The 131,345-nt window shown below is 41.3% G+C and overlaps 10 protein-coding genes and 1 pseudogene across 11 annotated transcripts; 8 read left to right on the forward strand and 3 right to left on the reverse strand.

Moving 5' to 3' along the window:
* The first annotated feature begins 410 nt into the window (after positions 1 to 410).
* On the forward strand, positions 411 to 1,433 carry LOC128735292 (uncharacterized). Its single transcript, XM_053829784.1, has one exon. The coding sequence runs from the start codon at positions 411 to 413 to the stop codon at positions 1,431 to 1,433; it is 1,023 nt and encodes a 340-aa protein (XP_053685759.1).
* A 3,563-nt stretch (positions 1,434 to 4,996) lies between these two features.
* On the forward strand, positions 4,997 to 6,019 carry LOC128735293 (uncharacterized). Its single transcript, XM_053829785.1, has one exon. The coding sequence runs from the start codon at positions 4,997 to 4,999 to the stop codon at positions 6,017 to 6,019; it is 1,023 nt and encodes a 340-aa protein (XP_053685760.1).
* A 6,504-nt stretch (positions 6,020 to 12,523) lies between these two features.
* On the reverse strand, positions 12,524 to 19,962 carry LOC128735294 (uncharacterized; annotated as a pseudogene).
* A 99-nt stretch (positions 19,963 to 20,061) lies between these two features.
* LOC128737320 (charged multivesicular body protein 7) lies at positions 20,062 to 21,641 on the forward strand. Its single transcript, XM_053831937.1, has 3 exons — positions 20,062 to 20,576; positions 20,636 to 21,241; positions 21,302 to 21,641. Exons 1-3 carry the CDS (start codon positions 20,100 to 20,102, stop codon positions 21,596 to 21,598), a joined length of 1,380 nt encoding a protein of 459 aa, XP_053687912.1. The 5' UTR covers positions 20,062 to 20,099; the 3' UTR covers positions 21,599 to 21,641.
* An 8,774-nt stretch (positions 21,642 to 30,415) lies between these two features.
* LOC128735295 (uncharacterized) lies at positions 30,416 to 60,460 on the forward strand. The gene is made up of 6 exons (XM_053829786.1): positions 30,416 to 30,932; positions 38,728 to 38,822; positions 38,902 to 39,016; positions 39,077 to 40,917; positions 59,870 to 59,997; positions 60,067 to 60,460. Exons 1-6 carry the CDS (start codon positions 30,416 to 30,418, stop codon positions 60,458 to 60,460), a joined length of 3,090 nt encoding a protein of 1,029 aa, XP_053685761.1.
* Positions 60,461 to 61,514: 1,054 nt separating this feature from the next.
* On the reverse strand, positions 61,515 to 80,795 carry LOC128734592 (eukaryotic peptide chain release factor subunit 1). Of its 2 annotated transcripts, none has more exons than XM_053828864.1 (8): positions 80,639 to 80,795; positions 77,498 to 77,715; positions 76,131 to 76,530; positions 75,823 to 76,068; positions 75,588 to 75,743; positions 75,307 to 75,504; positions 70,491 to 70,638; positions 61,515 to 61,759 (listed from the first exon to the last, which is right to left on the reverse strand). In XM_053828864.1, the coding sequence occupies exons 2-8, from the start codon at positions 77,581 to 77,583 to the stop codon at positions 61,677 to 61,679; spliced, it is 1,317 nt and encodes a 438-aa protein (XP_053684839.1). In that variant the 5' UTR covers positions 77,584 to 77,715; positions 80,639 to 80,795; the 3' UTR covers positions 61,515 to 61,676. The 2 variants fall into 2 exon arrangements, with proteins under 2 accessions (XP_053684839.1, XP_053684840.1); XM_053828865.1 differs by having other exon boundaries at positions 77,498 to 77,797.
* Positions 80,796 to 86,574: 5,779 nt separating this feature from the next.
* Positions 86,575 to 89,259, forward strand: LOC128734844 (U4/U6 small nuclear ribonucleoprotein Prp3). Its single transcript, XM_053829219.1, has 2 exons — positions 86,575 to 88,042; positions 88,407 to 89,259. Exons 1-2 carry the CDS (start codon positions 86,809 to 86,811, stop codon positions 89,156 to 89,158), a joined length of 1,986 nt encoding a protein of 661 aa, XP_053685194.1. The 5' UTR covers positions 86,575 to 86,808; the 3' UTR covers positions 89,159 to 89,259.
* Positions 89,260 to 98,599: 9,340 nt separating this feature from the next.
* On the forward strand, positions 98,600 to 99,225 carry LOC128733580 (partner of xrn-2 protein 1-like). Its single transcript, XM_053827264.1, has one exon. It carries the CDS (start codon positions 98,724 to 98,726, stop codon positions 99,030 to 99,032), a length of 309 nt encoding a protein of 102 aa, XP_053683239.1. The 5' UTR covers positions 98,600 to 98,723; the 3' UTR covers positions 99,033 to 99,225.
* On the reverse strand, positions 99,082 to 111,107 carry LOC128733577 (uncharacterized). Its single transcript, XM_053827260.1, has 5 exons — positions 110,821 to 111,107; positions 102,415 to 103,135; positions 102,177 to 102,338; positions 101,094 to 102,108; positions 99,082 to 100,915 (listed from the first exon to the last, which is right to left on the reverse strand). The coding sequence occupies exons 2-5, from the start codon at positions 103,060 to 103,062 to the stop codon at positions 100,446 to 100,448; spliced, it is 2,295 nt and encodes a 764-aa protein (XP_053683235.1). The 5' UTR covers positions 103,063 to 103,135; positions 110,821 to 111,107; the 3' UTR covers positions 99,082 to 100,445.
* A 414-nt stretch (positions 111,108 to 111,521) lies between these two features.
* On the forward strand, positions 111,522 to 113,640 carry LOC128733578 (ATP-dependent RNA helicase abstrakt). Its single transcript, XM_053827262.1, has 2 exons — positions 111,522 to 111,932; positions 111,990 to 113,640. The coding sequence occupies exons 1-2, from the start codon at positions 111,603 to 111,605 to the stop codon at positions 113,514 to 113,516; spliced, it is 1,857 nt and encodes a 618-aa protein (XP_053683237.1). The 5' UTR covers positions 111,522 to 111,602; the 3' UTR covers positions 113,517 to 113,640.
* Positions 113,641 to 117,728: 4,088 nt separating this feature from the next.
* LOC128733579 (proteasome subunit beta type-7-like) lies at positions 117,729 to 118,791 on the forward strand. Its single transcript, XM_053827263.1, has 2 exons — positions 117,729 to 117,904; positions 117,972 to 118,791. Exons 1-2 carry the CDS (start codon positions 117,843 to 117,845, stop codon positions 118,750 to 118,752), a joined length of 843 nt encoding a protein of 280 aa, XP_053683238.1. The 5' UTR covers positions 117,729 to 117,842; the 3' UTR covers positions 118,753 to 118,791.
* Positions 118,792 to 131,345: the final 12,554 nt, after the last annotated feature.

A 131,345-nucleotide genomic window follows, 5' to 3' on the forward strand; every position in this document is an offset into this window, starting at 1 on the left:
TATACACTTGCGCTTTCTAAATAAATTTGCTCATCTGGCAGTCCTGCTTAAATTCAAACCGTTCAACTTCGAATTGAGCGGGATGTGAGCAGTGATGTTGTAAAATGTTAGGAGCCGCTTAAAAATTACGTAACCTCCGCTTGTAATGACTTATAGGCGTTTTTGACAAGCTATCCCGCATAGTCAAATATTGTGCGTGCATTCCCTTACTGGACACGACCGTTCGGAACAGTCCTGTTTTGAACCGTCGTGAGAATAGTCTTTTTTGCTTTTGACAGATACGAGTGTCAAAAATGACAGGTCGTGTCATCACCACTGTAGGGTTTTTTTGTATTATTTTCTAAACGTTAAATATCCATACATAAAATGTTTTGTCGCGAATTCTCATTAACTTTCATCTGGCAAAAAATATGGAAAATTTGATCCTTGAAAACGTTAGCCACCGTCGGGCTGCCATAAACACAAAATATCATTGTTTGTATGGCTACTACTTCCTCGGATTATCACGATCGCAGTTAGCTACAATCTATAAGAAGTCAAAATCCACAATTAGTTTTTGGATAACGGAATACGAACAAGAAGGAACTTTATGTCACAGGAAACGACAGAGCACCTTCAGGAAGTTTGATGCTGACAAACGTGCCTGGCTTATAAATCAGTACCGGAAAAATCCCATATTGTATCTCGATGAAGCTCGGCAAAGGTTTACCCTACACTTTGGAGTTTCAATTAGCGCATCGTCCATCTGTAATATATTGCGCTCATATGGAATGACTTGGAAAGTCCTGGAGAGGAGAGCTATGCAGATACGCCAAAAAGACATTGAAAGATATACTCAAGAATTAGACTGTTTCAAGTGGGACCTTCATCAACTATTATTTCTTGACGAAGTTTCTTTTGCAAACAGAGAGCTCGTACGCAACCGAGGATATGAAATGAAAGGACAAAAGTTAGTGTTTAGAGGGGAATTTTGTCGAAAGCCAAGAGTTTCTTGTCTTTGCTTTTTAGGACAATCTGGCATAGTCGAATGTTTTGAGACAGAGGGCACATTCACGCGTCAAAAATTTTTCGATTGTTGTAGGAAAATGGCTCTGTTCAACAATAATGTACGATCATATCCTGGTAAATTTTCTGTATGGGTGATGGACGGTGCATGCATTCACTGTGATGCAAATATCATACAGTATTTACGCTCCTTAGGAATAATTCCTCTTTTTTTGCCGGCCTACTGCCCATTTTATAACCCCATTGAAGTTATTTTCGGATTGGTAAAAAAGTATTTAAAGAGAAATCTTATAGAAGGAGATAAAACACCACTTTCAAATATCATTCAAGCGGCACTTACCAAATTTACTCTATATGACTGTACGAAACGGTTTGCTAAATGTGGTTACGTTGCAGGTGGTAAATTCAATTCGTTGGTTAGTCAATAAAATATGAAAACGATATTATATTTAATGTTTTTATTTAGTAACTCCGTATAAAATATCTGTATGTATATGCATATTATCACATTTGGTGATCAATATCAATGGCGTCAGTAACGTTAGAAGCTAGTCTTCTGCTAAACTCATTTTCTTCTGGCGGTAACGATGCTTTCATTGCATCCAATAATGAACGAGAGGTTCTTACTTGAGCCTTGAGTTCATGTATCTGTACTTGTATATCTGAAACACTAAGAACAAGAGAGTCAAATCGTTCACACACAATATCAATTGTTGACGAAAAGCTTTCGTTAATATTATATGCTACTTGAAGGCCAATGCGCGTTGATTGCAGTTGGCTTGCTTCCGAAAGGGGCGCTGCCCGAAATAGATGAAGGTAATCATCTGGTGGAGCTTCCTTCATCAACTTGGGACGAACATCTCCCGGCTGAGCAAGAATATAGTTCGCCCACTTCTCCCATGATGCGTAGAGCGCAGTGTAATGCGAGTGGCTCTCCTTTAACCCTTTAATGCAATGAAAAATTTCCTCGACAGCTGGAGCTCCTGCTTTATCCTTCGCTTCGGGGTGCAACAATTTTTTGCTCACCATCTCCCATAACGTGTGTGAAGTAATCGCTACAGAGTGCTTGAAAATGTGTACTTGTACTTCGCTCCCACGCCATTTGGATAGCAATTTGCTGTTCTCGCTCAAATCGTCCAGTGTATGAAGCTTCTTTGTTTTTCCATGTTTTAGCAAAATATACTTTCCAATATCGGTCACATCCGGAGTCTGTTTGGTGGCCCATCCTACATGTTTTTCAGCTTCAACGCTGCTAACCATAATTTCACGGGAAACAAATTTTTTGGAATTTTCCCAGATACACTGGTGTAATTCAGCTAATGTGCTTCCATATACATCGCGTTTGTATACGTAATCTTGCATATGTTGTGTCCGGAACAAACGAGCGTAAAAAACTCCTATGAAGTGAAACTGATATTTTTTGTAATCCGCCGCGGGAAGTTTGACGGTGATCGTCTTTTGCTGGAATTTATTTTCGGCTGGTTCTTCAGCTGAATCCACGGCTGAATCCGACAATGACAAATCAGGAAATACATTCATATCATCACTTTCTTTACCACATGGCAAATCCAGGTGCCCTGTTCCCGATAACGCATCGTTACTTTCATTATTTTTCTCGTCCGCGCTGTTTCCTTCGGACTCCAGAAATTCAACTTCGCGAAACTCGGCCTCCTGTTCAGGAACCTCGATTGAAACTACATCCATTCTGCAACAATTTTTGTCTTGATCACGACAAGTTTGCAAATGATTAATAAATAGTTTATTTACCTTAGATTTGAAGATTATTAGTTTAATTCGCTGCGATTTGTTGCCTCAACTGGTGACAAATTTTGTTTATATTCACGTGTTGACATTTGTGTTAATAGAGTCTTATTGTATAGAGTTACGCAACGTCGCGAATGCCGCTTGAACCAATTGAACCAAAGAAGTCCGTCACTATTTATTTACAACCAGCAAAACAAATGCTTGCGGTGATATGTTTCCGTTTTAAGGCTGCCGATTTTGACAACAGCACTATTACAAAAGTAATCTAGCACATCTGTATAGTAAAGCATCTAGGTCACAAGTAGGGTAACCTATATGTTTTTGCCAGAGCGTTAGCGGTATATATAACAAATCATTTACAGCACAATCAAAATGAAGTGGCCAATAATGTATACAACTAACGTACTAGCCTAAGCCTATGCATAACTCTATATAGTAAATTTAAACTGTTTTTGCTTTATAAAGCGTAGTATCTAGCTTAGTACGCAGCTGCAAATAAACGAGAAAAAATGATGCTATTTACCACAAAACATTGACAGCTGCGACAAACAATTATTTGTCATTTGTTCTCGTGGAAATATTATTTATTGAATCAGTTATTTAAATATTTACGCAAGTACGGAAAAGTGGCGTAGATTTCTTCTTGGGGACACTCTACACTCAAAATAATTTTCACGTCGAAATTACGTGAAAAGTTATGTGATTATTTTCCATCTAACTTTTCCTGTACTATTTACGTGAATTTAACGTAGTCTGCAATAGTATGCGTGCATTTACGTGAAAATCAGATAGATGTTATTGTATTTTCCAATAATGTTCAACTGAAAGTCACGTACCTCCCAGTAGAGAAATTTACGTGATTTTTCACGTGGAAAGAATGTGTGGATTATTTTGCGTGTAGTCTATATGATCTCTAAGTTTAAGGGGTATACCATAAAATTTTATAACGTATCTCAATTACCCCTCGCGTAAAGATACGATTTGAAAGGGAAGGTAAATAGACCTCGGAATCCAGTAATCAAGTAAAAGCACAATATCATACGCCAACGATTTTCCGTATAGTTTTCTAACCATTTGCTGTATAATCATATAACCATATGCAGACTGTAACCAGCAATGGTTTTGACTATGTGCCAAATGGTAAACTGAGAAATAACCATTGCATGAACTAGTCGTTAGGTTTGGTTACCATACAAAAATGCTGATTTTCGCGAACAATTTTTTGGCGATACCATACTTGGTATGGTGGACATATAGTCAGTGAAATTGTACTAAAACTGTTACATATATAGTATTATTATGGTTTTTCGGAAACAAACGATTCACATTGAATGATAGGGACAATGATAATTATATGGTCTCTAATGGTGTATGTAACATTGCACTAATGGTTCTAATATGGTTACTGGATTGTACCGGGAATCGTTGGTGTATTGTATTTAATGATCTAAATATTGTTTTGTAATTAAATGATTCATTTATTTTCTCATGAATAGTACCAACAAAAGTTTTATTTGTGTGGATGCCGGACAACATGCGGCAACCGGCAATATGCGCTTCACCAAATAAACTCACGAATAAAGTCCCAACGGGAGGTGGCTCGACAAGATTGAAGCAGTCCGCAGTAGGTGTCGAAACACCCAGGCGATTGGCGACGAGTAGCTCAGGACCGAGGTCAGGAAGTGGGGACGAGTTCCTGATACGGCATAAACCTGCACGGATCTAGGCCGTGAAGCAGAAAAAGTAGCCAAATTACGTCTTCGTGTATACACATTTTTTATTAAGCGATGTGTACTCTGGCCTAGACTCTGCGTTTTTTAGAAAATACCTGTAATAAAAAAAGAAAAACTACATATGATATGAATTTAAAATGAAAACATATTCATTATGTTTTACCTGCACTTTTTCATATAATTTATCGAGGAGTTGGGGACGCACAACATCTTGCTTCAAAATTGTATAACAAAATGGCTGTTTTGCATTTAATGCACTATACCACAAATAGTATTGTGCGTGCATTCCCTTACTGGACACGACCGTTCGGAACAGTCCTGTTTTGAACCGTCGTGAGAATAGTCTTTTTTGCTTTTGACAGATACGAGTGTCAAAAATGACAGGTCGTGTCATCACCACTGTAGGGTTTTTTTGTATTATTTTCTAAACGTTAAATATCCATACATAAAATGTTTTGTCGCGAATTCTCATTAACTTTCATCTGGCAAAAAATATGGAAAATTTGATCCTTGAAAACGTTAGCCACCGTCGGGCTGCCATAAACACAAAATATCATTGTTTGTATGGCTACTACTTCCTCGGATTATCACGATCGCAGTTAGCTACAATCTATAAGAAGTCAAAATCCACAATTAGTTTTTGGATAACGGAATACGAACAAGAAGGAACTTTATGTCACAGGAAACGACAGAGCACCTTCAGGAAGTTTGATGCTGACAAACGTGCCTGGCTTATAAATCAGTACCGGAAAAATCCCATATTGTATCTCGATGAAGCTCGGCAAAGGTTTACCCTACACTTTGGAGTTTCAATTAGCGCATCGTCCATCTGTAATATATTGCGCTCATATGGAATGACTTGGAAAGTCCTGGAGAGGAGAGCTATGCAGATACGCCAAAAAGACATTGAAAGATATACTCAAGAATTAGACTGTTTCAAGTGGGACCTTCATCAACTATTATTTCTTGACGAAGTTTCTTTTGCAAACAGAGAGCTCGTACGCAACCGAGGATATGAAATGAAAGGACAAAAGTTAGTGTTTAGAGGGGAATTTTGTCGAAAGCCAAGAGTTTCTTGTCTTTGCTTTTTAGGACAATCTGGCATAGTCGAATGTTTTGAGACAGAGGGCACATTCACGCGTCAAAAATTTTTCGATTGTTGTAGGAAAATGGCTCTGTTCAACAATAATGTACGATCATATCCTGGTAAATTTTCTGTATGGGTGATGGACGGTGCATGCATTCACTGTGATGCAAATATCATACAGTATTTACGCTCCTTAGGAATAATTCCTCTTTTTTTGCCGGCCTACTGCCCATTTTATAACCCCATTGAAGTTATTTTCGGATTGGTAAAAAAGTATTTAAAGAGAAATCTTATAGAAGGAGATAAAACACCACTTTCAAATATCATTCAAGCGGCACTTACCAAATTTACTCTATATGACTGTACGAAACGGTTTGCTAAATGTGGTTACGTTGCAGGTGGTAAATTCAATTCGTTGGTTAGTCAATAAAATATGAAAACGATATTATATTTAATGTTTTTATTTAGTAACTCCGTATAAAATATCTGTATGTATATGCATATTATCACATTTGGTGATCAATATCAATGGCGTCAGTAACGTTAGAAGCTAGTCTTCTGCTAAACTCATTTTCTTCTGGCGGTAACGATGCTTTCATTGCATCCAATAATGAACGAGAGGTTCTTACTTGAGCCTTGAGTTCATGTATCTGTACTTGTATATCTGAAACACTAAGAACAAGAGAGTCAAATCGTTCACACACAATATCAATTGTTGACGAAAAGCTTTCGTTAATATTATATGCTACTTGAAGGCCAATGCGCGTTGATTGCAGTTGGCTTGCTTCCGAAAGGGGCGCTGCCCGAAATAGATGAAGGTAATCATCTGGTGGAGCTTCCTTCATCAACTTGGGACGAACATCTCCCGGCTGAGCAAGAATATAGTTCGCCCACTTCTCCCATGATGCGTAGAGCGCAGTGTAATGCGAGTGGCTCTCCTTTAACCCTTTAATGCAATGAAAAATTTCCTCGACAGCTGGAGCTCCTGCTTTATCCTTCGCTTCGGGGTGCAACAATTTTTTGCTCACCATCTCCCATAACGTGTGTGAAGTAATCGCTACAGAGTGCTTGAAAATGTGTACTTGTACTTCGCTCCCACGCCATTTGGATAGCAATTTGCTGTTCTCGCTCAAATCGTCCAGTGTATGAAGCTTCTTTGTTTTTCCATGTTTTAGCAAAATATACTTTCCAATATCGGTCACATCCGGAGTCTGTTTGGTGGCCCATCCTACATGTTTTTCAGCTTCAACGCTGCTAACCATAATTTCACGGGAAACAAATTTTTTGGAATTTTCCCAGATACACTGGTGTAATTCAGCTAATGTGCTTCCATATACATCGCGTTTGTATACGTAATCTTGCATATGTTGTGTCCGGAACAAACGAGCGTAAAAAACTCCTATGAAGTGAAACTGATATTTTTTGTAATCCGCCGCGGGAAGTTTGACGGTGATCGTCTTTTGCTGGAATTTATTTTCGGCTGGTTCTTCAGCTGAATCCACGGCTGAATCCGACAATGACAAATCAGGAAATACATTCATATCATCACTTTCTTTACCACATGGCAAATCCAGGTGCCCTGTTCCCGATAACGCATCGTTACTTTCATTATTTTTCTCGTCCGCGCTGTTTCCTTCGGACTCCAGAAATTCAACTTCGCGAAACTCGGCCTCCTGTTCAGGAACCTCGATTGAAACTACATCCATTCTGCAACAATTTTTGTCTTGATCACGACAAGTTTGCAAATGATTAATAAATAGTTTATTTACCTTAGATTTGAAGATTATTAGTTTAATTCGCTGCGATTTGTTGCCTCAACTGGTGACAAATTTTGTTTATATTCACGTGTTGACATTTGTGTTAATAGAGTCTTATTGTATAGAGTTACGCAACGTCGCGAATGCCGCTTGAACCAATTGAACCAAAGAAGTCCGTCACTATTTATTTACAACCAGCAAAACAAATGCTTGCGGTGATATGTTTCCGTTTTAAGGCTGCCGATTTTGACAACAGCACTATTACAAAAGTAATCTAGCACATCTGTATAGTAAAGCATCTAGGTCACAAGTAGGGTAACCTATATGTTTTTGCCAGAGCGTTAGCGGTATATATAACAAATCATTTACAGCACAATCAAAATGAAGTGGCCAATAATGTATACAACTAACGTACTAGCCTAAGCCTATGCATAACTCTATATAGTAAATTTAAACTGTTTTTGCTTTATAAAGCGTAGTATCTAGCTTAGTACGCAGCTGCAAATAAACGAGAAAAAATGATGCTATTTACCACAAAACATTGACAGCTGCGACAAACAATTATTTGTCATTTGTTCTCGTGGAAATATTATTTATTGAATCAGTTATTTAAATATTTACGCAAGTACGGAAAAGTGGCGTAGATTTCTTCTTGGGGACACTCTACACTCAAAATAATTTTCACGTCGAAATTACGTGAAAAGTTATGTGATTATTTTCCATCTAACTTTTCCTGTACTATTTACGTGAATTTAACGTAGTCTGCAATAGTATGCGTGCATTTACGTGAAAATCAGATAGATGTTATTGTATTTTCCAATAATGTTCAACTGAAAGTCACGTACCTCCCAGTAGAGAAATTTACGTGATTTTTCACGTGGAAAGAATGTGTGGATTATTTTGCGTGTAGTCTATATGATCTCTAAGTTTAAGGGGTATACCATAAAATTTTATAACGTATCTCAATTACCCCTCGCGTAAAGATACGATTTGAAAGGGAAGGTAAATAGACCTCGGAATCCAGTAATCAAGTAAAAGCACAATAACTATAGAAAGCATAGTCAGCATTTCATTCTTACTATTTATTTAGTACTAACTATATACAATATCGTACCTGAATGGTTTAACATCCACGACTTCGAATAGTAGCAACTAATATGAAACTATATCACGAACAATCACTATTGGTCATATAGTACATTTATAATACTTACCGTTTTACCAATAGTTTTTGATTATGCGGGATTCGAATTAATTAACTTTATGGCAGAAAAATGTTAATGTTTGATTTTGTACCGCATGAAACAAAAGTACATCGAGTCAGCTGTAAAGTTTACATATCCGGGATAGAGAATCACCAATTATTTTCAGTCTGCACGGTTTTCCAATGTGTTTTCAAATGCTAACGGATTTGTTGTTGTGATTAGCATCATCTGCGCCAAGAACCAAACATAGGACGATGGTTTTTAAAGGATTTTCTTCTATGTGTCATGTCAGTTCGTCAGTGTCGCTACGTTTCACTCGACAGCCTCGACATTGTTTTGGGCCCGTTGGCCCGTTCTGCAGGCCCCCTCCAGAAATTGTTCTCATTGGAATTGGAAACCGGGAAAAAAACTCAGTGTATATGTTCCCGGTGTGTAGATATTTTCTTTTTCTCTAGGCATCGCAAAAGCGTAGTTGTCGTCAGCATCAGTAGCTTAGTAGCCATCCCGGCTTATGCTGTTTCAAGGGTTCGTCTCCATTCAACTACATCTTTTTTTTATTTTTTTTTATTAGGAGAAGGAAAACCCCTGGGAGTGAAGCTGCTTAGCCTCTTCTCCCATCTTGAACCACTCGTCGTAAATTTCCCAGTCATAGACGTCGCAAATCACTTTCGACCTGGTCGAGCCATTTTGCACGTTGAGCCTCCCTGTTCCTGATGCTGGTACAGTTGTTAAGGAGAACTGTTTTCGTCGCACTGTAGCCTACCGACTTTCGCCAGATGGCGATGGCAATCGCTCCAAACAGTGCTTGTATGTAGCTCATGATTCATACGTCTCCGTTACTCTCCGCTTTCAGTTTGTACTCCGCTAAGTATCGTCCGCAGTACCTTCCGCTCAAACATAGCGTATGCCTAGCGTTTTACGAAGGGCAAAGGAAGCCTAATTTCCCGCTTAAATGCGCAACTAGATCCCCTTACTAGTGTTGTTGTCCGTGTGCACCAGAAATCCCAAATACACGAACCCATCTGCCACTTCTAGTTAGACGCCATCAACAGTTACCGTCCGCGAGAGGCACGCGTTTGTTTCCTTTGAGTTTTTATTTGGTCTTGGTCGCATTTATGTTTAGAACACTCGTCCTAGATTCCGATTTCGCCGGATCACCCCTTCAAGTACGATGTTGAATAGCATGCAAAATAAGCCGTCACCTTGTCCCAACTTTCGCCGCGTCTCAAGTAATTCGAAAGTATCCCCGAGATGCACACGAAACACAACACTCTCTCCAGTGTAGCTCTGCTCACTTGCGTCAGTTTATTCAGAAAACCGTGTTCGTGCATTATCTGCCATAGCTAGTCTCGATCGACTGTATCGTATGTTGCATTGAAATCAATAAAGATGTGATGCGCGGACAGGTTTTACTCCCGATATTTCTGGTAATTGCGCGGACCCTCATCAAGCCCGCCTGATATTTCCCTACAAAATTTTGTGCTATCGGTAACAGCCAGAGTAACAAGATCATGATTAAAAAATGTTTGGAAGGCACCCACTGGGCCCTCTCCAGGGAAATTTCCTAGCTACGCCAATGCCAATAGGCTGCTGCCACCCATACCCGAACGCGTTCACTTTTAAACACTTAACAAAAAGCACCTAGTTCGGTATAATTCTACCGAAATCTAAGCAGCTGAACGTTCGGTAAAAATTTTTATGCTGCTACATTTTTAAATAAATCTGGCTTTAGTTTTCAAAAGGTCATGCATTATACGACCTTTTGAAAATTAAAGCCAGAAATACGCAATGGTACACGGAGAAAAATGTATGCTAAAAACAACCATATTTTAGGTTGTTACAACCAGATTTTCAAATTGAAATTTGCGTAAATATATATTTGGTTACTTTGACAAACCGCGATGTTTGAAATTAACTAAAATATTAGCACAGACAAACAGACATAACTCTTGGAAGAAAAATCAACAAAAATTATCGTAACTCGCATTTAGCCTGAACACTAGCGCCATCTATGATCGACATTCCCAAATATCAAATAGCAATATGGGTATCCCTCGAAGTAGCAAGTATTTTTTATGGGGAATTCCCCTTCTTTCGTCAAAAAGCGCCACTTTGACCAAAACGGAGACATTCCCAACTAAGCCCAAATTTGAAATGACGGTTTAATCGGTACGATGAATGGAAAACGAGTGTTATGTCTGTTTGTCTGTGATATTAGGTTGTTTTTGCTTTAGGAATTAACTTCAATTCAACAAATATTTGTTTGAAGTAACCAGAATCTTGGTTGTTTAATTTTGACAGCTGATATCTTTTAGGTAATATCAACCAAACTGTATAGTTTGATCTAAACAGATTTTAGTTTTAAACAAACTGATTCGTCTTTTAAGTTGAACATTGAAACGTTTGAAAGAAACTAATATTGGTTTTTGAAATAAACCAACAATTTTACTGAAACAAATTAATATTGTTTTTTGAATTGAACATTGAAACGTTGGATGTAACCCATGATGTTATTTGAAACAACCAATAAACTTATTGAACAAATAAAGGATTTTAGTAGATCGGCACTATTTTCTTTTTGACGACTAACATTTCAATAGGGTCCAAGTCTAACATGTAAACAAACCGAGTGCGGATTCGTTTTTGCTAGGTCAGTGGCCAGCATACAAAAAAGAACCATTACTTGGTTTGTTTACATGTTGGACTTAGACTCTATTGAAATGTTGGTCGTCTTTTCTTTTTTTCGTCCATGTAACGCAGATTCAAAAATTAATTTGATATTTTTAAGATGACACTGGTATATTATCTCTATCTGTGTATGAAATTATTGACATTACACTTGTAATAAAGTTTTTTGTTTTTTTTTCATATTTATATATATTTATATATATTTATATATTTATATTTATTCATACTATAACTACTATTATAGTAGTAGTAGTAGAATTCAATATTATTCACCAGCTCAGTTAAAGCACAGACAAACAGACATAACACTCGTTTTCCATTCATCGTACCGATAAAACCGTCATTTCAAATTTGGGCTTAGTTGGGAATGTCTCCGTTTTGGTCAAAGTGGCGCTTTTTGACGAAAGAAGGGGAATTCCCCATAAAAAATACTTGCTTCTTCGATGGACACCCATATTGCTATTTGATAATTGGGAATGTCGATCATAGATGGTGCTAGTGTTCAGGCTAAATGTGAGGTACGATAATTTTTGTTGATTTTTCTTCCAAGAGTTATGTCTGTTTGTCTGTGGTTAAAGTATGTGCACGTAATTCATATGACTGAAAATGCTCTTTGAAGCCGACAACTTGGAACTTTTCACATAGGATCAATAGTTTACTATCAATGTTCAAAAAGATTTCCAAAATTTTGGCTATCTCTTTCGAAATCAAAACAAACATTGAACCTCTTTTATATATTGCTTCACACTTGACAAAAGATTTTAGAAATACTATGGATTTTGTATCAATATTATGATAATTGAAATCAATGTACTGATTATATTGAGACTGGAATTGATTCAAATATGTTGCATTTTCGTCGTATGTAACTTTTGGGAAAATGAAGCTGTTAGTGATACAATCATGTGCAAATTTGAAGTTAGCTTTAACGGCTATAGAAAAGCACATAACTTTTTTCTATCTTCGCTTTTGACGAATCCTACGGTCAAAATGTTATGTAGGAAACAGGGTACATTCAGATAAATGGCGCAAATAGAGGTCGACTTGGAATGGCAAGAGGATGTATCGCTTGTTGTAAAATCGTCAAAATAGATGTTGATTGGAATAACGGTTCTGCAACACATTTCTGCAGTTCGCTCCTGCCAGATGGATCTATCAGTCAATGAGCGGATCACTCCGTCATTCGACAGCTTTAGGTTGATGATAATAGCATTGTATACTCCCTCACACTCTAAGTAAGCTTTCAGCATAAACTTCACTGGCATAAGTACTCCTTGTATTTTCTCATGAGCCTAAAATGATATAAAAAAACATTAGTTACTTTACAACCCTGATGCATACACAAAACATTACTGTTTCATTAGCCAGTTCAGCAGATAACAATGCCTTATTGAAACTAAAGAAAGTTGGGTCTTCATATAACTCATTTTTTTCAGTTGCTGAATAAATTTGTATTCTGATGTACAATCAAAATTTCCAAGCACCATATCGAGTACCTCTACCTCCCTACACTCACTAGCCATATTTTCAGTCATATGTAAATTATTAATTATTGAACTAAGTGGCTGAATAATATTCTGCTTGATATCTTTATTTATGTTAAATGCTACTTTTCTTGTCAACCCATTTTCGCTCAACCACTTTAATGTCATGCTCATGCTTAATCTGCTTGCATCAACAGTTGCTAACTATACAGTAGAACTAGAGGGCTGACTATCGAGGTTTATATCATTTGTATTATTTTCTCTGAAATGGTTATGATTCTCAACTTCGAATCCAATATGATCATTGTTTTTATATAGTGGTTTAAAATCATTGATTGTACACTCGGTGGCATGTTTTTGAGGTTGTTTTTTTCTCTGCAAAGCGATACGTGATTCCGTGGGCTAGTCAGCGACGTAAGTAAACGACCACAGTTTTGAATACACATGTATCCATGTAAAGGGTCGTGCATCCGTTTAACGTGTTGAAAATATTGATTAATGGAGCTACCCTCCCATTTGGCGTTAACTACGGCGTTGATCGAAAGTATTTTCGTTCGACAGGGGCTTTCAAGTTGAAACTCGTAGATAATATGATTTAACAGATTCCACGATCCTGCACACTCTACAGCAAACGGTAAGCTGTAAACTTTGTACAGCTTGAAACAGATGTCTAATGCTTTAAGAAAGGTAGGAAGCTTGAAAAAGGGTCTCCGAAGGATACGATAAACAAGTCCAGCTTTGATAGATTAGGTCCAACGATGATCACAAATGGACACGATGGCATTCCTCTATCCTTACATCGCGAGTTTTTGTGAGCTTCTACCTTCGACTGTAGGTCAGTTGTGTCCTGCACCCACAAAATGAAACTATTACGATTTTCGATCTAGCTGGGTTTCCACTTCGACTTATCGGAGAGCGTCCGAATCGAGCATGGTAGAATGTAAGGTAACAATAACGAAAACACAGCGTCCCGGCAATCTAGAAATAAACCAAAATAATCATACAGTACTGTCATGTGTGTAAAATGTAATATAATGTACAGTAAACTCCAATTTAGTCTGCCTCAGATTGTACATATACGACCAATTTAATCGACCCCCTAGTGCCTAGTTATAGGTCTCAGGACCAGAAAAGCTGATCATTTGTATGCACCGGCTAATTTTTAGAATTTGGAATACGAAATAGCTACCAGAGGAATGGAAAGATAGGGTTATCCATAAATACCACAAATCAACGTAGAATGAACCTATCTTATAGTTTCTCTACAAAGCTGGATTTAATCTGTGTATTTATGATTATCCGATTTAGTCATAGCTGCGTACTTTGTTACACCGAAACGTGAGTATGACAAAATCCGGAAATTTAAATGGTTTTGAATGAAATAAAAAATACTTCCCAGGTAACCAATAAGCATTTCCAATGCAATTAAAAAGCAAGCCAATAAGCATTTAAGTTGCCTTAAATGCTACTTAAATGCTATTTTGGCAAAATATGCGGCTACTTTACTGCTAGCCCTCTTATAGTGCTGACAATGCTTATTTCCAGCTAATTACCAACAAGAAGAATTTAAATAGAATTGTGGATGCCAATTTACAACAGTTATGCAGTCAAAAAGCTGATAAACAACAACCTGCAGTATAAAACGCCAGGGATGCTAATTAACGGCTGATTTACTGCTTATTTTAATGCTTATTGGTTACCTGGGTTTACCTTCACTCAGTTCACCTTCCAGTAAACTTAAGATAGCTTTCCCAGCTTTATCAGTCACATCTGCGACGAAAACAGGGTTCAATGTTTTGACGAGTACATCCCATTTATCGAACAGTGCAGAGTTTTTTGTCGGGAACTTTATATTGAAATCAATTCGTGCCAACTGATATCCGTCGGGTTTCCGAAGCGTCGGCACTAATTCCAAAATTATTTCACACGATCGTTGCTCCAGATTATTAACTTCGTACATTCGTAATGTACATGTTGATGCCCATTTTTGCATAACTGCTGGCCACTCATCTTCATGGTTTCGCCTGTTGATATTCAATCCCTAAAAGATATTACGTTGGTTAACTTGAGATATTTGACCTAAAAGCAAAGCAGAGCCTAAGTGCTAGAATCTTCGAAGGCAACTGTTGGCGTGCAGGACAATTACGGGACTAGCGCTATGGTCACCACCACCACCAATTATTTTTCTTTGCGTTGCGTGCGGATCAATCAATAGTAGGTATTCAATAATAGCAGTTATAAATATAGTATCAGCGTTTTCAACTCGTAATCATTGGGCTAATTGTGGATAGAACGAGAACTAATATAGATAGTTTTTAAACGGTTATAAAAAGAATGACTATTATAGTCAGATTATGATCACATTAAGCAGTCTAAACTGAGCTATTAATAATAACTTTTACTTTTATAACTTATTTTTTTCTTACTGTTATAAAATACCTAGCAGCAAAATAGTCCAGCAACAGAAGCAGCAGCAGGCAGCAAAGCCAGTGGCCCTTTCGAAGGGTAACAGCACTGCTCAGCAGGAGGCGGAACTACACCGGCGGTACGGTACTCTGCTTTTCACCTCGAACAGCAGCGAGGCCGCAAATCAGCATCGGACCACGACAGACACGAGGTCCTATGCGAGGGTACACACGGTATACAGCTCAGATGCTATTAAGCCAAAGAAAACAAGCTAAATTTTTCCGCACAATTCGCACACACGACGAACCAGATGAACAAAGAAGGTCTACCGAGGTTTTTATCGTTTTACACACCAAAGCTTATTTCGAAAAACACCAAAATGCTTATAATATTTATTTTCAACGAACTTTTCACATGCGACCGACGCGACGGCTCGGAAAACAATTAATTCGCGATGGCGGTACGGTGCTGCAATATGTTCAGGGTTTTGCGTGAGGAAAAACGAGAGAAAAGAATGAGATTTCCTGTATGTGCGAGCAGCCTGTGAAATCATTTTTACTGCCGTCAATTCGCGACTACGAAGTTGCTGATATTTGTTTGGTTTTTATGTGAGAAAAAAGAAGAGGGAAGTATTTTTGCTTTTTACCTTTGTTATACTATATAACAAAGGTTTAGGAATTGGTCGAAAAACACAAAGGTGATCTAAGGCCCGGAGGGCCGAGTCACATATACCAATCGATAGGGTTCGACGAATTGAGCAATGTCTGTGTGTGTGTGTATGTGTGTGAGCGCTGCTTATTTTCTATCGCCTATTTCTCGGAGATGGCTGAACCGATTTGTCTGCTATTACTTTTGTTTGAAAGGTATTATAGTGGAGAACATTGCTGTGCTATCTGTTTTGTGGTCCGACTTTTCGTTTAAAAGTTATAAGCAAGAATGTGAAAACTACGTGACACGATTTTCTCCGGAACCACACAATCAATTTCATCGATCTTAGTACCAAATGAAAGCTCTTACTATTGCTAAACATTGTGCCAAGTTTTATTGAAAACAAACAAGTGGTTTAAAAGTTAGCCTTAAAAAACCAGTTTTGACATGGTTCAAATGATCGCCTGTTTCTCAGAGATGGCCAAACCGATTTATGCGCTATTAGTTTCATTTGGCAGGTAATATAGCCGGATAGATCACTATTGAATGGTTTTTTGATTGGACGTTTAATTTGAAAGTTATGAGCAATCGTATACACCACACCAAAATTAACAATTATTTATAATGATTTTAACCAAGATAATTTATCTAATTTCAATTATTTTTATATCAAACGAGAGGTTTTGACACTACGAATATATATACAAAATTTCATAAGAATTGGTTTTACCGGTCAAAAGATATTAACACTCGTGCCAACTTTTGTAACACGGTTACTCGCGCGCACAATAGCCCAAACCAAAGAAAACGTGCGTATTAGACTTTTGACATTTGACATTTATCAAACCTTTGGGAGAGTTTCTTGAAATTGAATGCTCTATCGTCTGATAGAATTTAAATTTTGATTAATCCCCCTAAAAGTGAAATAAAAAAATTATTTTTCTTCAGTTTCAATATAACACATTGATATGCTCTGCAAAGTTTTAGAGCATATCATTACAAGAAATTTTGCTGAAGACAGAAATCTTCTATCTCTTCAGCGAAGTTAGAGAAATTTTATTTATGGTATATGCAATTGTAAAATCAGTTTATCTATTTTAGCTCTTTTTGTAATTGTTATATGACTTTTTTGTGTATTACAAAGCTGTGCAAACAGTAAAAATACACAACTTTGCTGAACATAATATCCCTCTACTTTGAACTTTGATCATAAAAGACTCTGATTTTGACCCCGAATTACTCGACTACCAACAGATGGATACATTTTATACATTTTACATTTGCTGATAGTTTTGCTGCATGCAGACACCATTTTTCCATATGAAGAAACGAGAGAAAATTTCAGTTGGGGCCAATTGCAGTACACCTTAATGCTGCTAGCTTCGTTTCTGTAATGTCGATTTATGCTGATCTATTTTCCCAACAATTTAACGTATTAATGCATTGAATAATTATGACATTTTTCTCATAACAAGTTTATTGAAAAATATACGTTAGATAAACAACGATTTGTAACTTTATAACACTATGGCGTTCAAAAACCTACACGTGTTGTATAAAATACAACAGCGTGAGTAACCGAAGGTTAATAAAAATTGATGAAATTTATTCAAGAAAACTTTATTATTGTGAATCAGATAGAATGGCATGACAGGAAATTATGCATAGTTCAAAAACTCATAAACTAGACCTTTACTACGCAATGTATATGTTAAAGAATATTATTTCTTCTTACAACTTACTTTTACTTGCATTTACCCACATTAGTAACAACTTACTCAGCAATTTCATAAGAAAAGGTACTATCAAAATCTATAAGTGCCGTAAAACGGGCTAACATTGATCACCGGGGTAACATTGATCAAATGGACCATTCGCATAAATAAGTGAAATAAACCACTACTGCCAACTTTCCTGAACTGATCAATGTTTCCCCGTTTTACAGTACTTCTATTTCGTTCAAAGTTTGTAAACTTATTCAGTTTCCAAAAATTTTATGTAAACAAACGCACCACGCAATCTTAACCAATAGATGATTTATTTTCCGAGGACTTGTCGATTTCTATCTAATAGCAAGTAAGACCGTATAACAAAGGTTCCTTTCACCACTAGGTGGATTAAATCAGGTTTTTCATCATTCATACAATGACAGTTCGGCATGGGATTTCGTATAAGTGCGAACAGGCTTAAAAATCTTTTTCAGCTTCGTAGTCGCGAATGACACGGTCAACAACAACTAGCGAAAGTGATGATGAGGTAAACTCAAACTAAAAACAAGTTTGTTTTGAGCTATTTTTAAGGTTGGTATTTGCGTAACCATAAATTTAGTTTATTTATACCAACAGTTTAGGTTGATTTAAACTAACACTTCAATTTGAATTCAGGTAAAATTGACTGCACTTTGCAATCTAAATTTTGGTTGAAATAAACAAGTTTATGGTTGAAAAAAAGCAAACTTTTAGTTTGGATCAACTGTCGACCAACATTTGAAAGGGGCGGATAAGCCAACTGTCAAGCAGAACGAGTGAGAGTTATTTCTTGCTGGAGCAGCATAGGAAAACGAACTCTCACTCGTTCTGTTTGACAGTTGGCTTATCCGCCCCTTTCAAATGTTGGTCGACAACTGATACTTAATTTGAAACAATGTGAGTTAATAAAGTTGAAATAATGTGGAAAAGTCGCTTCTTTCAACTAGATAGGCGAATTCGAGCAAAACTAAGAGCAACCGTTCGCTACCTGGTTGTGATTATTGGAACTACAAAAAAAGTGCAATTCCCAAAATGTTTGCTGGCACCTGTATGGAGCTCAACTTTAAAAGTAATATTTTACTGAATTAACAACAGTGGGAATGATAAAAATGGATAATAAAGGTAAGAAAATGCATTTCCTTTCATTTGATATATATTGTTTCTGATTCGGGAGATTATTAGAGCTTCGCAAGTGTATTTATGTTTACGAACTGATAGGTTATAATGGCGCAAGTGATGCTAATCACGAAAATAAATCCGTTAGCATTTGAAAACACATTGGAATGCACTGAAGACTGAAAATAATTGGTGATGCTCTATCCAGGATATGTAAACTTTACAGCTGACTCTATGTACTTTTGCTTCATGCGGTACAAAATCAAACATTAACATTTTTCTGCCATAAAGTTAATTAATTCGAATATTTTCACTTATTTTAACGTAGATAAACAAATTTCTTCCAATATTATTGCCCTTTGCATTGAAAGTTGGATTTTGAGCACACTTGTTCAGTCACACATTTTGTAGGTGAGAAAAGTTGCCAAAATTTCGTGGTAAAAACCCATGAATCTTGGTTGATTCCTATTTGAATTCTAATGCTTACGTAGAGTTGTTATCGACGCTACGAATAATATAAAAATAGTTTCTAAATACACAATTCCGTGCATAATTCATAATTTGAACAAATATGCAGCATATATGAAATAAATGAAAAATTAAATACTATTTGCTTTTCGTACAACTGGTACTGGCGCCACTGCTAAATCAAATGTCAGCTCAGATGGGAGAGTTGTAATGATGGGAAATGCCGATCAAAATCTATAACGATTATTGATAAAGTTTTCTTATCGTTAATAATTAATAACGATAATATGACAGTATAAGCGTAAATACGTAAGAAATAGAACAAAAATGTTAAAATAATAACAAGCCAAGAAGAAGATTTCATTTTAAACCCTCCAATTTTCGATACTGTTCCGTGACGATAAAGTTTGATGGTATTATCGATATAAGATTACTAGCGATATTATCAGTAGCACACTTTTCATCACAGTTTTGAACGTTGCACTTTATAACTGTGCAGTCCAATTGAGTGCGAAGAGCGCAATACGCTATCTAAAATCCTGACAATTGAAAAGGTTAATCAAAACCTGCATTTTATTTCAGCTTTTTTTTAAAAATGTATGGAGTTTGACAGCGATTTTACTTTTCATCACTTTTTTATGCAGCGCCTCCAAGCGGGTGATAGCTTGTCAAAAACGCCTATTAGTGAATTTAATTTAAACAAATTCCGATGTTAACGTATTCAAAAATTTAGTTTGGGCTTCAACCAAATTTATGGTTGTTTTAAACTAGCCACATTTTTCTCCGTGTAAATTTGACCTGTGGTAACCTTGGTGGTAACACTGCTGGCAACCTTGGCACAATCCCGCCACATTTATTTCGCATATCTCTAACAAATTGGTATCTACAAAAGTTGAAAACAAAAACAATTCATAAATGATTGATATTCATTAAAATTATTTTCAAATTTAGCGAAAATTTAGCAAAACTCTGATCCTATTATAATTTACAATGTCACGTAAATCTGTTGTACAATCCAGCCAATCGTTGTATGTGTTGGACGATGCATTCTACCCCGATGCATGGCGCGATGATCTACGGATGGGAGTCTACCTGGCCGAATTTCGCGTCCGTTCCGTCAACCCGGAGAACTATGATTCCAAAATGAAATTTTGGAAGGAAATGATTCACAACTATTGCTTGCACAAAGGTTCCGGTGCTGTTTCAATCGTTGAACTGAAGCGAGTGTTTAGGCGAAAGGGAACCAGTCCCTACTGTTTATCGACAGTTTTTGAGGATATGGTGAGGGAAGGGAAACTTGTCGCTGGCGACTGTTTTTGGAAAACCCCGAAGGAAAGCTGGAGCGGTTGGGCAGTCGATGTGCTGATGAAGCGGCCTCTACAATGGGGATTCAGTGCCATGAAAGAGAAGCTGGTTGGAAGTGCACAGGATGAGAGCTTGGAATTTATATGCACTGGAGTTGTTGAGGTATTAGTACTATGGGTATTAACTGAAGTATCAAAGCAGATAAACATATTTCCTTGTAGGAACAATGCAATTTGTTAGATAAGCTTTTAAAAGAACAACATAAACATAATGTATTGATTTCAAAAAATGATTTACACCAATCAATCAATAGTTCCGGTATAAGCTCGGAAGGTCTAGATCTTATTTTGCAACGCATGGTTTGTCAGCAACGAGTGTTTGTCGAGCAGCATCCAAATGGAGAGATTGATAAAAAGAAAGTTATTTTAAAATTTGCAGTACCAGGAACAAAAGCTTTGCCAATTACTGATATTGAGCGATCCATCTATAATTTGGAGCAAACTGAAAGAGATTTACTAAGGATGATTGATAAAATAGAGCAGGAAATTTCGGATGCTCTGTCAGTCGTAAAGGACAATATTCGCGAGGGTAAGAAACAGTTGGCGAAATCGAATCTGAAGAAGAAGCATTTGCTGGAAAAGAACATGGAGAAAAAACTTAATGTGTTGGAAAACGTTCAGACGATGCTCTCTAGGATTCACGATTCGCAAAGTGATCAAAACGTCATCGAAGCCTACAAGCTTGGCTCAAATGCTCTTAAGAATGCTTTCGCCAGTTCCGGCATTACTCTGGATAGTGTAGATGATACTCTCGCCGAAATGAAGGAGGTAATAGTCCGCTTAATTTGTAAAGACACGAAAGTGTTTAATTTTCTACAATTCTTACAGATTATGGATCAACAGGACGAGATGCAAGCCATGATTAGCACGGTTCCTAATTCCGATATTGACGAGCTTGAACTGGAAAAGGAGCTTTCGGACCTGATTGATTTGAAGCTAGCTGAGAGCAACATCATACCTCCGCATGGGCTTACCCAACCATCTACTGTTCCAGCAGCACAAGCAACTTTGGCTCAGTTGAACGATTTCGACAAAGAAATCGAAAAACGTTTGGCTGCGTTACGAACGGAGTCTACGCCACCCTCCTCGAACCTCTCTGTTGATGCCAACGTGTCGTCTATTTAGGTAAATACTTTATAACGGCTAGTGCCTTAGTATTCAGTTATACTGGCAGAATAAAGGATCTGTTCTTTTTACATCAATTTTTTTAATGAATCCGAAGTACCTTGTGATTAAATTTTTTTTGCAAGAATCAAAAGTATCTGCATTGGTTCGTATTAAAAATTTGTTTCTTCTATCTTCGCAAAATGCACAGAAGTAGGAACCCAACAAGCGTGCTACAAATGATGCTGCTATCATTTAATCTTCCACTTTTTTCCTCTTCTTGTTCTACCCTGAGGATACTATGATAGACAACTTTGTTTCATTACTTCTTATAGGTACCATTTCTTTCGACTATTATAAAGAGAGTTTCTACAGATAGCTGAACAGTGCGGCTGAGAAATTCCCAAAGGAAGACATTCAAATCTTTGGTGGCTTCAACGCGATGATTGACCCTAACAACGCGGGCCTTGAAGGGAAATGAGCAACATTAACTTTTCGTCGGAAAGCCAAATTTCGGGAGCAGTTTTTGGGCCCAAAACAGGGACTCTGTTTTTAAAAATCTATTCACTGCCTTCTTCTTGTCAATCTGACCACAGTGAATACATTTTTATTAACAGAATTTTGATTTCAAACAGCAAAACTGCTTTTGAACTTCACAAAATCAATGAGGACTCATTTCACCTTAAATAAATTTGCGAGCGGCACAAGAGAGCCTGGACTGACTCTCTAGTTGAAGAAAGAACCGCCTATGGTAATATCCGTTTCTTGTACGATATATCTTATCACCGTAGTGGTGCCAGCCTAAGCATGGCACTGGCGTGCCCCTCCTTCACTATAAAATTTAGGATAAAACAAAATAATTTCTGTGCCCAGAGATCCGCAATTTACAATTTAAGCAGCTATTATTTTTGCGGTAAGTAAATTAATTACGGTAAAATAGATCCAATTTGGAATCAAGTTTCGATTTCAAGCCTAATACAATAAGCTCAATTTTAATTCTAATTTAATGCACAACTTTAACACCGATTTCAAGTCCAATTTTAAGTCTTCTTTCATGTCCAATTCAAACAGAATTCCAGGTGCAATTTAAATCCAATTCAGATCCAATTTCAATTGCTACTTTAAGTTCCATTTCAAGTCCAATTTAAACTTTGATTTGAAGTTCAATGTCAAGTATAATTTTATAGTCCGATTTCAACTCCAAGTTTAGTCTAGTTTCAAGCCAAATTTAAAACCAATACAATCCCATTTTTAAGTTCAACTTTAAGTTAAGTAAAGTAAATTGATTTTAAAAATTTTGTTCTTTATTAATTTTTAATCCTTTACTGATCAAATTTGCATGATAATATTTTTTGTTGTTCCTGAGTTATGGCTAAAATGTTCATATCTCATGATTCGCACAACTTAGTGCAAACAGTTTACAATTGTTAGCATATTTACAGATAGTACTTACTTACTTACTTACTTACTTACTTGCTTCTGACAAGAATTCGTCGGCGTATTTCTCTGCTGCCGTTGTTATCCGAAGTCTTCAACGACCCGAGGTATACAAATTCGTCAACCACCTCAAATTCGTGCCCATCGACTACCACACTGGTGCATAGGCGTGCTCGATCGCGCTCGTTTCGCTCCTGCTAACGAGTATTTGGTTTTAGACGTATTAACCACTAATCCAACCCGACATCCTCATAGAGCACTGTACACCATCCGTGTTGGCTTAATCAGTCTTGTCAACTTCCTGGAAAAATTGTCTTCGTCCATAATTTTCCATAGCTTTTCACCTGAGGCTCTTCATGATGGATAGTATCGTAGGGGGCCATGAAATCTGTGAATAGGTAGTGCGAAAGGACTTGATATTCGCGTCACTTTTGGAGGGTCTATCACAACACAAAGATTTGGTCCGTTGTCAATCGCCCATCCACAGAACTAGCGTCGATAGACGGCGAAAGGTGATCTGAAAAAGCACCTCATACGCGTCGTTGAGTTTACAGATTGATTTAGATACAGGCAGATGACCGATGAATTTAGACGGACTTTCGTCTCCTGCTGCTCTTAACCCTCTAACGGGTAAGACCGTCTGTAGGCCGTCATCTTTCAAAAACAAGAATTCCGAAAAATCCCGAAAAAATTATGGTGCGAATATTCCCTTTTTTACGATTGAAGAAAAAGGACATCTAGAACAAAATGTTCGATCTCAAATTTTTCCTATGAGTAATTTACATGCTTTTTTTCAATTTGGTGATATATTTGAACTGAAAAAATATTTGGGTAGAGCGTTAGGCAAGGCATGAAAAACTAAAAAGAAAAATTGTACTACAGGCCGGACTCGATTATCCGGGGATTCGATTAACCGGGGATTCGATTATCCGGGGATTCGATTATCCGGGTTTTTAGACTCGATTATCCGGGTGAAAAAAAATTATTTTTTTTCGTCGATTTATTTTAAGTCGTAATGTTATAGTTTTCATGCTACATGATGATTCCAACTTAACAAGTATTGATACACCTCCCTAAAGCTATAAAATTCCTTTCTTATATTCCTTTTATCGGCGAACAAAACAAAAATAAATCCTTTGATGATGGAATCAATTCTTTTACTTAAAAATCATCATCATCATCATCACCATTACCATCATCATCATCATCGTAATAATCAATAAAAAAATTGCAAAAAAGGAATTTTATGACTCTAGGGGAGGTTGATCAATAATAAAAAAACGTTTATAATACTTAAAAAACATAACATACAAAAAATAATATTGTACCAAAAAAAATTATCAGTGGAAAAAATCGTAAGAAAGGAATTTTCTGATTTTTGGGAAGAGAGATCAATAATAAATAAAACATTTCTGATACCTAAAAGTCAAAAAACTTGACATGCCTAAAATTTTTTTGTACCAAAAATGATGATTCGATTATCCGGGTGATTCGATTATCCGGGCTGAAAATAAAAATTGTCACCCGGATAATCGAGTCCGGGCTGTATTTCAAACCTAGCGGTCCTCCAGATAAATATTTTCCCATGAAAATCAACACTCGAGCGTCTTTTGAGTGTACTTTCATGATAAAGTAATCATTTGCTCGATCGCATCGTTTTTACGATATTGCCCGTTAGAGGGTTAAAAGAAGCAAATAAAGGAAAAATGGGACAGAAGGGGGAAAAACGGAGAAATGCGCGATGCAGAACGTGATCAAAAATGAACAAACGGGATAGAAAAAATTAGAAAAATGCGAGAGAAAAAGAATAAAAATATGGCATGAAAAAAAAGCAAACCGAAAGAAAAAACGTGACAGAATGGAGGGAAAAACGGGTCTTAAATAAAGAAAAAAAGTGGAAATGAAGAAAACGGAACGGAAAATTAGGCAAAAAAGTGAACAAAAAATAAGGAAAACTATAAAGAAGAGGAAGGAAACCGGATAAACTGGACAGAAAAGGGATAAAACGGGGAAAATGAGAAAAGGTGGGATAGATAGGGAAGAAAGAAAAAGAGAAAATAAGGTAGCAATAAAATGAAGAAACAAGAACATAAAAAGGGGAAAAAACGGGATAAAAATGAAAACGGAAGGCAAAATAGATCGGAAAAAACAGAACGTAATAGAAAAGAAAGAAAAGCAGGGCATAATAAAAGGAAGAATGAAGCAGACAAAAAAGAAAACGGGATAGAAAAGCTAAAAAAGGGGAATCGGGACCGAAAAAAACCAAAAAAGTCGTGACGGGACAGAAAATGACAAAAAACTATAAGGTATACAGCCCTAAGGGTTGTACGAAAGGGCGACGTAAACCTATATCAGATCATTAGATCAAAGACTAATGTAAACTGCATTTCTGGCATAAGTATGTTTATAAGAATCTGTGAGTGCCATTGTTTAAGTGAATCTTTAAAAGAGAAGAGCGAAATATTCAGATTCAATTCTTCATTAAATGCAATGGTGGCTTTAAAAATACGAGGACGGTGGTTCATAGGTACAATGCCTGCAACCAACCATAGAGATTTTTTTTAAATCATTTGTGTGCATCATAAAGGTTGAAATAGTAATGAATGACCAGCCCACAGATTATTGTATTGAATATGATTATGCGTGGCTTGACTTATTTAAATAATCTTACTTACTCTCGCTTGTGGCCTTTAAAAGGGTCATTGGTTACAAATAACATTAAAGCCAAAGCACGTTCATCGCAAATATGACGTGCCATTCGAATATCCTTCTCTTTTGACATGAATGGCAACAGGCACATAAGTTAGCGGCGTCGATTCACTGTATTTTTCTCCGAGAGGGTTTTACTAGTTTACTTTCGCAGCTTACCAGAAAATATGCTTAGCAGAAAATATGGCACATACGCAAAAATTTATGTTTCATTTGTATGAGAGTCCTTATCCTCCTACCACCGAAGTGAGGGGTCTCAAATCATCATAAAATAAATTCATACAGGGATACCTCGATATAAGACAATTTATAATTTTAAAAAGTTGTCTTATATCGAAATTGTTTTATATCGAAACATGATTTTTTCCAGCATTTTTGCATTAGCACTCGCCAATTTTGCTCTGTGTTGTGTGTTTACGTTTTTCGAACTATTTATTATTGTTTGAGCTATTAGTTTTGTACAATTTTTAGCATTATTTAAAAATAATGAACATCTTTATGGAGCCATTTTTGGATTCAAAAATTGGCTCAGGTGTCGTTACCAACTATATCAAAGGGTCTTATATCGAGGTTGTTTTATAAAGAGGTTGTCTTATATCGAGGTATCCCTGTACCTCCAAAAAACCCCACATGCCAAATTTGGTTCCATTTGCTTGATTAGTTCTAGAGTTACGAGGAAATTTGTATTTCATTCGTATGGGAGCCCCCCTTCTTAAAAGAAGAAAAGGTCTCAGTACACCATAGAAAAACATCTTACCTCCAAAAACCCCCACAAGCCAATTTTGGTTCCGTTTGCTCGAATAGTTCTCGAGTTATGATGAAACTTGTATATTATTTGTATGCCCCCCCCCCAACGTCCTAAAGAGGGGAAAGAGGTGTTTCATTTGTATAGGAGCCCCCCCTCTAACACCCCTTAAAATTGCTCTCTTACCCCCCTAAAAAATTGCTGGTCATTTTATCTATCCAACGACATATAAATTGTTCAGTTTCGTTCAGTAGTTTAGTAGTTATTAGCATTTGAAATCTTTCATTCAAACGTTGCACTTCTATTTTCGTTTTCACAAAGTGCTACCCAGTCCCAGTATAGTAAACAAAGACGTAGTCCTACGTCAAAAAGAGACAGGAAAAGAGGAAAAACAGTAGAAAAAGACAAAAACGGACGAAACAGGACGGGTTGGGACAGGAAAATAAGAAAAAAAGGAACAGAGGAAAGGAAAACAACGGACAGAAAAATGGAAAAAATGGACGGACAGATATGAAATACGGAATAAAGATCAAGAGAAACCAGAGAAAGATGGATGAAAAACGGAAAATAGCACAAAAAAGAAAAATGGAAGAAAGGACTAAAGAGAAAAAGACGTAATACGGAAGTGAAAAAAATCAAAAACCGAAAAGAAAACAAAAAAGGGAGCGCTAAACAACGCAGACAGAAAAGATGAAAAAATGGACCACCAAAAAGAGGAAAACCGGAAAAGATGGAGACGAAAAGCAAGGAGGAAAAGAGATCAAATGAGTTGGAAAAGACGAAAATTGGAAGCGAAAAAAGGAAAAAGAGAAAAGACGGAAAAACTAACAAAAAATCAGTTTAAACCACACCCCTTGACAGACAACCATGCTTTTGTAGCCAACATCTCAACGTGAGCGAAAATGAAATAGCATTCCATCACTTCGTTTCACTCGACCGCCAGCAGTTTGATTTGGGCCCGCTGTCAAATTTTAAGCCCAGGACATGCTGTCGCTGACTTTCACTGCAGCTCAATATAGAGATGTCGATGGGGCGGTTTAAACCATGAGAAAAAAACAGAGGCAGAGAAAACAAAAAATAACGGAATTATGTAACAGGGAACACGGCACAAGAAAAAAAGAAATTGAGAGATAAAGGGGAAAAATGCAAGAAAAGTGAGAGCGTAAACCAAAAATACGGTACAGGAAATAAGCATAAACGTAACAAAAAGTGGAAACACAGAACTGGAAAAAAGAAAAACACGAAACAGAAAAGCAGTAAAATGAGAATAAAACAGCAAATGTTGATCTTAGTTTCAAGTAAAACTCCATAGCCTATTTCGTGTCTGTAGGGAATGAGAGCAGAGAGAATAACGACATAGAGAGAAAGAAAGTAAAATGAAGAGAGCAGTCGTATGATTAGCTTTTAGGAAGATGAGCGGTAATGGGTGCGAGTTAGATATTGTTTTAATAAAATTGATTGTCCTAGAGTCCTCTAACGATCGAATGGCTAACACAGCTTAATGATAAGTTTATGGTAGTGAGTGAACACTGGCAATCCCAATAATTTCACAACAGCGGGACAATAGAGCAGGCGAAAACCTTGCAATATCTTGTTATTCAAACAACGCACCATGCTGGTACCAAGCTTGATATGGCCACAGGGATCAGGAAGGCCGGGGGCCTTAGTAAGTCTACGAACTCAAACTCAAGCTCAAACCGAATCACTCTACACTCCAAAACGAAACGTGGTGCATCTGGTTGGGGAGAGGTATATAATAATCGCTGTCTGCGATATATCATTCGTGTCTAGTGGCCTGGATATCCAACGAGGAAATCCATCGTTGAACGTGTATCAGTGTATCGGTCAAAACTTGAGGAGAGGAACGAACGAACGAGATCTACACTCATTCACCTTGATTGGGATCCGCAACCAGAACGAAGAACACATATACCCAGTGAAACATGAAGACGCAGCTTTTACCCAACGATCCCCGCTGTTGCCGAGAAGCTATTCTAGCAACAGGTGAGCCTTGGAGGCGGAGGGAAACCGTCGCCAGTCGGCATGCTCTGATTTTATCCTTTTGTTCTGCTAGACCCGCGGGTATGGACCAATAAGTAAGTAAGCATATTTTTCATGGTACCTATTGAGTCCCTGACTAGCACCAATAAACGTGACTTGAGTGAAAATGACAGCTTATCCGACATGTCACTTTCAACAGCGCCATTGAAAGTGTGATTTCACGAGTTGGTGTCGAAACGAGAATTATTCTTAGCGAAAGCTTCGCATCACATATACGGGCCGGCCACGTTGCGAGGATGCCGGACGGTAATGCGACGAAATTTGTTCTCTTCAGGGACCCGACCGACACCAGGAATACAGAGGGGACTAATGTACTAGATGGTTCGGCCTGATCGATGTTGAGCGAAGACAAGTTCTTGATAGTTCTTTATAGACTTGAAACTGTACAGCGCTACTCAAGGATGACAGTACCATGCCGTATTTGAATGGAAGTTGTGAATGGACTCTGACTGGGCAGAGACTCTGACTAGGAGAGACTTCCGCTGTACAATTAGAGTGAAGATTGGAAGGTCACGGTGACCCGAACGACAGTACTAAAGAATCTGACTAAAGAAGTGACAGGTAACTCATTTTCGGTTCGTCGAAACCAAATGCGCATGAATCTCGATGAAACCATCTGAATCTTTTGCTCGAATACTTGCGGAGTATCAGTCGATCAACGCGGGAGAAAATATTGACTGCTAGCAAACGGCAACAAATATCATCGTATCATCATGAAATCGATCCGTGCTGCCTAACGAAAACACCAGGCAATCAAATTTGTATCGTACAGTTCATAAAATCGTCCAAACGTTGAACTCGAAAAAATATTGTTCGAACTTTTCCTAGCAACTTTGAACAGAGTCACGCACAACAATCATCGTTGAGCAAATCAGGTTTAATGATGACAGGAGGCCGCGAGTGACTGAGCTCCAATGTCTTTTCTTTAGTCAGATTCTTTAGACAGTACGGTGCAAACTGTACTCTTCAATGGCCGGACCGACCAGTTCCAGTGCTTTAAAGTTGAACAACCTTTAACTGTTTTCCAAATTTTCTCTCTTCTCTCAATAGAAATAGACGACCGCGTAACTCGAAAAGCGATTAGCTGCCGATCAGCGTTAATTCGGTCGTATTGCGACGAGATAAACCGACCACGCGCTGGCAGTCCGTGGTATCGTTTGTGTTTCGTTGTCAGTCGATAAGAAGGTGTCGATGGGAACTGCAGGTGTGGCTCAACTATTGCTTCATTGTTTTAAAATCTTTCTTGCGAGGCGAACAGGTTTATTTATCGCGCTCGAAAGGAAATTACTAAACCCTAATTAGCTACGAAATACAATTCAACTAATTCGCATTGATTTGGCATTGGGTACTTTTGAAGGGACTAATTTGATAAATGGTGAAACGTCACACGAATTAGGCAAGTTTGAGTAAGTGCGTCAGAGTTGGGCAATAAATGTATCAACGGGATAGCCATGCTTCTTCGTATTTCCGTGGATAAGTGATTAACTTTTGGGTATGAAACTGATGGAATAGCGTATAATAATAATCAAACACAAAAGGCAACGGTAGATACAGAAGCTCTGTGGCTCGGGACTTGGAGTGTGTTAAGATAAGCAGTTACAATTCGATAACGATTAATTGATAAGCGAAAAGTGAGCCTTGTTTCAGCTGCTAAGCCGCAGTGCAGAAATACGACCGCAGTGGTTCGTCAACGCGATGCGTCTATAAGTGGCCGATGATCAAATAATACGTGGCTCGAAGGAAAATGAGTGGAGCGCAAGAGTTTTCGTGGCTCGTAGCTACGAGAATCCGTGAGCAAATTTTTATGCAGAAGTGAATAAGGCACTATTGATGAAGAAAGTAAACAAATACGCACAATATAACTTCGCGGATCAACGAGACTAGCTATGGTCGGTGACGAGCGGAAAGCGTTTCGAAAATCATCCGTAATCAGTTCAGTACAGCTGGGTTTAGTGCTGTTCCTTTACTCGAGCTTCTTTTGGCACGGCCTGGTCGGCTGTCTGCCCAGATTGGCTGTGGCAGTCGAAGGTACTGCGGAAGCAGAGAGTTTGATCGCAAAACAAAAAATCGATTCAGTTATCAGTGCCCGCAATGACGATATTATTAAGACTAAGCGGATGTTGGCTGCATTTGTGGATATGCCGGCATCGTCGGCATCATCATCAGGTGGTGGCAGGAAACGCAAAAAATTTAAGCGGTATCGAGTAGGGGGCGCTTACCAACCGAGTGCAACGGGATCGGCAAGTGACAACGTTCTAGTTGAGGATGGGATAAATGAGGTGCACAGAATTAACATGGCAAATTCGGTTGAATCGGAGGAGCTTGATTGCATTTTAGGGAATGCAAATAATTATCTAGGACATTGGCTGAACAGCAATGGAACTATAAACACAGAAAGCAGCAGTAAGTAAACTATTGAAAATACTGAAATTACTTTTAATTGATCATGCTAAATGTTATGGTGGCGTTTACTGTAATAACATGTACTTCAAGAAAGTGTATGCAGAGAAAATAATCTGGGAGGAGTTCCGATTGATTGAAAACAATTGATCCATGTGCTCATGTGTTTTTTGTGATTTTTCTGTAAATAAACCTGTGTGATTTGTTGAGGAATTATATTTATGAAAACAAAAAATGAAATTCTGTTTGCTTATCTAATTTTATCAACGTTAACGGGAAGTGACAAAGGTGAGTAGAATTATGAGTTCACACGCAGAACATCCGGATCAACTTCCATATCCGTAATCACATCCGGAATGTGTGATGGTGGATGTTTACACTTTATCAATGACCAGTAGTAATCTGAGGTTTTGTCGATAGCTTTATTCAATTTGACTATTCGTATGCAGCCTATTCGCTACATTCAATTGAGTTGGTAATACCATTTTTACACTTGAATCACTAATTTGTGCTAACGTAAGAACTGGTACAAATTTTATTCAAATATGACACTTCACGTTTTTATTATAGATATATTACGGACAAGTTTTCACCCATCTTCCGAACACTGACTAGGAAATAGCCTTAATATGTCGGTAGAATGATAGCACTGGAGTTTGAAATAGTTCCTGAACTTTCCATTTCATTAATCATCGATTTTAAAATCTATGATCCTAACAGAAGGTTGAATAGAAAAAGACCTAACGTGCAAATACCTTTCGTGAAAATGCTTGCCGTCACAATAAATCAAAATTCCATCCCAGGATATTAGTAACACACATTTTTGCTTCCGTTTTAAAACTCTTTACTACGAAAATAGAAAAAAAGTCATCGTCCGCATTAACATTTGCAAATATTTCAAAGTCACAATCAAACTACTACTTGTACTTGAAACACTACAATTTCTACTTTGTGAATGTGGTCAGTAATTTCTTAGCTTCTCAAGTACGAACATCACAAAAATATGCAAGGGCGAGCGGATAGCCATTTCACTTTTGAAAAGAATTCGACAAATCCGAATAAAAACGATAGAGTAAAACTTAACAACTTAGACAATATAAACTGACTTATCGTGGAAGGCTTTTCCAATGAGACCCGTATAATTTTTAAAACAAGTTTTTCTGGCTAAACATTACTGGACGATTAGTTAAAATCGACTGTCGAGGTTCGTCGGCAGCGAGCGAAGAATCATTTCCCGAGAATCAGTAAAACAGTATCGCGGCTTTTAGTTCCGTTTTCCAGTACCTAAGCTAGTGTAAGCTTCATCCTTTAGGTGCAGCAAGCTTTATCCAGCGGTCGTCGTAAAGATTTTATTTATCACGGTTAGATAATGTTCGATACGCGTTCGAGCTGCCACATTAGCATAGACGCCGAAATGTAAAGACTCCTCTAGTATAAAGCACACCCATGCGTATATATTATCGGACTGTGGGATTTCTTTTGCCATCGTACGATTTTTTTTTCATTATCATACGAATTTTACCACTGAGATTCAGCTAACAGCTTTGTTATGGTAGCGGCCTGTTACTATGTTTTAATACAGTCCAAATCCCTTTTTTACGTTTACAAAAATTTAAAAATATGGAAGAGTACTTTCTGAAAATTTTTTGAAAGCCTTTGAAAATCAACGGACACATTCCAATCGTTCCTTCTTCACATATTCAGCAAGTACCCAACCTAACAGCCCCGCATATTGTAACAAGCATGGACTAGCTAAAATTGACCGTCGAAAATAAATAATTAACGATTCGATGATTGTTGTTTGTTGAGTGTTGCCTTATCCTGATGCGATTTCACCTGGGTCGCAATGTTACACCAACATGTTCGGCTCATGACTGTCTGACTTCAATTTCTTGAACTCTTCACGCTTCCTAGATGCTACTCCATACTTGCTTCCCTGCACTTGTTTTCCGACGTCCGTTAGGTATAACGCCACTGGCAATGCGAGCTCCATCTCGCCTGGTTCTCTTCTGCTAACAGATACACCACTAAACCAATTTTCTATGCTTCACATTTCAACTTGGAACGTCCTTCCGCAATATCATCGACAGCAGAGCAGATGAACTGGCTAGTTTTATTCAAAATCTAGCTTGCATGCTTCATAACACCTACTAGCATGATGTTAAACTGTAAACAGGAATATCACCGCCTTGTCGAAATCCCTTGCGTGTTACAATCGAGCTTAATAACGTGACCAATAACCGCAAACAGCACTGTACTATGGCCTTTGCATGGCTTGTCAACTTTTTAGCAAGGCTAGTCCATTATTTTCAATAGCGCTTCATGGTCGATAGTATTATAAGCTGCCTTGAAATCGATGAAGTTTATTGAGTTTTGCAGGATTTGCCGCAACACAAAGATTTGGTACGCTGTCGATCGCCTTTCCAAAAAACCGGTTTTAGAACTTCCAACAAACCTACTTGCTAGCGGCAGATGATCTGCCTATCGGTTGCGTTAAGAATAGTGATAGCTCAGTGGTAATCACATTCCAGCTTGTTCCATGAATATTGGCAATATTACTCTTTCCTTCTGCTACAGCCGGAATACGAGCAATCTTAGTGGAGATCGCCTTGTAGATTGCCAGCCTTGATTCCTGAAGATTCCCATGCCAGGGGCGGTCCTTCACGGCTTGAAGAATTCTCTACTAAGTGAGCGTTTGTACTTGGCTTATTTCGGTACTAAAGCTAAGATGGCAGCTCCATCACAAATCTTGGTAGCGTGGCCCTAGTAAGGCAACTTATCAAATCCTACCTTACTACAAACAATCAAGGAAATTCGACTTGGAACATTTAGCATGAACGAAGGCGACGAAATAAAGAAATGGAACGGATGCTTGGTACCTGGAACTGCTGATTGCTGAATTTCGTAAGTGGCGACTGGGTGCTGTTTGAACAGCTAGAACCCCGAACATTCGGCATAGAGGTGAACTGCCCCACCGGACAACCAGGATTATGGTAGGTCGTCACAAAAAAACAGCGAGAGATTTTTAAATTCTATAAGTAACTCATTTATCAACTTGGGCCCTCAGTTAATGATAAACTTATGTCATATAGCTTGAATACCTTGAGTTTTGTTTAGTTATCCTGAGTGTAACCCAAATGCAAAGAATTTAGCAGATAGAAAAAATAGTCTTCTAAACGTAAGTGTTTCTAAGATTTGATTCTAAAATTGCTTGAGCGCCACATTGAAGCAATTGAATTTATTTGATTTTACTTATAATATATAAATATAAATAATAATATTATATATAAATCATGAATATTATACAACGAACACGTGAAAATACATGTGAAAATTCAGATGTAATTAACTCTATAGTTTAAAATTTGTAGAAATGTAGCAGGGTGATAAATGAGGAAAACGCTGAGTTGGCGACAAAGTTGTGTAGTAGCACTCGTCACGTCAGAACGTGGAAAGACACATAGAGAAGAAGATGCAGGGACCCCAAACCTTCGGGAGGAAAAGAAGTGCCGAAGTATACGAAGGTAAGGTAACTGCATAGTCTTCACGAACCGCGAAAGTTAAAGAATCTGACTAAAGAAAAGACATTGGAGCTCAGTCACTCGCGGCCTCCTGTCATCATTAAACCTAATTTGCTCAACGATGATTGTTGTGCGTGACTCTGTTCAAAGTTGCTAGGAAAAGTTTGAACAATATTTTTTTGAGTTCAACGTTTGGGCGATTTTATAACTGTACGATACAAATTTGATTGCCTGGTGTTTTCGTTAGGCAGCACGGATCGATTTCATGATGATACGATGATATTTGTTGCCGTTTGCTAGCAGTCAATATTTTCTCCCGCGTTGATCGACTGATACTCCGCAAGTATTCGAGCAAAAGATTCAGATGGTTTCATCGAGATTCATGCGCACTTGGTTTCGACGAACCGAAAATGAGTTACCTGTCACTTCTTTAGTCTAAAGAATCTGACTAAAGAAAAGACATTGGAGCTCAGTCACTCGCGGCCTCCTGTCATCATTAAACCTGATTTGCTCAACGATGATTGTTGTGCGTGACTCTGTTCAAAGTTGCTAGGAAAAGTTCGAACAATATTTTTTCGAGTTCAACGTTTGGACGATTTTATGAACTGTACGATACAAATTTGATTGCCTGGTGTTTTCGTTAGGCAGCACGGATCGATTTCATGATGATACGATGATATTTGTTGCCGTTTGCTAGCAGTCAATATTTTCTCCCGCGTTGATCGACTGATACTCCGCAAGTATTCGAGCAAAAGATTCAGATGGTTTCATCGAGATTCATGCGCATTTGGTTTCGACGAACCGAAAATGAGTTACCTGTCACTTCTTTAGTCAGATTCTTTACTTTAGTCAGATTCTTTAGCGAAAGTACTACCAGAAACTCAATGAACCCCGCTAAGGATTTGTACTGCGAGCCGAAATGTAGGATGAGAGTCAGAATGGTGGTATCTTGACGAACAATTGTGAGATCACCGAAAGGAGCAAGAAGCCTTTCGATAAACACTTTACATGTACCCCGGCAAAGGCCCAGGGCGGCGTGGAAAGCAATTTCGACAGTACGACAAAACGCGTTATGGAGGCCTTCAGGCAGCAGACGAAAAATAAATCGGCTGCGAAAAATGACACCAGGCCGGGCTTATTAAGAGGACTCGGGAGAACTGACCACTTGTCTGCACCAACGAATTGTAAGAATTTTGGATACAGAACAGCTACCGGAAGAGTGGAGAAATGGAGTTATATGCCCAATCTACAAGAAAGGCAACTAACTGGACTGTGAAAACTGTCGTACAATCACCGTTCTCGCATGTCGCTTACAAAGTGCTCTCTCTGGTTCGTTGAAGGACGATCAGTGACAGATGAAATATTTCCGAAGCTTCAGATCTAAAAAATCCATGAATACAGAGTTTCCACGCACAATTATGTTTATTATTCATTGGTTTCAAAGCTGCGTATGATACCGTCGACGGTAAAGAGCTATGAAAAATCATGGAAGACAACGGCTTTTGCGGAAAGTCGATCTAACTAATTTAGGGTACGCTGAATGGTACGCATTGCGCACTGTGTGCGGATTTCGGGTGGATTATGGAGTACATTATGGCTACAGTGTACCATGAACCGAGGGGATAGCAATGCGCAGGTACAATCTTCAGCAAATCTAGTCAATTCACCTACCTTGCTAATTGCATAGATATAGTCGATACAACAAGCGGAGACGAATGAATCATACGATTTAAAGTCTTCGTCAACAAACAAAAATCGAACACGACCGATAGAACAATATCTATGGCGATGGCTAAACATATTAAAGCTCAAAGTAGAGAAGATTGTGAAAGAGAGATAGATTCTATAGGTCCGAGAGTATTTTCGAAGGCTTAGCTTGGAGAGTACTTTCTTATTTGCCCCTAATCGAGAGTATAATCCCACTTTGTATTGAGATTGACCAACCTCATGTTTTTAGTCTTTGACCTTGAAATGCGGTCAGGCATTAATATTAATATTTTTTTGAAACGATGGTTCTACAATTGATGGAGGGACGGTAGAGGAAAGCAATGAACATTTTTTGGGAATGGAAGGAAAAGAGTGGAAAGGAAGGGGGGGCGTAGCTACCTATTGCCTCCCTCCCCCCTTCCTTTCCACTCTTTCCCATCCACTCCCTAAAAAATTTCTTTACTTTCCCTTACCGTCCCTCCATCGATTGTAGAACCATCGTCCCACTTTGTATGTATATCGTTAACTCCAGTTGTGGACTGCGTCTCTTTAACAGCTTAGGTCATTCGTGACTTCTACGGGGTTGGGATTTGAACCCGGGTCCTCGGCGTGAGAGGCATAAATTCTAACCACTACGCCATGATTGACTCTGGCTGCGTAATTGTAGGCAACGCACTATGAGAAAATTTGTAGTATTTTGTCGGTGGAATTTCGATATGTAACAGTTTGTTTAAATGTTTATGAAGAACAACTGCGGTGCAGGTTTCGTCACAATATTCCATTCTGGAGCAGTACATAATGGAACTCGATCGACATAAAAAAAAATCTTGTATAAACACCTGGAAAATCAGGGGTGGTCTGGATCAAAGCTGGCTAAGTGCTAAAAATGCCAAAATCAACAGTGTGTAATGTTCTGAAGGGTTAATAAGGAGAACTTAGATGTGAAAAGCCAGCAAAAAACTTTCAACAAAACCGAAACTAGGGATCGAAAGCTATAAGGAGGATGGTTAAGCCTAAACCTGGCATCCATCCCTGGAGATGGATAGAAGGTACGATACCAACTATCAAACCACGCAGAATATCTTCGCTCGAGAAGGCTATCCAGCGGTTTATGAGCCATACACGTTCCTTTGAATTTGCCGTGAGAACGTACGGAAAGAAAATGTGCGATGTAAACAGATAATATGTGAAAAATGCTGTTCAAATATTATGAACATGGATTATGTCGTCCGTCATTATGACTCGCAGCCAAAAAGCGTGTTAGGCGTTTGTATAAACAAGATTTGACGAAATTTAACGGATGTATGGACAACGAAACCTACGTGAAAAAAGATATCAAGCAAATTCCCGGTCTTCAAATTCTACATTGCAACTGTGACGTGGCGATGTGCCAGGCAAGTATAAATTCGTTTTTGCTAATAAATTCGCAAAGATGGAGTGATATTAAGTGTATATGTACATGGAAGAATGCTTGAAGAAACCAATTTTGTCTTTCATTCGCAAACATAAAGGTAACGTTATATTCTGGTATAATTTAGCTAGCCGTCACTACACTAAAGTAATGCTAGAGTGGTAATGCAGCTAATAATGTCGAATTCGTACCAAAAGAGATGAACTCTCCAAATTATCCGGAGTCTCGACCGATTGAAAAATTCTGGTCAGTTGTCAAACAACGACTTCGAAAGAGCAGGGGAACAGTCAACAGTGCTAAAGAAATGCGTTCAAAGTAGAAGAAACAAGAAACATGCTGATTCAGTCACATTTGCAACTGTGCAGGGCATGATGAGTTCTATTAAGAAAAAATTTCGAGATTTTATCAGAACCAGAGAAATGCAATGATATAATACTGTGAAACTTAAATCAAGTCATTTATGGGTTTTTCGAATCTCGGCTAGACGGTGCTGCTAGAGAGCGTCAGTGGGATTTTTGCACTAGCCCCGTAACTGTCTCGTGAAGAACTCGAGCAACTGTTTCGAAGAAGAGAATTTTGCGTGTTCCTCGTAGGGACTTCCGGTAACTTAGGTCATTTCAAATGGTACCGCATGTGTGTTATCACTACGAAAACTACTAAATAGCTAATTTTAGGACAGGCCATTAGCATGTCATGGTTCGCAAACTAAATATTGTTGTAACACAGGAAATTGAAATCGAATTGGACTGTGTGATGGCATTTGTGAGCAATGAGCCGCATTCCCTCCCTGTCGGCAGTTACTTTTAGTAATTAATAAATTCAATTGTTTTCGAGAGCGAATTAAAATTCCCTTACACAAAAGTCTGATCGATAACGGTTGAAGGACTGGCTGGCGTTGAAGTGCTAGCTTATCTAGGATTGGTTGGATTTACGACATCAAGTAGCAAATTATTTCGCACAAAGCTGTTTTTCTTCTCAAGAATCGGTTTATCATTGAGCAGTTGTAAAAATACACCATTCATTATGTACCAGCAGCATTATCAACACATAACGCAATCAGCACACAGAATTGCCTAAATCCGACTGGAAATGTTATGTGAATTATACTGCTACAGTTCAAACTATGAGTAATTTATAATCTTTTTTCTTTCATTTGCAGGAGTTCGCGAAAATTCGTTGGACTTATCAAATAACGTAGACTTAGACCTAATTAGGGACCGATTTCGACCTTTCTTGAACGAAAATATCAGACAGGTGAGAATGCGTAGAAAAGAATCCAAATACCTATATATGCTTTCGGGTGCTTATACTGACTGTTCATTTATTAATACAGAAACTGATTTATTTATCCATGGCACGCAATGGACTCAGCCAACTGCCCGCCTCTGAGTTTTCGCTGATCAACAGCACGCTGACTCATTTCTCTGCCATGGGAAACGTTCTGAATCGTAAATAAGTTCGACTACTTTTCGAGAAACATTTTTTCAACGTTTATAAATTATTTTTAGCCTTTAGTCTTCCAAGGATGGAGAACCTACGCGTCTTGGATTTAAGATATTGTGGATTATCCTTTCTGCCTGCACAGGCTTTTGTCAATACTTCGAATCTTTGGCTACTATTTCTCTCACACAATAGTCTAACCGAACTAAACGCTAATCAACTAATCGGATTGTCAGGCCTCCGTCACCTGGATATTTCGTACAATGTGCAAGCAAAATATGCCGGATTCACAGACTATGGTACTCCTGATCCGTACAATTCACTCACCGAAGGACTAAACATGAGCGAAAACACGTTCACGTGGTTAACCAATCTATCGTTCTTAGATGTTTCACATACTAAACTGTTGTCGATAAGCTCGAAAGCATTCCGTCACGTGGCGGTTCAACAGCTCAGTTTGTGCTACACCGGCATCGCTATAATCGTTGGTTCAATGATGAATGGATCGCTCAAAGTGTTGGACATTTCGGGGAATCCAGGAATATCTACGGCTATTCATCACGAGCAAAGCGACTCGCGTGGTTTCAATGTCAATCTGGAGATTCTGGTTTGTCAGAATTCGACAGTGAAACATCTAGATTGGTTGAATGGAATGATTAGCCTCCGGGTTTTGCTTCTCGGTACGAACAACATAAATCAGTTAAAAAACGGTACATTTGCTAATCTGCCCGCACTAGAGATTCTGGATCTAAGCAACAATCATATCAGTAACTGGCATCAGCAGGTGTTTAAGTATAATCCTGAACTGTACATCTTAGACCTTTCCGAAAACAATATAAACGTACTGACAACAGAAATGCTGTACGATTTTGCCAGTGTTAATTTTCTTGCCGTTGGACAAAACAGTTTCGTATGTCATTGTTTGTTGCGGGAATTTGTTGAATTAGCGGCCAAAACTTCGCAAGCCATATCGTGTCTACTGCACAATTTATTAGGACATGCCCAGGATACGTCCGATAATTACGAAGAAATGGCAGAGTTTTTACAGGACTATGGATATTCGGGTTTTAGCAACTCGTTAATTGGCGGTGAAGGATCTGCTAGTAGTATTCATAAAAGTAGGAAAGTATTTGAACCTGATCCACATTCAATCACTAATTTTTCGGAGAATGGATCGGTCAGTTTATCACATGAAGAACTTATTCCGAGTGAGGATGACCTAGCACTTGAACAAGCAGCCAAAGCAACCGAAGAATATAATGTACTTTATCGTGTAGTTCAAAGCTATGTCTCAACAATCTACGATAGTAATACCAAGTTTTTGGAATCGCTTGCAAAGTATCGACCGGTATCATCAACGTCACGATTTATTGCTATTGACTGTAGCAACAGAACCGCAACAAATGGCGGCCAGCCGGAATATGCGAACTCGTCGGATCCTTTCAATGGAGCTCAATTCCAGATAATCGATTTCGATGAGGAACGATACAAGTGCATTGATCTTGACGATTCCGAGTTCTACCTGTTCGAACAGGAACGGTGCACCTTTGATCGATCCGCCTTGCTGCCTAATCTACCGTTGCAGAACAGTACAAGCGCAAACATTGTCAAATTTATTTTAATATTTTTCGGGTTTGCATTGGTTGCGTTCATCATTTACATTTCCAAGTGGGAACACATCAAATACTTCTGTATTATCGTGCGGAATGCCACAATATTAAGCATGATGGCTCACAAAGCTGAATCCAAACGAAGAAGAGAGAGTGAATCATCGCCGAACGGCTGCTTTGCGTACGATGTGTTTGTCAGCTATTCGGAACAAGATCGTCAGTGGGTCCTGGAGGAGCTGCTGCCTAATCTGGAGCAAACGGAAGATATCAATGTGTGCTTGCACGAGCGTGATTTCAAGGTGAGTAAAAGTTTGAACTTTCTTTAGTTCTTTAGCGTAAGGAAACGACAAATATTTTTTGAAGTTCATTTTTGCTTCTTCATTGATTTCAGAATGTTTACAGTTATTCCTTGTCAAGTTGGCAGCAAGCCAAGTCTATCTTGATTCTCCTCCGTAACATCCTTGCTTTTTCGGCGACAATCCGTTTATCAAATCCATGCCGAATTCAGGAGCCGTCTCCACAATACTCGGCCTTGGGCTAGCGCTCTCCAGTCGCCCCTAACACCCGCTGTTCTAGCATCCTCGTCAACAGCGCTCATCCAACGGGTACGGGGTCTGCCTCGAAGTCGTCGGCCTCTGTCGGGTCTCTGCTAAATATTGTTTTCGCTGGTCTCTCATCCGGCATCCTTGCTACTTGTCCAGCCCATTGTAGCCTGCAGTATTTTAATCGCTTCACAACATCCGCATCTTTGTATACTTGGTATACGAAGATGGTCCACGCTTTGTGGCTGTAAAGTACCACCGGGTGAATTAGCGTCTTATAGAGCTCGAATTTTGTACGGAGTTGTAGGCTACGGGACCTCAGCTGGCTACGTAATCCGTAGAAGGCCCTGTTATATACCAGCCACCATATACTTTGTTTTGGTAGAATTTAGGATAAGCCCCATCCTCGCAGCTTCCTGCTTAAGATGCGTGTACGCTTCTTCCACAGCTCTACGGTTAACACTGATGATATCGATGTCGTCCGCGAACCCTAGAAGCATATGAGATTTCGTGATGATGGTACCGCTTCTCTGCACGCCGGCCCTTCGAATAGCACCTTCCAATGCAATGGTGAACAATAGATTCGATAGTCCGTCACCTTGCTTTAAACCATCTAACGTCACAAACGAGTCCGATGTCTCACCCGCTATCCCTACGCTTGATTGTGAACCATAAAGGGTAGCACGTATCAGCCTAATCAGTTTTGTTGGCAAACCATGTTCAAGCATAGTCTGCCACAGCGCATTTCGTTTAACTGAATCGTACGCCGCTTTGAAGTCTATAAACAAATGGTGCGTCTGCAAGTTGAATTCCCGGAATTTATCGGGGGTTTGTCGCAAGGCGAACATTTGTTCCGTCGTGGAGCGTCCCTCTCGAAAACCGCACTGGTATTCGCCAACAAAGGTTTCCTGGGGTCAATCCCCATCGGTGTATTGGTTAGCATTCATGTCGAGGACCCGGGTGACCTAAAAGTGTTAAAGTGACCATAATCTAACAAAAATAAAATAAAAAGGTTTCCTGCAACGGCCTCAGTCTGAGAAACAGGATGCCGGAGAGAATTTTGTATGCAGAATAGAGAAGAGTAATGCCTCGAGTAATTGCTGCATTCGAGTCGATGGCCCTTTTTGTAAATAGGGCATATGAGACAAAATATGGGCAAATATGGGCATATGGGCAAAATCGACTGTAGGGCTGTCGGAAGAAGCAAACAAGACGACGGAATAAGGATTCCTGGTGGACACCTTGCTTTCACAGGATCACTATTTGCAGAGCACTAGGTTGCTTCTGTAGACTCACGGGGTGGAAACACTTGCACAGGACTATTACTGTTCTTCACTTTTGGACTACACTGCTAGTAAAGCACTGGTACTCGTTTTCGAATATAAACGCGGTATATTTCACTTCAAACTTAAACTCTAACGTACAAGGAGGGCTGTGTTAACCTAAAGTGTACAAGTCGCACAAGCGATTTATTAAAATACATAATTATGTACATAACTAAAAATACCCCCACCACTCGCGTTTGATGTTCCACGGGAGTTCCGAGAATTCATGTTGGAACGAAAACGGCTGCGCAGATAAAGTTCCAAAGTAGTTCGTTGTCGACTAACCGGGTGCAGTACAAATGTCGCATCGGTAAAGCAGAAGAAAGGCACGTTGATTAAACAGGACAAATGTCGCTCCGGTGGATGTAAACAAATGTTGATAATGCAGAAGTATGATTATCGATGTTGCAGAAGCAAGACGAATGTCGATAATATTGCGATGATAAAACAGTTCAACTTCCTACTGGAACACAGTCCGTAGGTAATTCCTCCTCAGTCCATACTATTAGTATAACCTGATGGATTGCACAATACAGCCGTTCGCTCCCGACTTTCAAAAGTGCGGCGGGGATGCCGTCCTATTTATTTATTTAATTGCTTAGTCAACAGGTAAAAAATCACCCCAATGACAGATTGTGCTATATAACTATAGATGCAGAAAGGTATACACGCATAAACAACATAAATTAACATAATACACGCTTAAAACTACACTTATTAGTTTGTCGAGATACATTAAAATTAAATACGTTATAACATGTGTTGAATACACGAGACATGCTACGCATTGGTTCGTTAAGTCCATAATTTGTTCTCGCAGGACCAATGCTGAGGAACGAATGGGACCGAAGATTGCGGCGACATATGCTGATATCCAAGGTACTGAGCAGCGCAGAACAATCGATGTGTCCTTGCAACAGATCACCAATAAAGGACGCTTTAGCTACATTTCGTCTCTCCTCTAGTAGTTCCAAATTAATAAGCATGCATCTGCTTTTATAGCTAGGCAGATTTAATGGAGCCGTCCACCTGAGATGACGTAGAGCGAAGCGGTTGAATTTTCGCTGAATAGCCTCAATGCGTTGAGTTTCGTTCTGGTAATAAGGAGACCAGACGATGGACGCATATTCTAGGACAGGTCGCACAATCGAGCAATATAGAGTTTTCAGACAGTAAACATCCTTAAACTTCTTCGCAAAGCGAAATAAAAAGCCCAGCTGCGAAGAGGCTTTTGACACGATGTAAGCGACGTGATCCTTAAAGGTTAGTTTAGTGTCGATTAGGATTCCCAAATCCTTGACTGTTGATTCGCGCTTTAACTGCACACCCTCTCAGGCATAGTTTAAGTGGAATAGTGATTGTCTTCGACCAAAAAAGATTATCGAGCAGTTGGATACATTAAGCGACATGCGGTTCATTTGGCACCATTCTGCGAAAACTTCCAGATGTTTTTGTAGGAAAAGTGCATCTTGTGGTTGTTTTATAGTGTAGTATAGCTTTAAATCGTCGGCATACGAGAGTTTCATGCAATTCAAAATGAAATTGACATCGTTCATATATAACAAGAATAAAAAAGGCTCAAGATGACTCCCTTGTGGAACGCCGGACCAAACTGAGAATGGAGATGAAATATGATCACCTATTTTAACAGACATACTCCGACCGCTTAGGTAAGATTGGAGCCAAAGAAGCAAATGTTCATTCATGCCCAGTTTATCAAATTTAGCTATCGCTATTTGACGATTCATAGTATCAAATGCTGCGGATAAGTCTGTGTATATTGCGTCCACTTGATTGCCAGTCTCTATTTGGCGTATTACAAACGACGTGAAGCAGGTTAAGTTGGTTGACGTAGATCGTTTTGGCATAAATCCGTGCTGATCAGGCGAAATGTAATGGTTGTATCTCTGGACTAGCTCTTGAAGAATAATTAACTCGAACAGTTTAGAAGTGGCACTTAACGCAGCAATGCCTCGATAATTCGATACGATTCGCTTGCAACCTTTCTTAAAAACAGGAAAAACATACGATTGTTTCCAGCAGTTTGGGAATACGCCTGTAGCTAAGGATAAGTTAAATACTGTTGCAAGAGGTGTCGCAAGTGTCTCCATGCAGCGTTTCAGAATGACTGACGGGATACCGTCAGGGCCGTGTCCCTTAGATGATTTTAAGGCTTTTCGAGCTGATATAAGCATGTCAACGGAGATAACAAACGGCAATGCGGGTGCAGAAAGTCGGGGAACGTTTCCGGTAGCGACAATTACATCCTGCGGTTCGAGACGTTCATTTGTGAACACGTTACTAAAATGAGAACGAAACAAGTCTGCGATGTCAGCAGTGGAGTCGGTTTCGAATAAACCATTGGACATCATAGAAGGCAACCCTGACTCTTTCCGTTGCTCATTCACGTGGCGCCAGAAGCTTCTGGGGTTTGCCTTGAGGCGGCGTTGCAGATTGTTCTGGTACGCGTTATACAGGCGTTATCCAGTTGCTTTGCCGTTTTTCAGCTCTCTCGCTGCTTTCCTAACCTCGTCCAAAGTTGGTGGATCCACAGCTTGTCCATCATCCTCGATCGTTATCCTGTTTCTGTTGACCGCTCCATCTTATTCACCATTCAACAATGCATCGAAATGTTGTTTCCAACGCCTAGCCACCTCCTTGTCGTTGCACATAACAGCAGTTGGCACGGTCCGGTTGCTGATTCCGATGATTGTATTAAAGAAGCTTCTCGTATCGTGCCTCTCGAAGCAATTCTCCGCCTTCGCAAGAATGCGATCCCAGTGCAGACGTTGCTTACGACGGTGAACTCTCTTTTCGGCAGCTCTAGCAGCTCGATACCTCTCTGCTCTGGCGTGTCACGGTTGCAGCCAATATGTGACTTCTGGCTCGATTCTTCTCATCAGTCACTCGCTGGCGCTCTGCGTCAAACCACTCACCGGAAGTAGTACTGATCGCATCGTGCATGTGTCTCCACTGTTCGTTCAGGTTCACCGATCCGCTCATCAGTTTTCTGAAAGTACTCTGCAGCAACTCCTTCCGCTGATAACCGCCGAATGTTCAGTCGTATCTTTCTCGTTGGTTTCGATGTGAATACGTTGGACAACCGGGCGCGGATCTTGCTTACTACGGGATAGTGGTTCGAGTCGACGTTTGGTCCCCGGAAGGATCGAACGTCTGCGACATCAGAAAAGTGCCGGCCACCAACTAGAACGTGGTCGATCTAAGAGCAGACCTCTCCATTAGGGTGTTTCCACGTGTGCTTCCGAATGTTCCATCGTGCAAAATGGGTACTACAGATAACCATTCCTCTGGCTGCAGCGAAGTTGATTAACCTCAGGTCATTGTCAATTGCGGTAGGATGGAGGCTTTCTCTACCAATAACGGGACGAAAGGACTCTTCACGTCCGACTTGTGCATTTGTATCCCCGATGACTACTTTTTTATGTCATGTCTTGGGCATTCTCCACATGCTCTGTCGAGAAGATCATAGAATACCTCTTTTACATCATCGGGTTTGTCGTTCGTCGGTGCGTACACATTTATAAGATTGTAGTTAAACAAAGAATTTGCCCTTAATTCTCAACACGCATAGACGGTCATTGATGGGCATCCACCTAATGAAATCGTTGTTTCAGTTCAACGGCATGGCTCCGGCATGTATGATAGGTATTATGCACATTAAACAGATTGTCATTACTGCGTAAAACCTCTTTGACAGACAAAAGTAATTAAATTGCATTTTTCTTCATTTCATATTCCTGGCATATTAGCCAATTCTTCATTTATAGGCAGATCATCATTCGTGTCCTTAACTGTCTCAGATGTGACTGGCAAAGCAAAGATGGATTACTTTTACATCCGATTCGATTTATACAGCAGCTATGATGTTATCTTCGCCCGATCTACTGTTGGAATTTATCAGGTGTGATAAAAGATCAACATTCATCAGGATCGTAACGTACTTACTTACTTCTTACTTCGAGCCGCGTATAGCTGGTGTGGCGCTTGCCTTATCAGCAATTTCTTTCTACACTCTTAAATGAGTCTACCTGTAAATTGGTCGGATTTAGTTAAAGTTAGGTTGAAACTACTCAAAATGCCCTTAAAGTGTACAAACTCAGATTTTGAGTAGTTTTTCAACCAAAAAATTGGTAGTAGGAACTTAAAATTGCGTTATTTGTCATAGAGAATAATTCAATTATCGGTAGCAAGTAGCCAAAATTGGTTGAAATTTTTACCCAAAGTTTGAGTTTGTACACTTTAAGGGCATTTTGAGTACTTTCAACCTAGCTTTAACTAAATCCGACCTATTTACAGGTGGAATCATTTAAGAGTGTACTTTGCTCGGTTCTTGGATATTCGTCGCCAAATCGTTGAGCGTCTCGAATCTCGACACACGCAAGTCGGCTTCAACCTGCTCGAGCCTTCTAGCACGTTGGGCCCCTCTATTTGTAGTGTCGTTGGGGTTCTTGAAGAAAACGGACTACATAGTCATCCGGCATCCTTACAACGGATCCAAAAAGTGTCTGCAGATCGTGGTTTATAACCTACGGCACTGTCCGCTTTCTGTTTGTACTCCGTCAAAAATAGTCTGCAACACCTTTTTAGTGTCAGGTTTGTGCACCAGCGTATGCTCTTTGGTCGGAGCGCCTTGCGGAGGAAAAAATCGGCTCGACATCCAGCTGAAACTCATTGCTCGTATTGCTGGGGGTTACTAGAGATCCTAAATATATGAACTCATTGACCACTTCCAGTTCATCGCCATCAATAGCCACTGTCCGTAAGAGGCGAACATTGTATTCTCTGGAGCCTCTTCCTACCATACATTTGGTTTTTGACGCATTTATTTGTAACCTATTCTTCCCAGATTCCGTTTTAGTCTGACGTAGATTGCCTTCTCCATTCCAAGGTTTGATTTCTAAGTCGTCTGTGAAGGCTAGGTGTTGGCTGCTTTTGCTGAAGATGGTTCTTCTCGTTTCGACTACCGCTCGGCGGTAGTCACACCTTCAATAGCGATGTTGAATAACATTCAAGACAGTCCATCCCCTTGCCGCAATGCTCTGCATCCATGATTCGAAAGGACTTGAGGGTACCCCCGAAACACGCACGTAGCACATCACTCGCCCCAGACTAGCTTTGATCAGCCGCGTCAGTTTTACGGAAAACCATTTTCGTGCATTATTTACCATAGCTGTTCGCGCTCGACTGTATCATATACTGCCTTGCATTCTACGAACGTATGATGCATGGAAACATACTCCTGACATTTCTGGAGCATTTTTCGGAGTGGAAATTTGATCCCAGTAGCACGGGCATCCGTAAAACCCGCTTTGTACTGCCTTTCGAATTATCTTGTTATTGGAGATACATGGAGTAACAAAATCTGGGAGAGCACCTAGTACGCGGCTCTGTTTAGCGTAATGCCGCGGTAATTACAGCAATCGAGCCGATTGCACTTTTTATAGATGGGACAAACCGCACCTTCCATCCATTCCTTCGGTAGCTGCTCCTCCTCCCAATTCTTGAAATTATCCAGTGAAGTGCCATTGTTAGTGGTTCTTTACAATTTTTGTAGAGTTCTGCCGGAGTCGGTCCTCTCCATTTTTTTTACTACGACCAGCATTTTGATCTATTGTGATCTTATCCAAGTGCTGATCCGCACTTCGTTGTTATTGCAGTATCGCTATAGAGTGAGTGAACTGCTTATTATTCGTGCTTAACGTGTCGGTGTGTTTTCACTCTGTTTTCCCTCTACGCTTCTTACTACTTTTCAACCAATCTAGCTCTAGAGCCAAGAGGTGCGGAGACTAGTTATAATTTGTCCTTGGACAAGAGGCTTCATTCGCACCTCGAGCAAGTATCATTCTTATAACCAGCCCCGGCTAAAGGCTTCATGGTCGGTAAAGCAGAGCTCAGCACAGAGTGAGGGTGTGTATGTGTGTATGTATGTGTTCCTTACTACTTATGCATTACCAATCTCGTTCCTAGAACCAGGAAGCGGAACAAGCTATAATTTGCCCTTGAACAAGAGGCTTCATTCGCACCTCAAGCAAGTACCATTCTTATAACTTGCCCTGGCAAGAGGCTTTCATTGTCTTCATTACTTGTGGCATTCCCCGTCAAACCAACCATTTCGTGCACTCTAGGTTTCTTCACCTAGCACCGCGGTTGCGGCCTCATTGACGGCCGAGCACCTATCTCCACAAAGCTACGCACGTCGGCATACGTAGGTCTAGACACTAGCTACTTTGTCGCGAGGTGTATAACGGCGATAAGTTTGGGCATGGCGCCGTAGAGCGCGTAATTGATAATGTTCGGAAAAAACCGACCATCGATGAGAATATGTCGATTTGGTACAATGTTCCTTGATGAGGTGATCTCCAGGTGGCTTTACGGATATCTCTGCTGGAAAAGAAAGTGCTTCCGATCACCTGGCCATGCGGATCGTAACGTGTCACCAACAAATCGGAGAGGATAGCCTTAAAGTGTTGGAAGAATCGCTGGCAATCGGTCGTCAAATCTCAATAAGCATCCTTCTACGTCAGATGTACTAGTAGAGGCTTTCATCTATCCGTACTAATTGATATGTATTGACATAGCTATGCGACGTCTTTTGAAGCTGGTATATTACTGTCCGTCTTCTCAGGATCAGGATAAAAACCATCTTTGTCGATTATGTGATCAAGTTATTTGATTTGTGGTAAAGAAAAACAGCACATTTCGACGCATGTGTGTAATCCGTAGTCTTGAATTCGATCGAGGCGGTGCAAAGTGATGTGATCACGCTCTTACTTACTTAAGTGGCTTGTCGCCTTGAGACAAAGCCTGTTGAACAAGGTTTCTCTAATTAACTCGGTTGTGGGCTACCGCTCTCCAATTTCTTAGACACCGAGTACTCTTCCTCAGATCTCGCTCCACCTGGTCTAACCATCCTGCTCGCTGCGCTCCTGGTCGTCTTGTTCCTACCGGATTTGAGGCAAACATCATCTTTGCAGGGTAGTTCTCCGGCATTCCAGCCCAGCTTTAGCCACCTTTTGGATACTGGGTTTGTCATAGAACTTTGCGAGTTCATGGTTCATCCTCCGTTCCATATTCCGTTTTCCTGTACGCCGCAGAAGGTCGTTCAGTTCTTAACAGTTAGCACACGTCGTTCGATAACTCCGAGCACACGCAGGTCCTCTTCGAGCATTGTCCATGTTTGATGCCCATAGAGAACAACCGGTCTAATAAGCGTCTTGTACAGGGTACTCTTTGTACGGGAACTTAGTCTGCTCGACCGCAATAATATCCATATGTCATCGGCAAAGCAGACGAATTGACTAGATCTTTTGAAGATCGTGCCCCGCATATTGATATCCTCTCGGTTCATAACACCTTGTAGCGCAATGTTGAACAGCAGGCATAAGAGACCATCACCTTGACGAAACCCTCTCTTTAATTCGAATGACCTTGACAATCCACCCGAAATCCGAACACAGCACTGTGTACCATCCATCGTAGATTGAATCAGTTTGATGAGCTTCCTGGGAAAACTAGTCCTTACCGGTCGATGGTATCATATGCGGCTTAAAATTCAACGAACAAATCACGCTCTACTCGAGGGTTTTCAGCAGTTATGAAGTCATCAGGACACGGCATAATTTTTGGATGCCGGCGCCATACTGTCGACGACCCTTTGGAAAGCACCAGGTGCGAACTTGACTCCAAGCGGCGGTTGTATTGGAACAAACTTTGACGAGTGTTGGCGGTCGGCAATTTACGACTTCCACTAAGAGGTATACTGCTGGGGGGCTCCCTAGTTGCAAGGTTAGCGAGTCTGCTTTGACATGCGAGTAGTCGTGGATTCAAATCTTAGTAGCATGGTTAGCATGGTTTATTCTCAGGCCACTCATTGACATTTCTTCATGGTGAATTCTAATTTCCCCCAACGAAGCCTCTTGACAGTGCCAAAGTTACTTTTTATAGTTTTTTTTTCCATGTGTGGACTCATTACTGCGACCAGTATAGTTGATCTATTGTAATATCGCCCGGGTGTTTGCTGTATGACCTGCACTGCATTTCTTTTTGCTATAATCGCTATTGAGTGAGCGATATGCTTATTAAATTTATGCGTGCTTGTGTGTGTTGGGGTTTACCCTTCCTTCAAAGCTTGATCTACTTTACCCACTTATTCCTCGCTGCCAGCACTATCCCATATTACAGCCGTCCCTGGCGAGGACTCATTCGTACCTCTGACCAGTACACTTAACTATAGGAGGGACATTTGCACTGTCAGGAGGCTTCAGTGGGTAAATATAGAATTCAGCACGAAGGAAGGGTAAATTGGAGGGGCCTGAGAATAAACCCATGCTAAAGTCACTTTGACATCGAATGGCTTGATTCTACTAAGATTCGAACCCACGACCACTCACTTGTCAAAGCAGACTCGGTAACCTTGCGGCTACGGGGCCCCCCTACTTTTTATAGTTGACTGTACTGATCAGTGAAACGTAATGAGTCCTCGCTAAGGACGGCCATAATTGGAAATAGTACTGACAATAAGGAACCAGCGGGTAAAGCCGATCAAACTTTGAAGGAAGGGTAAACCCCATTACACACAAGCACGCATAAAATTAATAAGCCTATCGCTCACTCAATAGCGATTATAGCCAAAAGAATTCGCATCTGTCGATCCTTCGAAGAGAGGCGTAGGCCACCGGCCTCTTCGGACAGTAAAACGAACGTGACTAGGACTGAGATACAGCGATCAAGGAAACTTTGAAGAACTTCCGGATGGTTGGATCGCAACCGCTCTATCAGAAGCAAATAAGCCACAGAAGGGCTAAGGTCCTAAGTTTATATTTGAATGTCTACGTTTAAATTGCTTGAATTTCAACTGAGAACAGAGTTGGTAAACAGTATAAAAATAGAAACGAGAACGCAATTTTTGACAGCGCAAATAACGTATTTGGAAGACTGGAGTAAACAAAAAATGATAACTCAATGAAACCGAAGCTAAAAGTACTATGCAATCAAGTGAACTATTGCTAGAATTTTCGACGAAATTTCACGTTTACCCAAGTAGCACACTTAGGGTTGCAGAAACTTATTTACAACTAAAATTAGTCATGATTCGGTTACCACAACTGGTTTGTAACAAAACAAGTCTGCTAGTAGGATACCTGTATATCCTACATGGAACAAAAAGCCTAAACTGACGTAATCTATACTGATCTGAAAGCAGCGTTCGATCATATAGACTATAAATACTATTGCAAAAAAAATTCACCATTCGGTGTATCTCGAAATTGCACGGAATGACGCAGTTCCTATTTTGACAGCCGAGTTCTACGTATGTAGCTTCGCTCCTGTTTTTTTCTTCACCAGTTTACCAACTGCTCGGGTGTTCCTCAAGGCAGCAACATGGCACCTCTTCTGTTTGTGTTATTTTTCAACAATATTGCTACACTACCTAGAGTTGTATGCAAGCTGATGTATAAATATGACCTGAATTATATTCAGTGATTCGATCTACAAATGACTGAGACCGGCTGCAGAAGCTCTAGGATTTTTTTGTCGATTGGTGCAGGTAAAATTCCAATGTGTACCTAGCCCTAAAACGATTATACGAAAGGGTGATGTAGCACTATGTCGTAGAATACACGTTACATTGATAACATGTTTCACTCGATGAAGTATTACTTTATGTCAGATCATTAGATCAAAGACTAATGCAAACTGCATTTCTGGCATGTGTATATTTATGAGTATCTGTGAGTACCATTGCCTCCCGCTTGGCTCACTACAACTGTGAGCAAGTGTGCTACAGATACCACGCGTGAGGTACCGACCTTTGTTTGTTGCTTGTTGCTGAGTGAATTAGCCAATATGCCGTCCCAAAAGGCACATAATTATCATGGCATACAAGCTTGAAGTAATGTTTCAAACCAAATCGGGCCTTTTAAAGGCCACCAAGTAATAACTGCAGATAGAATTGAATTTTCTTGAATTGAATGATTGGTGATGATTTCGCATTTTGACAATTTGACATTTGACAACATTCGGAAGCAAGCCGGGAACCACCTTTATGGAGGAGCCTGCAGTCAGATCGGACACGTTGTGGTCTGTCTGGACTTTTCGGATCCCATAGACTTCCTGCGACCAAATATCCACTCCTGGCGACTACTATCTCGTAGTAAGCAAGATTCACGCAGGGTTGTTCAACGTCCAAAGAATCCAACGGGGAAGTTACGGTTGAACATTCGGCGGTTACCAGCGAGAAAGTAGTTGCTCCAGAGTGCTCTCGAAAAGCTGATGAGCGGTGACTGGGTTGTATTCACAATGCGATCAATACTACAGCGCGAGAAGTACTGAGGACTACTATTGCGGCCACTTTCAGTGAGTGGTTTGACGCAGAACGTCAGTGAGTTTTTGAGGAGAGCTTTTTGGAAGAAGGAAACGAACGGCTGTAGTATGCAAATCATCAGATTGTACTAGAGGTATAGAGCGTGGAGAAACTACTTACGAATTGATTGGAAAGTCTCATATGCCCTATTGTCAAAAAAGAGCATCGAATGCAGCGATTAACTGGGTATAATTCACCTCAACTCGGCATACAAAATTCACTCTCACATCCTGTGTCATAGACTGAGACCGTTGCAGCAATTCTTTGTTAGTGGATATGGTTTTCGAGAGAAACGCTTCACGACGGAATGTTCACCTTGTGACAGGATCTTCGATAAATTCTAAGAATTCAATTTGCAAACTCACCGTTTGTTTATAGACTTCAAAGTGACGTGCAATTCAGTTAAACGAAATGAGTTGAGGCGGATTATGCTTGGACACGGTTTTCCAACAAAAACGATTAGGTTGATACTTGTTACCCTTGGTGGTTCAGAGTAAAGCGTCAGAATAACGGGTAAGATGTCGTACTCTTTTGTGAAATTGAAATCTTCTAAAGTTTGCGGACGACTTCGATGTTAATCACTGACCTGTAGATGATAGGCATATACGCATCTTTAGGAGGAAACTGCTTGGATAGGATAGGTTTATCATAAACTGTACCAAAACGAAGTTCGTGGTGGCTGGTAGAGAGCGTGGTAGCCTTTCGGTTGTTGAAACTGCCGAGATACTTTTGAAGTGGTCGATAAATTTGTCTACCTTGGTGCGTTAGTAATATGCGACAACAACGGAAGCCGTGAAGTAAAAAAGGCGAATTGCGGCTGTCAATAGGGCCTTCTACGAATTGCGTAGCTGAGGTCCCGTAGTCTGCAAATCAATACAAAAATCGTACTCTATAGACGATAATTCTCCCGGTTGTACTCTATTGCCATAGACGGTGTGAAAGTGAGCGTACGATTCTGTGATCAATTTTTGGTGCAAGAAGTGAAGCACGGGCGCTTGAATCACTAGCTACACCAAGTGTATAAATATGCAGATATTTTGAAGCGATTGAAACATGGTAGACAACAGTGAGCTGTGCATGTAGTAAGAATGCCGAACGAGCGACCAGTATAACAAATATGCAGCAGAGAACCCAATAGAAACCGACAATTTCGAGATACACCTTTTACTCGCGTTGAATGGGGGTTATTGACAAGGATACTAGAACAGCAGATGAAGGTGATTGGAGAAGAAATTAGCCTTAGAAAAAAGTAACGCTAAGTACAGTAAAGTCGCTCTTTACGCGATTTGTTTTTCTTGATTACTCGAAGACGGTGCAACATATTGACTTGATTCCAATCACGTTTTGCGTTTTAGACCAAACCAAACCAAAAATAATTAATATAAATAAAGAAGCGTTTTTGCAAATACTCTTACAAAACCAGCCGAATGAATTTTATATTATTATCAATTATCTATTTATATAAGAGGCTCATGTCTGTACCGAAAACCAGGTTTCTGACAGGACGTCATAAGGGGCTTATGGGTAACTAAAAACAGGCCCCTGACAGGACGTCATGCTTTCGTAGCAATGGGTTGTATTCTCAGTCGCCTGACTGGTCGACTGCTGGACTGCTCGATTACTCAACTGGTTAACTAGACTGCTCGACTGGATTGGTCGATTAGATTGCTCCATTTAAATACTCGACTGGACTGTTTAACTGAACTGCTCGACTCAACTGTTCGATTCGACGCTCGACTCAACTGCTCGATTCAACTGCTTGATTCCACTGCTCGACTGGAGTATCATATACTGCCTTGCATTCTACGAACGTATGATGCATGGAAACATACTCCTGACATTTCTGGAGCATTTTTCGGAGTGGAAATTTGATCCCAGTAGCACGGGCATCCGTAAAACCCGCTTTGTACTGCCTTTCGAATTATCTTGTTATTGGAGATACATGGAGTAACAAAATCTGGGAGAGCACCTAGTACGCGGCTCTGTTTAGCGTAATGCCGCGGTAATTACAGCAATCGAGCCGATTGCACTTTTTATAGATGGGACAAACCGCACCTTCCATCCATTCCTTCGGTAGCTGCTCCTCCTCCCAATTCTTGAAATTATCCAGTGAAGTGCCATTGTTAGTGGTTCTTTACAATTTTTGTAGAGTTCTGCCGGAGTCGGTCCTCTCCATTTTTTTTACTACGACCAGCATTTTGATCTATTGTGATCTTATCCAAGTGCTGATCCGCACTTCGTTGTTATTGCAGTATCGCTATAGAGTGAGTGAACTGCTTATTATTCGTGCTTAACGTGTCGGTGTGTTTTCACTCTGTTTTCCCTCTACGCTTCTTACTACTTTTCAACCAATCTAGCTCTAGAGCCAAGAGGTGCGGAGACTAGTTATAATTTGTCCTTGGACAAGAGGCTTCATTCGCACCTCGAGCAAGTATCATTCTTATAACCAGCCCCGGCTAAAGGCTTCATGGTCGGTAAAGCAGAGCTCAGCACAGAGTGAGGGTGTGTATGTGTGTATGTATGTGTTCCTTACTACTTATGCATTACCAATCTCGTTCCTAGAACCAGGAAGCGGAACAAGCTATAATTTGCCCTTGAACAAGAGGCTTCATTCGCACCTCAAGCAAGTACCATTCTTATAACTTGCCCTGGCAAGAGGCTTTCATTGTCTTCATTACTTGTGGCATTCCCCGTCAAACCAACCATTTCGTGCACTCTAGGTTTCTTCACCTAGCACCGCGGTTGCGGCCTCATTGACGGCCGAGCACCTATCTCCACAAAGCTACGCACGTCGGCATACGTAGGTCTAGACACTAGCTACTTTGTCGCGAGGTGTATAACGGCGATAAGTTTGGGCATGGCGCCGTAGAGCGCGTAATTGATAATGTTCGGAAAAAACCGACCATCGATGAGAATATGTCGATTTGGTACAATGTTCCTTGATGAGGTGATCTCCAGGTGGCTTTACGGATATCTCTGCTGGAAAAGAAAGTGCTTCCGATCACCTGGCCATGCGGATCGTAACGTGTCACCAACAAATCGGAGAGGATAGCCTTAAAGTGTTGGAAGAATCGCTGGCAATCGGTCGTCAAATCTCAATAAGCATCCTTCTACGTCAGATGTACTAGTAGAGGCTTTCATCTATCCGTACTAATTGATATGTATTGACATAGCTATGCGACGTCTTTTGAAGCTGGTATATTACTGTCCGTCTTCTCAGGATCAGGATAAAAACCATCTTTGTCGATTATGTGATCAAGTTATTTGATTTGTGGTAAAGAAAAACAGCACATTTCGACGCATGTGTGTAATCCGTAGTCTTGAATTCGATCGAGGCGGTGCAAAGTGATGTGATCACGCTCTTACTTACTTAAGTGGCTTGTCGCCTTGAGACAAAGCCTGTTGAACAAGGTTTCTCTAATTAACTCGGTTGTGGGCTACCGCTCTCCAATTTCTTAGACACCGAGTACTCTTCCTCAGATCTCGCTCCACCTGGTCTAACCATCCTGCTCGCTGCGCTCCTGGTCGTCTTGTTCCTACCGGATTTGAGGCAAACATCATCTTTGCAGGGTAGTTCTCCGGCATTCCAGCCCAGCTTTAGCCACCTTTTGGATACTGGGTTTGTCATAGAACTTTGCGAGTTCATGGTTCATCCTCCGTTCCATATTCCGTTTTCCTGTACGCCGCAGAAGGTCGTTCAGTTCTTAACAGTTAGCACACGTCGTTCGATAACTCCGAGCACACGCAGGTCCTCTTCGAGCATTGTCCATGTTTGATGCCCATAGAGAACAACCGGTCTAATAAGCGTCTTGTACAGGGTACTCTTTGTACGGGAACTTAGTCTGCTCGACCGCAATAATATCCATATGTCATCGGCAAAGCAGACGAATTGACTAGATCTTTTGAAGATCGTGCCCCGCATATTGATATCCTCTCGGTTCATAACACCTTGTAGCGCAATGTTGAACAGCAGGCATAAGAGACCATCACCTTGACGAAACCCTCTCTTTAATTCGAATGACCTTGACAATCCACCCGAAATCCGAACACAGCACTGTGTACCATCCATCGTAGATTGAATCAGTTTGATGAGCTTCCTGGGAAAACTAGTCCTTACCGGTCGATGGTATCATATGCGGCTTAAAATTCAACGAACAAATCACGCTCTACTCGAGGGTTTTCAGCAGTTATGAAGTCATCAGGACACGGCATAATTTTTGGATGCCGGCGCCATACTGTCGACGACCCTTTGGAAAGCACCAGGTGCGAACTTGACTCCAAGCGGCGGTTGTATTGGAACAAACTTTGACGAGTGTTGGCGGTCGGCAATTTACGACTTCCACTAAGAGGTATACTGCTGGGGGGCTCCCTAGTTGCAAGGTTAGCGAGTCTGCTTTGACATGCGAGTAGTCGTGGATTCAAATCTTAGTAGCATGGTTAGCATGGTTTATTCTCAGGCCACTCATTGACATTTCTTCATGGTGAATTCTAATTTCCCCCAACGAAGCCTCTTGACAGTGCCAAAGTTACTTTTTATAGTTTTTTTTTCCATGTGTGGACTCATTACTGCGACCAGTATAGTTGATCTATTGTAATATCGCCCGGGTGTTTGCTGTATGACCTGCACTGCATTTCTTTTTGCTATAATCGCTATTGAGTGAGCGATATGCTTATTAAATTTATGCGTGCTTGTGTGTGTTGGGGTTTACCCTTCCTTCAAAGCTTGATCTACTTTACCCACTTATTCCTCGCTGCCAGCACTATCCCATATTACAGCCGTCCCTGGCGAGGACTCATTCGTACCTCTGACCAGTACACTTAACTATAGGAGGGACATTTGCACTGTCAGGAGGCTTCAGTGGGTAAATATAGAATTCAGCACGAAGGAAGGGTAAATTGGAGGGGCCTGAGAATAAACCCATGCTAAAGTCACTTTGACATCGAATGGCTTGATTCTACTAAGATTCGAACCCACGACCACTCACTTGTCAAAGCAGACTCGGTAACCTTGCGGCTACGGGGCCCCCCTACTTTTTATAGTTGACTGTACTGATCAGTGAAACGTAATGAGTCCTCGCTAAGGACGGCCATAATTGGAAATAGTACTGACAATAAGGAACCAGCGGGTAAAGCCGATCAAACTTTGAAGGAAGGGTAAACCCCATTACACACAAGCACGCATAAAATTAATAAGCCTATCGCTCACTCAATAGCGATTATAGCCAAAAGAATTCGCATCTGTCGATCCTTCGAAGAGAGGCGTAGGCCACCGGCCTCTTCGGACAGTAAAACGAACGTGACTAGGACTGAGATACAGCGATCAAGGAAACTTTGAAGAACTTCCGGATGGTTGGATCGCAACCGCTCTATCAGAAGCAAATAAGCCACAGAAGGGCTAAGGTCCTAAGTTTATATTTGAATGTCTACGTTTAAATTGCTTGAATTTCAACTGAGAACAGAGTTGGCCAACTACCAATAGGAATTAACATGTCTATTTCTGGGCCAGTTACTCCTGCTTCGACTTGATTGGTCATTTTTGAACCAACAGCCGAGCCTGGACGAAGTTTTGGATCACCATAACCCCAAGAATCCCGCCTAGGCCCAAATACCTGGACGAAGTTTTGGATCACCATAACCCCAAGAATCACGCCTAGGCCCAAATACACGAAATATTCGATTGAAGTTGTAGTTTTTGTCCATCCAATCTTCATTATTGATTACAAAAGGTTAATACTAATAGTTTTTAGAACTCTGAGATGACCTGTGAGATCACGTTTAAAGAGGTTCATGGATCTTTTGATCCTCTTTGCAGCTGATGCAAAGGAAGCATATATAGAGTAAAGCATCCAATGCCTTTGATGGTGTACTTCTCATTACACTTGTTCTTAAGCGCTTTCTAGCTTTTTTGGGAAGTCTTCTCTTTCTGTTTTGACCAACCAGAACCAACATAAAAAATTAATGTTGGGGCACTGCCTATCACACCATGACGAGATCAAATTTAAAGCAATTTGCATTCGGTCTGCGATGATGGAATCTTGTGAGCACCATTTCCCTGCTCAAACGCTGATAGATGAGCTTCCAAGGTTTGCTGATTATCTCTCTTTTTGATAGCGTTTCGCGAATCCAGTAGGTGATGGCTATATCGAAACCATGTTTTGTCAAAGCCATGATCATTGAATTATGAGATGAATTGTCAAATGCGCCTTCTATGTCAAGAAAGGCAACTTGTAAAATTTCTTTCGCTCCAAAGGGATTTTCTAGTTTTCTTGCTACCGTTTGTACTGCTGTTATTGATGATTTGCCTTCTTATTATGCAAATTGATATTTGCTCAGTGGATTTAATGCTAAATAAGATGACTTTTTATATTCATCAATTATTTTTTCTATTATTTTTAACAAAACAGACGATAAGCTTACCAGCCTGAAGCATTTCGGTGAAGTTTTGTCCTTCTTATACTTGACCTCTGTACTTGTCGTCTTGCTGCTCCTATATGGCCTAGTATTAGGCTTGATTGAAAGAGATTTGTTAGAATAGGTGTTAAAAATGCCTTCCCCTAGTACAGGAAAAATTCCATCCCTACCTGGTGATTTGAAGGGTTGAAAAGTGTTAACCACCCATTTAGCTTTGCTCTTCGCAAGATTTTTTTTTTTTGGAAAAATGGGCAAGCATTTTTCATGTTTTATATAACCCAGTCATTTCATCCACTACATGAATGTCTGTCCTGGTTTCAAGATCAACAGTTCTCAATGCCGGTGTAGCTTGGTCTTCAGTTGAGTTAGTGATTTAACAGGAAAAATGTGTTCTCATCATTAACTCTAACGTTTTAGTTGAGTTAGTAAAAGAGCCGTCCTCCTTTTTCAAAGTACCTATCCCATTAGAATGATATTTAACGAAGATTTTCTGCAATCTGGCAGTTGCTGGAGTATTTATGTTTTCACATGTGTACCATAAGGTTATTCTTTTATTTCTGCAAATTAAAAAGACACGCTTTTTTCGCAGGTCGGCATAAGCATCTTGGAAAATATCATCTACTGCATAGACAATTCACGTGCCCTTTTACTAATTATGTCGGAAAGCTTCCTTCTCAGTCAATGGTGTCAATTTGAAATGCACCTCGCGCAACACAGGTTAGTTAACACTTTACTAGCCATACCCACAAGTCTAGTCTTTCAGTTTATTCTTTATCTTTTTCACAGATTGCTTGAAACCCGCCGCGAGCAGCTGATTCTCGTTTTGCTGGAGGACATCCCGAGAGTTAAACGGTCCAAGACCTTGCACTACCTCATGAAAACCAAAACCTACATCATTTGGCCAAAAGAAACGGAAACCGAAGAAAAGCAGCAATCAAAAAATCTGTCCCTTAAAAACAGCAAAAAGAGCAAAGCCTCTCGCAAGGAGAAAAACGCGCAAAATCTGGCAGACGAGCGAAAGTTGTTCTGGAAACGATTGCGGGAAGCAATCGATACCAGCGCCGATTGGGCACCACAGGCAAGTAGCAACGAGGACGTCGTCGTTACTGCCAGCGAGGAGAAGAAAACTGCTCCTGGAGCAACTGTAGTAGTTGATGATTGCCAAAGTAGCGCAGCATAGTAGATATGTAGTTATAGCATATGACATAAAGTAAACCGTAAGAAGAAGATTAACTGTGATAGCACGTACAAAGTACGATTAAGTAAACACTCAAAGCAGTGAACTATACAACACATGGCATTTCAGTCAGTTCAATAAAATGTGAAAAACCTAATTCGTTGTTTCCTTTTTTGTATAAATATTTACTTTTTATGTAATATATCATTTTATAATATTTTTAAAGTATAACAGTTTTCTGTGGTTGATCCTGGACTGTTAGAATTTTGTTTTTGAAAAATACAGCAGACATTTTAGTGGAAATAAAATATAATCTGAAAAAAAAACGTCGTCCACCATTTCCGATTATGCTGTTGCTAGTTACTGAACAATTTAATTAGGACAGAATATTGCTAATTAGAAACCCTAACGATATAAAGGAGTGACAAACATATCTATAGTCTAGTCTGTTAGACGAGTATACACAAAACGGAACTTAGCTTTAGTTCTGCCAGCACAGCAACTGTAAAATGTGACTCATAATATCTTAAACGTAGACGTATCTGTTAACAAGTCTTTTCAATCAAGTCGCTAATGGTTGTGGTTGTTTGTTGTTGCGGCAGAAAAAGAAGATTTTAACTTGGGTCATTAGGTAATCCCAAATAGAACCGTTCATTACACCGTGGCAATTTGATTACGCATCAAATTTAGAGTTCGGTAACATATACGGATGCAAAACAACTGCCTGTAACAATGATAGCTGTCGTCACTTCATGTTTTCGTTTATACACGATGGTTGGAAAAATTCACGAAAAAATATGGTCAATTCAGTGGATATAGGATGCCCATTGGCGTCAAAACTAGTATCCGGATAATAGTTTAGAGCAGTGTTACTTACTTTTGGAGAAGCAAAAGGTTTCAATGTTCACGAAAGCATTGCTTGCTGATGTTCGGTTCAAATATGGTATGCAAATGGCCAATTTTCCAACCACCGTTTATACACGAAACGCAAAACATGCAACCTACGCAGACTGCGCGCAAAAATGAAATTCGTAAGTAAAGTTTTGTCTTTACTCTCTCCTTCCTATATATGCATTTCTTTTCCTTCTCTATACAAGCACACGACAAAATGAAAGAAACGCATTTTGCTTGGTTTCAACCACGATTACTCTTATTATTCTCTTTTTTTGTATATTTTCTAGCCTGATGTATAACTGAAAGTTTCATAAAACATAAAAATTTAATAATCTTCTAAATCGAAACAATCGTTGTCCAGTTCGTCTAGTTGCATGCTTTGGAAATCTACCTTGTAGCGCAAAATACCTGTAACGAACAAGCGGTAAATTGTTGAGTATTCAGTGTGGTCAAAGATGTAAAATAATATTCACTAATAGCTAGTTAAATTTTGATTAATCCAACCGATAAACCAACAGCGTAAATTATGCTGAAATAAAAACAGTTACCAAATAAGCTTGTTTTCTATTCGAAAAATAAAATCATTTTTATACTGAACTAAATGCATCTATTGGAAGTGGCACAGAAGCTTGCTTCATAATTCCCGTGCCTACCTATAAAATATTTAAATTGGCCTTTGTTCGAAAAAATAAACGCATTCAAAAACATTAACCAATCTTGGGCTAATCTTGGGCTTTAAAGAAACTAAGTTAACTCTCTATTACTATAACGACGAACATATTTCGATTACAATGTTGCCGCATTCGTTTTGTTTGGAGATACAATGTGAGTAAGACTAATCTCGGAAGTACCTACTATCGACTAATCGGAAGTTTTATACTGATAAGCATTAAGTGATATCACGCTCTCAGCAAAGGAATACAAGTTCTCAGACATCTTTAGCCAAATCTTTATACTGCACGAGAAAACAGTAATTGGCACAATTATTGTGTTACCAAGCCACACAATACGTAGACACGTATTTTTAGTATTACTTTTAGCCATGATAAAAAACATTTATTCAATACTAGCTGAATGCGGCGCGCTAGCGTTGCTACGCATGCAACTAAATGAATGACAATTTAATAGAGTTGGAGTGTTTATGATTGTTTTTCGGAATGAGTTTTGTTCAAATATTTTCTTTCGCTAACGTCACACATTTGATTACATTCCAAAAGGGCAAGCGTTCTCGAACTACTATAGAGACAGTTCTTACCTCCAAAAATCCCCCAAATGAGAAATGTGGTTCCAGTGGCTTGTTTAGTTATCGACTTATGTAGAAATTTGTGATTCATTTGAATGGAAGCCCCTCCTACCACAAAGGGGAGGGTTCTCGAACCACCATAGAATAAAATTCTGCCTTCAAAACCACCCATATGCCAAATTTATCTTCATTTACTCTATTAGTTCTCGAGTTAAGCAGAAATTCATGTTTCAATTGTGGCCAACCCTACCAAAGGGGGAAGGGGTATCGAACCATCATAGAAAAATTCCATTTGCTTGATTAGTTCTCGAGCTATGCAGAAATTTGTGTTTTATTTGTATGGGAGTCCCCCCTTCCAGGGAGAGGAAGGGTCACAAACCCTCGTAAGAACGTTCTCCAGCCCCAAAAACCCCTGAATACAAATTTTCCCGCTGATCAATTCAGTAGCTTCCAAATCCATAAGGGTCAGACAGATAGAAATTCATTTTTATAGGTATAGATCAAACTCAAGTCATTTAATATCTGGACGCACTGTTTATTTTACTGCAGCGCTCCTAGTCGTCGGATCTGGAATGTTTTGACTGAAAAGTTTGTAACGATTAATTTTGTTTCGAGGTTATAGGGTATTATCGTTATCGTCGGGCCACTGTTATGGTCGGGCCATCACGATTTTACAGCTTTAGTAACTCATGATATCCATGCTACAATCATTGTAAAACTTCTTACTGTGATAGCTAACTTTTCACAATATTGTGAGTTTCAATCGTGTATTCAAAACATCCGTACTGAACTAAATTGTCATTGAACTAAATCTTACAAAAAAAGTTTTCCAGGCGCAATGAACTTTTCTTCAAGAAATGCAATTATCAAGATAAATATGGAAAATGCATGAAGTGTGTTGTGCTGCATACGAAGACTATAGAAAAATCCCCTCCAGTAAGGTGTTTGGGAAGGCTAAGATGAAATACTAGAAAAGCGCTAATTGTAAAGGTCGAACCACTTGAGTAGTCATGGATGGGCCACCATAATTTTAAGCGCAGAAGCACAATAATCGCTAGAGAATGTCAGTCACGTAAAATGTGATGAAATAAAGCAAATTTAATACGATAAAACATAGATTTTTGTTGTTTTTTTTTCATTGTAGTTGTACACTTCGGAAAAGGCGATTGTAGCAATATTGATTTTACAAGATCGCCAAAATTTCGCAAAAATGCAATTAAAAGTAGGGTATTTGTACCTATATGAGCCGTTGTTCACGGAATTCATTTTTTTCATGTCTCTATATAGAATTTCAATACGTATGTCTTATATTTCCTGCGGTGGCCCAACCTGTACAACATGGCCCAACTATGACAACATTTTTTGTCTTCACGTAAATGCCTATAACTTTTTTATTTTTCAAGCAATCAGTTCAAAACTTTCCGGAAATATACCTTATTCTTGGACCTTTGCAACGATGTGTTTAGATTTCCAAAATGCCTTTTGAAATAAAAGTTTTGGGCGAATTCCAAAACGTGGCCCAACCACGACGACACTCCCCTACTTTCATTCGATGGATATTGGATACCAGAACTTTGCTGTTTTCAGCAAAACTGGTATGACAAATTCTCGTTTGATGCCCAGGGCATGCATATTGTTGCATAGGTCAATAAGTGCATGCCTTATCTCTGAGTTGACTACTCGAGATATTTGTGCAGTCACAGTAGAACTCGTCGTGGATGATGTCCATAGGCGCTATGTCTACTGTTCTGCATACTTACCACACGATGAACCGTCTCCCAGCGACGATTTCAGAAATGTGGTGAGATACTGCCAATCTAATGGGCTTCCGCTCATTGTAGGCAGTGATGCCAATGCCCATCACATCATTTGGGGCAGCTCGGATATCAATCTGAGAGGCTCTGATTTGATGGAATATTTGAGTAGTACCAACCTTGGAATACCCAACATTGGCAATTGTCCAACTTTCATACGAACTGGTAGAGAGGAAGTGTTAGATATAACACTCTGCTCTAACAGAATCAGTCATGAGTTGGCACAATGGCATGTTTCAAATGAGACACCAATATCTGATCATTGCTTTATATATTTTGATCATTTGGGTGTCTCCTTGAACACTGCAACATTTCGCAATCCGAGATTTTCTGACTGGGAACTCTTTGAGGAGGAACTGGCGACGAAATTTCAAGGATTCAAACCGACGATTGAGTCATCGATCGACTTGGATGTGACTGTAGATGTCACAACATCTTTTATTGCGGAAGCTTTTGAAGTAGCTTGCCCGCTAAAAACTATTAAAACGACTAGAGGAACACCATGGTGGAACTCTCATCTCGCGGAACTAAAGAAACGATGCAGGAGAGCCTGGAATAGACGTCGGAGGGATGGCGTGGAGCCTTTCAAGCAGGCCCGAAAAGCCTATGCAAAGGCTCTACGATCTTCAGCACGCACGAGCTGGCACAGGTTCTGTAGCAACGTTTCCAGTTTCGGCGAGGCAAGTCGACTTAATAAAATACTGTCAAAATCGAAAGATTATCAGGTTAATAACCTTCGAAGTTCGAACGGCGAATACTGTCTCTTTTATGAGTCTCTTTTATGGAATGTCTCTTTTATAGTCACTTTCTAGGCTGTGTAGACGCTGAAGTTCGAAACGATCCAGGAATCGTTTTAAGTGTCTTAGACTCATGGGCTTTTGCTCGGAGACTTGTCACAACTGAAGCGATTGAGTGGGCTGTGAACAGCTTCTCTCCATACAAATCTCCTGGAACCGATGGAATATACCCTATTCTACTGCAGAAAGGATTCAAGTACTTCAGACACATTCTGAGAAGGATGTTTGTGTGTAGTATTGCTATTGGGTACATCCCAACTCAATGGCGTGAAATAACCATTAAGTTTATTCCTAAAGGTGGACGCGCGACATACGAGCAAGCAAAAAGTTTTAGATCAATCAGTCTAACGTCTTTCTTGCTTAGATCACTTGAGCGGATTGTTGATCACCACATCCGCGAAACAAGCTTAGTAGAAGTTCCTCTTCATTCAGCACAACATGCTTATCAAAGTGGCAAGACTTTATTACGAAAAGTCAAACAATTATGCGAAGAAGTTGGACTTGGTGAAGCATTTCGTATCTGCTGAATAGAGCTAATTTGGCAATTACAACATCCTCCCCCACGAGAAAGGCGAACGCATTGAACGGAAACCTGGTTCCGGCCACCCGTAACATACAGCAGAAGTTGAAGATGAAGACCGAGGGCAAGGTGGTCTCATCGTTCCGCGCCTTGGGCGGGGAGGTTGGAACGATAAATCGTCAGTCTATGCTGGCTGTGTCTGAGTGTAGCATGCAATCGCCCAGCAAACGGCTGAAGGTACTGGTGAAAACATTTTTCCGGCGAAGCGCGATGTCGCGGTCATAATGGGCAACGAGAACTACTTAACCCTGACCGGCAACAACTGGCAGAGGACCGACTACTTTACGTCCCCCACCAAGAAGAAAATAAGCAATGACGTCAAGTATATCTTCTCAAAGAAGATTCTGCTGTGGCTGACTATCAGTGGAAGAGAATGTTCAAACCGCCGTTATTTCGTTCGGAGTTTACGGTACACGAATACAGTACACAATTTTCAAGTGAAGCTCAAACGGAGCATTTACTTCAATAATTTTGTGTCCAAAACGGAGAATTTTGATTCGGCCATCGCGTAAGTTCCGGTGAATGGCTGTAAATCAAAGAACTAGCTCCACAATTACTCACCCGTTCAACCGATTGTTTGAGCCGGTGCGAAAGCAAATGCGAGAAAAAGGAAGAATAACAAAGGTCCCCCAGTTGTGTTCAATGTGCTTTACTAAAAGGTTTGGAAGATGGAATTTGTCGAATTTGTTGTATTTTTTTACGTGCGACGAATAATCCTAAGCCATTCTGTTCTGGGAAAGTTCACTACAGCTGTAGTGTTCGGTTGTAATTAGCGCGAATCTTGTTTGATAATTAACAAAGCGCAAAACGCCTGAAGCTTAGCAGATCTATATTGCTATTAGTCACCGAAACTGCGTGGCGACTACAGCTCGATTTAAAATTTGACGGACAATACATCAAAACATAGCTTCCTTATAATCTATCAAAATTAGGTAATAATTGAAAAACCACAGGTTAGACTGCTTTGAGCCGCCAACCGCCAGATTCTCAAAAGCAAAGCCTTGGGGTGTAACTGTATTTCAGGCATTACCCTTCTTTATCGATAGACTTCGCTGTAGGTTTTTAAAGTACAGGACAATTACGGGATTTGTGAAGCGATCCTACTGACTCTAGCAGAGCCGCCTAGCCGAGGTTCAAACATACGGCCACAGTCCTGTTAGATTAGCATCGTAACTCGATGCTAACTGGGTGGTGAATTGTGTGCCATCATGTAAAAGATATACCTAAAGAGTGGAATTCATAGATTGTTGTAGATATATCGGATTTCAGCATTCACTTCGACTGAATAATTTTCAACTTTTGACTCTTTATACGAAATCTATAGCAATGTCCGTAGTATTAACGTTAAGGGGAGGAACTGTACTTATAGGTGTATACATTTGTAGTCCTACGTCAAACCTGCGTTTGTGTCCTGAGACACAGACCCTTCTACTTTTTATTTATTTATGATCTGGTATTTATATTTTTCCTTTAAAGTGCAATACACGACCTTAGTTTTGGGTACTCAACATATTTATTTCATTAATATGATTTCGATAGTTCCCTTTTTTGCGTCCAGATATTAAATAATTCATGGTTTTGTTATGCTACCTTCAAATATTTTTTCTGAACTGCTCAAAAAAAAAAATTGCTGTACGGCACTTAAAAATCTCCTTTATATGGAGGAGGCCGGCTAGGAATTTAATATACTACGCACTAGCTGTTTAGTTTCGAGAAGGCGTTGGGAGGCGGGTGCGACTCTGTGGTTTGAAGCTTATGTCGACTACCGCGAATGCCCACATCGTGCTGCGATCAATTTACTTTGCAGACCTATGTCTTGGGACAGTGCTAGAAGGGGGATGGAAGATAAAATTTGTTCCATGGGTCAAGCCTTGAAGAAATTTGTCTTCCTATTGGTTCATTTGTGGTTGTTTGTGTTGGAAAATTGATGACGAGTGCGCGGTTGAGGACAGCCGGTGTTTCATTTTACAACTCAAGTAGTACAAAATGTCTAGGGAAAAGCACATTTGCAAACTCGATTTATCATTTTTCTTCTTTTCATCATCATCATTATGTTTAAAATATGACATCACGACCTTTGGTAGAGAGATTTTAGAATCCACTTGCGGGCAGGCGTGTCGGCTACACTTTAGGGCTTTGCCTGTGTTTTAGTGGGTATCATTGCCTGTCTCGTCAGGTAGAATTGACGTTTGAGGTTTTCCTGGTACTCTCAGGAAGACAACGCAAAAGGGTCCAGCAGAGTTTTACACATTAAGCGTATAATAAGTGACCCGATAACCCGGTAAAGGGAATAAAAAGGAACCAAATCCTCCATGAGGTAAAACATAGTTTTCTCGACGTTTCTTTGCAGTTATCCCACGCCATGGAAAATGTTGTGAAAACATCTTTTAGTTATTTTTTCTGGAACCACGAGGAGTTCGGAGTTCAGTATCCTGAAAAACTAAAGGTTAACTGAGTGGATTCTGTATTATGCCTGGAGTCCAGTCATCGATTAGCCAATTCTCAAAGGACAATGATGAATAACACACAGTATAAGTCATCACCTTGTTTACTGCATTGAGAAATGCGACAGTTTTGGATGATCTATTGCTTTGTAAAAATCTACATTTTAACCTTCCTGGGATCAACCGGATACCAGAGTACCCATGTGGTGTTTTTCTCGTTCCAATTACGGACTATTCCTTTGAAATATCATTTAAAAGTTCAAGGTCCTTGTTAGTTAGAAATTTTAAAGATAAGAGGAGATAAACGAATTCTTAACAGTATGTCCTCGTCGTGTGCCCTTCCCTGTATGCATGCAATTTTAGCTAAACTACCGAACAAAATCAATAGTTTTTCAGTTTTTATGCAGACATCCGCTACAAGTAAGAGATGCCTCTAACATTTTTGTAATAAGCATTAAAAAGTAACGCGCGTTCCGCTAGGCCTTCGTCGGTATTATTATAGGCGTCAAACTTAGTCTGTGTTTTTGAGAACGACATAGAGTAGAGCTTGATGGAAACACAGTTACGATGGGTACTTTTCATCACATTATACTCCGATCCGTATTTATTACAAACATTTAATTTTATAACAATAAATCAAAGCACAATAATAATGCAAACAACTATAAATTAACTTTAGAAATCACAACAAAAAGATCATAAAGCTAGAAAAAACTATTACACATTTCAATCGATTTACCTTCACTTATAAAACCCATTACTAGCGATGCGCGTGTGCCATGGAAAGTCTCTGAGATGCTAAGTGTACGTCGTCGTCATCGTCGTAATGTTTGAAATGAATCACGACTGCGTTGCCACGCCGTGTACCGCTTCGTCGAATACGTTTTCTTAATGCGTATGCTAATCAGTCAGTTAGTCAGTCAAAGAATCAACCAAATTAAATATCAAATCAAAAGTAAGTCTGCCAATTTGTGACAGCAACGTCAAAAAGCCGAGTAAGATAATTTAATGTTGAGTTTTCGATTTGAAATTCTAACTCAACTGCCGCTGCTATAATTATTTAGTGAACACAATCATTGATTATATTATTAGACATACTTTTTTTTCTTAATTAAACACAAGGTTTCATACCAATCAATACGTACTTATACATCTGGTGTTATGTTTTTTTTTCGTGTAAACCAAAACTTTACCAATTCTATGTATTCGAACGCTATCTCAATACAATTATCAAACAAAACTCCTACTGCAATATTACCTGCAATGATATATCATCATAAAAACAAGTAACCTTCAGTGAATCGTTTCCGCAGACCGTTTTTCTTTTCACGTTACCAAAGCCCAAACAGTTGTAGCCCGATCATTGCCACAGCTGATTCGATCACTCGCGTGTTGATGGAACCCAATATCAGATAGGAAACGAGACAACAAAAGGCTACCTCTCTAATATTTATACAAAACGGTATTGGCGTTTCGTAGTTTATCTAGTTATACACGTTCAAACAGGCTCGGAACTGACCTCAAATCAGCTACTACTCATCACGTCAGATGCATCGTATGGAGTTGACTGGGTTTCATTTAACTATTTTATTAAATGTTTTACGTTATGTATGTTTCGTTTTGTAGTGTACCTTGTTGTGTTCATTATTTTTTTTGCTTTGTTTTCTACTTAAACTCACTGAATGAAATTCTGCTGCACAAAAAACCTGGTTGTGTGTTGTCTACTGTTTTTGTTTCGCTGCTTTACAATTACAATTTGTTTGATTTCGTCTAATCGTAAAAATCGACCTAGAACGCGCGTTTATGATTGGAGAAGAAAGTTGTTGTCGAGGAAAGTATACATAGTGCTTTGGAATGAAGCGTCCTTCGTTTTTTGTTTTGTGTGAACCCTATAACGGTTGACTGTTGTTTAAAGTACTTCGACAAACGGAAAAGTAATTGATTTAGTAGTCGTCGAGGTCAACATCGTCTAACGGTTCGTCGGCTTGGAGTGACTGAAAGTCGACTTTATAGCGAAGAATTCCTGGATTTGTTGTTTGGGTTTATTACAACGGAGCAGATGTTACGCGACATGAAAAAAACCCGCACCCACACGCAGTTTGAGCGCAAAAAGGTGACGTAGCGCATTGGGGAAGGCAGAGAGAACAAGAAGGGAAGAAAAATAGCGTTTGTTAGCATTACTAGCGATAAGAGCTGCATTTGTAGATAACCATTCATTGTTAGTACCAAAAATATTTTTAAAAAATATGGGTTGTCCTTACCTCCTATTCCACCGAATCCTCGGACAAACTGGCTGCCCTCCTGGGACTTATCAGTAATAATTTCCAGAGTAGCACCAAAACTCTTGTAATTGTTGGCAAGCCATTCGAGCAGCGGCTGTGATTCGACCAGTTCCATCTCGACGCCACTCTAAAAACCACGTAGTAAAAGATTAGACACGTTTATTTTTAGAAAAATGATGTTTATCGAAACAACGCGTTTAACAACAATTTTAAATAAGTTCACATCTTGTTTAAGAAAACGCAATATCTTGGTCCCAGATTACTCCCTTGCGGAACGCCAGATTTATTAACAAATGAAAAAGAAACACATTCGCAGTTCTTGCGTTTTTCTAGTTTCGCATTCCTCCTTCTCCTGTAGCAGCATAAAACCGGGTTAGCTCGTACTGTTTCAAGTAGTCGTCATCTTTGCGACGTAGTCGACTTACCATAGCCTCACCAAGTTTACGAAAGATAACTCACTAAATAGTGCCAACAGCTCGTAGAACATTCGCTGTTTTTTTCAGTTAGGGGATACGAAATCATGCTGACTTGACTTGACTGACTAGAAAGAATCGCAAACTGCTTCGGTCGCTGACGATAATTTTTAACAACTTCAAAGTTACGAATAGACCGGTCATCGCACAGTGATTTCTGACGTCACGACGAAAAGTATTTTTGACACGTGATGACAGCGTCCAGCTCATAGCAAATTCTCCTCGCTCGAATGATCGGTTGAGAATGAAGGTTAATTGCTCAGCAATTGCAGTATCAAAGCGATACCTAAAATAGCATCCAATTGCCATCCCGTCCAGGATCTTAAGAACTTTTTCATTTCGATGAGGCAATAATCACCGCATCGAAATTTCGAATGTATGCAGCGAGACATTGGGCGCGACAACTTTGGCGTTAGCATCAGACGTTTGTTCGACTTGTTCCGCAGGCATCAGTCCGTGGAAAAGGCGTGCGTTCGTTTTCTTTGAACCTTTCATGTTTGGTGTTTGCGTATTTTTTTGTATTTGTTCTGGCTTTTGTAGACTTTTTTGCCCTTAAGCACTAATTACAGTTATAAAAACATTTACTTGACTAAATTCTATATACATAAAAACTAAATACTATCTATATAAATACGCTCTGAAGTGCAAGCTAAGTCTTTGTCGTAACATATACGGTGTCATATCTAGTGTTATTATATTATGAAGCCCGTTAAACTCGTTCATGAACCTGCATGTCGCTTCCTGCTGCGAATAATATCTGCTTCGTAGAGGAGGTTCAAAAGTTCTGCGCCGACGAAGGACTGGGCTCCTGTTCAGACTCAATTTGTCGCTTAACACCTGGCACCTTACTTGACCATGCAATACATTGACAAAGAAGATAACATCCGTTATTTTATGTTTGCCAGTCACGGTGTCCAGATCGACAAGCATACAAAGTTGCTCATACAGAGGGAGTTCGTCGTTGTTCCGTACCAAGTTTCTCAAAGCAAATCTTACGAATTTTTTCTGAATGCCTTTCAACCGATTGATTTGATAGGTATACTGCGGTCTCCTGATGGTACTCGCAACGTCCGGTTTGGATCGAACTAAGCCAGTAAATATAGCGAGCAGTGCATGCGGGTCGTTAAGTTCGCGGCCAAATCGACGCACTAGTGCAAACATTCCTTGACTAAATTATTGATATGGCAGTTAAACGAGAGATTTTCATCTCGCCTCCTAGTACTAGGAACTCCTAGTAAACGTCAAGACAGAAAATTTCCCGGGATTTACTGACAGCCCAGCACAGAATCTCCCGAGGTTCACTAAATCTTGTTGCAGGGCAAAACATTCTTGACGGTCTTTACTGGTAAGGACAGTTTGACATCATCATCGGCGTAAGATGCTTGGTTTTCGACGCATTTCTTGTTTGGTTTTCGACACATTACAGTGTACCGTAGATTGCCTCTCGTTTCGATGACCGCTCCTCAAAAGCGATGTTAAAAAGTATGTAGGATAAGCCACCGCCGCGCCTCGAAGGCTCAATCATCCTTTCTGGAGACAAACAGCTCTTTCCATTCACTTCTCCGGTAGCTTTTTTCCAGATCTCGGATCTCATATCTTGTTGGTCTTCGCAACTCAATCTCTCATTTAACCTCTTGCAAAGTACCTGCTGGGATCGGAATCAGGTTCGAAAAAGTTTTTTCAATTCTTCGGGATCTCTGGATCCTCCTTCTGGTGGTTCTATGAGAGGGAAGAACGTTATCAACTGATTCGATCGTCGTCATCGTCAACAGCGGCCTAGAGCCAACATTTCTCAGTCGTTTCGGAAATCGCAAATCACTTTCGACCTGGTCGAGCCATCTTGTACGTTGAGCTTTCCTGTTTTTGGTGCCGGTGGGGTTGTTGAAGAGAACTTTTTTGTCGCAATGTCGTCCGGCATTCTTACGACGTATCCGGCCCAACGACTTTCGCCAGATGTACGATGGGAATCTCTCCAAGCAGTGTCTATAGTTCGCGATGCATATGCCTCCGCCACTCTCCTCTTTCACTTTGTACTCCGGCGATTGTCCGTAGTACTCTCCGCTCGACCACGGCAAGGGCGCTTATGTCCTCCGTGAGCAGCGTAATGGCTTCAAATCCATAAAGAATGGTCTAGTAACGGTTTTGTATATCGTCAGCGTCGTACACCGACGTATGTTTCTTGATCGTAGCGTTTTGCGAAAGACGAAGAAAGCCCAATTTTCCGCTTGAATGCGTCGCTGGATTGTTGTGCAGTGTTGTTGTCCGCGGTCACCAGCAATCCCAAATACATGAACTCATCTACTACTTCTAGTTCCTCGCCGTACGGTTACCGTCCGTACCGTAGCGGACGTGCGTTTGTTTCCTTTGAGCCTTTTTCTTTCATGTATTTGGCCTTCGACGCATTCATTTTTGGACTAATCCTCCTAGATTCCGTTTTCAATCTGGCGATGATTTGTTTATTTGTACAAAAATATCAACAGGCCTACTGGCCCTACTGATACACTTAAGCTAGAATCTATGTGCTAGTGCCAGGAAACGAGTTTTCAGTACCTCACGGCTGACGTTTAAGTCGAAACTATGTATAAATCGATTGACATGGCGTTGCAGACCGATGATTGTGCTAAATGTGCTATAGTTGGTTCGCCGACGCGGTACACGCAGAAATGGACCGTTGCGTCCACGACACGACTTTGGGCGTATATGTTGAGGTTCGCGAGTAGACTTTGGCAATCCACTCTCGAGGTCAACATGTCGGCGACACGTCGCGACGAGTGTTCAACGGGTCAAGATCGATGAGTCTGCAGCGTTGTTCATAGCAGGGCAGCTGGAAGGGTTCGTTCCAGGGCAATCTTCGAAGTGCAAAACGTATGAATCGGCGCTGCACTGACTCGATTCGGTCAACTCCATTTTGGTTGTAAGGACTCCACACAGGAGCACAGTACTCAAGGTTGGACCGGGCAAGAGCACAGTAGAGAGCTTTGAGGCAGTAGATGTCGTTGAAGTTCTTGGCGATCCGCATGATAAATCCCAGATTCCTGCAGGCCTTATCGACAATATATGCGATGTGCTGTTTGAAGTCAAGCTTTGAGTCAAGCTCAAGCTTGAGTTTCCTTGAGAATGTAATTATTTCACATTTGTCGGAGTTTATCAGCATGCCGTTATCTGTGCACCATTTCACAAAAATCAGTAGCTGCTCTTGCGGGAACGCGGCGTCGGACGGACTATCGACTTAAGCATACAGCTTCAGATCGTCGGCAAAAGAGAGTCGTGGGCATTAAAGCAGGAAGTTGACATCGTTGAAGTAGACGAGGAAACCCAAAGGTCCGAGACGGCTACCTTGTGAAATTCCAGAGTTAGCAGTGAAAGGTCTGGAGGTGAACCCGTCAATGCTAACTTCTAGGTGGCGGTCGGAGAGGTAGGAATTAAACCATCGTAGCAACGAGCCTCCGATTCCGAGTTTATCCAGTTTAGCGATGGCGATTCGATGGTTCAATTTGTCGAGAGCAGCGGAAAGGTCCGTGTAAATAACGTCCATCTGCGACCGTTCGTCAAACCTTTTTTATCACATCGGACGTAAGAGTTAGAAGATTGGCCTTTCTCGGTCATATTTATAAAGCTCTGCCGGCAGGCGGTCCTTGCCAGCGATTTTGTTGGTCTTCAGCAACAGGATTTCTCGTTTGACTTCTAGATCAGGCGCTGGGAAACTACTATCTAGGTTAACTTCCTTTCCGTCTCCCTCTGCAACTCCGCCATTGAGCTGTTCATCGAAGAACTGCTTTCACCTGTCGACCACCTATCGCTCGTTTGTGATTAGACTTCCTCCCTCATCCCCATACATTTCAGGTTTCGGTGTGCAGCTCTTACGAGTTTGGTCATTAGCACAGAGTAACCGGTTCTAATGCTTCACGATTTCTGTCCTTTTGACTTATCAGAATTTAGACAAGTTTGAGCACGTTGCCAACACTCACAAAATTCAGCAATCTGCAGTTCCAGGTACCGAGCAACAGTTTCATCCTCATTTTATTGCTTTGGCACTCGCCGAATTTTACCTTTTTAGGGCCACGCCACCAAATCTCATGATAGAGCGACATGGGCAACCCGTTTCTTAGCTCATCTTCAGATCAGACGCTACTATGAACCGTTCCTAACATGGAATACAGACGTTCACTAGTTTGATTGAAACAACGTTCCACTTTACCGTGGAATCACCGTCAAAAGCCGTTCGACATAAAAATAGGCATCGAAACATGATTTTTTTATGAATTCGGTGCCTGAAACCCCCTTTGATCTCCAATCATGTTAGTAAATCAAGAACATCTTACCTCCTTATCGGTGAAGTGAGACTTGTCTTTCTCCTGTTCCGGGGTCAGATGCAATACTGTAGTGGATGTCGCACTGACGTGATTTTTCAGCACGTAACGTTGAATGTCCAAGTTTTCCCAGCAAATAAGCGTTTCCACTGAGCCCAATTCCAACGCCTTCAGCGTGTCTTCTACGCCGAAACAGTACTTGCCGGTGTCCTACAATATCGAAGAGAAAAAAATAGGTACATTTTTTTAATCGTCGTGAAAAGGTTGATTCTGGCAGATGCCTAATTAATTACCTGCGAAATTTCATCAAAGTATCGCCCGATCAGTTTCTTCTCCTGTATAAATTTAACATTCTGCAGTGATTCAGCTGCCAGCTCAATAGCTTGGTTAAAACCGTTTTCGCCACCGTACGATACATCCACTAGTTTGATTACTTTCGATTGCAACCGCTAATTTTTGGACAAAATACCGGAAAACAAAACGTGTTTCAATCTAATACGGAATTCACCTGTTGATGGTTAAACTCACCGGATCAAACATATCTGACTGGCTAAGTTCGGTCTTGAAGTCGGCACTACCGGCAAGGATCAAACCGGCAATGTTTGGTTTGTCGTTAGTGATGAACAACTGGGTAGCGACCTCAGCAACCTTCCGTACGTAGTTGTGACGCTTCTCCATACGTAGACGGGCGAAACGCAACGCCGACTGACCACCACGGCCGTGCTTCTTCGGTAGATCGACCGTGAATTTGTGCAGCACTTCACGCGTGTTACCCTAAAAGCATTGTTACAGATAGTTGCTCTTGAAATATTTGTTTTTAACCGTCGGAAGCTTACCTGAAGTGTACCAAACAGCGCACCATTACCGTCCATCACAATGAAACCGAACTTATTGTCATCCGCCAGTAGTGCCGTCAGTGCTTCGGTGTGGAATTTATTATCGCATAAGTATAAAGAGGTATTGATCGGTTTGAACGGTTCGAAGTCAATGTTGACCTTCTTCTCCTTGCCTTCTTCGGTGACAATCGTACCGCAGTAGATCACGAGTCCATTCGGAGGCACTTTGGTGTATAGTTTAAGTCGGTGCTGGACCGAGGTAATGGCACCCAGTACGGAGAGACGGTTCACGCGCGACTTGATGTTCGAGGCCGTCCCGAACTCGTCGGCCAACATCTTGCTTACCCGGCTGATCTGATCCTTCGGTGGGATGATCAGCGAGATCATGCTGGTACCATTGCTGCAAATTGATATAAATGCCGTTTATAGAACGTTTGTTGTATATACTCGAATGACATACAATACAATTCGATCTCAACATTTTTGTTTACAACTTTTAAACTGAACCAGAGTAACGTATCATGTAGACATCAAAGTTGGCATTGTTTGGCGATATTTGATATCAATCGTTGGTTGCGAAGTGGGTTGCTAGAATAACGGTGTCGCATATGGATCAGTCGCTTTTCCGCCGTATGCCAAAACGAGCATTAAAATAGGGCGACACAAAGAAGTAAGTATACCGTTGCAGGACACAGTAGTGTGACAAGAGGTGAAATTGGGAGAAAATTGTGTGGGTGGTGGAATCGTCTGGCACGCGCTCATTTTACGTCAACGACAAACAAAGGAATGGGAGAGAGCGAGGCGGTAACGAATGTATAGGAAGAAGTCGTCATCAACCAGCAGCAACATCGTCGTCACTGCGCCACGAGGATTCGTCGGTGGGTGGGAGGAAAAATAGAAATGGTCGTGAGGGTGGCGATTACTTCGAGTAAACATATTGCTGTTTGTTTTAAAAGCAAACAATACTAAAGAGAGGATGTTTTTTCGGAATACGTGTAACATTTTAATAATTTGTACATGTTACGTTTGCAAATTGAACCATGAGTTAAGATGATAGAATAGAAGGCAGCTTTTAAAAAACACTATTAAAAGCTTTATAAAATAAATCGACTTGCATAGGTGCTCTCTTCTAAGTTCTCTCGCAAAATTAACAATCACAATATGTGTAACGAAATGTTGTCTATACCTTTCACTTTACGCTCTCTTCATTTTACAGAGCGGACCTTAAGCACAGAGATTTCAGCGAAAATATGTCAACTATCTGGCAGTAACCAATAAACTTATGTGTACCATATTTAAATCGAATTGGGATAGTTAAGTCAAATACGGTGCTCAAAGCAAAAAATACATTATTGTCACCTACTTACCCTCGTGCCATTTCCAAACTTTTGATAAGTTTTTTGATCTTCCAAATCTCGACATTTCGGTCGGCAGAAGTTTCCTCGAACGACATCTTGCTGCTGTTGCTTCCGTTTACTTCCGACTATGCGATTACTACTTCTTCTCTAACCCCTGCTGCTTACTGGTGGGGCAAACAAAATATCCTTTTTCACTGCTGCTAACCTCTTTCTTGCTCTGCGACGTTCTGGATGGATGGATGGTTGGTGACGCAGCCACGTCCCGCAGAGGCAACGGAGGGGGCGAGAACGAAACAAATAATATTGAAACTGATTACATTTAACCTGGTGCTCGGTCTCCCCGGACTGTTGCCCCAGTTGATTTCACTAATTGAACGAAAATCTCTGTACAGATAGTGGCCAGCGAAACGGGAAAAATTGGAATTCGTGGCAAAAATGGCGATTGAAAGAGCCACACCACACACAACGCACCAGACGGCACTCTCCGCGCTGCCAATTTTTCGTTTTCTTATTTCATTACACCACTCGCAGAGGCAGAGCTGCACTGTCTATACTGTCGCTGCTTTACAATCGAGGGGCACCCAAATGTTCGTAATAATTAGGCAGTAGTTTTTATAGAAGGTTATGCTGAAAACGTGCAACTTAAGCCATAGATGCTGATACTCGATGCTGAACATACTCGCATATGAAAGGTCGACAAATTTGACGAAGCCTACTGATGCTCTCATCTTTATTGACTATTTCATAAAGCAACATTGACTTTTCAAAAAAAAAAAAAAGAAATATTTTTCAAAAACAAATACATATTTTTCCAACTAATTTCCAACTATTTTCCAACAAATACATATCCTAAGCTCCCCCAACAACACTACAAAACATGCTGCTGCATTGGCTCTCGGATTAATACTATAATAATGCTCTCCATGCTCTCTGCCATTCATATTCAACCATACAATGCTCACTCTTTCAAATCTCGCTCTTGCTCCCTTTTTACATTTTCATTTCTCGCTATCTTCCATATACATCAAGCCAAAATATAAAAACATGCGTTGTCTTCCGCAGCTAACGAGGTGTAGTGTACATCCACTTTGCATGTGCGAGCGGTTGACGTAGGACTGCCTGTTAATATTTTACCAGCTTAAGGGGAAATGAGCAGTCATTACCATTTCGCCGGAAAGCTCAATTTCGGAAGCAGTTTTTGGGCCCTGTTTTTAAAAATATATTCACATGCATTCTTCTTGCCAATCTGAACACAGAGAATATATTTTCATGAACACTACAACGCAAAATGCCGAATATAAGGGATGGTTGCACAGTTGACGAAAACATGTTACTACTATCAGGACATGAAATTGGTTTAGATTCATGTTAAGGAAATAGTTCCTGACCTATTGAGGCGGGAAAACTGACATTTTTGTTCGATTGGTTGCATCGGTTGGATCATTCTTTCGCCACTGCGACAGTCTTAATGATTGCCTTTTGTAGGAGGCCCCGATTGCTGTACACAGCCACTTGCAGAAAATTATTCATTAAACTGAAGGAAACCTGCGTCCCAGTTTTATATTCCAATTCTAATGTTCCTTACTCAAGCGACTTGCAATAGGGAACAGTTCAACAATTATCTAGCTACATCAGGCAACGTTGTTTGACGACAACAATACAATTCTGGTGTAGCTGGTGTGGTTAATTAACCATAAGCAATTCTGGGATAAAAGCGTTGCGTGGCTTCCGATGTTGCAATAGAATGTCAACACAAAGTGTCGAGCGGGAAACATGGTGGCACACTTTGCGAACAGATGTTACTTTCAGGACATTAAATTAGTTTAGGTTCATACTTAGGAAATAATACCTGACCTATTGAAACGGGAAAACTGACGCTTGTATGGTTGTATCATCCTTACATTATGATTATCATCAATCATGGCAATCTTGATGTGTATGCATTTCTACTCATAGCATAGCGATTGACATAAACATCAAAATAAATCGAAAAAAAATCGAGATATTTGAGCTCAAAAGCTATCAACCTTTCGTGACGCTCGCATTTGTAGATTTTTTGGAATGACACTACCTTCATGTTAGACATAGTCCTACGTCAGAAAAACCTGCTAGTGATGGGCACAAACCAACTAAGCTTAGGTTATATCTATGTGCATATAGTGTTAATAGTGCATAATAGTGTTAATTCGGGAATGGATGCTAACTCTTGTGAACTTAAAATTGCAACGAGACAATTTTACACTTGTAGAAACTAAAATAAACCAGTTTCAATCCGCTTGTTTCAATCGTATTCGAATTAATCACGATGCGCCATGTCCTATAGATACATACCGGAAATTACTGGTTCAGAACCGGCTAAGAACTGTGCTCTACAGATATAAGCACTATTATTGATGACGAACTTTACGTTTATTTGAAAAATCATCTAAAAACCGCACTACAGTGTCTAATTTCAACAAGTTTTGTAATAAAACTCGTCGAAGTCGATACAAGCCGCTCAAATAAGGAGGATGCTATCTTGGTTACAATCCACCGTACGGTACGAATAGTAACGTAAAACGGATACCGTGTAGATTTGATGATGAAACTGTTTAGCTTCGGTTTACTCCGGATGCAACCAGGTAGGGGGGTTCACAATCTCTCACCTTCCTTTCCTGTACAGCTCATAATATAGCTGATTAGTTGAGAGAATTACACCATGAAACATAACTTAAATCCATCGCATTGATAACGTCAATGATTGAATGCCTCTCGTTCACTCGCAGCAACACATTTTACCTAGGTACAGTGCGTATCTTTTTTGTTAAAATCGGTGATGGTGATAGGTGGTGACAAAAGATCTCTCGGCAGCGGCACTGCGGCAGACGCGGCAGAGCCAGCAGCTCGGTTTCCTTCTAGAGGCCACCTCACACACAAAAGCACGACAAAACACATACGCGCGCGCAAGAAAGAGAAGGCTAAGCAGCAGACTTTTTCCACTTTTTCATGTCGAAACTTGCCAACCAGTCATCAACTCAGCAGCAGCAGCAGCAGCAGCAAGCAAGCAATCATGATCGAGGCCGAGACAGAGTAGAGAGAGTATAAAGAACATTCGTAAGCCACTGCACTGCACATTTTTCAAACCCATTTTTCCACCCATTAGACACCTACTTTCCACTTCTGAACACTGGAATCACGGTCTCCTGCGGGCGCTGACGAATTTAGCACGTTTTTCTTCGATTTTTGAACGATTTTAGCAAATACATCAGGCCTAACGGGCGCGGATACACACGGTCAAGAACTTGCTCGGCATGTGCCAAAATGTGAAAAGGAATGACACGAATGATAGCCAGCACCAGCACAGGGTCGAACTCGTTTTGCCACTTTCGTCAATGCCGCGAATGTGATCTAAAACTGTGACAGTCACGTAAGCATAACACACGCTCGTAAACTTTTATGCAAAGATAAGTGATATTTAGGCTGTAAACTATTACGCGAAAATTTTAACTTTTTAGTGTGTTTTTAGTTAAAATTTAACTGTTCGATGGTTTTTCGCGTTCGAAGCAATTACGGGATAGTGAGATGTAGGTAACTATAGCATGTTATTGATATGCTACACAACATAAATGCGCATAGTATGAATATAAAAATCATCATTGCATTTTTATTCATGTTTATAACTACATACAAATGAACAATGTGTTTATTTATTGTCAATTGCAAGTAAAATTGTACCATCCAAAGTGCGATATCGCTCATAAAAGTGCTATTGCCCTTTGCATTGAAAGTTGGATTTTGAGCACACTTGTTCAGTCACGCATTTTGTAGGTGAGAAAAGTTCCCAAAATTTCGTGGTAAAAACCCATGAATCTTGGTTGATTCCTATTTGAATTCTAATGCTTACGTAGGGTTGTTATGGACGCTACGAATAATATAAAACTAGTTTCTAAATAGGGGAATGTCGTCGTTGTTGGGCCATCTTTTGGTCCACAAATCTCATTTCAAAAGAAACTTTGGAAATTTAACAAAGGTCTTATTAATAGTTCGTATTTAGACCTTTGTATTTGGACCTTTGTTAAATTACCAAAGTTTCTTTTGAAATGAGATTTTTGGACCAAAAGATGACCCAACCACGACGACATTCCCCTACATAATTCCGCGCTAGATTCCGCGCATAATTCATAATTTGAACAAATATGCAGCATATACGAAATAAATGAAAAATTAAATACTATCTAGAATACTATTTGCTTTTCCTACAACTGGTACTGGCGCCACTGCTAAATCAAATGTCAGCTCAGATGGGAGAGTTGTAATGATGGGAAATGCCGATCAAAATCTATAACGATTATTGATAAAGTTTTCTTATCGTTAATAATTAATAACGATAATATGACAGTATAAGCAAAAATACGTAAGAAATAGAACAAAAATGTTAAAATAATAACAAGCCAAAAAGAAGATTTCATTTTATACCCTCCAATTTTCGATACTTTTCCGTGACGATAAAGTTTGATGGTATTATCGAAATAAGATTACTAGCGATATTATCAGTAGCACACTTTTCATCACAGTTTTGAAGGTTGCACTTTATGACTTTGCAGTCCAATTGAGTGCGAAGAGCGCAATATTTTGCATTAAATCGTTTCGGTATCTTCGGCGCACTTTTTCGTTATATTCCAAGCAATTAGTGCGCCGAAGATACCGAAACGATTTAAAGCAAAATAGCACTTTTATGAGCGATATCGCACTTTGGATGGTACAATTTTCCTTGCAATTGACAATATTTGAGTCAAGTTTTCAGTTCTGCTTGCCTGATGTTCAGAAGTTTGTACAAGAAAAATGAACATAATCATTTTGCGGCTACTTAGAAAGATACATACAGAACTTGTCAGCAACTTAGGTTACTTCAGAACTTCATGTCTTCTTCTTCAGCAGCATAGAGCCGGGGTGGCTCGTGCTGTTTCAAGCACTCGTCTCCATTCTACTCGGTCTTGGGCCACTCGTCGCCAATTTCCTAGTCGTCTCAGAAGTTGCAAATCGCTTTCGACCTAGTCGAGCCATCGTGCACGTTGGGCCCCCTGTTCCTGGTGCCGGTGGGGTTGTTGAAGAGGGCTATTTTCGTCGCACTGTCGTCCGGCATCCTTGCGACGTGTCCGGCCCACCGTAGCCTGCTAACTTTCGCTAGATGTACGATGGAAGTCTCTCCAAGCAGTGCCTGTAGCTCGTGATTCATACGCCTCCGCCACTCTCCGCTTTCAGTTTGTACTCCGCCAAATATCATCCGCAGCACTTTCCGCTCAAACACGGCAATGGCGCGTATGTCCTCCGTAAGCAGCGTCACGGCTTCAAGTCCATAAAGAACTACCGCTCTAATAATGGTTTTGTACATTGTTAGCTTCGTACGGCGGCGTATGATTCCTGATCGTAGCGTTTTACGAAGGGCAAAGTAGGCCCGATTTCCCGCTTGGATGCGCCGCTGGATCTCCTTACTAGTGTTGTTGTCCGCGGTCACCAGCGATCCCAAATACACGAACTCCTCTACACTTCTAGTTCGTCGCCGTCAACGGTTATTAGATTCTCTCCCTCGTCCCTACACATGTCAGGTTTCGGTGTGTAGCCCTTCCGAGTTTGGTTCACCTTCTCATAAAACTTGCGCGTGTCATTAGCTCGGAATAGTTGCTCTAATTCTTCACGATCTCTGTCCTCCTTTTGGCGCTTTTTTCTCCTCAGGATCGTGGTCAACTGGTTCCTAGCTCGTCGGTACTTGGCCAGGTTATCTCTAGTGGCAATACTTAGATAATTTTTCCAAGCATTTCTTTCTCCTCCACCGCTTGTTGGCATTCCCCATCAAACCAATCATTTTGTGTACTCCGAGGCTCAATACCTAGTGCTCCGCGGCCTCTCCGATGGCCGTGCGAATTCTGCCCCAACCATCTTCGAGGTTAGAAGCGCCTAACTCCTCGGAAGAAGGCAGTGCCTCATTCAGTACTCGCGCGTAGTTCTCGGCAGCTTGTGGGTTATCTAGCTGCCTGATGTTCAGCCGAGGAGGGCGGCTTTGACGTGTCCGCTATGGACAGCTTTGAGCGCACATGTACTGCTACTAGGTAATGGTCAGAATCAACCCGCAACCCGGCGGGAGCGTACGTTCGTGATGTTAGAGAAGAACCGGCCCTCTATGAGAACGTGGTCAATTTGGTTCATTGTACGTTGGTCAGGTGATCTCCAGGTGGCTTTGTGGATATCCTTGCGCAGGAAAAGGTGCTTCGGATCACCAGGCCTCGGGAAGCTGCGAAGTTTATACATCGTTGGCCGTTTGTGTCGATGTGCAGGCTATGGGGTCCTACCACCGGTCTATACATTTCTTCCCTACCGACCTGGGCGTTCATATCCCCGATGACGATCTTGGTGTCCCGTGACGAGCAGCTGTCGTACGTTGCCTCCAGCATCGCGTAGAACGCTTCTTTCTCATCGTCGGGTCTACCTTCGTGCGGGCAGTGCACGTTAATGATGCTATAATTGAAGAAACGGCCCTTTATACTCAATACACACATTCTCTCGTTGATCGCCTTCCAATCTATCACGCGATCCTGCATTCCGCCCAGCACTACAAAGCCCGTTCCCAGCTTGTTGGTAGCGCCACCGCTCTGGTAAAAATGGGCCTTTCCGCCACGGATCCTCCATACCTTCTTTCCTTTGCGACAGATTTCCTGCAGAGCTACGATGCCGAGTTTGCGGGGTTCCAGCTGTTCAATCAGCACCCGCTCGCAACTTGCGAAATTTAGCGATCTGCAGTTCCAAGTCCCGAGTCTCCATTCGTCGTCCTTATTCCGTCGCCTGGTCGATGCCGGATATTCCGCTCCGAATATGCTTGAATGGTGTTAGTTTAAGTTTAATTTAGGTGTGTAGCCGTACTGGGGCAACACTACCGAGTCTCGCGATGGGGCTGCCATTTTATAGTGCCGAGACTCACTATACCTCCTTCCCGGTTAGTATACGACCTTAGTTTCCACCGGGGTTTTTTACCCGATCTCCGCTAAGGTTGCTCGTATTCCGGCTGGTACCACGAGGAGGTCGGGATCGGAGTTGCTGGATAAGAGGCTAACGACCACTATGGGGTCTATATTCCGCATTATCCAGCCGTTTACCAACCTCAGAACTTCATGTAGCCATCCTAAAATAGCTTTGAAGTATTCACAGCACAGCACACACACACTTAAAGCATTTAGTTCTACCACAGACAAACAGACGGGACACTCGCGTTAATTCCATCGTCCAATCAAAAACTACTCATTTTTTCAAAAAAGCATGTTTCGCAACAAGGCCACACCGTGGCGCGTGAATGTTGCTTCGTGTTTTTAGTATAAAACCATATAAAACCATTTAGTATAAAACCATGTATTACACTCAAAATAATCCGCACATAACTAATGGAAAATTTCCATATGAAAATCCTTATGATTATTATGTTCGACATATAAACACAATCCGCCCAGAAGTACACATGAAAATTATATGCATATGAATAGTATGTGCAAATTTTAAAGGTAAATTTTAAAAACACATAACTGGTAACTGTTTGGCACATAAAGTTCATTTACTGGGCAAATGGAAAAAATCTATGTGTGAAACACATAGAAACTATACGAAAAATTTTCTCAGTGTAGGGAAATGTCAAAAATGCTGTTCAAATATTACGAACACGTCCGTCATTATGGCTGGTAAAAAGCTGGATAGCTTATCGTAGTCGCGAATCCAGCTTTTTACAAGCCATAGGCGAATTCGAGCAAAACTAAGAGCAACCGTTCGCTACCTGGTTGTGATTATTGGAACTACAAAAAAAGTGCAATTCCCAAAATGCTTGCTGGCACCTATATGGAACTCGACTTTAAATGAAATATTTTATTGAATTACCAAAAGTGGGAATGATGAAAATAGATAATAGAGGTAAGAAAAAGCATTACCTTTCATTTGATATATATTGTTCCTGCTTCGGGAGATTATTAGAGCTTCGCAAGTGTATTTATGGTTACGAACTGATAGGTTATATGTTTGGTTCTTGGTGCAGATGATGCTAATCAAGAAAATAAATCCGTTAGCACTTAAAAACACATTGGAAAACGCTGAAGACTGAAAATAATTGGTGATTCTCTATCCAGGATATGTAAACTTTACAGCTGACTCTATGTACTTTTGTTTTATGCGGTACAAAATCAAACATTAACATTTTTCTGCCATAAAGTTAATTAATTCGAATATTTTCACTAACCTTAACGATAAACAAATTTCTTCCAATATTTCGCTATCTAAAATCCTGACAATTGAAAGGGTTAATCAAAAAATGCATTTTATTTCAGTTTTTTTCAAAAATGTATGGAGTTTGACAGCGATTTTACTTTTCATCACTTTTTTTATGCAGCGCCTCTAAGCGGGCGATAGCTTGTCAAAAACGCCTATAATGGAGTAATATTTGAACAACTTTCTTGACATTTCCCTAAAACATCGCATGTTTTCTTTCCGTACTTTCCTTTAGTTTTAAGCGGGGTACGCTGCTGAAAAGAAAACGGCTCAAGCAAAAATCTTGCTATTTACCTAAGAAATTTTGACAACTCGAATACAAGCTCCACCTGTCATTTTTTCTTGTGGTAATAATTGCGCCAGATATTATTCCGTTCGGAAAAGTGACGTTTTAATTCACTTGCGTGTAAAACTTCGCCATCTGGACGTGGAATAATAATACTTATGAGGTGCGTACTGCATAAGAAATCGTAAAAGAAATCGATTTCTTGAGCATTTCTTGTCCTATCTTTTTACCCATTACTTTTCAGCAGCGTACACCGCTTTACCGTGAACGCGCGGAAACAAGACGTGCGATATTTTAGTGCATTGTCAAAGATGCCGTTCAAATATTACGAACAAGTCCGCCATTATGGCTCGTAAAATTTTACACATGCGTGTAAAATTATTTTTAGATCATTTTCAAGATTTTTATTTATTCCCATTGCAACAGTTGCAACTTTGTGTGTATTGGCTCTCGGATTGTTGTCTCGTTTTTATGACAAAATTTTAAACTGACAGCCAGGAGCCATCAGATTGCAAAAGAACACTCGCGTAGAAAGTGAACGGTGCAGGAGTGGAGTAAAGCTCATTTGACTAGTGAAACGATTATAGTTATAAGTCTGTTAACATTACAATACTAACTAATATTACCGCAACTATAATGCAGTTTGTACAGCTGCAACCGTGGTTTTCAGTTTAAAAAATTCAAGTTTTCTATGTGTTACCGATTCTGGACCCATTTAGTGAGAAACTAACCTAGAAAAAAGTTGCAATACCGAAAGATGTCCTATTTTTCGCGTCGTGAACTAGAGGGCATCCGTCCCAACTTGGACAAGCTGATTTACAAAGTACTAGGAGATTCGGATTCGTCGGTGCTATCAACAATCGAAAGCAATCTTCATAGTGGCTTCGACCGGCGAAAGCTCATAGATAAACTATCTTCGTTTATCGATAGCAAGCGGGCCTCTCGTCTTTCGGATAAGGTGGAAGACTTGCTGGACGAGCTGAAATCATCTTCGCACAGATCCAAAAAACGAAGTCATGAAGACGATCCTAGAGAAAAAGATATTAAAAAGGTTAAGACAAAACATGAAGAAAGTAGCAGAAAACTCTCCGACGAGAGAGCTAGCAGGAAGGAAGGAAATGGAAGCAGCATTATTGCGAAGGAAGGTAGAGGAACTAAGGAAGAATCCAAGAGTTTCTCTACGAACCAAATTAAGGAAATGATGGAGAGTGCCCAAAGGGAGATCGAAGAACGGAAGAAAAAACTCGAATCGATAAAAGCAGCAAAGACTCCTCCTGCTTCGGCAGTTGCAGCAGCGGCGGCTGTTTCCGCTAAAATAACTGCGGCAGCAGCAGCAGCCGCTACTCCGCTTGTAATTGACCCTGACCGTTCTCGAAAAATTGCTCAGCTTCAAGAGCAGATTAGGGCCAAATTATCCGGAACACTAGCCGCTGTTCTTCCTCCTATTGCCCAGGATAAACCAAAGCCTTTAATTTTGGATGCCGAGGGTCGAACTGTAGACGGTAGTGGTCAGGCTGTTGAAGTTCCCAAGCTGACACCTACCCTGAAGGCAAATATTCGGGCAAAAAAACGAGAAACGACCAAAATCCTTCAAGCCGAAAAGCAGCAGCAGGAAGAGTCCGCGGAGACGCACTTCTTTGATGATCGAATTGCCATCAAGCCGGCAGTTAGGAACAAGCGAGCGCTTCGGTTTCACGAGCCAGGCAAATTCCAGCAGCTTGCCGAACGTTTGCGAATGAAATCTCAGCTGGAAAAGCTGCAGAATGAGATTTCCCAAATTGCGCGTAAAACTGGAATCAGCTCCGCTACCAAGTTGGCTTTGATTGCTCCGAAGGCAGATACTCATTCCAATGAGGTACCGCAGATGGAATGGTGGGACTCGGTCATTTTGACCGATGACCTCAATAAGCTCGATAGAAGCGGTCGAATCTCGATTCGCGAATCGGCCATCACGAATCTGATCGAGCATCCGACACAGATGCGACCGCCCAGTAAGTATATTGTTCATTTGATGCATGTTTTCTTTTGCATTCGCAGTGAAACCTGTTTGCAATAATCGTGGGAAATTATTCCTTCGCAGGACAAGAAACGTGTAGACAATACAGGGAACAGTTGCACCCTTCTGTATGAAATCATTCATTTCTTCGCGGGGTTTTATTGTCCAATAATATTCTAAAGGGGAACTGATAGTATGCTAGATGAATGCAAACAGGAATTCTTGGGTATTTTTCAGTTTTGATGAAAAAATAAAATATACTGGTACCTACTTCTTGATACTGTACCACTGCAGTACACAGTTACTTCGGTTTTCTTTTTTGAATTTAGATGTCCATTTTTATTCTTTTTTATTTTTAGACGAATCATCCCGCCCTGTCTATTTACCGGTGTTCCTAACTAAGAAAGAGCGTAAAAAACTTCGCCGGCAGAATCGACGCGAAGCTTGGAAGGAAGAACAGGAGAAAATCCGACTAGGATTGGAACCACCACCGGAACCAAAGCTACGAATTTCCAATCTAATGCGGGTACTTGGCACCGAAGCCGTACAGGATCCGACGAAAATTGAAGCCCACGTTCGGGAGCAAATGGCCAAACGACAGAAAGCGCACGAGGAAGCAAATGCGGCTCGAAAGCTTACCGATGATCAACGTCGTGAGAAAAAGGTACGCAAGATGAAAGAAGACACCTCGCTGGGAGTGCACGTGTCTGTCTATCGAATTCGTGATTTGCACGATCAGCAGAGCAAAAAGTACAAGGTAGAAACCAACGCGAAGCAGTACTTTATGACGGGAGTTTGCGTCCTTTTTCGGGACTGCTGTGTCGTGGTGGTTGAGGGCGGGCCGAAGCAGCAGAAGAAATACAAACGATTGATGCTGCATCGTATTAAATGGGAGGAAGATTTGGTGAAAAATGCCGACGGAAATGAGATACCGAATTCTTGTGTTTTGGTTTGGGAAGGTACCGCCCAAAGGCGTCATTTCGGCGAATTTAAGTACAAATCATTTCCGATGGAGAAGAGCGCCAGGGAGTTTTTCCAAAAACATCATGTCGAACACTACTGGGATCTGGCGTACTCGGGAGCAGTACTGGAAGCTTCAGAAGACACTTGAATGATTACCGTTGTTTGAGTGTAGCAAGGTATTTTGCGTTTTTCGTTGAAAGTTTCTCTGTTTTGTTGAAAAACATTGTGGAATGTCTGGTAGGATAAATAAATTTCAAATAACTACTTTAGATCATATAGCGCACTACAATTTGTGCCGAAAAGTACCTAGAAGACAATTTAAAGAAAATGATTTCTTTCTTGCAACTGCTTTTTCGCTTAGCAACATTATTGGAATAAACTAGATGTAAATGTTCCTTTAGATTAATTTCTGATATGTTGGTCAGGCGGTTAAACCTTGAACGCCATCAATTACTCTAAACATAAAATTATGGATGTATTATAAGGTTAAGAATATCACATAAAGCGGCTTTTAGAGAAGGGTGTATGGTCTGACGTCTGACGACTTTCAAAAATTTGATATTTTCCTTTTATCATGTAGTTGAACAAATATTTCTGCAAATTTTTAAATCATATAAAGGAATATTGCGCCTCGGTGCGCCTTTAATTAAAAGGTATTACAATCAAAACTTGGTCAAATAAGAGAGCGGATAGTTTGATTACATTTTGTATTAAAAACATAAATTATTTTTCTTTTTAGCGATCAATTAGTATAAAATACAGAAGAAATATTCAATTAAGTTTACGGTTGACCAAATGCTAATTACCATTTACTTGCTGCTCTTCATATTCTGTATAGCCATCTCGTCCGTTTTATTCGCCGCAGAAGGCCAGTTTTCTTCAAATTGCTCATTAATAAAGAAAATTAATTAAATTCCAGCAGTTTTTTGCGGGTTCAGGTTCTGCTTGACGATGCCCTAAAATTTCTCGATTAAGGAAGCGCAGCTTCGCCGTGTACAGCTTCCGGGATCGTGTTTTAGCCAAAACCTATTTGACACTGGACGGCAATGACTGGGAGGGAGCCGGGTAATTCACGTCCCCCATCAAGGAGGTAAGCGATGATATCGAATATATCTCCTACTCCTAGTTGCCGGAGACGGTCCTTCTGTGACTGCGACGATTAGTGAGAAGCGAATGTCCAAACCGCTCTTCTTTCTCTTAAGTAGCGGTGAACGGAGAGATATACAGTATGGAGCATGCCGAAAATTGCCACCTTCATCAAGAAGTATCACGCGAAGAAGGATGCGATGTTTTGATCGCATTTGGCCTCGACCAACATCCCCAATGTACCGCAGCTGCGATTGTAAAACATTTTCACAGTGGCCAAGAAGGCCATAGAGGGGCTCCGTAGCCGCAAGGTTGTCGAGTCTGCTTTGACAAGCGAGTGGTCGTGGGTTCGAATCTTATGTCGAATTTGTTTATTCAATCCGGGTTGAAACTGGATGAACTTTTTGTGTTCATTTGCTCCTATCTGACAGATAAAATTCATCCAGTTTCAACCCGGATTGAATAAACAAATTCGACATTTAGTAGGATCAGGCCATTGACTTTAGCATGGGTTAATTCTCAGGCCTTCATGTTCAATTCTAGATGACCCCCATAAAAGCACTCTTGACAGTGCAAAGAGTCACTCTTATAGTTAAATATACTGGTCCGCCTCGCCAGGGACGACTGTAATTAGAGACAGTACTGGCATTGAGGAGCAAAGTGGGTAAAGTAGCTAGCATTGAAGGAAGCATAAACCCCACAAAACAAGCAGCTGCTTGGAGCGGCCACTTCGAGGGGGCTTCAACCTGGTCGAGCCATCTAGTAAGTTGGGTCTGTCTATTCCTAAAGGCCCTCATACACATACGAACATGTTGGCCGAAAATGTTGGTAAATTCATGTTCGGTCAACCCTCTCGCCTGTGTATGAGCGCCACGAACCAAGCAGGCAAAAGAAGGTGTTGGGCTTGTCGCTCGACCTGAATGACACGTCAACATTTTATTCGGTTTCAACCCAATATACGCGTACGTGATGGGGCCGTTAAGGCCGATGAAGGTCCAGAAGAGAGGACATTCACTGCACGGTCATCCGGTATTCTTGCGACGTGACCGATCTATCGTACTCTCCCAACTTTCGACAAGTGTACTTTGAGAATCATTCCAGGTAGTGCCTGCAGTGCATGGTTCATACGCCTACGCCATTCTTCGCTTTCCATTTGCGCTCCACCTCCTCCTGATGAAAATCTATTCGCAACAAAACACAACAACCAAACATTCAGATAAACGTGGTGTGAAAGTGGCATTAACATTATTTGATGTTAAATTATTTAGAAATTTATCGGGAGAGATTTTCGAATCTCTTCAGAATCCGCAAGCAGCAGATTCATCTTTGATGAAGTAGCACGGTATGAGGACGAAGTTTCTGACGTAACAGGAAATATGAACCGAACTTTTGACGTAGGACTACGTCTTACGGCAAGTTTTGAGATAGGGTGTCATTCCAAAAAATCGAAAAATGCGAGCGTCACGAAAAATGAAAGGTTTTGAACGCTAATAGCCCAGCGGTTTTCCGGTCGATTTTCAATATTCTTACACCAATCGATCGGTAAATCTTCTAAGAATTGAACCAAATGAATAAAAGCACGGATTCTTGATGTTGAACTATTGAAAAATTGAAAATAATGAATCTATGTTTTACCAGAATTCTCGCTTCGTGATTGGTTGGAAGATTCTTTGCGATGATTCAAACCTATACCAATTTGATATCTGTGCTTGGGAAGTACGCCAAAACAAGTGACAGTTTCCTCATTTCAACAAGATTTCTTAACACCGCGGTTAAACCTAGACCATTTTGATGTCCTTGCTTGGGAAGTACGCCAGAAAGAGTGACAAAGATTTCTTACGAATGCGATTAAACCTAGTCCAATTTGATGTCTGTGTTAGGGAATATATAGGTGACGCAGGACTACGTAACTCTCTTTGTAGTGATAGTGGCATGTATTCATGCTTGTAATCATTCGATTCTTCATGTATACATGCTATATGCAACATATATACATGCTACATGCGTTGTATGTAACATTTATCAAAGTAGTAACATTGCATACGTTCAATTCTCAAAAGATTGTGCATTTGAAAACAATTTAACAAAATCAAGAACACAAACTATTGCTTTCCTGCTGCCTTACTGAAATTAAAGATTGTTTTTATTATCCATGGTCTCCCACGTTGAAGGGATTTTACCAATTCAATCCTATTTTATCAACAGCACATCTTTTCACTGCACTTCCAATGAAAAGGCAAGCATGCGTATTCATACAGAGTCATATTATAACCGAACAGTACAGCTGTAGCACATTTTTCCAACACAGATATCAAGTTCGCCTAGGTTTAATCGTCTTGCAGTAAAGACTTTGCGATCTGTTGGGAGTTTGGGACAATGAACTAGTGTTATTTTTTCTGGCACACTTCCCTAACACAGACGTCAAATTGGACTAGGTTTAATCACGTTCGTAAGAAATCTGTTGGCACGAGGGGGCTTTGTTACTCTCTCTGGCGTACTTCCCAAGCAAGGACATCAAAATGGTCTAGGTTGAACCGCGGTGTTAAGAAATCTTGTTGAAATGAGGAAGCTTGGTCACTTGTTTTGGCTTACTTCCCAAGCACAGATATCAAATTGGTATAGGTTTAGATCATCGTAAGGAATCTTCCAACCAATCACGAAGCGAGAATTCTGGTAAAACATAGGTTCATTATTTTCAATTTTTCAATAGTTCAACATCAAGAATCCATACTTTTCTTCATTTGGGTCAACTCTTAGATTTTCCGATCGATAGGTGTAAGAATATTGAAAATCGATCGGAAAACTACTGAGCTATTAGCGCTCAAAACCTTTCATTTTTCGTGACGCTAGCATTTTTCGATTTTTTGGAATGACGCCCTATCTCAAAACTTGCCGTAAGACGTAGTCCTACGTCAAAAATTAAAATTTTTCTCACTTTAGGGGTCCTTAAAGTGACCTTAAAAATGACCCACATTCCTAAGCTCAACATCACTTGTTTTATATTCAATCCTAAGGCTTTTGGTCAAAATTTCAGCCAAATCGGTCAACATTTGCAAATTTGAGACCATTTTTAAGAGTTGTAGAATTTATTGCTTTTCATACATCACCCGCCTAATCTTACATCGTGTACAAGATGCTCAGTTGTAAATTGTTGCTGCTCACCAATTACGGACAGCACAAATCCGCAGACGAAAGTACGATACCCACTATCTTTGAACTTTTCCTGTGGGCCATAAGAGGAATAGTATCAGCTTTCAATGGACAGCGAAACAGGACAAATTTTCGGCAGAATAAAACACCGCATGATCGTACTTGACCATCTATATTACGCAACTAAACTATCTCGGACAACAGTATTCTATTTATACGGACGTTACATTGTTCTAATCTTCTTACATTTAGCAAAGCTATTTGTCTCACAGAGAATCCAGTAAAAGATTCCGTCGCACTTAATCTCAGATAAAACAAGCGGCGTATTCAAACAGGACATCGAAACTGCTTTACCCTTCGCAAAACGCTACGATCAAAAGGCAAAAGCCGCCATACGAACCTCCTACTAGACCGATACTTTTTATAGATTTGACAATACAATTCGCGCCTTTGCGGACGACATTTGGAGGAGTACAAGCTGAAAGCTAAGAGCAGCGGAGGTGCATGAATCAAGGGTAATAGATACTGCTGTTGAGGCGAACCAACCAGTGGTTGAAAGCCTCATTGAAAAAAGTTAATAAATAAATAGATACTGCTTGGGGAGACGTGCATTTGGCGAAAATTAGTAAGCTACGGTGTACCGGACAGGTCGTAAGGAAAACAGTTTTTCACAACAACCCCACCGGCACCCAGAACAGAGGGACTGAACGTGCGAGATGGCTCGTTGAGTTCTAAAGTGACATTTTTTGTTTTTTAAATAAAATAAACTGCGACTTCACAGATACCTGGGAAATCAGCGACGAGTAACCCAAGATCGAGTTGAATAGAGCTTAAAACAGTAAGAACTAACCCGGCTCTAAGCTGCTGCTGACGACGACGAGGATCGTACAATATGGTCCGTAAACATTCCTGTGCTCTAAACAGCTGGCTATGAAATTTCAAGCTAAAAAGTATAGAACAAATTTTCGTCTGGGGTGGGGTTGCCCATATTGTAGAACTATGAAGCGTACGTGAGCGAAGTTGTGAACAGCAGATAAACGTTTTTGAAACGTGTACCCACTAGCCGCCATTAAGCGCGCGAAATAAGGTGGATATACAGAGACTGTAGATTACAGAGGCGCCGAGACACTCAAAAACCGGTAAATTTTGAACGAAAACGGGGAGTTACCTTTATTTATGATGGTACTCTCCGTTTTGTTTCAAAGTTTAGCGGATTTTGAGTGCCTCGGCGCGGTTGGTAAACGGCCGGATAATGCGGAATATAGACCCCATAGTGGTCGTTAGCCTCTTATCTAGCAACTCCGATCCCGACCTCCTCGTGGTACCAGCCGGAATACGAGTAACTTTAGCGGAGATCGGGTAACCAACCCCGGTGGAAACTAAGGTCGTATACTAACCGGGAAGGAGGTAGTGAGTCTCGGCACTATAAGATGGCAGCCCCATCACGAGACTCGGTAGTGTTGCCCCAGTACGGCTACACACCTAAATAAACTTAAACTAACAACATTCAAGCATATTCGGAGCGGAATATTCGGCATCGACCTAGGCGACGGAATAAGGACGACGAATGGAGACTCGGGACTTGGAACTGCAGATCGCTAAATTTCGCAGGTTGCGAGCGGGTGCTGATTGAACAGCTGGAACCCCGCAAACTCGGTATCGTAGCTCTGCAGGAAATCTGTCGCAAAGGAGAGAAGGTATGGAAGATACGTGGCGGAAAGGCCCAGTTTTACCAGAGCGGTGGCGCTACCAACGAACTGGGAACGGGCTTTGTAGTGCTGGGCGGAATGCAGGATCGCGTGATAGATTGGAAGGCGATCAACGAGAGAATGTGTGTATTGAGGATAAAGGGTCGTTTCTTCAATTATAGCATCATTAACGTGCACTGCCCGCACGAAGGTAGACCCGACGATGAGAAAGAAGCGTTCTACGCGAGGCTGGAGGCAACGTACGACAGCTGCTCGTCACGGGACATCAAGATCGTCATCGGGGATATGAACGCCCAGGTCGGTAGGGAAGAAATGTATAGACCGGTGGTAGGACCCCATAGCCTGCACACCGACACAAACGATAACGGCCAACGATGTATAAACTTCGCAGATTCCCGAGGCCTGGTGATCCGAAGCACCTTTTTCCCGCGCAAGGATATCCACAAAGTCACCTGGAGATCACCTGACCAACGTACAATGAACCAAATTGACCACGTTCTCATAGAGGGCCGGTTCTTCTCTAACATCACGAACGTACGCTCCCGTCGGGGTGCGGATATCGATTCTGACCATTACCTAGTAGCAGTACATGTGCGCTCAAAGCTGTCCACCGTATACCGGACACGTCAAAGCCGCCCTCCTCGGCTGAACATCAGGCAGCTAGATAACCCACAAGCTGCCGTGAACTACGCGCGAGTACTGAATGAGGCACTGCCTTCTTCCGAAGAGTTAGGTGCTTCAAACCTCGAAGACGTTTGGGGCAGAATACGCTCGGCCATCGGAGAGGCCGCTACCGCGGCACTAGGTATTGAACCTCGGAGTACACAAAATGATTGGTTTGATGGGGAATGCCAACAAGCGGTGGAGGAGAAAAAAAATGCTTGGAAAAATTATCTAAGTATTGCCACTAGAGAGAACCTGGCCAAGTACCGACGAGCTAGGAACAAGCTGACCACGATCCTGAGGAGAAAAAAGCGCCAAAAGGAGGACAGAGATCGTGAAGAATTGGAGCAACTATTCCGAGCTAATGACACGCGCAAGTTTTATGAGAAGGTGAACCAAACTCGGAAGGGCTACACACCGAAACCTGACATGTGTAGGGACGAGGGAGGGAATCTAATTACAAACGAGCGCGAGGTGGTCGACAGGTGGAAGCAGTTCTTCGATGAACACCTCAATGGCGAAGTCGCAGAAGGAGGCGGAACGGAAATTAACCTAGGAGCGCCCATGGAAGATAGTGATGTCCTAGCACCTGATCTCCAAGAAGTCAAACGAGAAATCAGGTTGCTGAAGACCAATAAAGCCGCTGGGAAGGACCGCTTACCGGCAGAGCTTTATAAACATGGCGGAGAAACGCTAGCAAAGGCTCTACACTGGGTTATTTCGAGGATTTGGGAGGAGGAAAAGCTACCGGAGGAATGGATGGAAGGAGTGGTTTGTCCCATCTACAAAAAGGGTGATCGGCTAGACTGCTGCAACTATCGCGGTATTACGCTGGTAAATGCCGCCTACAAGGTACTCTCCCAGATCCTGTTACGCCGGCTGTCACCGATAGCACAAGGTTTCGTAGGGAATTATCAGGCGGGTTTCATGGGGGCTCGCGCAACTACGGACCAAATTTTCACTATCCGACAGATCTTGCAGAAATGTCGGGAGTACAACGTGCCCACGCATCACATCTTTATTGATTTCAAAGCGGCATACGATACAGTCGATCGAGACAAGCTATGGCAGATAATGCACGAATACGGTTTTCCGGACAAACTGACGCGACTGATCAGAGCTACATTGGATCGAGTGATGTGTTTCGTACGCATCTCTGGGACACTCTCGAGTCCCTTCGAGACGCGACGAGGGTCGCGTCAAGGTGACGGTCTATTCTGCATGCTGTTCAACATCGCTCTTGAGGGGGTGATCCGACGAGCGGGCATCGAAACGAGAGGCACGATTTTTACCAGGAGTAGCCAACTTCTAGGCTTTGCAGATGACTTCGATATCATTGCCAGGAACTTTGCGACGGCGGAGGCAATCTACGCCAGACTGAAAGCGGAGTCTAGGAGAATTGGGCTAAAAATAAATGCGTCGAAGACCAAATACATGAAAGGAAGAGGCTCAAAGGAAACAAATGTGCGCCTCCCACGGACGGTAACCGTTGACGGCGACGAACTAGAAGTGGTAGAAGAGTTCGTGTATTTGGGATCGCTGGTGACCGCGGACAACAACACTAGTAAGGAGATCCAGTGGCGCATCCAAGCGGGAAATCGGGCCTACTTTGCCCTTCGTAAAACGGTACGATCAGGAAGCATACGCCGCCGCACGAAGCTAACAATGTACAAAACCATTATTAGAGCGGTAGTTCTTTATGGACTTGAAGCCGTGACGCTGCTTACGGAGGACATACGCGCCCTTGCCGTGTTTGAGCGGAAAGTGCTGCGGACGATATTTGGCGGAGTACAAACTGAAAGCGGAGAGTGGCGGAGGCGTATGAATCACGAGCTACAGGCACTGCTTGGGGAGACTCCCATCGTACATCTAGCGAAAGTTAGCAGGCTACGGTGGGCCGGACACGTCGTAAGGATGCCGGACGACTGTGCGACGAAAATAGTCCTCTTCAACAACCCCACCGGCACCAGGAACAGGGGGGCCCAACGTGCACGATGGCTCGACCAGGTCGAGAGCGATTTGCGACTTCTGAGACGACTAGGAAATTGGCGACGAGTGGCCCAAGACCGAGTTGAATGGAGACGAGTGCTTGAAACAGCACGAGCCACCCCGGCTCTATGCTGCTGAAGAAGAAGAAGACGCGGAAAGAAAACGTGCGATGTATTAGAGAAATGTCAAAAATGCTGGTCAAATATTACGAACACGTCCGCCATTATGGCTCGTAAAAAGCTGGATTAAGCAGAGGAACAGCAGCTACTTCTTTAGAAAAGGGAAGGTGATGTGAAAACACAGATGGAAGTGAGTAAGCTAGACGAGAAAATTTCGGTAATTGGATAATTTTTCTAACTTCCTCGTTGATTGAACAATAATTCAAATATGATTGAGCGCTTTTCCAGTTAATATATCGCAATAGTATAATCAATATATATAGAATGCCAGTGTCGCTGGTGTTTCATGGATATTTTGGTGGCAAACATGTTGCTGGTTCATGTCTTGGATACGGGAACTACATTGTCAAATTGCCCAATAGAAAATTTTCCTGCCGACGAAATACCACAAAACGACCAAATCGGGTGATTTATCCTACGTGATTTACGGAAAAGCAGAAGGATTTTTTATTGGGTTGCCTTTTTAGTTTGACAATCAGATTCCCGTTTCGAATCAATCACTCACACATATGCGCATACAGTGTAAATACGTAATTTTCAAATGTGTGATGTTTACCACGAGCACAGCAGCGACACTGGCATTCTATATATATTGATTCAACTATCGCAATATGAAGCCAGAAATTTTATTAAATCTACCTGTAAAAATCAGAGAATTTTGTTTTTCGAGTCGAGTTGCCACCCTGTGGATAGCATCATCGCCCGACAATGTTGCTCTTAAGTGAACGCAACAATGAGAGGAAGACGTTCATGGGAAATGGCCCCTAACAAAACGTCAAACCTCAAACGAGCTGTTTCTGTTTACCTAAAATCGTTTTCAAGGAAAAGTTCAGTCAGGGAGTCAGGGCAGATAATTTATTTTTTAGTTCTTTTTGTCCCATTTAAACGTATTTTGTATATTCTCAACGAAGAATAGATTTAGCAACCTGCCGTAACAATGACCAGCGCGAACTTTGACGTGAACAAATACAAAACTTTCTACGAGTGTGACGAGCACTGGGAACTGCGAAAGCTATTTATGGAGCGCCATAAGGATCGTTTCACGGAAGACGAGCTGGTCTGTCTGGCTCAGGTTTTTACCAACGTGGAATTTTTAGGTTGTCGATACCCTGCCGAAACGATGACACTGATCGCCGAACTATCGAAGGATGTTGCCGCCGAGTTTCGACAGTCTCGACAGAACAAGCTGAAACGGACCTTCGTCGCTGCGTCGGACGCGGCCGCTGCCAGATACAGCAAGAAGTAAATGGGCGGTCGTGTGATGTTTGGATTAGTGAATAATCGATTGCTTAAATACTGCACATTTATTTTTAATCATTCAAATTTGTATTGAATTCAATGATTCTAGGATAATTTAGTGACATATTTTATATAGAGCATCAGCTTTCTAAAATAAAAATATATGATGAAAAGATTTTTTTTCTTTTATCAACGCTTAACTAATTCTTAGTCTGTCTGCTTCGAAAACTTAATTGAAGAGCGCTAATTTTTCCGCTATTATATGCTCTTTGCTCTAGAAGTCGGAAAATTTAGAATCATTCTTTTAGTCAAACGATAGCTTTTAAATAAAGTCTTTATCTGTGGGTACTTTCCCTTTATAAAATATACTGAATTTGCAGATCCAAACATTGAACTTCTACGGTTTTGACCAGTTTTGTAAATGACCTGTGCTGCAGCAAGCGTCTGCTCTTCCGGTAAAGCGGAAGTATTTGTTTTTTTTTATCAGATTTGTTTTGTTTGTTGCATGGGTCTCCTGCGAAAGGCTGAAAATCGGAAGGTTCGAATTCTCAAAAGCACAAAAGGCTGAAAGACATCAATTTTTGACTTAGGGAATCGGGTACTTTGACGTAATGACCGCGAGAAACTCAAAATTTGAAAATTTCAAAATGGTTTTACGATATTTTTTAAGTTACTGAGAAAATTTGCATGCATTTTTTTCCTACAATATTTGGTTTAAGAGCTATGACTATTTAAAATAAGTGATGTTTAAGAAAATCAGGAAATTTCTTTCGGAATCTTCTGGGAAAATAGGATACTTTGAGTTTTTAAGGGTATTATTTTCGTTTAAAGCTCCAAACATGCATAATCGTCTTGGGTACAAAATTTCAAAAAATTCTGGGAAGAGTCTCCAGGCCCAAACCTGTAAGACAATTTTGAAAAATGGCTATCTCTATCTTCGCTTTGCATAGAGAAACCACATCACACACAACGATAAATTTTGTCATAAGTTGAAGCTGTTTGCAGTTAGAAAAATATCACATCCCGAACACCCACACTCCCGTCTCAGTCCTAAATAAACTGCTTCAGCTCAGCTCCCCAGTGCATGTCATTCCCATTACTGCAAATAGGATAATGCAGCTTAACTTAATCATATTGAATATGGGAAATTTTTACCGTTTCTTGTTTCAGCCTTTCGTTCATGCATACTTAAGTGCATGCAGCTTAGTTTCATTCATGCGGTATATATTTTTTTCAGGTTCTCAATTTCCACCTTTTTGGGTTTCAGCCTTCCGTTGCTAACCCCTCGGTTATCTACCTCTAATGTTTTGTTTGTGTCGGAGCGTTTTAAATTAAAAATAAGCAGCCTAGAAAAGATACACGAATGTGCTACCGAACCATTAATTTTAAGTTAGTCCATCGTGTTTGAAGCCCTTAACATCTACTCGAAGTCAGAAAGTATAGTACAATTAGGTCGTGCTAGTTTAAAATTGCGCACACCTTCGGCCGAAACTGAGGTACCGGTGACGTCCAGTAGCTTCAGGTTCGGTGCCGCCGATTCCAGGTGATCGAGGGAGGTATCCGTCACCAGTTTGTAGTTTCGTACGCACAACCGCTCGAGGCCGGTCATGTTGGGTCGGAAATATTCGCGAATGAAAGCCGCCCCACCCAGTTCGTGCCGCGAAACGCCGTACGCGCAGATGCCCCGATCGCTAACGAGCGAAACGTAATTGGGACCGGGCGCACCGGGTCCCAGGTTCAGATACTGGTAAAAAGCATTAGCTGGCCGGTGCTGATTGTTGTCCGCAACCTCCGCGACTGGGTTGTTGTTTTCTACGCCGCGCACAATGATCACATGCGGCATTATTCTCGGATGATTGTTCTGGAAGGCGCCATGCAGAATGACCCGGACTGCGAACAGAGAGTCAAACAATATATTTACCTAACATTTTCGCTATGCTACAAGAAAAAACCACGATTTGTTTCTGCAATAAATTGTCACACGTGTAACACTCCTTTTAGGTGACCCACCCGAATAATAGACAACCAACCATGCTCCTAATACAATAATGCAAACATAAACACTTACCGTTCATATCTTCCTGGGGTTGCGGTTCCTGTCCTTCGGCTGCCGCACCGGCGGCCGCCGGTTGATCACCGTCATCACCATTGTCTGCATCGCCGTTAGCGCCGCCGTTACCGTTCACACCATCAGCAGGGGCTGCTGCAGCACCGTTTACAGGACGTTCCGCATCTGCTGCCTCTGGTTGTTGTTCATTTCCGAGGGCAGCGGGAACCGGTGGATCAGCGGCGGGTGGCACATCGACAGGGCCATTCTCCACGCGATCTCTGTTACCGGCCTCGAAAATTTGCTGGTAGGCAGCTTCAACCGGACGAGGCATGACGTGCGGAAATTGCAGTTCGTTATTGTTATCCTCGTCATTGTTGTTCCGCTCAAGGTGATTGATGATGCGTATGATATTGCGTCGATTGTTGTAAACGATGCGTACATGACGCTGTCGTATTTCCGGATTCTCCGGTTGTGGTGGCAGTGGCGCAGCGGGAGCAGCGACTGGCAGACGTTGTTGTGGTTCCTCGATCGCGGGAGCTGGCGGTGGTGGTGGCGGAGGAGGCACATTATTGGCCGGCTGCTGTTCTTGTTGTTCTTCCGGTGGATCCATTTCGACGCGATTTATGATGCGAATTAAATTTTCCCGATTTTCATGCAAATTAGGGAAGAAATGGCGGTTGACGAAACGGAACACATTGCGGCCTTCACCGAGAAAGTGCGGCCGGGGCGGTCGCGGAGGTGGTGCCGGCTCTGCAGCATTTTCCGCCGCTTCTGCTTGTTGACCGTTTTCTGGTGGGTTTGCTCCTTCTGCTCCAGCCTGCTCCTGGCGTCTATTGAGCGGATTGAGGATGTCCTGGTTAGCTATTCGACGCAGTTGTTCTACTCGCTGTCGCTCTGCTTCATTGTATTCGCTCAAACCTCGCTCAGTGCGCAGATATTCAGGACATTCCAGCAGCAATTCCTTCAGTGATTGAACAATGTTGAAGCAACTCACGTCCGAGTCGGATATCGGTGTGTCGCGTAGATCCAGGATCTGCACAAAAGATTCGACGTAAGATTTAAACGGTGCATACAACAAAAGCTTTGTTTTTTTGGTCTTACCTCTAACTTTTTAAATCCAAATCGAGTTGCAATGCTAGCGTATGGTACGCTATCCTTCATGTTGGCGCAACCTTTGAGGCTGAGATAGCGCAAATGCGGTACCTTGGACAATACCATAAAATCGTGCGTATCGAACCAGCTGCAATATTCTATTGTAAGTTCCTGAAATTATCAAAAGTATACATCGATAAGAGACAACTGGTCCTCGAGATGAACACAAACATCATCTATTTGATACCTCTAGTTTTTGCAAAGTCCTATCAATCTTGGACAAAAATCCCATTCGTATCTCCGATGCCATTGACCGATCCGCTTCGCACTTTCTAAACACTAGGGTCTTAATGCTCGGCGGAAACGAGATGATTGCCATATTGTTCGTGTCCATGTAGCCTTCAATGATTTCGAAATGCTCCAACTGTGGGCATCGCTTGTTGATTTGTGCCAGCAGATTGGCGGTCACCGTTGGAGTTTTCCATTTATCCAACGGATAGAGACCGGTCAGACCGCGTATTTTCAGCGAACGAGTTTCTCCTTGCAGGTGTTTTATTTTACGTAGTAATTCCTGACCGCTCAACTGCGACTTACTGAAGTCGGCAGTTGCCCACAGTTTTTTGTCCTCGATTAAGCTGTTCAGCCGAACACAGCTTTCCGACAGTGATATCAAACTGTCGCTGTCCAGATTGAGAAAAATTTCCATAAGGATCTCATCGCTTAGATCCAACAGGGACACCTGCAGTTCAATATCGGACAGCTCGACCGATAATATTTTCATGTTTGGTTGTGCAAAGGTACATTCATCGCTGGAAAGTTTCCGTTTCTTGCTGCCGAAGGTTGCTGCCGAGGTCGAGGCCTGCACCGACGGTTCCGTCTGCGGCGGCTCCTCCATTGTGGGCTCTCACCACTTACTCGTTGCCGGTAGTAGTTTTTTGTTCAATTACTAATTGATGATCCCCTTAATTCTGTAAATAAAGAGTAATTTGCAGGTACCTACATTAGATTGTGCTAGGTGCACAATTGTAACATAACGTCTAACTAAATCATATAATTTTTTCATTTCTCTTAGGTACTCAAAATTTATTAACATTCGTACTCCTATAGAGCATCTCGAATTTCATGATTTCCTAATCCAATATTGACTAAAATAATTACAACAAAAAATCGCAATTACAGAGTAATTTACCCGAAGAATATGTTGGATATTGAACATATTCTAACCGCCATTTACAAACTTACAACGCCTAGGTAGCGGAAGAATCGACATTTCACCAATAAACAGCTAAAACAACAGCGGTCCTGGGTTATTTCCTTGGGGTACGCATACTAATCGAAAATGTTTTAAAAGATGCATCGGTAGGTTGAGAATAACATCGAGAGGCAGATGATCAATATCAAGAGAAATGATCATTTCGATAGCCACAAGCATGTTTTCAAGTTGTGAGTATGACATAATTGTCTTCACGGAGACGTGGCTGCGGACTGATATCGGCAGCCATGAAATTTCCCCTGACTATGCTATATTCCGTTGCGACCGTAATGAACTGACCAGCAATCACTCACGAGGTGGTGGAGTGCTGATTGCAGTCAATAACTCTCTGGATTGTGAATCAGTAATTCTTTCAAACTGTGACGAACTCGAACAAATTGCAGTCCGTATTAAGTTGCTGCATCGCTTACTCTATACAGTTGCCGTATATCCTCCGCCCAATTCGAGTACCGAACTATACTCAGCTCACGTAAGAGCAACACAGTGTGTTTTGGATTGTCTTTCAGAATCGGACATAATCTTGTCAATAGCCGATTTCAATTTACCTGACTTGAGGTGGAAGGCCGACGATGATATTAATGGGTATATACCTTCGAGTGCCTCAGCTGAAATTGAGTTACACTTTACAAACGCAATGTATTCCAATGACTTGAGACAAATTAATCATATTGTCCACACGAATGGTAGACTCTTGGACCTGGTATTTACCAATACCCCAGAATATCTTGATATAGTAGCACCGCCCTCTCCAATGTTGCCTGTCGACTATCATCACGAACCATTCATTTTATTACTTGACGAGATGGACGCATCAATACCTGACGACCAAGTTGATCAGATCAGATTTGACTACTCTGCATATGACTAAGATATTTTGAACTCTATTTTTGCGGACATGGAGTGGGACAATCGATTTTCGAACACTGACTCAGTTGACCAGATGCTACTTGCTGTCTACGATTCACTTTTAGGTGTTATCACTAGACATATGCCCAAAAAAAGACAAGTGTTGGTCTCCAACTTCAAGCAACCGTGGTGGACCCCTCAGCTTCGAAACCTTCGTAACAACCCCCGTAAAATGCGCAACCAATATTTCTTTACTAAAAGCGAATCTGAGAGAGCTAAACTTCGGGAGCGTGAGGATGAGTACCAAGCTGTCCTTACCGCATTATATGACAACTATTTGCAAAGGATTCAGTCTGCCGTTAAACAGGACTCCTCCTGGTTCTGGGATTTTGTTAAGAAACGTAAAACTGGCAACAATATTCTTTCGTCGGTCAACTTCGAAGGAACAACTTCTCACCCGATCTCAGAATCAGTTAATTTTTTCGCTACGTTTGTTGAGGGCGTATTTGGTAAATACGCCGTCTAGCAACACAACTGCTTCGAGCATATACCGTTCCGTGATATTAATTCTATTGGTTGCTAAACGACTGGACAATGCGGAATATAGACCCCATAGTGGTCGTTAGCCTCTTATCCAGCAACTCCGATCCCGACCTCCTCGTGGTACCAGCCGGAATACGAGCAACCTTAGCGGAGATCGGGTAACCAACCCCGGTGGAAACTAAGGTCGTATACTAACCGGGAAGGAGGTATAGTGAGTCTCGGCACTATAAGAAGGGAAGCCCCATCGCGAGACTCGATAGTGTTGCCCCAGTACGACTACACATCTAAATTAAAAAACTAACAACATTCAAGCATATTCGAAGCGGAATATTCGGCATCGACCTAGGCGATGGAACAAGGACGACGAATGGAGATTGGGTACTTGGAACTGCAGATCGCTAAATTTCAGGGTTTACAAGAACAAATCTGACATAGCTTAACCGTAAGCAGTTTATTCAGGAAATTTGGGGCGAACTAACCAACGGTTGAAAGCCCCATCAAATAGTAAATAAATAAATAAATTCAGGAAATGAAGAATTATTTTCAGTTAAAAACTATTTTGGTTGAAATTGAGTGTTCTTCATCAGACAAATGCCGCTTAGTTGGTTTCGAGGTACGATGCTGGTCTAACAAGCCAGTCGTCGTTTGTTCGAATCTCGGCTAGGCGGTGCTGCTAGATACAGTCAGTAGGATTTTTGCCAGTGGCGACTCGTCCGCATGTTCAACCTGTTCATAGGACAGGCAACAAAATCCAGCCGGACAAAATTGTTTTCATCACTCGTTCATGATTTCGTTTGCACCGACGCATATACAATACGAATTGAGTTTAGTTGCGAAGCTGATGAGCAAACCGTTCAACACGACGTTTGAACGTTGCTTTAGAGATCTCAATGCACAAGCATACCACCACATTATTCCTGGTGTTGATTCTTGATAATCTTGATACTGAACCAACACCAGGAATGTGTTGGTACGAAGGAGATAAAAAAAGAATGTGAAACAGCTTTTACTCGACAGTGCGGGCGCATTTTTGTCTCATGAACTCGTTCATCTTCAGCATTGAACAACTTACTACCACATATCCTTATGGCCTGCGCTTTGATTCCATTTTACTTATGTCGAATTTGTTTATTCAATCCGGGTTGAAACTGGATGAATTTTATCTGTCAGATAGGAGCAAATGAACACAAAAAGTTCATCCAGTTCCAATCCGGATTGAATAAACAAATTCGACATTAGTTACGAAGCTAATGAGCAATACATTCAACACGACGTTTGAACGTTGCTTTAGAGATTAGCTCCAGGAACAATGTGTTGGTACGAAGGAGATTTGAAAATAGAGCGCGGTTGGCATGCATTAACTCTTTCATCTTTAGCATTGAACAACTTTACGCATATTGCTTGTGGTGCGTGTAGTGTGGGCATGTTCGCGAATCGCAGGAAGGTGGTTATTCTTGAATTTGGTTCAATAGGTAAATTGAACGAAAAGTTTTCGGTTCGTAGTTAAATTCAGAGACGAGTTTGCTGGTAAAGTAAACCGTCGTATTCCGTTGTTATTTAAATAATAGGTGTATTTACGTAGCGCTTGCTATGTTGCGTATACGGAGTATTGCGTATTTGTGCTGCCGCTACTCGCATAATAGTTCCATCTCCATAGAAACCGAAACTGCAATGCGAATTGCGGGAGTATATGCACAAAATACACCGTTTACGTAACATAGCAAGCGCTACGTGAAACCCCTAATGGTGGTTTTATGATTAAAATATAGAAATGCGATAATAAAAAAAGCTGCGTATCAATTTGTATTTTTCGCTGGTTGAACAAGTAAGCTAAACCCCCACGAGTCGCCACTGATTTTTGCACTAGCCCCGTAACTGTGCTGTACTCTAGTAGCCGACTGCGAAGTCTGTCGATGAAGAAGGATCAAGTCTTAGACGTTTAATCCCACAGCTTTGCTTTGCTCATCAGACAAAAAATCAAATTGAAATAACAGAGTTAAAGTCATGGCTTCCCAGCCGACATTGAGGTACGTTGTATGTTCGAATCTCGGCTGGGAGAGGCTGCTAAAGTCCATAGAACTAAGTGGTCTCTTCGAGACGCAGTGACGGTGCTGAAGAACAACTTATCCTGTATGATTCTCAACATCGCTCTTAAGGTGATCCGACGATCAGATTTTGAAAAAAGAGGATTGATTCTCAATAAATGTAGCAAACTTCTTGGCTAAGCAGATGACTTTTCCAGGTGGCTAAGCAGGTGACAGAAACTTTGCCACGACGATTGCTATCTGTGCTAGACTGGAAGCGGAGCCTAGCATGATTGGGCTTAAAATCAACGCGTCGGAGATCAAATCCATGAATGATCAAGGCTCAATTGGTTACTATCTTCAGGTTTAGTTGAAAATTTTCGGTGAAATAATAAAACTGATGAATATATCGCGTAACGTTTCAGCCTACTACTCTTCAGCTATCGTCTGACGCCTGTAAATATTTATTACCATTAAAATTGTGCTCTTTAGGTATTTTTTAACAATCAAATTCGCGAATTACAATTTTCTTAAACGGTACAAAAACACACATTACAAAGCTCTTACATTCTTCTAGTATCTACGCCACATTCATATTAGTTATTCAGCTTTCACCAGTGGGCTGGTTTTCGTTCCGTCCAACTGGCTTGTTGTTGTTACTCTGACGAAGCTTTAGGACTAGACCGTTGTATGCAGCATTGAATGTTCCGCATTCTCTCTGTAGATTCACGGTTTTGTTATCACCTAGGATTTTGATGTGGAACATTTCCGCTGTTGTTCTGGTCTCCTGGTTCTCTATCCGTTCTAAAACCCGAGTTTTGGCGAAGTCAAAGATGTGTCCTTCCTGCACTGTATGCTGCGAAAGTCCCGATTTCGCCTCACCCTTTTTTGCATCATTTTTGTGTTCTGCTACCTGGTTTCTAGCTTCCTTCCCGTTTGTCCGATGTAGACTTTTCCATCGTCCGTTTCCAATGGTATCGAGTATAAAACATTTCTCTGCTTCCCTGGACGGATAGAGAACCAGGAGACCAGAACAACAGCGGAAATGTTCCACATCAAAATCCTAGGTGATAACAAAACCGTGAATCTACAGAGAGAATGCGGAACATTCAATGCTGCATACAACGGTCTAGTCCTAAAGCTTCGTCAGAGTAACAACAACAAGCCAGTTGGACGGAACGAAAACCAGCCCACTGGTGAAGGCTGAATAACTAATATGAATGTGGCGTAGATACTAGAAGAATGTAAGAGCTTTGTAATGTGTGTTTTTGTACCGTTTAAGAAAATTGTAATTCGCGAATTTGATTGTTAAAAAATACCTAAAGAGCACAATTTTAATGGTAATAAATATTTACAGGCGTCAGACGATAGCTGAAGAGTAGTAGGCTGAAACGTTACGCGATATATTCATCAGTTTTATTATTTCACCGAAAATTTTCAACTAAACCTGAAGATAGTGATTTTGCGGTGACCTAAAATCAAAGAATCAATTGGTTACTGTTAAGTTAGACCGAGCCAAGCGACAAAATTCTTATTTCGAGAAAAACGCGTTCAAAGTTTGCTGCTCTGTATGGTTTGTAGCCATCAATTGTTCGAAATCATCTCATAACACTGGCTGTTTGCAACATTTCTGTAGTCTTATTAGAGTAAAATGTAGCTTAGAAAATTCTTGATCGTTTGCTGTCATTGACTCATTCTTTTAAATTTTGCGATTTGGTCTGGTCTGATTTAACACCGACCAAAGCTTGCATGGGAAGATTACCAACGTACATTTGGCGAAAGTCGGTAAACTGCAGTGAACCAGTCACCTCGTAAGGAAAACGGTTCTATACAACAACCCCACCAACACCGGCACAGAGTGACTCAACGTGCGAGATGGTTCGTCCAGGTCTAAAGCGACATTTTTTATTTTTTAAGTAAAGAACTGCGAGTTCAGAGATGCCTGGGAAATGGGCGACGAATAACCCAAGATCGAATTAAATGGAGTTTAAAAAGTACGAACCACTCCGGCTCTAAGTTCACGACCCAAGTTGACCCCCCCCTTTTCGTCGCTACGCCTATGACTCTGACCATTATCTAACAGCAGTATATGTGCGCTCAAAGCTGCCAACCGAATACCAGACACGTCAAAGCCGTCCTCCTTGGCTGAATTTCACCGTAGTTAGAACACCCGCAATTTGTCGAAAACTACGCGCGAATACTAGATGGGACACGGCTTTCTTACCAGGAGTTGGATGCTTGGAATCTCGAAAACGGTTGCGGCAGAATACTCTCGGCCATCGGAGGCGCACTAGATGATGAGCCCCGGAGTATACAAAATGATTAGTTTGATAGGAAATGCCAACAAGCAGTAGAGAAAAAATTGCTTGAAAAAGTTATCTGAGCTCGGCCACTAGGGAGAACCAGGGCCAAATGTCGATGAGCAAGGAACCAGTAGACCACGATCCTGAAGAGTTTAGGATAAATAAGTCAAATACCAAATACATGAAAGGAAGAGACTCAACAGAAAAAAACATGTGCCTTCCATGGACGGTAACCATTGAGGGCGACGAACTAAAAGTGGTAGATGAGTTCGTGTCTTTGGGATCGCGAATGACCGCGAACATTAACACTGGTAAGGAGATTAAAGCGGGAAGTTGGGCCTACTTTGCCTTCGCAAAACGCTACGATATAGACTTGAATCCGTGACGCTGCTCACGGAGGACATACGCGCTCTTGCCATGTTCGAGCGGAAGATACTGCGAGTGATATTTGGCGGAGTGCAAATTGAAAGTGGAGAGTTGCGGAGCCGGAGCTGCACGCACTGCTTGGAGGTATTCGCATCGTACATCTGGCGAAAGTTGGTAGGCTACGGTGGGCCGAACTCGTCGCAATGATGTCGGACGATAGTACGACGAAAACAGTTCTCAACAACCCCATCAGGAACAGGGGGGCTCAACGTGCAAGATGACTCGACCAGGTTAAAACTGTAGTTGCGCCTTCTCAGACGACTGGGAATTGGCAACGAGTGCTCCCCCGACACTATACAGCTGCTGACGACGAAGGCTTCTCACCAGGAATGCCAGAAACCATGCGGTCGGTGATTCTCTGCGTCGGCAGGTCGGCGAAGATGGGACTGGGTGAGATAGCGGATGGCGATCTAACTTAGGGTACCGCCATAGTATCAACGACCTGCGCCGTGACTAAACTTCTCTTGCTGCAGTCACATGCTCGGCCTTTCATGCCCGAAGTAGGACAGTGTATTTGGCAACTTGCACCTTTACGGTAAACGATGATACGACTTCGCTAATATTCCGTTAAATACGCAGTCCTGCTTTTGCCGGAAAAATCAACGCACCAAATGTGAACGAAGTCGCGCCGGCCGGTTCTATAAACTCCACAAATGTGATTTGCGAACCTATAGAACCAAATAGGCTAAATCAAATAGTTACAATGCGTTGCCTTGAAGTCTTTGCAAGGTATCGCAGGTATCGTACATACGGTGGCAGGTAGGCCTATTGGGCCGCATGAATAAAAGAGTTTGCTTTACTCTACCCATAATGTAGACGGTAAAATGGTTTTGATTTGAAATGTGATTAAATTTCCGTTTAATAGTAATTATACACTACTTCCGTTCCGTTCAATATTATTAAATCAAATAACTACACTTGACACGATTAATAATACAAATTGAACAAAATACCGGTTAACGCACATGCATTATTATATGGTTAAACGCTCTACCTAAATTTTCTTGTAATTTATAATTAAGTAGAGGTACTAGATATATGCTTTAATGTAATCCAAATACCAACCCACCTACCTGTATCAACATAATAAAAGTTCATACATTGTTGTCTTTTTACAATCTCTATTGAAAATTCATTGTTGACAATGAGATAATACGAAATTTTAATAAAACGAGCCGGAAAGAGCTTGTGAAAAGCTTATGTTGTATTCAGACTTGTTTTCAAAAAGATTCACTTACTTCTTGGCCTGTTTCTGTTCCGCCCACCAACACAATCGAATATTCACTCCAACTCTTGCTCTTGGTCCGATAATGGAAGGGGTCAATGATTTTTTTTTTCTCGTTGCTGCCACTACTCCGGTGCGACGGTCGTGTTAGCAGGGCACTATTTGCAGCTGGCAATACGTAATTCCTTTGGCGGGTGCTATCGCATCGTATTAGACGCTAAATTTTTGCGGAAAATGGTTAATTTTTCACTAATTTGGACGTATTTTTGAACGAACAAAAAACTTTTCACTTTTCGGAATCTGGCTGTCACTTGCAAACAAAACGAAGAAGCTCGAATGACAGCTGCCCAGTGAGTGAGTGATACCAGATTGAAGTGCTGGTTAAACTTTTTCGTCAAGTTCAGGCCGAATAATTCATCAAATCGACCTGATGGCTCAGGTCGTTAAAAATTTATTAAAATCATTTTTTTTTTCAAGAAATTTTACATATTTATAACCAATGTCATCGCTCAAAGCCCCCTCCGCAAAAAATTTGCATACCAATTTGTAACAGAAGTTCAACAAATCCCCGCCCCTTTCTGCGTTACGTAATATTTGAACGAGACCGGTACCAAAAACACGAACATCTCGAGTTCTTCGTTAAGCTTTTTTTAACATCACACGTCACTTCATTTAAACAATAATAAAATAAAAGTTTGTATACAGACTTACAGAGTTATTTTTCGTCTATTTCGGTGATTATACGTTTAGTTTTAGAAATTTCTTGCTGAAACCCAATTGCAACTGAAAAGTAAAATGTCTGTAGAGTTACCTCCGGTAAAGCGATATCGCCGTGAAGAGAAAGAATCCGACGACAGTGACCAAGAGGACGACGACAAATTTGAGCCGTACATTCCGGTTAAGCAACGAAAAAAACAGCACTTGCTAAAATTAGGTCGAATCGTTCAGCTGACGGCTGAGGCTTCCAACGTTGGCAAATCTTCCAGCGAAAACGAGCATGACGACGAAGGTGCTGAGGAGGCTTGGGGTCGTAAATTTAATATTAGTCTGCTGGATCAACATACGGAGCTGAAGAAAATCGCGGAAGCTAAAAAGATTAGTGCTGTTGAAAAGCAGTTGAAAGAGGTATGCAAAAGATTTACATTTTTTAAAATAACAATATTGATGGATTAATATTTTCAGGAAGAAAAAATTCTCGAAAGTGTCGCGGAAAAGAAAGCTCTTATGGGTGTAGCTGAGTTGGCGAAAGGTATCCAGTATGAGGATCCAATAAAGACCAGTTGGAAAGCACCAAGGTATATACTGGCGCGTGCGGATGCGTCTCATGAGCGAGTGCGTGAGCGCTTGCGGATCTTGGTTGAAGGAGAAAACGTTCCACCCCCGATTTGCTCTTTTCGAGAAATGAAATTTCCCAAACCCATTCTTGCTGCACTGGAGAGGCGAAACATCAGGAAACCTTCCCCGATACAGGTTCAAGGTATACCAGCGGTACTTTCCGGAAGAGATTTAATCGGTATTGCATTTACTGGCTCGGGCAAAACGCTTGTTTTTGTACTGCCCGTTATAATGTTTTCGCTAGAGCAAGAAATGAGACTGCCGTTTATCTGCAAAGAAGGCCCGTATGGACTGATAATTTGTCCTTCTCGGGAATTAGCAAAACAAACACATGATATCATACAATACTATTGTCAGCATTTGCAAACGGCTGGAATGCCTGTAATTCGGTCAGCATTGGCTATTGGAGGGGTGCCCGTTAACGATTCTCTTGCGGTTATTCAGTTGGGCTGTCATATAATGGTTGCAACTCCTGGACGCCTGATGGACATGCTGGATAAGAAATTGGTTAAATTAGACGTTTGTCGATATCTGTGCATGGATGAAGCTGATCGTATGATTGACATGGGCTTCGAGGAAGATGTCCGTACGATATTTTCGTACTTTAAAGGTCAGCGGCAAACTTTACTGTTTTCAGCTACTATGCCGAAAAAAATTCAGAACTTTGCTAAATCGGCGTTGGTAAAGCCGGTAACAATAAACGTCGGTCGTGCTGGGGCGGCTTCAATGAACGTGACACAAGACATAGAGTATGTGAAACAGGAGGCAAAAGTCGTTTATCTCCTGGATTGTCTTCAGAAAACGCCTCCGCCAGTACTGATCTTTGCCGAAAAGAAACAGGATGTCGATGCCATTCATGAGTATTTGTTATTGAAGGGTGTAGAAGCCGTAGCAATTCATGGTGGTAAAGACCAGGAGGAACGTTATCGGTCTGTGGAAGGTTTTAGAAATCAAGAAAAGGATGTGCTCGTGGCAACGGACGTTGCTTCCAAGGGTCTCGATTTTCCCGATGTGCAGCACGTCATCAATTACGACATGCCAGATGATATCGAAAACTACGTCCACAGGATAGGTCGTACTGGACGATCCGGTTCGAAAGGGCTAGCCACTACGTTTATCAACAAGGCCACCGAGCAGTATGTGCTGCTCGATCTGAAACATTTGCTGATTGAAGCGAAACAGAAAGTGCCTCCTTTCCTGGCCGAGCTTTGTTCAGAAACCGAGAAGTATGCCGATCTGGGTGACGGTTGCAGCTATTGTGGTGGTCTTGGTCACAGAATTACCGAGTGTCCCAAGTTGGAGGCGATACAGAGTAAGCAGGCATCGAATATTGGACGGCGGGATTATTTGTCCAATACAGCAGCCGATTATTAAGAAAATAAAAAAGATTGTAAGATTAGGTATAGGTGTGGAGTTTGTCGTGCACGAGCAATACATCTAATCAACACTGTATTGTACATTTTTAAATGAAAAACAATTTCAGCAAATAAATTCAAAGACAAAGTCTTGACGAAGTTTTCGAAACCTCTTGCGATTGATTTGTATTAATGGTGTGTAGGAAAACATAGGGGTTGTAGCAGAACAACTAGCAAGCGTCATATATCGTAAGTCTTGACATGACCAAAACGCGATTATCAACCCAAATAGGCCAAAAGGGAAGGGTCGGCAAGTGACATCACTTACACGTAGCAGGAATGTTCGAGAAATCCCTTTCGAAGAACTGGATCGCATGAACATAATTGGACCTTACTTACTTATGTGTTCATGTCCTCCGGTCCGGCAGAAGAAAGGGACGGTTATCCGCCATGGCTTTTACCTGTCGCCAGGACAGGCTCTCGTCTACAGTCTGGATGTGGTTGGCTAGGCTGCGTCGCCATAAGCCCCTGGGTCTGCCTCTTCTACGCTGTCCTTGTGGGTTCCAGTCGAGTGCTTCTCTGCAAACTTCGTTCGCTCCTTTCCTCAAGGTGTGTCTGCCTTCTACCTTCCACCTACGTTCACGAATTTCTGTGGCTATCGGCCGTTGATGACACCGACGATGAAGTTCCTCATTGGATAACCAGTTGCCAGATTAGTTAGGTTAGGCACCGGTTAATAAATACCTGCAGTTTTTGCGTTGTCTCCGCTGAGACGCACCACGGTTCGCAGGCATACAACAGTACGGATTTAACGTTTAACGTTTGACGTTAAAGATTCGGGTTTTCGTACGTAGAGTGATCTGGTTTGAGCGCCAAATATTTCGCAGACCTGCAAAGGCACCCCTGGCCTCCCTGAACTGTGTGGCTATATCAGTCTTGGTACCACCAGCGGGCGTTGTCTGGCTACCAAGATATTGAAAGGCGTCTACCTGCTCAACTTGTTGTCCCGCTACTGTGAAGTTGGTGAAATTGTTAGTGTTCACTACCATAGACTTAGTTTTCGCTACATTGACTGTGAGACCTGCTGCCTGGGAGCTCTCGGAGAAGTTATCTAACTTGCTCTGCATATCGTTTCGGCGTTGTCTTCGGATAGGTCGAGGTCATTTAGCTGCTCCATCCTCGATTTGGTCTACTGTCAATTGTTCCAACTAATATCTCATGCATAACGATGAGAAACAGAAGCGGTGATAAAATGCAGCCCTGTCTCACGCCAGCAGTAACCCCTATGGGGACGGACAAGACGCCGTCGTGCAAAACCTTGCATGAGAACGCCTCGTATTGAGCCTCAATGAGATGGACTAGCTTATCTAGAACTCCTCTACGCCTAAGTGTGCCCCAGATGTTTTCGTGGTTGAGTCGGTCGAACGCATTTTCGAAGTAAACGAACACCAACAGAAGAGAGTCCTGGAATTTGTTGATCTGCTCCAATATAATGCGGAGCGTTGTGATATGGTCTACACATGATCGGCCAACACGGAATCCCGCTTGCTACCGCCAGAGAGTAGCGTCGATCTTTTCCTGGATCCGGTTGAGGATTACCTTACAGAGTACTTTGAGAGTAATACAAAGCAACATGATGCCACCCCAGTTACCGCATTCAGTTAGGTCTCCTTTCTTAGGGACTTTGACCAATATGCCCTGCATCCAGTCCACCGGAAAAGTTGCGGTTTCCCATATATTGCTGAAAAGCTGATGCATCATCTGGGCTGACAAAGGCGGCGAGAAATATCGTACAACAAAGGATATCACTATTGGCGGCGGCGGTTTCTCCTTGTTCGGTTAGAGAGTTAGTCCAGGCTCTCTTGTCCCGCCTACAAGCACGTTTAACAATCCTCTTCAGTTCGGCGTATCGTTGACGGGCAGCTGTTTTAGCCGATCTGGTCTGCGATCGCTCAATGCCGGCTTTTGCCTATCTCCGCACGTCGATCTTCCTCCAAGTTTCATCCGAAATCCACTCCCTCCGCCCGCTCCGCGCTTTGCCGAGCGTTTCCTCACTGGTCGTGATGAAGGCGATGCCGGTCCATTGCTCTTCGACGCTTCAACCAGGTGGCAACTCCGAGGCTCGAGATTCAAGTTGTTCGACAAAAGCCGTTTTCACATCAGGATTATCCAAACGGCGGACGTCGTAGCGGCACTCAACTTTCTCCTCCCGTCGTTGGACACGTGCGACGCGCAGACGTATCTCAGCGATAACAAGATGATGGTCGGATGCAATATCAGCGCTGCGTTTGTTGCGTACATCAAGAAGGCTCCTTCGCCATTTCCGGCTGATGCAGATATGGTCGATTTGGTTTTCTGTTCGGCCGTCGCAGGAAACCCACGTGACTTTATGTACTGGTCTTTGGGGGAAGAGCGATACACCAATGACCATGTTGTTATTACCACAGAATTCTGTAAATAGCTCCCCGTTTTCGCTCATCTCTTCTAGGTCATGGCGTCCCATGACGCGTTCAAGGTCCGCGTTGTTCATGTGGATTTGGATGTCCCCCTTCGGGATTTTCACAACCACACTGTTCAGCTAGCTGTAAAAACTCTCTTTCTCCTGGAAGTCGGCAGCATCTGTTGGCGCATAGCACTGGATTGTTGTAAGGTTCCTAACCCATGTTCTGAATCTGGCAACGATTATTCGCTCATTTATCGGTTCCCACTTTATCAGGGGCGCATGTGCCCCTGGGTTCAGTAGCAATCCAACTCCTCTTTCTCGAGTAGCATTTTCCCCTCGTATGCCATAGTAAAGCAATACTTGCCCGGATAATATCCTGTGTTCGCCAGTACCCGGCCAGCGGACCTCGCTCAGCCCCAGGATTTCAAGCTTCAGTCGGCTAGCTTCCCTTGCAAGTTGAACCAGCTTGCCCTGCTGGGTAAGGGTCAGTATATTCCATGTTCCGATTCGTGTCCGTGTTTTCATGCTAAAGGTCGTTGCCAATAATCCAGAGAGATTTCTTCTTTCATTTTCGGTAACTTTTCTGTGTTCCGGTACAATAGGCTGTTAACCTAAGGTCCTTATCCCGCTGATGGGGCCGCCATCTTAATGTGGGCGGGAGCTACTATGCCCCCTTTCCTGTTAGCATACGACAACCGAAGTTGTGTACCCCAGCCGGCACCTCGTGGAGGTAGGAATAGGAGTTAATGAACAGAGGTTATGGAATGCACATGTCCAGCCGACATAATTGGACCATTACAGGAAAATCAAATGGAAATTATGTACAGCTGCATAAGGGGTCCAAATTAGGTTGGTTATCCCGTAACCTATATGTATATTGCCAAAGCTGCTGGATAAGAGAGAAGGATTCCTCTTTTTCTATTTGTCTGATTATCTTAACAGTCAATTGAATATTTGGTACTGGCTCTTGGTCACGGGTTGCATGCGAAAATATTTATTTTTCGTTTATAGTCGACGTTTCGACGGGTATCGCTTCATCCACAGGACAGCTATTGATTTATAAACTTTTACAAAATTATATCCCGCATTTTGCACCTTACTGGACACCGCAGTCTAAAGTGCGACAATGCGAATGCTGTGAGTGAAAAAGAGAAAGAGTGACAACTGCAATGTTGCTGTTTTGTTTTGTCATATACATTGGCATTAAAGTAAATAATCTGGATTAATCCAGGTACAACTGCAAAGCACAATACATGTCTAACGACGTATGCAAATATTTTTTATAAAATGCCCAAACGAACGGTGACCCATCTTACCTGGTATGCCAACTATGCCCCTGTCACCTCTATCCAGCTTTTTACGAGTTGGATTGAATACCTAAATATTATTTATATGCATTAAGCTTTCGTTCAACAAGTTCAACAGGTGGAAATCCGGCTTATGGGTTTAGCAGAAACCGTAGATGAGTTTATTTTTATTTTTTCTCGGTTATGTTTGGTACAGACCGTCAATTGTCATCTAACAGAAAAAAAACATCACGATTTCTATTGTTAAAAGATCTGAAGAAAGGTTTTACGGTCAACTTATTTTTTATTTCTAAATATTAAAAAAATGATGATCGTGGTGGATTTCTTGGATTTCTAAAAAGATTTTACGAATTTTGCACATTCAGTTCACCCCTGACGCGAACATCGATTTTAACTTGGATTTTAACAAATCGATTTTGCTGTCTGTCAACTGTCAGTGGCTGTCGGCGTCGGCCTCAGCCTGTCACTCAGCCAGCTTTCAGCTTATAGCTTTCGTGAAACAGCAGAAAATATCACCCGATAGCAGATTTGAAAGTCCATTGTTTTTGTAAAGAAATCGTTGATTTTAATTGGAACTAAGCGTCTTTAAGTAAATATGACAACGGATATCGCTCGTGATTTGGAAGCTCCCGGTTTCAGCTTTGAAAATTGCCGCAGGTCAGTGGAATTGAATGGTGAGATGAATTATGTCTAGTCACCTAACCTGTTTGTTTATCAACCACAGAAATGCTCAATTGGCTAAGCAGGGATTTGTTGCACCCAAGGCAGTCAAAACCGGAACTACCATTTGCGGAATAATTTATAAAGATGGTGTTATTCTCGGTGCCGATACCCGTGCCACGGAAGGACCAATTGTTGCGGATAAAAACTGCGAGAAAATACATTACCTCGCAAAAAACATGTACTGTTGCGGTGCCGGAACAGCGGCCGATACGGAAATGACTACGCAAATGATCGCTTCTAATCTAGAGCTACATCGATTGAATACTGGCCGGACTGTCCCTGTGGTAGCTGCGAATACAATGCTGAAGCAGTTTTTGTTCCGTTACCAGGGTTACATCAGCGCCGCATTGGTTCTAGGTGGTGTGGACAACACCGGGTCCTACATTTATTGTATCTATCCTCACGGTTCCACTGATAAATTACCGTACGCAACAATGGGATCTGGCAGTTTGGCCGCAATGTCTGTATTTGAATCCCGCTGGAAGCCGGAAATGGAGGAAGAAGAGGGTAAGAAGTTGGTACGGGATGCAATTGCTGCTGGTGTTTTCAACGATTTGGGCTCCGGTTCGAATATTGATCTCTGCGTGATTCGCAAGGATGGAGCGCAGTATCTGCGAACCTACGAAGAAGCCAATAAGAAAGGAACTCGTACGCTGGGCTACGATTACAAGCCAGGGACCACGGCCGTCCTTCAGAGCAAGTGCTTCAAAATCGACGTTACGGAAGAGGCTGTGCGCGCACTGATCCCAGTAGGTGGTGTGGAAAGCATGGACACGGCATAACCTGTGCTGTGATACTAATTCTTTACGATTCGTGAAACTTCTAATAAATATTCATTTTGAAATATGCATGGATGCTTTCCTTTTCATATCATTCGAATTTGGTTTTTCCTATACGTTTTTTCACTATTTTTAAGTAAATTGTATGGACATTTATATTTGTCGACCAACATTTGAAAGGGGCGGATAAGCCAACTGTCAAACAGAACGAGTGAGAGTTCATTTTCCTATGCTGCTCCAGCAAAAAATAACTCTCGCTCGGTCTGTTTGACAGTTGGCTTATCCGCCCCTTTCAAATGTTGGTCGACATTTGATTGAAGCGAGAGTTTCAAGATCAACCTTAAAACTTAAGGTTTTTAGTTTGTGTTTGAATTCCTAAAAATGATAAATTGAAAGCCACCTTTGTGAAAAGGTGGAAACAAATTGAGACTTGAGCGTCAAAAGCAAATTTCGTTTGAATTCGCAGAAAAACCATCAAACAATGAGTTTTTTTTTATTGTTAATACACTTAAACTCCGCTAATATGAATGAAAAACATTTCGCTCAAATTAGACGATTTCAATTTTATTCTGAATGTTTGGAAACTCGGAAATTCATTTTTCTGGAAATTCATTTTTACATACGCTCACCCTATGAACTTCTTTTGATTCGACGAAGACGTTTTGAAAACATTTCGAATAGCACGAATTTTGAACCCCTGGATTGTAGAAGAGGAAATTGCCGCGACAGTTTCAACTAAAATGGTCTATTTTGAGTGCATTTGAGCTATATTGCCAGCTGTTGGTCAAGAGAAAACGTATTATAAGTTTTTATTGCTTTGTTTTTAATTTGCCAGGTCCCCGGTCAACTTAACCGTCAATTGGAGATAGAATTACAAAAGGGCAAATGTCGCAAGCGTAAACAAACCGAGTTAGGGTTGATTTGCCTATTGAGCTTGCTGACGTTTACCGTACGCACACATCGATGCGCGATTTGTTGTTGCTATTGTTTTAGATTGTATACATTGATTTTACACGTTTGTTTTTGTTTTCCCCCAGTTATACCCCAGTAATAGAGTGACTATATAGAGCTTGCTAAGCCCAGTGCAAAAGGCTACAAAAACTTATCATTTATCACTCAAACGTATGTTTTTTTACCGGGGTATAACTGGGGGAAAACAAAAACAAACGTGTAAAATCAATGTAAAGTCTAACAACAGCAACAACAAATCGCGCGTCAATGTGTGCGTACGATAAACGTCAGCAAGCTCAATACAGAGTGGCGACAATATCAAAATTGGAATGATAATTATCTGTCAGTGTCATTCCAATCGAGCAGACGACCTATCCAACGCGTATGCAGGAAAGAGAAAGAAAAACCTTGGAAAAAGTACAAGGGTCCATGCCTAGTGGCACGGGCGCAGGCTTGAAGTAGGACTACGAATGTAGTGCAATTCGTCTCCCAATGCTAAAGCCGGTGATATTTGAATGAATTTCATATATAGATACTCAAGTTGCGCATTAAAGAATTGTGTTCTTACATGTGATACATGTTGGTGCAGATTTGGGGAATTATTTCGAACAGTTTCGGGTAGATGCAGATTGTTTTTTGCAAAAATCTGGCATCCCTGGTTCCGCTATGCAGCTTTATACACATGTGTAACGACATTTATAGGTTTCCGATGGAATCCACTAATTTTGATTACACTAATACACTAAACTAAACGATTTTATTGGCTTTAAATACGATACTCAAATATATTATATTCAGTCTAGTAGTAGCCGTCGGAGTAATCAATTATAACCCGAACTCGTCCAAATTCTCCGAGGTGTAACCCAGTCCGCTTCGTTCGATATAAACCCGCTACATTCTGTAGACAGGATTGGGCCTCGAATTTGGATTGTGGGAAGGAAATTGTGCGAATTTCCTTGTGAAGTATTACCCACATGACGGTGTACTGGTAAATGCACTAAGAAGCTAAATCAGTGCTTTAGACTTGAGACTCAAGACCGTGTGGTGAGCACATGGTAGTGGCCGGCGAGATTAATTGTTCTCGATTGATTGTGTCCGGAATCGAACAATAAGAGCCATTGTTTCGCGTTGAAAATGGTATCAATGTTCGCTTGAAGCACACTTTGTGGAAGAAGGTGTTGTCGTCGGAAAGCGATTCGGAACGTCAGGAGGTTCTTTCGATCGAACGCTTTGTGAAAAGTTAAGGTCCAGTGGTCGCGTCGAAGCGTAAAACGATTCACCGCCGGGGGTCGTATTTGATCACGTCGCGTCGCAGTTCGTTTCATCGTCGGGAAACGGATCTGGTCGTAGAAACCACACATGGACAGAGGCCGTGAGTGGGAGGTACGGGTATGAGTGACACTGAATCGGAAAGTGAACAATTCGAAGAGTCGGTTATTCGACTAAGTTTGGACAGAACTGACCTCCCGCCATTTGTAAGCGACCGAAAGGACAAACGTAAAAAGTTCGTAATGGCTGAAGAACTGTCCGCGCAGGTTGCCGCATTGAAGCTCGAGTTAGACGAACTACGCCGGATGTCGGCGTCAAATGCTAGTGCGTCTAACAGACGGAATGAGACGCCGGTGGAAAGAGTGCCCGATTTTCGGGAAATTAGAGAATATGTTAATCCGTTTGATCCAAAAGTGCCATCGTGTCCCTCAGCAGACGCTTGGGTGAAGACGATCGATGAGATTGGCGATCTGTATGAGTGGACTCAACCGTTGCGATTGCATTGTGCACGGTTAAGTTTAAGTGGTTGTGCCAAATTATGGTTTGAGGGATGCCATACGTCTATCAAGAGCTGGGCGAACTTCAAAGCTGAGATAGTCAAGGGTTTTCCGTCTACTAAAAACCCGATCTATTACCATAATTTGCTTTCGGCTCGAAATTATAAAAGTGGAGAAACTGTAGAAGAATATGTGTACGAGATGCTCGCGACGGGACGGAAAGGTGGCTTCGCTGAAGAGACAATTGTTACCTATATTACTAGCGGGTTACGATCGTATATCAAGCGTTCCGGTATGACGATCGGGAGAGTCTCTACTGTGCTAGAGTTGTTGCAAGAATTACGTTGGATTGATAGTGTGGATGCTGTAGCCCACAACAGTAAAGCTGTGGATGCTTGTGGTGGTGTTGGATCACGGAGTAATGAGGTGCGTCGGAAGGGGGAGCAAGTCGATGAATCGTGCTTTAGTTGTCGTGAAGTGGGCCACATAGCCCGAAATTGCCCTAGAGTAAAATGCCACCTGTGCAAAAAGGAAGGGCATATGCAGAGAGAGTGCAAAAGTTTCGGGATGAAAAAAGAGACCCGAGAACCAAATACGAAATTGATGCGAGTAATGGACCAAAAAAGTGCATTTGTTAAAAGTGTCATGGTTGCTGGGCTAACGTTGAAGGCTCTTGTGGATACCGGCGGTAGGGTGTCCACCATCCAAGAAAAGTATGCTCAGAAGGTCGGTAAATTGAGCCCCAGCCATAAGGTTTTACGTGGATTCGGGAAAAAGGAGATAACGGTGTCTGCAAAAGTGTGTACGCAGCTGCAGGTTGATGGGATTATGCTACCGGTAGAGCTTCAGGTTGTGCCTACTTGGGTTCAGGATACGGCGATCATTCTGGGAGAAGATGTGATTGACCAGGATCGGCTAGTTATGGTGACGCGGAAAGGCGATGTGAAGTTTGCCTGGGAAAAAGAGACCGAGCCGGAACAGTCGGGACAAATTGCGGCGGAAGAAAGTGGAGAAACCGGGGTGGCTCGGATGTACACGTTTGAGGTGAAGACGGCAACCGTGATCGATCAACAATCGTTAAATAGTGAGGGGGAGCACCAATACAACCAACAGCTGGTTCGGATGATAGAGCAGTACAGAGACTGTTTTGCTCTCAATATGAAGGAGATGGGATGTGCGAAATCGGCGGCGATGAAAATAAATCTCACGGACGAAAACCCCGTGTACATGAAGCCTCGAAAATTGGAGTATGCGCGAGAAAATGTCTTACGTGAAATTGTGAGCGAATTGCTAGATGCTGGGATCATTGCCGAAACTGAGTCACCGTATAATAGCCAGGTTGTGCTAGTTCCCAAGAAAAATAATCAGTTCAGAATGGCCATTGATTATCGGTTATTGAACGCGAAAACTATCAAAGATAAGTTTCCTATGCCAGACATCGAGACGTGCTTGCAGAAGCTGGCTGGTGCGCGATTATTCATAACGATTGACTTATACAGTGGTTATTACCAGATCCCGTTGAATGCAGACAGCCAGAGTTACACCGCGTTCTCTACCACGGACGGACATTACCGTTTTCTGAGAATGCCCTTTGGCTTAGCGAACGGTTGCGCCATTTTTCAAAGGGCAATGAACAAAATAGTGCAAGTGCTAAACAAGAAGAAAATTGTAGTAATCGCCTACATCGATGATCTGATTTTGCCGGGGCAGAATGAAGAAGAATTGTTGGAGAAGTTTGAAGAACTACTAGTGGTCCTCCGGGACGAAGGGTTTACTATTAATTTGCGGAAGAGCCATTTTTTCAAAAAATCTGTGAGTTTTCTGGGGTTTGAAGTAAGCGAAAAGGGAGTGAGACCGGGTGAATTAAAGACGAAGGCGGTATCGGATTTCCCAACACCAACCTCAATTCATGCTGTGCAGCAGTTTCTGGGGTTGTCCGGATTTTTCAGACGGTTTTTACGCGATTACAGCATAATTGCAGAACCGATGTTTAGATTGCTGAAAAAGGATGCGGAATTTGTGTGGCGAGAGGAGCAGCAGACAGCATTTCGAAAAATTAAGCAAATGTTAGTGGAGCGGCCTTTGCTATTGTTGTACGACCCGAATGCAGATATCGAACTGCATACCGATGCTTCCAGTGTAGGCTTGGCTGGAATAATGTTGCAGAAATCTGATGGCGCGTGGAAACCCGTGAGTTACTTCAGCAGAAAGACGTCCAGTGCGGAATCCGTATATCACAGTTATGAACTGGAGCTGCTAGCTGTGGTGGCGAGCGTAGAGCGATTCCGGCAGTACTTGATAGGGAGATTTTTCGTACTTCGTACGGATTGTTCGGCGATTCGGGATACATATACCAAGAAAGAAATGAATCCGAGAATTGCTCGTTACTTTTTGAAGTTGTTGGAGTACGATTTCCGAATTGAGCACCGAAGTGGGACAAGGATGCAACACGTTGACGCTCTTAGTCGATCACCGATCGAGGAGCCAGCTGAGATCGAAACTGTAGCTGAAACTGTCATGGTATTGGAAATTTCGAACGCGGATTTTCTCGTGAGTATGCAGAGGCAAGATGAGCGGCTGATCGAGATCATCGATAAGCTCTCGCGAGATCCACTATGCGATGAGGATAGGCAAATTCACGTTAACTATGTGTTCGACAATCATCGACTTTATCGTAAAGTTGATGGACGAAAGTGTTGGGTAGTGCCAAATGCTATACGGTGGAGAATGGTAAGAAGCTACCATGACGAGAAGGGGCATTTTGGCGAAGAAAAGGTAGTTGCAATGATGAGTGAATTATTTTGGTTTCCTAAAATGCGAAGATATGTGCGAGCCTATATTACAGCGTGTCCTAAATGTGCATTCTTTAAAGTGAAGCAAGGGAAGCCTGAAGGTTTCTTGAATCCTATACCGAAAACACCGGTACCGTTCCATACGATACACATCGACCACCTGGGACCTTTTCCCAGATCTGCTAGGGGAAATGAGCATATACTCGCCGTTGTTTGTGGATTTTCCAAATTTCTCTTAGTGAAGCCGGTGAAGTCTACGAATACACTGCCAGTGATTACGATTTTGGAAGAGATGGCCAGTGTGTTCGGATTACCGTCTCGTATTATTACTGATCGTGGAACTGCCTTTACATCACGAGTGTTCAAGCAGTATTGTGAAGACTATGGCATTGATCACATTTTGGTGGCTGTAGGAACACCTCGTGGGAATGGACAAGTGGAGAGGAGTAACCGCACTATTCTTACAACTTTACGTACAATGGTGGACGGCGAAGATAAGCGGTGGGATGAGAAGGTAAAATTCGTGCAGAGTGCGATCAATACAGCCCCAAACGCGACCACGAGGGTGTCTCCAGCTACACTCGTGCTGTCGTATAAACCGAAGGATGTAGTGCAGAACGAGATAATTTCAGTGATTTCGAGCGAGAACGCCGCGTTATCAGAGCCGATAGGAGAAATCCGCGATCGGGTGGAACGAGTCACTCGAGAGAACCAATCGAAGCAGAAAAAATACTACGATGGACGACGTCGACCAGCGGCCAGCTACGAGGTGAACGATTTGGTGTTAGTGGTGAAAGATCAATACATCGTAGGAGGTAGTCGTAAGCTGGAGCCGAGATACAAAGGGCCGTTTATTGTCATCGAAGTGCTGCCAAATGATCGCTACAGAGTGGCTACCGTCCCAGGACTGAGTGGTCGTGCATTTTCAACGGTTTACTCGGTAGACCACATGAAGAGATGGTGTGAATCAGCTGATTTGGAATAATTTGTCTAATGAAGGGAAGGAGAAGGTCAAATGATTGACGTTGAATAAAATGGATATCGAACAGTATTGAATATTAAATTAAATAAATAAAATGAATTTCGATGAGGACATCTCAAATATCTGGGTGTCCGATTGTAACGACATTTATAGGTTTCCGATGGAATCCACTAATTTTGATTACACTAATACACTAAACTAAACGATTTTATTGGCTTTAAATACGATACTCAAATATATTATATTCAGTCTAGTAGTAGCCGTCGGAGTAATCAATTATAACCCGAACTCGTCCAAATTCTCCGAGGTGTAACCCAGTCCGCTTCGTTCGATATAAACCCGCTACACATGTGTATGTGATATGATTTGTTTCGACTACATCATGGATACGCTGCTGTTTTGTTAAGGAAGGTTGGGAACACGATTAAGATTCTGCGGCAGAATTTCTGCCTGGACTGGCACTGGACCGCTGGCATCTGTATTTTATTTCGTAATGCCGTAATTTACAGCAATTCGCCATTACGCTATGAAGGTCGTCTGTGGTGTGCTGGAAATGGCAAGGTCGCAGAAGTTTTACTATTTTCGCAGCTAAATCACAGAGAACAGACATTCATCTTAATTTCGCGGGATGTGTAAAAAGTCTACCTCCATTTTGAAAGTATGTGGTAATGCTCCCGTTACGTGGCGCTCGCATCACAAAAAGGACAGGCTTTCACCTGTAACCAAATTATTCAAAGTTGCTAAGGTAACTAACATGTTGTTTACCCAATCAAACAAATCTAAAACGAAAGAAAACAACATTTATCGGAAACGGTAGTTATTGGATTAATTCTAAATCGTTGCTGTAAACTTTCGGAAAATTGGAAGGAATTGGAATTAAAGGATTCAAATTATTTTCAGAGAGTGAACATTATTAAGCAAAATTGCTTGTAAATAGCGACGAATTTAAAACCCGGGCTTTAACAAAAAGTTTAATCGAGCACCCCTTCCATGAGAAGCGACCTGACTCACGACTTACATCCCTACAGAATGGTTTCCGGACGACACTCGAAGCTGAGAAAGTTACTGATGCCGGTGCCACCGCGGTGTGATATTAAACGAAAGAATACACGACACTTGTGTTAAATAAAACTGAGTAAAAACTTGATTTGCCATTCAGTAAATAATGTAAATTAATAAGCTTTAACGCTGTACTGTATAGTCAAGACCCCGTGCTATGGTTCCGCTACGCTTCCGTCAAACCACACTGCTCTTTTCTCCTACATAGCATCTATTCGTGTTTTGGATGAGTTCTGACTAACTTCAGTGCTTTGTTCAGTTGTGTGCAGCAGCAGGAAAGACATCGTATTGAATTGTGTATTTGGCCGTTTTTGGTGTGGAATTTCCAGTTATCGAACAGGCAGATCCGCTCCTTTACCACTACCAGTTTGTTAATCACAGCTAGTTCGGCCGTATTCTCTGTCGCTTACTGCATGTGTTTAGAAAATTTGCTGGAAAATTTGGTATTCGCCTATTCAATCCAGGTTTCAATAAATATTTTTGAAACTCCGTTCCGTTTGTCCGTACGGTAAACTCCTTGGAATAGGTAATAATTATTCTTCACATGTATTAAAAAATATATTCAACAACAACAAGCATTATAAACAAACCGTTGCTACAGTAGCTGATATTAGAGTTGCCAGTAACTCGAATATGTAGCACATAGTACGAATATGTATTAAATTTGGCAACATGGATGTAGTGCAACTGGTGCACCCTAAGAGAGATGTCGCTAGTGTTTTGTTCGAAAGTTTACACATCATTTCAACAATATTTTATATGAACATGAATGTCTGTTCTCTGTGGCTAAATAACAAAGTAGCAAAGCAAAGTAAAGAATGAAAGTTTCAATTTAATCATTCGTAAGCAAAATACTGCACCAGTCTGGCAGCTTTGTTTTAAATAGATCGATGTGTCGAATCCAACACGGTCGGCGTAATTTCCACTCCACACCAAACAATAATCGGCTGCTGCCGAGTTTTACCACCTTTGCCGCGTCCGGACAGGGAGATAAAATCGTAACTCTCATTATTATTTGTAACCCAAACAACGCGAAAATGATGCCGTTCGCAAAATCAATTCAACTGCTTCATATACTTATTCAGTAGTTCTTAAAAGAACTGATTGTTTTCTACCAGCTGTTAATAATACGAATCGAAGAAATTTACTGCTTGGCAGCAGCTTTTTTTGGACAGCATTCTCCGTTAGAACTTCTTTTGGCTTTGGAGTTTTCGATGCCTTTGCTATGGTCTTCATTGACTTAGTAATCTTGCTTCTCGCTAGCAAGTTTGGTAGTCGAACGAACCGGAAGCGCCAGTTCTTTGTTTGGACCAGCTTTCTCTTGTTGAAAACTAACTTCAAAGCCTTTTTCACGAATGTGTCCAACCTTGAAACGTCACAATTGTAGCTGGCGGCGATATACTTCTAGACGGCTTGCAACGAGGATCCGTTGACTCTTCGGTTTATTGGCGTCTCGCTTAGTGAATTTGGATGTCTTCGTTGCCTTATTCCGGGGAAGAACAGCTGAAGCTCAACGATTTTCGAGCGGATTCTATAGAGCGTAAATTAAATACAATCAAACTTTGATTCAAAGGGAATTTAATCCACAGCTCTTCTCCTATATATTTCTGTCATCCGTGTTAGGGAAGCATTGGCGTGGGAAGGCAAAAATTTTTAGCAAAAATAAAATTAAAGCAACGTCATGAGTTAGAAGACCGCATGGTGAGTCACCACATATTTAACGTTTTATAGATCAAATCAGAAGAAATTCTTCATGATTTAAAGAATCAGCGACATTTGGAAATTTAATTAAAGAAATTTAGTATAGAAAATTTTCATCTCTTCATAAACAAATTCGTTCGTCCTAAAAAGGACGGGTTGTGGTAAATTATGTGGTTGAAAATCCGGCCAGCAGAATGGCTTGAATGTTTGAAACAACACCTCCCAGGGCAATGGTGACAATGGTCTCCGAACAGAGCATTTTGCATTAATTCAAGCTCTTCCGCTTCCGCAACCAAATATTCTAATACAGCTGATAATAGATCAATGCTCCTGTACCAACGCGTTCGGCGCACTCTACACCAAACAATGATCCGCTGCTGCTGCTGCTACTGCCGCTGCGCTGCGTTTTACCAGTTTGCCGAGTCCAGTGAGGGAGATATAACCGCAACTCTCTGCTGTCTGCTCTGTACCGTACCGACCGATGCCAATGCGAAAATGATGCCGTTCGCCGGCTTACTTCTGATTATATACCAGAGCAAACGGCAGCAAGTTGTAACAAAGGCGGAACAACGTAGGGCAGAGAATCATAGACACGAAAGAAAGGCGGTACAACGAAACCGTACTCCGTACATTGTTTGACCAAAACCGGTGTCCGGTGCTTCCTTAATGAAAAGCTACCAGTTTCTGCAGAGCAACTTAATATGCAGCATCGTCTTCATGCCACCGAAAACCAGTGAAAAGGCCGCAAAGCGCGATAGGAAAAAGAAGAAGAAGCCACGCCACTAGGAGAGCAACGCTATTTTCTTTCATTTAATGCCGACAGGGATGGCACGGCAACGGGCATGGCAGACGTGCACTCACAGTTGTGTGTGGTTGTGCCGGGTGAGTTTGCCAAGCGCGCCGTCTCGGAAGGTACCAAGGTATACCGGCCTATAGTAAATGTGTCTTGTCAGGCTTCTGTAACTATACAATTAGCCCTTTTTAGGGCCTAATATATAAATGAAGATGCAATTCGATTTTCTCACTAAACGCTTTGCCTCGAATTACGAAGTGGCGCAGTTTTCTTTTCAAAGAATTTTGCCAGGTAATGTGGCTTTTCCGTTTCATGCTTTCCAGAAAGAATCACGAAATGGCATAATTTTGCATATGTAGGTAGGTATATGATCAGTTGTATTCAGTAAGTATGTTATAGTACAGGACAATTATTCAATAACTTTTTCTGCTCATTAACGAGCGCTTTTATTGAAACTGTTGGAAATTGGTGTGGAACTTTTATATTTAATAATTTGGCTATACTATAATGGTCTTTTCGACTCCATAATGGATCTGTTGTGGGAAAGTTGCTGGAAAGACGGCAACTTATTAAAACAAAATGAACAAAATGAAACTGTGAATGCTTGCATCTGTTTGTTCATTTGTTACAATAACCTGATGCTTTTAACATGAGTTCGCAATATTTGTCGTAATGCCGTTTAAACATCTAATTACTGTACGTGTTAAAGCTTGGATAAATAAACTGCCAACTTGTCATGTGCATTTTTAAATGAGGAATATCATTCATGAGAAAAATCAATTCAACTGCTTCATATACTTATTCAGTAGTTCTTAAAAGAACTGATTGTTTTCTACTAGATATTAATAATACAAATCGAAGAAATTTACTGCTTGGCAGCAGCTTTTTTCGGACCGCATTCTCCTTGGAACGACTTTTTTTGGCTTTGGATCGTTATTCTCGGTACCGATGCCCATGCGAAAATGATGTAGTTCCTCGGATTACCGTTGGTTATATATCAGAGCAAACGGCAGCAATTTGTAACAAAGGCTGATCCACGTAGAAAAGGGAATGGCAGAGAAGAAAATAAGGCGTGACTTTGTACGTTGTTTGAAGCTTCCAGTTTCTGTAGATCAAGCATCGTCTTCATGTCATGGCACCGACAACCAGTGGAAAGGCCGCAAAAAGCGATAGGAAGAAGAAGCCACGGCGCTAGGAGAGCTACGCTATTTTCTTTCGTTTGTTGACTACGGCCAAAAACATTCCATCAAGAAGACTGGCATCTCTTCGTCGCGCCCATACAAATGTCGAGCAACAGAAGAAACAGCGCACCCCTCCCGACAAAAGTTGAAGCTGTGTGTACATGTATTGGTGAGAAAATATGTATGCGAGCATGGCAATGCATTGCACACGTGTTTGTGTACATCCATATTCTAATATACACACACTAATATGTGAAAGTTCAACTTTAACTCGGCAGATAGCATTGCTGTCGAGGTTGCCAACAGGTTTTCCCGAAAATCTGGCGAATACGAATAAAAGTGTCTGGCAAAAATCTGGTGGTCAATTAGTCCGATGGGGAGGCATTTTCCTGAAAAAATCTTGCTCGTTTTGCTCACCGTAGATGCAAAATTTCGTCCAAAATTAGAAGTGATGACCTTTTTGCAAGACGGAGGATCGGAAATCTGGCAAAAATCTGGCACATTGCCAAATATCTGGAAGATTTTGAGCTTTGTCTGTTTGTCTGGCGCGCAATCAAAAATCTGGCAAAATCCAGATTTATCTGGCATACTGGCAACCGTGATTGCTGTTACTGTCGCTCGACTTTTAGCAGAGTTGCCAGTCTTCTTGATGGGATGTTTTTGCTACGGCTCAGTCAAGCATAATATCAAGTTATCTTGGACTAGAGGTTGCAGTGGAATAAAAGGCTAATTTATAAAAACGAACAAGTTTATTAAAAAAGGTGTTATCTCCACGAGATCACTTTTACTTATAACTAATATTAACATTCGTGATGAAACACGTCGCAATATGTTGCTACTTCACTCAGCTAGTACTTCTCGCACAGGGTGCTTCATAAATAAGATGAATATAAGGAGCAAGGTCGTTGTTACTCCAACACTCCTCCTCAACGAACATCGCTACTGTACTATGACAATCCAAGCATCCGTGCGAATCTATCAGTCTTCACTGAACCTAACGGTTTGGTCAATATATCAGCTACCATGTCGTCGGTAGGACAATATTGTAGTTCCATGGTTCCATCCTCGTGTAGTTGCTTCACAAAATGCTCTTTCACCTCAATGTGCTTGGAGCGACGACTCTTCCGCTCCGAAGTGACGAAATGGATACAACTCTGATTGTCCTCCATGAGTTTTACCGGACCGTTGATCTTCTCCCCCATGTCCTCAAGCAAACGACGAAGCCAGATCAGCTCTTGACCAGCTTCACTTAGTGCTACGTACTCGGATTCCATCGAAGACAGTGTGACGGAAGTTTGCCTTCGACTAACCCACGATACTGCAGCTCCAGCATAGTAGAAAACAAAACCAGTCGTCGATCTTCTTGTACCA

Source organism: Sabethes cyaneus, chromosome 2, assembly GCF_943734655.1.
Source record: "Sabethes cyaneus chromosome 2, idSabCyanKW18_F2, whole genome shotgun sequence".
NCBI lineage: Eukaryota > Metazoa > Arthropoda > Insecta > Diptera > Culicidae > Sabethes > Sabethes cyaneus.

Coding starts and splice junctions, on each gene's coding strand:
- LOC128735292 (XM_053829784.1), top strand. CDS start 411: ATGGAAAATTTGATCCTTGAAAACGTTAGCCACCGTCGGGCTGCCATA.
- LOC128735293 (XM_053829785.1), top strand. CDS start 4,997: ATGGAAAATTTGATCCTTGAAAACGTTAGCCACCGTCGGGCTGCCATA.
- LOC128737320 (XM_053831937.1), top strand. CDS start 20,100: ATGTCACGTAAATCTGTTGTACAATCCAGCCAATCGTTGTATGTGTTG. Junction 20,577..20,635: donor TATGCACTGGAGTTGTTGAG/GTATTAGTACTA, acceptor ATTTCCTTGTAG/GAACAATGCAATTTGTTAGA. Junction 21,242..21,301: donor CTCTCGCCGAAATGAAGGAG/GTAATAGTCCGC, acceptor CAATTCTTACAG/ATTATGGATCAACAGGACGA.
- LOC128735295 (XM_053829786.1), top strand. CDS start 30,416: ATGGTCGGTGACGAGCGGAAAGCGTTTCGAAAATCATCCGTAATCAGT. Junction 38,823..38,901: donor TGAACGAAAATATCAGACAG/GTGAGAATGCGT, acceptor TTATTAATACAG/AAACTGATTTATTTATCCAT. Junction 40,918..59,869: donor TGCACGAGCGTGATTTCAAG/GTGAGTAAAAGT, acceptor CTTTTTTCGCAG/GTCGGCATAAGCATCTTGGA.
- LOC128734592 (XM_053828864.1), bottom strand. CDS start 77,583: ATGTCGTTCGAGGAAACTTCTGCCGACCGAAATGTCGAGATTTGGAAG. Junction 75,505..75,587: donor ACTTTGATGAAATTTCGCAG/GTAATTAATTAG, acceptor TCGATATTGTAG/GACACCGGCAAGTACTGTTT. Junction 61,760..70,490: donor AGGATTCGGTGGAATAGGAG/GTAAGGACAACC, acceptor TGTTCGTTACAG/GTATTTTGCGCTACAAGGTA.
- LOC128734844 (XM_053829219.1), top strand. CDS start 86,809: ATGTCCTATTTTTCGCGTCGTGAACTAGAGGGCATCCGTCCCAACTTG. Junction 88,043..88,406: donor GACACAGATGCGACCGCCCA/GTAAGTATATTG, acceptor TTTTATTTTTAG/ACGAATCATCCCGCCCTGTC.
- LOC128733580 (XM_053827264.1), top strand. CDS start 98,724: ATGACCAGCGCGAACTTTGACGTGAACAAATACAAAACTTTCTACGAG.
- LOC128733577 (XM_053827260.1), bottom strand. CDS start 103,062: ATGGAGGAGCCGCCGCAGACGGAACCGTCGGTGCAGGCCTCGACCTCG. Junction 102,339..102,414: donor GGACTTTGCAAAAACTAGAG/GTATCAAATAGA, acceptor TGATAATTTCAG/GAACTTACAATAGAATATTG. Junction 100,916..101,093: donor ACCCCAGGAAGATATGAACG/GTAAGTGTTTAT, acceptor CTCTGTTCGCAG/TCCGGGTCATTCTGCATGGC.
- LOC128733578 (XM_053827262.1), top strand. CDS start 111,603: ATGTCTGTAGAGTTACCTCCGGTAAAGCGATATCGCCGTGAAGAGAAA. Junction 111,933..111,989: donor TTGAAAAGCAGTTGAAAGAG/GTATGCAAAAGA, acceptor TAATATTTTCAG/GAAGAAAAAATTCTCGAAAG.
- LOC128733579 (XM_053827263.1), top strand. CDS start 117,843: ATGACAACGGATATCGCTCGTGATTTGGAAGCTCCCGGTTTCAGCTTT. Junction 117,905..117,971: donor AGCTTTGAAAATTGCCGCAG/GTCAGTGGAATT, acceptor TATCAACCACAG/AAATGCTCAATTGGCTAAGC.